General features: G+C 48.4%; 6 protein-coding genes across 10 annotated transcripts; 5 read left to right on the top strand and 1 right to left on the bottom strand.

Moving 5' to 3' along the window:
• Positions 1–24,056: 24,056 nt before the first annotated feature.
• CYTH4 (cytohesin 4) lies at positions 24,057–42,289 on the bottom strand. The gene is made up of 13 exons (XM_074826577.1): positions 42,208–42,289; positions 36,313–36,395; positions 33,905–34,005; positions 33,574–33,640; positions 31,193–31,311; positions 30,734–30,814; positions 29,943–30,055; positions 29,231–29,379; positions 27,420–27,531; positions 26,889–26,965; positions 26,444–26,515; positions 25,457–25,611; positions 24,057–25,139 (listed from the first exon to the last, which is right to left on the bottom strand). The coding sequence occupies exons 1-13, from the start codon at positions 42,224–42,226 to the stop codon at positions 25,067–25,069; spliced, it is 1,221 nt and encodes a 406-aa protein (XP_074682678.1). The 5' UTR covers positions 42,227–42,289; the 3' UTR covers positions 24,057–25,066.
• Positions 42,290–52,369: 10,080 nt separating this feature from the next.
• RAC2 (Rac family small GTPase 2) lies at positions 52,370–64,000 on the top strand. Of its 2 annotated transcripts, none has more exons than XM_074826576.1 (7): positions 52,370–52,565; positions 55,560–55,631; positions 57,327–57,444; positions 58,920–58,982; positions 59,608–59,767; positions 61,047–61,181; positions 62,516–64,000. In XM_074826576.1, the coding sequence occupies exons 1-6, from the start codon at positions 52,531–52,533 to the stop codon at positions 61,175–61,177; spliced, it is 579 nt and encodes a 192-aa protein (XP_074682677.1). In that variant the 5' UTR covers positions 52,370–52,530; the 3' UTR covers positions 61,178–61,181; positions 62,516–64,000. The 2 variants fall into 2 exon arrangements, with proteins under 2 accessions (XP_074682677.1, XP_074682676.1); XM_074826575.1 differs by lacking the exon at positions 62,516–64,000 and adding an exon at positions 61,941–62,205 and having other exon boundaries at positions 52,372–52,565.
• A 5,618-nt stretch (positions 64,001–69,618) lies between these two features.
• On the top strand, positions 69,619–71,703 carry SSTR3 (somatostatin receptor 3). The gene has a single exon (XM_074826574.1). It carries the CDS (start codon positions 69,621–69,623, stop codon positions 70,824–70,826), a length of 1,206 nt encoding a protein of 401 aa, XP_074682675.1. The 5' UTR covers positions 69,619–69,620; the 3' UTR covers positions 70,827–71,703.
• Positions 71,704–79,015: 7,312 nt separating this feature from the next.
• On the top strand, positions 79,016–85,576 carry C1QTNF6 (C1q and TNF related 6). Its single transcript, XM_074826573.1, has 3 exons — positions 79,016–79,096; positions 82,972–83,209; positions 84,827–85,576. The coding sequence occupies exons 2-3, from the start codon at positions 82,978–82,980 to the stop codon at positions 85,372–85,374; spliced, it is 780 nt and encodes a 259-aa protein (XP_074682674.1). The 5' UTR covers positions 79,016–79,096; positions 82,972–82,977; the 3' UTR covers positions 85,375–85,576.
• A 15,190-nt stretch (positions 85,577–100,766) lies between these two features.
• Positions 100,767–115,669, top strand: IL2RB (interleukin 2 receptor subunit beta). Its single transcript, XM_074826572.1, has 10 exons — positions 100,767–100,848; positions 102,130–102,227; positions 102,552–102,678; positions 104,162–104,255; positions 105,436–105,544; positions 106,785–106,933; positions 107,345–107,516; positions 109,397–109,493; positions 111,291–111,375; positions 112,735–115,669. The coding sequence occupies exons 2-10, from the start codon at positions 102,146–102,148 to the stop codon at positions 113,563–113,565; spliced, it is 1,746 nt and encodes a 581-aa protein (XP_074682673.1). The 5' UTR covers positions 100,767–100,848; positions 102,130–102,145; the 3' UTR covers positions 113,566–115,669.
• A 1,611-nt stretch (positions 115,670–117,280) lies between these two features.
• Positions 117,281–139,480, top strand: TMPRSS6 (transmembrane serine protease 6). 4 transcript variants are annotated; one of them, XM_074826564.1, is made up of 18 exons: positions 117,281–117,922; positions 119,559–119,715; positions 119,892–120,034; positions 120,218–120,285; positions 121,527–121,702; positions 125,301–125,342; positions 126,301–126,505; positions 126,860–126,996; positions 127,576–127,688; positions 128,167–128,276; positions 129,356–129,501; positions 130,440–130,538; positions 133,505–133,618; positions 133,907–134,023; positions 134,797–134,965; positions 136,824–137,095; positions 138,331–138,467; positions 139,187–139,480. In XM_074826564.1, the coding sequence occupies exons 2-18, from the start codon at positions 119,559–119,561 to the stop codon at positions 139,343–139,345; spliced, it is 2,364 nt and encodes a 787-aa protein (XP_074682665.1). In that variant the 5' UTR covers positions 117,281–117,922; the 3' UTR covers positions 139,346–139,480. The 4 variants fall into 4 exon arrangements, with proteins under 4 accessions (XP_074682665.1, XP_074682664.1, XP_074682663.1 ...); XM_074826563.1 differs by having other exon boundaries at positions 117,281–118,022; XM_074826562.1 differs by lacking the exon at positions 117,281–117,922 and adding an exon at positions 118,704–118,791.
• The last annotated feature ends 860 nt before the right edge of the window (positions 139,481–140,340 follow it).

The following is a 140,340-nucleotide window of genomic DNA, read 5'->3' as shown; positions in this document are numbered from 1 at the left end:
CCGTTTTTTTGGGAAAGGGTTATGCAATATGGAGAAACAGCCCCTTGCCAGTGCTTTAAGAGAAAGAAGCAGCTGAGAAAAACAGACAGAGGAGACAATCACCTCCTGGAAATCTGAGAAGGGATGCTGGAACCGGGGGGGAAGGAGTGAAGGAGGTCCCAAAGCATGTCAGCTAAAAGCATGGGAGGCGGAGGGAGGGAAGCAATGCTCTGCACATGAAATGAAGCTATCTTTCTTCCCTTCTTCTTCAGTTCTTGGCACCTGGGCCAAGCCTCTCTGTGGCTGTGCAGTTCCATGATCTCTGGCTGCCCTGCCCTGCCACGGCTTGTCAGAGCTGGCAGTGATCCACACCAGGCTCCCTGGGCTGTGGCCTTCCCTGGCCTCAGCTGCAGACCTCCAAAGGCTGCTGCAACCCAAAGGAGAAGACAAGAAGAGCTATCACAGTGCTTGGTACAGGAGAATCCCAGAGGGACCTTGTCTACTCAGCAAGTGCTGGGGCAAGGGCAATGCCTCTCCCCACCTTTGGTAAGAGCCACGGACGGCTCCAGCAGCTGGTCATGACAACAGTCTGCTTGACACTGTGGGTGCTCGTTCTTGCTCACAGGGCAGGCAGTCTGGGAGGATGGATTTCAGTTCTCCTTGTCCTATCACTTCCCCTTGCCTGCCCTGTTTTGACCCAGATATGTTACAGTATATTGAATCTGTAACTACCCTTGGGATTTCACAGTTGCTGCTGTGCTGCATAGCACAACTGCTCACAATTTCACGGTGGTGGCAAGGCTGGCGCTCATGCCCTCCTCCCCTGGAAGGGCCCTTGGGGACAAAAGAAAAGTTTTTTTAGGCTACATTTGAGCTTCAGAACACTTCCCAGCTATGGTCACTGCTCTGCAAAGCACCCCTGTCCTGTGCTGAGCCCATGTGCGGTGAGACCACATCATCTGTGCCTACCTGATGTGGCAGGGCAGAGACACAGGTGGGCAGGGAGCCATGGCATGCTGTGGTCCCCCTGGATTCATCAATGTAGGATGAGAATACCAAGGTATGCTGCAGCCTGTCTTTGCAGCCCAGTCTAGATGTAGCCTCTTCAGAAGCACAACTGAGTCTTGTGGAGGAGACAACCTGGAACCTTCAACAGAGGCTGGTAATGCACAAACACATACAGCATGTTTGCAGACAGGAAGGGCCCTGTCCCTGCCTTCATACTAAAACTTTCTGTCCTATAAGATGGACAGAGCATGGATGACTTCATTTAGTGCAAGTGGGACTGTATGATCTCCTAAGTATAACAAAGATGGCTTAGTCAAAGCTAAGCATGGCTTAACATAATTATGCGGGAGCACAACTTTTCTTTAGGGTTAAGAGACCCTAGCTTGTGTTCTTTGCACTCTTTAGTCCCCATTCATCTCCCAGAAAGGATCAGTTTCTCTTTTCAACCTTTCCATCCCTCCTTTTCCCAGATCCCCATCTCATCACCCTCTGCCTGCCTGGACCATGTTTTTGACATGAAGCAAGCTATGCTCTGACACCATCCCCTCCCTGCTGACATGGCCTGATAGCCCTTCACCACTGGCCAAGGATACCAGCCTCCAGAGCACAGGAATACTTCCACCTCATGAATTATTGACACAACCCTTTGGCTTTCCATACCCATGGACTCCCCACCCCTCTCTTGGCCTCTCCTCATACTGTGTTTGTCAATTGCCTCTTCATCTAGCCTTTCTTTTCAAAAATTCTTTTTCATCTCACAGAAGCTTTTTATATTTTCTTTTCTTCCTGGAGAGGGGAGTAGGGAGAGGTGATGTGCAGGGAGGGCACTACCCCAGTCACTGCTAGAAATACAAATGCAGCTTGTGCATGGCATGGCTCTTAATTGGTTGCACTCTGGGACTTCCAGGCCTCACGTCAGTGATGAAGCAGAGATGTGCAGTTCCCTCACAGTGGAGAACATTGCAAGGCTAGAGATTCCTGTTTAAGCAGGGGGAGGCAAGGTTTGATGTCCAGAAGGCATAGAGTGATCCCAATCAAACCCAGCTCTCCTCTCCTACTGCACTGGAGCCAGCTGTTTGCCTTCCTGGGGCTTTCCCCCTCCCACTCCATGTATCTGCTGGGCTCTCCCAGGAGGCATCATCATTGAGTGACAATGTGGGAATGAACATGAGAGATGTTAATTGGCTTGCTTGTATAAATAGCCTGGTTTCATCTGGCAGGGGAGTTTATACCATGCATCTTGAGTGCCCAGCCCTGGATTTTGGTGAAGTTGTGGGGGGAGTGGGTCTGTGAGGCCCTATTCCAGATATATCACTAGAGGGAGTCAAAGACCTGTCTTCTGCTGCAGCTCAGCTTGACCCAGAAGCCTCTGGTGATGGACAGGACTGACTGCTCAGTGGCTGATGTATGGCAGGTATAGGGAACCCCGAACCCCCACAGAGGGCAGAGAGCTGTGGTGGGGCAGGATTTAAGACTCCCTCTTCCCTTGTAATAGGTCTTTGGTAAAGACAGCCCTGATAATTGACCTGTGTGTTTGGGAATAGATACAGCTCCCACTTGGCTGTGATGCAGGGAATCAAAATGTTATGACAGCTTCCCTCCTGCCTGTGAGAGACAGAGTTTCCCTCACTCATATGAATCTTCCTTTATCTGCTATCCCAAATCCCAGTCAGGAATTCACTGTTAGGGAGAAGAAGCTGCAATGTAGCCCCAAACCTTCCTTTTAGCAGCATGTGCTACCCAATGGGTATTATGTCCACTGCCACAGATCTGCCAATTTCCCTATCCACGACACAGCTTCCTCAATCCTTTAGCAAACGTTTTTCAGGGAGATGACTCCAGCACAAGATAAAAGACAAAGTGCTCTTTTGGGTCAGGTCAACATGTGAAATGGAAAAATGAGCATTGAAAAGTATGAAGGGTGCCTACAGCTGAAGACAAGAACATGACAAAATGGGGGGGTATTATCTCCCAAGGAAGATGAAGTTAACCTGTATGTTGGGGGGGGTGGGGGGTGGGGGGTGTGTGTGGTTTGCAAGTGGGAAAGCGGTGGGGAATGCCTCAGGAAGAGTTAGTAGGGATTTGTGAGAAAAAGGGTGCAAAAAGCAGGTGAGACTTCACACCTTGTGGGATCAAGGCTGGGGTGTTTATATCAGCCCATTTTGCCTGGATTTTATTCTGGTGACAAACATGTTCTGAAAACAAACAGAACGTTGAAGAAGAAACTTGTGGAGCAAATGACTGTTTTTTTGGTTGCTAAGCCATCTGTTCTGCTCCAGCAGCTCACTGAGGACTCCGCCATTGCTCTCGATCTGCATGTGTGTGTTTTTGTGTGGGTGGCTGGTGCTGGCTGGCGTGGCAGGAGGGAGTATCAGGGTGGAGGGGAGGATGTGTGTATACTGGGGAACTCAGATGCTTTGGGCAAATTTGCCTGGGAGGAGAGGATGAAAGTTGGCTGTGGCAGTGTATGCAAACATACCTGGCAGAAGCCAAACCTGGGGCAGGGGGCACAGGCTGTGCTTTCTGTGTGCATGCAAGGTGTGTGTGCAGGTGTCTGGGGGTCTAGGATCACAGGCACAGGGAGGGGTTTACATCAGGATAAGGAACCACACCTCCACAGCTCTGCAGCTGGTCAGTCCATTGCAAACCCACCTGCAGGTTGGAGCAAAGATGTATCTTTGTGCATGTCAAGGAGCAGCAGTTAAATGACACTCATGGAGAATGTATGTAGGTGGGCAACAGGAGTGTGTCACCCAGCAGGCTGAGAGAGAGGAGGTGGATGTGCAAGCTAGTGGGAGGGGAGTACTGTGTGGCACATGTTGCAAGTGATGTGGCCAGAGTGCAGAAGGAGATGTAGCACTTGCCTGTGGAGTTTATGGTCGGCCCATCAATGTGCAGGAACACAGCTTTCCTGTCCTTACGCCTGGCCACCCCACAGCATTCTCATCCTCCTCCACCAAGCAGCCCCTGCAGCTCCAATTGTGCTACAGTGATGAAGGACAGTGAAGGCTAATGATCTCTGTATATTGATTATCCTGAGCCAGGATGTGGAGATCTTCTATCCCCACACCCTTTCCCATCCCTGCCCTCACTCTCATCCTTCCTTGCTCTGGCAGCAGACAAGGCAGGGTTGCCATAGCAGCTGACAAGTTCCACTGTCCTACCTCTCAGGAGGACAGGCAGCAGTAAAAAAGATGGGTTGTAGGAAGAAACCTATGGCTTGTTTGTGTCCTTGTCTCCTGGGAACAGCAGCTGGGACTCCTTTGGTAACCTGAGACTGGTGGTAGTCGCCTCAGAGTATCCAGGTATTGTACTGAGGGAGAGCTGCTAGTGTAGTGGGCAGGCATGGTGCTCCTCACCCACATCCAGCCTAGTCCAGCTACTCGGTTGGATTCAGTGGTGCCCCCTTCTGAAAGCTAAACTGTGCTGCAACAGCATTAAACAAAGAAGGGGTTTTCAGACCAACCTCCAAGGTGGCAATGCAGACATTCTCTGAACTGAATCGTACCTCTCCAGGAATCTTCATTCCTCTCTCTCCCTGTCACTCAGACATGCTACTGCACTGCAGAAGCAAATAGGACATTAGGTTCCACCCCAGAAGCAGCTGCATTAAAAGGTGAGCTGAATGCCACCCCTGTCTGCTCTAAGCAGCATCACTTAGGGAATGCACTCAGTTGGTAGCAGTAAGAGTTGGTGTTGCTTTGCACCACAGCTGGTGTCCTCTGAAAAGATGGCACTCCATTTGGGGGATAATATTTTATATTTATATGTTTTTAAGCATTCCTTCCTTAGGACAAGATTCTAGATCTTTGATCCACCCTGAAATAGCCATTCTTATATTTTTACCATGTCCTGGTGAACTTTCTTAAACCTCTTTCACACAAACACTTCAATGGCCTTTATTTGTGTCACTCATGGCCTTTACACAGCATGCTCCGCTCCCCCCCCGCCCCCCCCCCCCCCAGCAAAAAAAACGAAAACCAAACACCACAATACCCCACCCCCAACAAAAAAAACCCCAGCAACCCAAGACCTTCAGATTAAGATGTATCATGGCCCTGTGGGATTTGGGAGGTCTTAGCTCTGTCATAGACCTGTAAGTCAAGCCACACCCTTCTTCAGCTTTCAGATAATGGTGGCAATGCTGCCTCTCCATCCACTACTCTCAGGGTCCCAGACTTGTGGATGGGGTATTATTCCATGCACTCACCTTCTCCCTGCCTCCTTTGAACCACGGTCTCTTGGTGTTGCTGGAGTCAAACAACAAAGAAGTGTAGTGTCTAGTGACAGCACATCAGTGCTTAAGGCTGGGCTAACCTCAGTGGTTAGTGATACAAACAGGTGTGTGAAAACCTCCAGAACTAAGGTGTCTGGCGAAGAGTCCATACAGGAGAGCAGGCAGTTGGGCACAATCAACACAATCATGGTAACAACAGAATCTCCTTCAGTCCTTGCTACAACAGTCCCCAGATTAGATACTCCCTCCACTTTGAATGACCACAGAAGTTCTGCTTTCAGAGTGGAGGTACCTTTGCACAGTTGCATCACAAACATCTGGGCATGGAACTGCAGCCAATGTTGCAAGCAGAGCTGCCATTGGGACTGAGGCAACCTTCAACTGAAGGTTAGCAGAATTTCTCATTTTCATGTGTCAGGACAGAGTGGAGGCCCTGTGGAGAGGGGATCTGTACCAGTTGCAAGCTGTGTCACTCTTGGGAATGCAGGGTAATAGGAGAGAGCACAAATCGATAGTGTTAATGGGTGGCCTTACTGACTTCACCACCAGAGACAGGGATATAGAATTAGTTTTAGGAGAAAGCAGTAGGGGAAGAAAATAAGTGGGTTCTGCTGACAGAGAGAGGAGGGGAAAATGCAAGAAGAATTTGGAAGAAGGAAAGTCATGAGAAATGGAGGGAGGTGATGCATTTGAGTGTGATGGGTTTTTTGTTCAAATGGAAAGTGTGGTAATCTCCCCGTGTTTAGGTGGTGTTTGAGAGAACCTGATTGGGATTTATTAGAAAATAAAAATGCTCTAATTGAAAGAGAGTGGAGGCAATTTGTATTAATAATGGGAGAAATCATCAAATAATGGAATTGTTTAAAATCTATTAGTTTGCTCCATGCAGCGAGAGGAAGGGGTTGATTATCTTGCAATAGAAGGTATTAAAAGGAGAGCCCAGCCTGATGGTCCCCTATGCAGATTAAAGATGTAATTTATTGAAGCAATTTATTTTCTGTTGGGAAGAAGGGGAAAAAATGGAAAAATATGATAAAAGCTGCAATCAAGTATGGATTCTTAATTTTAAGACCTACCTCTTATCTGCCTTCTTTCAATCATTAGAAAAAAATTACTTATTCCTTCGTTAGGTTTAAAGCTGCAGGAGCAAACAGGGTGGCTGGGGAAAAAAAAAATCTCATGAGGAGGCCTGTTACTCACCTCTTGAGGTTTATATTATTGACAGCAGTTGCTTCAAATCCAAGGCAAATCAACCTTGGTCTGCCTGGAGTAGCAGCAGGCAGATCTTAGAGGTCAACACTGAGGTGTTGTGTATCTAATCTTTCCCAAGGACAAAAGGAACGTGTTCTAAACTGGAGATTAATTCAGAGCTGCTTAATACATTCATTCATTCATTCTGTCTGTCTCTGTGATAATCTGGCCTTTACAAACCAGAGTGAGGGAATGACAAATTGTATTTTGTGTATCTAGTATTCACACTTACAGTGCCTTCCAATCAATAGGAATTTAGGTGCCTAAATAGGAATTAGGCACTTAGCGGTGTGCCTGGTTCTGGAGCTCTCCCTTGTCCTGTGATTTGCCTGGCAGGCCCACTGAAGTGGCCTTCCAGGATGGTGCTTTTGCTGTTCTTTGTTTTTCTTAGATAAAGGCCTAGATATCTTCTTGCCCATTTTCTCCTGGCTCCATTGTGACCCCCTGATCCAGTATCATCACAGGGATCTGACAGGACTCCACAACCCTTCCTGCCTCCTACTTCCTTGTGTCATCTGCTAATGCTCTTCACATTGCTGCATCCAAACATCTCTCACTCGTCAGCCTCACCTTGTAACTCCACACTGGTCTTGGCTTGTAGATGATGGGGCATGAAGTCCTGCCACTCTCAAGTAACCTCAAACAATCCAGACCTACACCAATCCTTTGTTCCAACCTCAACACCAAAAGCTGCCAGAAGAACACCATTAGAAGGGGTGGAGTGAGGGAAGAGAACTATCAGAGACAGTAAGGTAGTCTTACAACAGTCTCAGTACTGAGGATAAAACAGGGGGACAAAGAGACCAGACAGCAACAGTCCTTACTCTGCTCACCATCCTTTTCTGTCCTCCAGGTCTGAGTTTATGTGTTGTTCTTTGAGCAGGCTGTGGCTTGAGCTAGGAAAATTTCTGGCCTGTCCCAAAGGACTTGAGCATATCCTTATCCATATCCAGAGGAACCAGTTCCAGGCTTTTTGCAATCCCAGAGATTTTTCTGCTTGGTGCCTGAACATTATGTTGATAGGAGACGTTGCAAACACTATCTCATTCTCCTAAGATAAATAGCTGGATTCTGCCTTGAGAAACAGCGGACAGGGTAAAATGGAGACATCAAACTGCAATTGGAGATTTTTTAAGGAAACTATCTGAGGATTCAAGATGAACTTAGTACTGCAAAGACCATGGCTAAAAGTCTTGTCTATGAGAATCTGTTACATCCTAGAAAGAGGATAAAAGTCATTAGAGAAGGCATAAAGATAATAACTAGAGGTATGGTTGGAGTGGGTCTAAAACACAGAAGCCAAAACAAAAAGCATGCTGATAAGAGAGTTATGCTGAGAGGAAGTTTGTGGTGTGGGCCAGAGATGGCCCATCCTGAGCCAGAAAGTAGGGCTAGGGTTCATCACAAGAGATAGCCTAGAGTTGCCATTGTATTGGGGCTGGGACAGAGCTGCCAAAGCTATCTGTTCTGCCAAGAGATGTCTGTGCGAGATAATGACTTTTCACACCTATGCTTTATATGGAATTATTTTTACATAGTAACACCTTTTAAAGACTTTGTCAATCTAGGTGCTTTGATGAACACTTATTTCCTTTATTCAAGCTTCCAATCAATTCTTCTTCTGTGTCAATGGTCCTTTCAGACTTTTGTGCATGCCTCTACCTTAACACCTGTTGATTTTTTTTCTTCGTTTTTGCATCTTTCTTTTACCTCTGCTTTACATAGGGACAATGTGACAATATCATCTGCCTGCAGGGAGGAAATTTTCATTTCATCTCTTTCATATTGTGAGAGGTTCCTTAGTATACCCTATTAAAGTGGATCCCAGACAGAGATTGTCTCCCCACCTTCAAGAAAACCCAATCTGTTTTTCCCACTTTCTAACATAGCTACAAACTCTTCAACAATCTGTCCAGCATCTTTCTAAACAGGGTCACTCAAGCATATTTGTGCATTCTACTACTTCTCCAGGTGCAGTGATTGACAGCCACTTTGATTCAAACTCAGTCAAATACAACAGTTCAGAGACCAAGAAATTAAACAAACTTCAGGCTAAGGCTTGTATTTCTGAAAATATTTTCCCATCATTAATTTACTTAAACTGGGAGAAATAACAACAGTAAAAATCACTCATCCATACTTTTGAGACCAGACCAGGTTACTGGGTAAGTAGATGGAAGCAGCTCTATTAGCTACATTTTTTTTTTTTTTTTTTTTTTTTTTGCTTTGGGTTATAGAATCATAGAATCACAGAATCATTCAGGTTGGAAAAGACCCTTGGGATCATCAAGTCCAACCATCAGCCCTAATCTACAAAGTTCTCCCCTACACCATATCCCCCAGCATCTCATCCAAATGACCCTTAAACACATCCAGGGATGGTGACTCCACCACCTCCCTGGGCAGCCTATTCCACTGTCTGACCACTCTTTCTGTGAAAATTTTTTTCCTAATATCCAGTCTGAACCTCCCCTGTTGCAGTTTAAAGCCATTCCCTCTTGTTCTGTCACTAATTATCTGTGAGAAGAGACCAGCACCAACCTCTCCACAATGTCCTTTCAGGTAGCTGTAGAGAGTGATGAGGTCTCCCCTCAGCCTTCTCTTCCTCAAACTGAACAGTCCCAGCTCCTTCAATCGCTCCTCATAGGATTTTTTCTCCAGGCCCTTCACCAGCTTCGTTGCCCTCCTCTGCACTCACTCCAGCACCTCGATATCTCTCTCGTATTGAGGTGCCCAAAACTGGACACAATACTCAAGGTATGGCCTCACCAGTGCAGAGTACAGGGGGACTATCACCTCCCTACTTCTGCTGGTCACACTATTTCTAACACAAGCCAGGATGCCGTTGGCTTTCTTGGCCACCCGGGCACACTGCTGGCTCACGTTCAGCTGCTTGTCAATTAGAACCCCCAGATCCTTCTCTTCCACACAGCTCTCCAGCCACACCTCCCCAAGCCTGTAGCGATGCATGGGGTTGTTGTGGCCCAAGTGCAGGACCTGGCACTTGGCCTTGTTGAAGCTCATTCTGTTAACGTTGGCCCACCGATCCAACCTATCCAAGTCTCTCTGTAGAGCCTCCCTATCTTCATGCAGATCGACACTCCCGCTTAACTTGGTGTCACCTGCGAATTTACTGATGATACACTCTATGTCCTTATCAAGATCATCAATAAAGATGTTGAACAGAAATGGTCCCAACACCGAGCCCTGAGGAACACGCCAGCTGGATTTAACATCATTGACCACCACTCTCTGGGACCGTCCATCCAGCCAGTGCTTGACCCAGCAGACCGTACGCTCATCCAGGCCATGGGAAGCCTTTTTTTCTATGAGAATCCTATGGGGAACTGTGTCGAATGCTTTTCAAAAATCCAGGTAGATAATATCCACAGCTTTACCCTCGTCCAACAGTCGGGTCGTCTTGTCATAGAAGGAGATCAGATTTGTCAGGCAGGTTCAGTAGCCATACAGCTTCATACCAGTATGCTGATAGATCATGCATATACAAACTTCTTCATCATCATAAACACACACTAGAATATAACTGTACAACCACTGTGTTCCGCCCCCTCCGCTCCCCCCACCATCCTAATCACAACTGCAGTAACCAACACATTCAGAGGATGGGATTCAGTGGTACTAACTACTGTTAGGTCCTTGAGTGCACTAATGAGCCTTAACTGCCCTGACCAGTCTCACCTGAGGCTTCCACCCACACATCATCTGCCTGTGGCTCCAGAGGTCTTTTTAAGCTCAGGCCAAGGCACGCACTTTTGGTGTATTGTAGTTGTGTTGCTCCTGAATGGATCTGAGATCTGTTTCATCAGCTTGGTTTGCCTAAGTTTGTTAATAGATCTTGTTGTTATTGCTACCCCTGCTCAGGTAGTGTGGTACCTCACCCCAGCCTTTGGGGTCACTGCTTGCCCATGCTTATGCTACACTTGGCTCCATATTCATCCTTTTTATGGAGTAGTCCTGCTCTTGTTTCTCCCTGACCACTGGCATTTGTCTTTCTAACCTTAACAAATACATATTTGCCCCTTTTACCTGCCTGGGGAGGACAGTATCACTGAAAATAAGAGAGGAGAGAAAACGGTCAGTATCACAGGCTGTCCAGAAACACATTTATACTTGCTTTACTGCAAAGAGGTGGGTATTTATTCTGTATGAACACAAATATAAGTACACCGTACTGTACTCCCACCCAATTGTTTCTCCATCGTTAAGCACATGCCCACAAACATGTTCCCCAATACTTCCCCAATAAGGTAACGTAATGATTGTGGTGTACTGTGCTGATCTTGGCTTGCTATGTGTAGTGGGTAACTATTGCTTTATTTTTCCTTTTCTCTGAACCTCTATGGGTGAGAGGGGCAAAGATGGATCCTGATATCAAGACTAGGAGGTAGATCAAAATGACTGTGAGTGAAGACACATGGGTGTGTAGCAGCCTTTGATATTTTTTGGTTACACACATGCATTGCTGCTCATAGTCACCCAGCCAAAATGGGAATCCTGATATAATCTTCCTCCTGTCTCTGATGTTTGACAGCTGCACAGTCAAACAGTGCAGAACAAATTACACTGCTCCCAAAATCATTCCCTTTCTTTGCCGGAGTCATTTAAAATCATCTCCCCAGAAAGTCCTTTGCAGAAAGCACTTCTCTTGCTTGTCCTTTTCCCTTCCCTTTTCCCAAAGACTCTTCAATGCCTAGAAGACTCTGAAGGCCCACGGACACAGCCCTTTGGGGTTACATTTATACTGAACACATCCAGGACAGTCTGGGCACTGTTCTCAGGCTGTCCATGCTGCAGTTGTTAGCCCACTCCTGAGCATGGCTGCGACTTGTGCAAATCAGCAATCTGCTATACGAGTTTCATGCCTTGTTTAAGGGAGAACCAATGCCAAGGGTCATTATATGGCCCCCTATTCGGGTAGAGGAGCATAGAGTTTAACTATCTGAGTATAAGTTACTTCAGGCCACTTGGATTTGGCAGTTAGCACGTTGAGTCTGTGGCAGCTTGACCAATGCATAAAGGGCCAGCTCCATCTTCTAACCTGGTCACAGACATCCAGAGCAAATCCTATTCACTCTTCTCTGTTCACCCCCTGCAGAAGAGAACCAACCACCCTGGTTTTGGATGCTCAGTAGTCCAAGCTAGTGGAGGGATGGCAGGAATGGCTTTGACAACTCATTTGCACAGTGCCTCAAAAACAAATCTTGGCAGAGGATTCTGCTGACCCCTGCAATCCAGCCAAGAGGGAATGCCAGAATCTGTATTTCAAACTTTCTCCTTCCTTTGCTCCATTTAGTGCATCATGTCTGTTTCTTGGAGGCAGAAGAAAGTAAGTCTTGCCTTCTGACTTTTGCTAGGTATATGTCTGGATGTGGGTCCATGTGCATTGTGTGGAGAGAAGCTTTCCTCAAGATACAAGAATCCTTGAAAATGAACAGAGTGAGAGATGGCAATGACAGATTTGTTGAACATGGGGGTTGAACCTGAGATAACTGATGTTGTTGGTACTGGGAACAGCAGTCAGGCTGGGATGAGGAGACAAAAGGAGGGATAATAGGGGCTGGGGCTAGGGATCAGAGAAGGAACAGTCCACGTATCTCAGCTAATTCTCTCTGGCAGAGTAGCAACACTAATGGATATTAGAAGTGTCAGCTTCAAGATTTAGCAAAATGGTACCTCTCCTGATTCATCTCATCCTGGCACACAGAGTCCAGAGCAGAGGAGAAATTAGGGCCAACAGACTATATGTGCTGAGTACGGGGTTGGCCTTTCCTTTTGTCAAGGACCTACTCCTGTGTCTCCACATCTCATGATGACAATCCTGTGCAGTGCTGTTTGCTAACAGCATGCCTGTTTCTAGGTGGGAATCCATTGTCCAGCACTCTCAGAGATCTGCTCTCGTCCTCTATGCCCAATGGTGCCTTGTCCTTGAGGAGAACAAAGGGAGACATGTCCATCCCTCAAAGTGAAGGAGGAAGCTTGGGTATGGAAACATCTTCCCTTGCCCCATGGAGTGGACCAACATGGAGACATGGCAGGATTGGCTGGAGTCCTGTGGGCTGAGTCTTTCCAGCCTGTTCTGGTGGCACTACCATCCTCAGTCAGGTATGACTTGCTTCTCTGCTCTGTGGCCAAGGGCAAATGAGATGCTGCCTTTCCCCAGCTCTTCAAGACCCTCTGTAGAGAGATGGTGAAAGGAAGGGATTCACCTGCTTTTCCTCACTGAGCAGATGGGAGACCACTGCACATGAGGTACCAAAATGAAAAAGAGAAAGAAAAGAGCATTTAGGGAGAGATGGAGCAATGTACCGTTTGCTAGCTCCACCCACTCCCCACAACGTCCTTTGTCCTCCCCTTGTGTCTGTGGTGGGGTTTTTTTGGCACAGAAGTGGTGTCTGATTTGGGTGATGGGAGAGAAGGCTAATGAAGGGGTAAGTATGATGCCTGAACCCTCTCCTGCTCATAGTGACACTAGATTTTACCCCCCTCTATCCATACCCAGGCCTCATCCTCCAAAGTGCCAAAGAAAAGACCCAACTGGGTTTTGTCCTTCAACTGCTAAGCAGCCACAGGCTGACCTGACAGAGTTGGACTCCAACTCCCTCCGAGGTTTTCCTTGGCTGTGTTATGATTTGATCCATCTTTTTGCCAAGTGGCTGACTGCCACACTGCCAGCACTGGAGAAAGATGCTCTTGTTACCCAGCCAGCTAGGGACCATTGCCCCTGGGGCTCTGGCCAGTCAAGTTGTCAGTGACACAAGCAATGAAGTTTTCCCTGCATGCTTACTCACAGCTTGCAAGGAAAGCTCACAGAACAAACCTTCAGGTCCCTGGCTTCCTCTGGACTGTGTCAGAGGTAGCCACCCTAAACACTCCAAATTACTAAATTATTGACTCTGACAAATCTTCCCTTACTTTAACTCACATCTCTTTCACTTCCACTCAGGCTTATATTTTGGGTTGAGGGAGCTGGAGAGGGAGGGAGACTAGCTCTGACTCTGTCACAATGGCCAAGCCCTGGGGTCAGATGGGCTTTTGGTGCATGCATCTTGATGGCAGATAAACCAAACCAGTGTGGCAGGGAGGTTCCCCAGAGGCAGCCTGATAGTTCTCTTCTACTCTCTCTGCCTACCTCCTCATTGCAGTGAAGGAGAAGCCACACTGGCCAGGAGCCAGCCAAGCACAATCCCACTGAAGATCTCAAGAGATAGGTAAGGAGTAATCACAGAAAGATGGAGTGGGCAAAACCTCAGAAGAGTGGAAAAGCAAGGGAGAAATAGGAAGGAAAGTACGCATGAGTAGGAATCAGATTCTCCAGAAAGTGATTCAAACTGACTGTGCTTATGATGAAGATATCTGTGAGTCTGCAGTCTACCATCTCAGTTATGTGTATAAGGGTTATTCCCAGAAACCCCAACAAGAGTAACAGTGTCATTGTATATAGGTGCTGTGCAGCTGTAGCAACTGCCTTACCCCAAAGAGCTTGCAGCTCAGTAGATGAGTCAACCCAGTGAGAAGTGAAAAGGTTACTCTCGTATAATGTCCCATTTTATAGAGGCAACATAAGGGAAAGGTAAAGATGAAATAGCTAACCCCCAGCAACACTGGGAGGTCTGAGGCTCAGCTCTCCACAAGTGAATTCATTGTCTTTTAATTCAAGGTGAAGTCTTGGCCTTCAGGTGCTCAGGAGGTAAGGGAGTGAAAAATCCTTCTTGCCTTTAAGAGAGTTTCTGAGGGGGCTCTTGGGCCCTAGTTTCTCCAGGCAGTCAAAACCTCTCTTGATAATGAGGCGGTTTCCTCCTGACTCATATTCTATGCTCTGATGAGTGGCCAATACGTGTTCAGGCAAATGAGTTGTCCACAGCAACACCACTAAATAAATGTGAACACAGGCTGCCCATGTGCCTCTGTTTGTTAATCTGCCTGCTTTCTTCTCACTTTTTCCTTCATTTGTTCTTCCTTGCTAATCTTCTCTTTCAGTCCTAATCTTGTCCATACTCCTTCTTTCCATACTGGGCTCCCAGCAGCCCCATACTTCAGGTCTAAGCAGGTTTCCCAACCCTTGAACTGCACATCAAAGTCAGCTCTGTTGAACACAGATTGCCGCAGTGCCTGAGACCTTCTGATCCAAAACACACTGAGAGTAAGGCAGGAATAGATGTACTAATTGGCTTCCCCTAAATTGTGCAAGCCCAGCCACCACCTCTTGTCTCCCTGATACATAGTGATCTCAGGCACTTGCCCTATATGTTCCCCCTGCTGCAAAGTCTGGGTCTCACCAACAGATTTGGGTGGCTGTGAGTTAACCAGGCCACAGGGTTTGGGAGGGAGCCCCAGGCCTTCCCTGCCCTCATCCCTCCTGGGCAGTTGCAGAGGTGGGCTGGTAGCACAATCAGCCTAAGGTGATAGCACACAGCCTTGGAGTCACATGCAAGATGGAAGGAGGGTTGACTCTCACATCCAACCTTATTTCTCATCTCATCTCATTACAGCCTGAACAGGGGAAGGAGGCACAGGATTAGGGTCTCTACAACAGTAGGGAAACAGCTTTGCTAAGTGTCTATCCCCCAGAAGGCATTTGACCCCCTTACCTCCTCCAGGGCAGAGGATTTAACAAGATGAACTCTCTTAAAGGGTTTGCAGAGGAGAGGTAGATCCAGCAGAGAAAATCCCAACTTCCTGATTACAAAGTTGCTTTTTCTAAGAGAAATTTACCCTATGGGAAGTAGTGCAGATACCCCCTTTAAATGCACACATACACACCCCTGAGCTCCCCTGACCACAGACTGCAAACACAAGCTGTTCAGACCCAGTGCCTGCCCTCTCATAGCCCCATCTCCTGGGTACCCTTCCTCCCAGACCCCTGTTCACTCCCTTCTTATTCTGAAGGCATCCCTTCCCCAAGCCTTTCCTAGCTCTTTCCCTGGAGCATCCCTCCTCCCAATTTTCCTCTATGCCCTTTCTTCAAGTCCCATTTGTCATTTGACTTGTCACTTCCCAAGCCTCCTTTCCACATACGTCTGGCACATCTCCCCAGAAACTCACTTTCTTGCTCCTCCTTCCTAGGGAGAAATTCCGCCCACTCCCCTTCACCGCTGATGTATTCCACCCTTAAATGATGCTTATCACATTCCTAAAAGGAGCAGAGGAAGGAGCCAACAAGCTTATGAGACTTGTGTGGGCCCGAGGGGTAAAGCTCCCCCTTCCTCCTACAGAGATAGACATTATTCTGAAGACTTAGGGCTGGGACACGCACTGCACGTTGGGGGAGAGGGACTGGAGCAAGAAGAAGGTATCGAAAGCATGCTTGATGAGGTGAGATGCTGAGCTGGTTTGGGTATTCTGGTCGCAGCAGCACGTAAAATCCCATTATGGCTTTACTATAGTGAGTTTAATACACTGAACCCTTCATTGCTCTAGCTGCCCCTGCCAGGCATCTCTGAAATTCACAGCAACAGGTTTTCAATCTCTTAGCAATTCCCAGCTCACAGGAGCAGCCTGCCTGCTCTGGGGAGGGAGAGGAAGTATGCAACAGCTCCCAAACCTGCCTAGAGGACAGAGGCTTTGTTCTTCTCCTTCCCCTCACACAGCAAAGACTCCATGGGTTTGATGAAGGTTACCCCTTACCCCATGGTTTCACCTGCAGCTCTGGGTGTTGGCTGCTCAGGCCAACAAGCCTGTCTCTGGAGGGGGAAGAGTTGCCCAGAGCATAATAGTGTAGCCGGGTTGTATCCCACAGCTAAAGGGCTGGAGGTTTTTCAGAAGTGGGTTGAGCTGTGGGCTGTACAACTGTAGGGATTTGACATGAAAATAGTAGCCTTGCTTTCTCCTAATCAGACTGAATGACATGGGATCTTTTAGCAGCCCTCTGAATGCTTTCTAACACTTTGTGAGTTCTTGATTTTCCTCAGGGTACATACTACATCTGCTTCTTCATGGAGGAGTCTGTAGCAAAGCTGGGAATCACAGAGGTGTCTGTGGGAAAGCTGAGAAGAGACTGTATCTTTCCCTGTGGCAAGATAAACACTGGCCTTTCCTTAAAAAAAAAAACCAAAACAAAAAAGTATTTTCTCTGTGTGATTGCAAAGGACTAAGCAAAGCTTCATGTGGTACATAGATGTTTTGTTCAGGTGCTGGGGAACGCAGGAGGGCAAGCATTTCGGAGAAGATACGAGTGTAAGAGCACACCTTACAGCAGGAGTAGAAGTGTCTCATGAAAGGAGTGCATGGAAATAATGCAGGTCCTTACTATTTTGTCCTAAGCATTATGATACTTCATAATTTTCTTAAAACTAATTTTCTTAAAGCTTCAGCACCTGGAGTCAGGGGAATCAAAAGACAGTTTCAATTCTCATACCAAATATGAAAATGAAGGAGGGAAGTAAGTTTCTTTTCTCCAGAGGGACAAAATATCCTCAAAATTTAACTAGGCAAGTGTCCCTTGGACATTAAAATAAAATCTCGTGATTTGTTTAAAGTCCAGTCTTATGTTTGGGAAAGTTGGTGATATTTTGGTCCAGCTTGGGAAAAATGAGGTGTGGTTGAATGGTAAATAGTTATAAGAAGGTACTGTAGTGGAAAAAGAACGTGTGTATGTGTGAGTGTTCATAGAATGGTTTGGTTTGGAATGGACCTTTAAAAGTTGTCTAGTCCAACCCCCCTGCCATGGGCAGAGACATCTTTCACTAGTTCAGGTTGCTCAAAGCCCCGTCCAACCTGGCCTTGAACACTTCCAGGGAGGGGGCAGCCACAACTTGACTGGGCAACCTGTACCAGTGCCTCATCAGCCTCATCATAATGAATTTCTTCCTTATGTCCAATCTAAATTTACTCTCTTTCAGTTTAAAACTGTTGTCCCTGTAGGGGACTACAGGCTTTGGTAAAAAGTCTTTCTCTGTCTTTCTTATAAGCCTCCTTTAAGTACTGAAAGGCTGCAATAAGGTCTCCCTGGAGCCTTCTTCAGGCTGAACAACCGCAATTCTCTCAGGCTTTCCTCATAGCAGAGGTGTTCCAGCCCTCTGATCATTTTTGTGGCCCTCCTCTGGACCCACTTGAACAGGTCCATGTCTGTCTTGTGCTCAGGGTCACAGACCTGGACACAATACTGCAAGTGGGGTCTCACAAGAGCAGCATAGAGGGGAAGAATCACTTCCCTTGACCTGTTGGCCACGCTTCTTTTGATGCAGCCCAGGATACTGTTGGATTTCTGGGCTGTAAGCACACATTACCGGGTCATACTCAACTTTTCATCCACCAGTATCCCCAAGTCCTTCTCTGCAGTGTGGCTCTCAAACAATTCACCTAGTCTGTGCTGTTATTGGGGATTTTCACGACCCAGGTATAGGATCCTGCACTTGGCCTTGTTGAACTTCATGATGCTCACACAGCTTCTCAAGCCTGTCAAGGTCCCTCTGGATGGCACCCCTTCCCACTAGTGTGTCAGCTGTATCAGTCAGCTTGGCATCATCCACAAACTTGCTGAGGGTGAACTCAATCCCACTCTCCATGTCATTAATGAATATATTAAACAATATTGGGCCCAGGACAGGGACACCACTTGTTACTGGTTGTCTACCATTGGTTGACTACTGGTTGTCTACACTCACCAATGTGTTGTCTACCATTACATGAATTTTAACTACATCAGAGTAGAGGTGTCTCTACAGAGACACCAATCCATGAGAGGTGAGGTTGTGCATGTCTGGGGTTTAGGGTCAGCTGGCATTTCCAGGAACCTCTGAGTCCACTTCTTCCCCACAGCATGTAGCTCTGAGCTGCTTGCTCCCCCCTGACCCTTTCCACTGCCTCCCTTGAAGTCCCTCTAGCCTCTTTGTGTGTGAAGCACACTTTCTTCTGCTGAATGCCCTCTGGAGAGGAGGCCAAGCAGCCCATTATCTCCTGAATATTGAAATCACAGCTTCAGAGCACAGTGGTGCAGCTGGCGAGGAAAGTTGAGAGTTGCAGCAAGGAAAACAGAGCTCTGAACAACAGAGCCCTTTTACACTGTGATCATGATTTCAGGCTTGCCAACCCTCCCTTCTCTTCCCTTCCCTGATACCTTGCTGTTTATTCTGGGTCTATTACTGGCTCCCATATTTATATTTTCCCAGTTCTGTACCATCTCAAGGCCAAGCATAATCACATGAGAGGAAGGGGATATCTGTGGCTCAAATTCAGAAGATCTTCCCTTACCCTGCCACTAAAAGCCACAGGATCCTTTCCATGCAGAAAACAAAAATATGCAGAGCTGCCTCTGTCCCCCTCCCTCCACTGAGGGCTGATCCTGGAAACCCTGCTGTAATTTGAGGTGTTTTTTGAAGTCAGAAGGCAACAAGCAAATTACTGTTATCCGTGTCCCTTCTCAGGGAGAGCTGTGTATCTTTCTCATTTAGGTAATAACAGGCTTTTGGTGGTGCCTCCAGCACAAACCCAACCTGCAAGTGAGCAGCAGGAGATGAAGACTTTGGCTCAGGTTTAGCAACTCACTTTCCACTGATAATAGGGATTTTTCCCAGAGCTCTGCCAAGGCAGACTGAGTCTGTCTGGGTAAGCAGGAGGGCAGGAGAGGCAGCATCCCTCATTGGGAAAAAGGAAAAGGGGGATTTGTTGAAGGTGAGAGGACAGTGGCAAGCTTATGGAGAGGGATGAACAAAGCACAGAGGGCAGAAGGCACCGTGGGAAAGAGAAGCCAGAGAAAGAGCTGAGATGAAAGGATTAGAGCAGGGGGATAATAAAGGGGAGAGAATGGAGGAGTCTGGAAAGGAGCATAAATTTGGGCAAAGTTGAGAAGTGTCAAATTTCTGTTGATGATAGAAAGTAACAAAGTAGTATTTATTGGGGAAACAAAATACTAGATTTCTGCACACTTTATGCCATGGTGGGGGAAGGGTCAAATACAAGCTCCAAGAAATTCCTGACTGTTACATGACTTTTCAAACAGTTGCAGGAGTTTCTATTTCTCTCCCTTTTATTTTCTCTCTCATGTTGCAACAGAACAAAAATGAGAGAGCACACACCAAGAAAAAAAAAAGAAAAAAAAAAGAAAAAACCCAACAAGTTCAAACTCAGTCTTGGGTTAAGTTTGTTAGTATATCAGACTATTTCAAGGTGTCTCTCCCCAACAAATCAATTTAAAAACCATTGGTTTTCCTCCCCCAAAAAAGGATTGCATACAATTTTCCATGTGCTGCAGGATGGTTATACCCTCTGGGCCTTTTTCCCCAACGGGAGGTCTGTGAACCCCAAAGGAGGCTCTGGTTTACTTGTGAATGTGATTCCAATCAGATGGGGCTTCACTGTCACTCAGAAGCTTGCTGACTAGCAATAAATATTCATAGAACTGATTAGACATTAATTGCACAAATCACCACCTCTTCAGCCAACCCCAGGAACCTTGCTGCCACCCACCATAGTTAAAGAGGCAGCAGAAAATATCTTTTCTGTAGGTCCCTTAAGGTCAGCCTAGTACATCAGGAGGGAGAGAGGACTGTTAAATGCCTCACCTTGCAATGTCCCTTAACATAGACACCACAGACCTTCCCCAAATTCTGCCCCAGGTGAAGGGCTGTGTTCCCACTAGTGTAGCCCACATGGGGCAGGAGTCCTATGGTCTCTGTAGACCTCACTGCAGTCTGTCCTGCCTCCCTCTCCCCACATACCACTTGCTGTGCAACCCCACAAGGACTGCTTCTCTGTGATCTCTGTTCTTCCCTTACAGATTTTTTGCCAGGGCCCTTCTGCAAGGAGGGGGCAAGGAGAGGCATTGGGCTGTGATGCATGTGGACTGTGTGTGTACCTGTGTATGCGCAGATGTGCTTGGGTATGTGTGACTATGAGTGTGAAGGACACAGCACACACACACACACACACATCTATACCTGTGTTTGTACTCACATGCAGAAAGGGACGTGTAACCCCACATCAAGGTAGAGGAGCAAAGACATGCTGTGCTAGCAGGGCATATGGTCCTCTCCCTGCACATGTTGTGCCCTTGAGGGCCCAGATGTGGTGGTCACCTGACACCATCTCCACTCTCTCCCTGAAGTGTTGGGCTGGCATGTCTAGCGACACTACTCTCCAGCCCCACGGAAAGAGGAGAGCTGTTGTGGAGTGCCCCTTGCTGGTGTGACACAGTGGCTGCGGTCAAGGTTGCAGGCTGTTCAAGGGATGTCATACCTTACTTGTTCCTGACATTTGTGCTGCCCCTGTTCTGGAGCTGAGGTGAAAGCCTTGTTCTTGTTGCTGCAAGCCCCTCTTCATCAATTACCCACACAAGACCAAGACTCCTCCACCCTCCATGACTCTTTCTTTGTAGACCCTTCTGTTCCACCATACACAACCTCCTTGTAGTTAACCCAATAGTAGTAGTTTGCCTTCAGGAGCAAACTGATGTCTGTATACAGGCTCACACACACGGGAATGTGATAACCCGGGACAGGCCACATTCATTTTCATCACAGGGAGGCTGCAGGATTGGAAATGGCATGGCAAGATGAGTCTGCTGCACACCCCTGTCACAGGCACTTAGAGCAGAGCCACTGCAGATGTGACAGCAGTGACACTCCAAGAAACCCTCATCAGATCTCAACCCCAGTCTGCCTGGGCTTCCTTCAGTCCCCCAGACTGGACCTCTGTCAGGCTGGAGACAGAAGTGAGCTGGAACAAAGTGAAGAAGAGAGGCCACGGTGCCTTTGAGAGCCATCCTCCCCTCTAGCTTTTTGCTCTGGACTTTCTGTGTGAAATGTATATTCAAAGAAGGTTTACAGAGGAAGAAAGTACTGCAATGGGTCCACCACCCTCAGGTAATGAGTTGCTTTACCACCACCAAACATAAGGGATAGAAGACAGGAGGAGCTGTTCTTGTTAGATCCACAAATCTGACTGCATCATTCAAACCAGCTTCAATACACTGGGGCTGTGTTTCTTTCCATACAAATGGCCAATCTCAGATGGTATGAAGACTGGCTCTTATGCCTCTGAGGCCCTTGTAATAGCCTTCTGTTCCTCCAGGTTTACGGTACAAACTGGAAAACCTGTCAACCCTTCTTGGTGGCAATCCCTACACTGTTGTTGAGGGGTGAGGTGTGGGGGCTCACAAGGCGTATCACAGAGGGAGTTAAAAGGCTGGCAGTCCCACTCCAGATAACCCTGTTTAGCTAACAGAAAAGACATGCTTGATTTTCTCTTTATGCTGAAGGGTGTGTGACACACAGCTGAACTGTTTCAGGCCTGCCAGAAATGGACAGTATCACAAATGTATGCTCCCACCCCATCACTGAGCATCATTCCTGGCCAACTCTTTTGTAGAGTCTTGTTTTCCCACAGGCCTCTGTTTGCTCATGAGCTCCCATCACCAAGGGCATTCACCCTGTGGAAAAAGACAGGTTCAACTCATGCCCTTTGATTGGCTCTGAATCCATAATTCAGTCCAGTCTGTCTCCATTTGTACATTGTACTCCCCCTCCACCTTCCAGAAATTTTCTCTATCCTTTGCTAGATACCTAAGCTGTACTGAATGAGAGAGACTGCTGGCTCTCCTCACAGCTGCCCCATCTCTGTTGCTGCAAACAGTTTCTAGAATGCCTTTTTAAACTGTATTAGCCTTCCAAATTGGAGCTGATAAACAGGGAACAGGAGAAAGGGAAGAAGCGGGGAGGAGGCAGGATGCAGTGATGTGGTCTATTCCACACATCTGTGGTATTCTTCTCCCAGCCCTTTTATGAAAATAGATGGACACTTATTATGAAAGCGAATTACTGGATATGCACAGGAGTCCTTAGGCAAGCAGAGAATAAGTGTCAGTCTTCTGTCTGCATGTCTGTGTGATGCCTATGATGAGAAGGAGGAACCTATCTACTAGATAGATAGCAATCTGTCCGATTGAAGGGCTCTGTATATGTCTGTGTGTCTGTGTGTATGCATTCATGTGTGTGGTGCTGCAGTTGCCCTCAACATAGGGAATGTGTGATGGTGGCCAGCAACACATTCCCTGGTGGTGCCATTCTAGTTGCACAAGTTGTTCCCATGACAAATTTGCAATGGCTCCAAGCACAGCTGTCAAAGCACATGGATATGAGTGAGGGTCAAGTTTTATAGACCTGTCCTGAGACACCCTGGCCAATACCAAGCACACTGGTATTCAGCAGGCATGAGGTCAAGGATACCACTGGGAGAGTGCACATGTTGCATTGCTGGTGGGCAACACAGCACTGTATTCACAGCACTGAGGAGATTGAGGCATGGTATAGCAAGGAGTTTGGAAGTTAATTTTCTGTGCTGGAGCCAAGGATAGACAATGGAAATTCGAACTTACTGTCTCTCTCCCCACTTCAGTCTCTAGAGAGAAGAAACCTGGTCCATCTCCTCCCAACTCTTGCAGTTAGTCTGATGGATGGGAATTACACTATTGACTGTCTCTGCATTGTTTTGCCTCTTACAAGTCACCCTTCCCAACCTGTCCCAGCTAGGAATAATTCTGTTCTGCAGTGCGTGGGTATCTGGGGGAAGAAGGGAGGGGAAATAACATAGGCAGTCTGAAGAAAATTGCAAGGATTTGGGATGAGGTGTGACTGGGAAGAGCTTGGATAGACTCTGCTGTCATGGGAATGATCCAGGTAAACTCTAGGGGGGGCTTAGCCTGGATTCCCTCACACAAGACCAGATTGTCGGTAGAAAAGAGACTCCAAGCCATCTTGATGGCTTTTGTCACACAGACATGAGCCTGAGAGGCACTAGGACAGACATTGCTCACACAAGGCTGTGGGGCATCTTTCACCAACCAAGTGCATATTTATATTTCTCTTGCATATATTGGAGATGTTGCCAAGATAAGGGGCCATATTCTGACTTCTTCTGCCATCCCTGGACATGACTCTGCCTCCCTGCACTGAACCCAAAGCAAGGGTGAATGTGTGTGTGCGCACACGTGCTCTAGAGCAGTGAGCAGCAAACTCACTGGGTACCACATCAGTGAGTAGAGATTCAACGAAGGAGACATTTGCAGGTGCGAGCAGAAGAAAACCTTCATGTTCCTTCTCCAGGCTGAGCGCGTGCTTCAACTCCGAGATACGCTCCCCGCCTCTTGAAATTTATTCAACATTCCTGTGGCTTGGGCAAAAATAACTAGAATGAATAATCGGCTGTGCTGGCACTGCTGCAGATTGCCTAGTAGATAGAGCCCTCTTCAGGGAGAAAAAAGGCAAGAGATTGAGACAGTACCAGTGTTTACCAGAAGAGACCCAAAAGGCAACAGATGAAATAGCAATAGCTTATCATGTCCTTTGACCTTGCATGTGTAACTGTCTCTAGCAAGTCTCTGGTATTTGCCTCCATGCTCTTCCCAGTTTCCAGTGTTACAGCTCCTATCGCCTTTCCTCTTGCCCCATTAACTACTCCTCCCTCCCGCGCTGCCTGACAGCTGCCTGGCATTTTGGGTGCGGTGCGGCGCTGCGGTGCGGCACTGCGGTGGTGCTCGGGCTGCTTTTCTAGGCACAGGAACGTGACACTTATCTCGAGTCTTCTGTCTTTATCACTAAAATGATCATGTTACCCAGAGTTTTAGGCTTGTTTCAAGCACTTCTATTTATTTCTTTACCCAAGAGACAAAAAACCCCAGACTCCAGATGAAGCCAATGTATGAAGATGGGAATGCCTCTGTGTGTGTGGTGTGTATGCATCTCCAATTTTTCATGTCTTCTGGCTGCAGGCCTCTCAGATACAATGCCCACACCTTGAGGGTAGTGCAAGGAAGCAACCTTTGTTGGGGAGCAATAAGCCAGGAGGAGAGCTAGTGTTTGGGTTTCTTCCCTAGGGAGACCTGGGGTGGTCCCCAAGTCTCAAAACAGAGAGACAAAAAACCCAGAGCTGCTTCCCTGGTACCACAGCCTCTACACTCTTATCTCCTTATCCAACATCTTTAACTTTCTAAAACCTATGACAGTTCCAGAGCAGGGAATGACCAGGATTACAGCCCTCATGACTATAGGAAGAGGTAGAGAGGGCTCTCTTCTGAACATAGGGCTGCTTTTCTTCCCTTAGCCTCTGGTTTGACAGTGAGGTCTTAAATATCAGTGGCCCCTTCTCCACAACTACTTCACATCTATTCATGGAAAAGAAACCACTGGGGCTTTTCTGCTCTGCAACTGACTGGACCATGCTTGGCTGCTCCAAGAGCATCTACGTAGTTCCTCACAGAAAAATATCCAGGCCTGGTTTGATGGCAGGAAGGGCTGGATACATTCTGAAGACATTTTTGTCTCCTCTCAGTTCCTATCCTACATGGCTCAGGCTATGTGGGAGAACCCAAAGGCCAGTTGCTGTTGAGTCTTTACGTTTGGATATGGGAAACGCCATGCCCATGGTTCTGACAGTCCTCAGTGGATTGCACCCTGCACCTCTGCCTTCAGTTTGGAAAGAGAAGAAGCAAGTCTGGCAAGTTGTCCTGTCAGTCATCTTCCTGCCAAGTGGGAGGCAGAGGGAACCAGTGCTCCCAAATTTCTTCCCTGGAAGAGCCCAGCATGGGAAGGAAGCTGTCCAACAACTACATCTTCCTGCTGCCAGTGACCAGGTCAGGGCTCAGTTTCTGCTGGCAATCTTTTTCTTACGGGCAGAGACCAGATCATAGAAAGGATCCTGTGTGATGCTGGTCCTGGAAATAAGAGGAAGTGGGAGCAAAAGTAAGAGAATTAATGCTGGAGAATGGCACAGACAACCTAACTGAACTTGCACAGAGACACTACTCACCAAAATGTAGGACAGGAGATCTGCAGACCCACAGCAGAGAATTTAGCTGTGGCTAGAGATTCTCCAGAAGGGACCTTGAAACTCTTTGAAATCAAGAGGTAGCACAGGTGCTAGACTGTAAAAATTTCTTTCCACCCCCTTTTTCAAGCTCTGGTAGCCAAATAAACTGCATGACCACTTGTCCCTGGGGCAAGCTCAGGCCTCCAGTTCTGGTCTCCTCACCGTATTGCCTCAATCCACTCATCACGTTCTGCTGGTGTGGCTGCTGAGATCTTGTAGGACTGATGCTTGCCTTCAACCACCTTCCCATCCCCATCCGTTTTGCAGGCTTTGATCTTCTGCCCTTTGCAGTTGGGATTGAAGAGCTCAAAGCAGTTCTGTCAGGGAACAAAATGGAGCATTAGGGGAGGACAGGGTGGACCAAAGAGACTATGCTGCCTTGAACCATGGATGACAGGCTCAGAGAACTTCCAAAGGGGAGGAGACCATTCTGTCTCTGAAATGCAACAGAGCCTTTCCATCCCCACCCCAAGAACCCCTATGAGTTAGATCTCCAGGCCACACCTCTTAGGTAAATACATCCCTCTTGTGAAGGACTGGTCACTAAAACAGGCTTTATGGAGAGATGGAGCATCAACAGTTATCAGAAAACACCTTCTGAGACCTGCTCCACTCATGAAGATCTCTCTCCCTTTTAAGTAGATGCAACATCCTCTCTTTTGCCTGCCACCATACAGATAAAAAGCACTTTTCCCAAAGTCATGACACATCAAAACATGGGTACCCCCAAAAGATGCGCAGACAAAGAGTTTCACTTCCTGGCCAAGTTTCTGAACACCACAGCACTCTCTGGTCTACATGGGCTGTAACTCATTATGGAGAGCCCTGGAGAGAGAAACTGAACCCACATCTCTTGGTGCAAAGTAAGTAGGGAGTCAGCTGTGTGCACTCATCTCTGCCTCCCTGCACTCACAAACACTCGTGAAAACAGTACAATACAGCCATCCAAAAGACAGGTCTCCACACCAGATCTTCCCTGGTAAAATACCATCATGTTTAGAGAACAACGTGTTTAGATGGGGGGACAAGGCAGTCTGGAATGGCACTTTCCCTCTGAGAAGCATGGTAAGAGTAGGGTGTGTGCACCCTCTCTTCCCTCTGACCTCCTGAGAGCCTGCACTGGCAGAGTACCAAGCCACAGAGACTTACCGGCTTTTTGGGATCATCTACTTTCCGGACTGATAAGTTCTCCAGGGGGATAATGCCCAGAGGCTCTTTGTCCTGAAAGCAAGGAAACATGAATTAACACCCAACATCCTCCCCACACCTATGCCACTATTTAGAGCCTCTGATTTCCCAGACATGTGCCTTTGTGAGGGTGACTAGGGCAGTGTATGCCTGGGGAGACCTCCTCCACTTACACAGTGGGGAGCTTACTTAGCAGGAGATCACAGCAATAGCTGCATTGTCCAGCCTCTCTCCTCCTTAAGACCAGAGGCGAGAAAACAGCATAGGAGAGAAGGGAGGTCTGAGTTCAGTCTAGGAGCATAGGGTAGAAGGGAAGAGTTGCCCCCTACCCTCTACTCCTTCTTGGCCCCTCAGAGGCTCATAACCACCCAGGACACAGTTTCCCAGTTGGGAGTTGAGCCTTTACCGTGGTATATTCAAAGTAGTACAGGCAGTTATCGGTCAGAATGAACCAACGGCGTTTCCAGGTTTTCACACGTCCTCCTTAAGGCAGTGAGGTTCAAAATCCATTAGTCACACATTTTGCTGTCCTTCCCCCTCCCCCTCACCCAGCCCCAAGCTCCAGACATGCACACACAGACATACCCTCCCAGCTCTCCCTGTAGATCAGCCCCAAGGAGGCAACCATGGTGCTCACCGCTGACGTGAAGCCATATGGTCGACACGCACACACACAGGGAGCCAGTTTTGATCTGATGGGGCTGGGAATGGGGAGGGGTGAGGAATATCTTTCTGAGCCCCTTTTTGAGCAGACAGAGCCTGCGGGAGCTGGGAGGAGAGAGTAGCCGGCTGGTTTCAACAGCAGGTGTCAGCCTCACCCCACCGCAGCAGACTGGAGGGAAGGACAGCAGACATGCTGGTGGATTCCTGGGGGAGATTTGTGGTGGGAGGTGGGCAGGTGGGGAATTCAGAGGAGCTAGGGGAATCCTATCCTTACCTAGTTTCAGGAGCCAGCCCTCACGGTTAGGGTTGAAGAAAGTATGTGTGAGGTCATTCCCATCATCCTCTGGTATGGAGAACGGCTCATTCTTTATGCTCTCAAACAGGTTCTGCACCAGAGCATTGGTGGGGGAAAGAGAGAAAGAAAAAGAAAGAAATTTCTGACAAATCTTGTACACAACTCTTCTAGGTCCATCTGGTTCATCACTATATTTCCACAGGGGCAGGCAGGTGAATGGGGAGGGGAGTGGGCAGTGAGCACCGGGGGTACAACAATCAGTCTACATCTCACAAGGTCTCAAGGGGGATCACCAGCTTTTTTCTGCATCCTGTGTCAAAAAAAGTGACCCAGTTTGGAAAGTCACAGGCACAAAAGTGTGCACCGCCATCAAGACAGGCTGCAGCAACCAAACCCAGCATGTCACACTAGTGCCACTATGGGTAGTACTAAGGCACTGGGGGGATACATGACACGGAAGAGACTGCAGCCTCATTTAGGCCCTGGCTTGGTGGTGCCAAACACTCTGCTGAGAACTTGTATGTAGAGACCAACACACACATCTCCATGACCACAAGGAGGTACATTTCATAGAACCAAGGCTTTTGCACTCAGGGACACAAAGGATGACATTCATAACAACAGAGTGACAGGGAGGCAGGTTACTAGCTTTCAAGGGATACAAAAATATTGTTCACATCATTGGATTTGCCATAATTTATTACACAAATCTCAAGCCAAGAAAAAAAAAGAAACTGCAGGCTTCTGCAACTTCCCTCAAATTACCTGAAAGAAATGACACTCTGGAGAGAAATCTAAAGCCTTTACCCTGAGGGGATGCTGCTCAGCAAACCCAAGTGTGGGATGTAGGCACCCTCTTTGACACAAGACACAAGTTATTCTCCCCAGGTTGGCTGGGTGAAGCTAGACACATGTAGGCAGGCTGCCCACCTCTACCTTGCCTCGTAAGGCAGGTCCTATGCCTGCTGAGCCTTTGGGAAAATGGTAGTTCCAGCTTTACCAATGGATGCATCCCCTGTCTCTGTCTCCCCCACACTGCATCTTCATCCTCTGGGATCAGAGACACCATGGACCTGCTGAGAGCTTGGCAGATGCTGGAAGAGATGCTGGAAAAGACCCTGACACTCATCTGGGGCTTGTTGGTTCTACTCACTCAAAGATATATCCTGGTGTAAGAGAGACCAGGCACTGGTGTCCTGACTGATGTGAACACTGGAGTCAGCTGAGACATTTAGGTACAAAAAGGAAAAGGGATTCATAATCTGGGCCACGGTGACATTGTCTCACACACACAGAGACACAAGAAACAGACAGCCCCCTTGCGGGCTAGGACTTTCAAATTTGGCCGAAAGAGTTGGGTGCCCAGCTACCTCCCACAGAGGCGGGTGCCCCATTCACACAGCCTCATACCTACACAGTACACAGATACCTGCAGCTCATATCTTCTTCTCTCACACAGTTACAGTATCTGTTCCTCTCTCACACAGACACACTTAAAAGCTCAACTTTTCTTAAACTGACACTGCTACTCCCTGAATATCTCCAGCCCTGTCTTTCTTGCTCCATGTCCTCACTAACAAGCATGTGTGCAGCCCCTCTCCAAAGAAGTTTCTACATTTTCCAGCTTTGCTTTTGTATGTACTTCCCTGTTTTCTTGCGCAGCCCTTCCCCTTGTATGGCAGAAGGTCAGTAGGCCTGTATTACACTGAGACCTGTGGAACTTTGCTTCTCAGTGGACCCCAAGCCAGAGAGAAAAGAGGGACTGTTTAGAAAATGGGATGTCTCCTTACCTTTAAGAGCTCTTCTGGCAGGTCCCCTCCCTTGTCAATGCCTCTGTTGATGGATACAAACCTTTCAAAGGGGGGTTTGTCTTTCACATTGGGGTTATGCAGGCTGGTGTTAAGCATGATGATAGAGAAGGACAGTATATAACAGGTATCTGGCAATGAGAAAGAAAACCAGGATGGGTAGCGCTTGTCTTAGAGGGCAGCTCAATCCACACCCTAACAGGTGGCTTGGTTTCCAGTCACTGGAGAACAGCATCATCCTCTCAGCTGTAGGTAAAAGGGAGATGTCCCCTCTGCTAGAAGAAAGAGGGACAGAGATGATCTCTTATGATGGGGGTGATTCTATCCCCTCAGGGTAATGTGGCAAATTGGGTAAATCTGGTCTGATAATGGCTCTGCCAGCAGGAAAGTTTCTACAGACCCGTGTATGTCAGTGCTATCCTTGCTGCAATGAGGTATACCTCATGTGGGGCTGGGAGCACTTCTCAAGTCTGTTTCCCATGGGGATTGACTGGAGCACAATAGCAAAAGGAGGACTGAAGACCCTCAGCCTGTTGAAAATCTTCACAGGAACTGGGCTCTCTCCTTCAGCTTAAGGGGAAACACCCACACTTCCAAGTGATGCCCTCTGTGGTTTGTGAATGGAAAAGGAAGGTTCGTCTCTCTAGCAAACAGTGGAGCTCAGCTTCACAGGCCTTCTTCTCCCCATAACTACCTGTGGACTGGAATACTCCCGGGTTACACTTGCAGTACCAGTTGGCAAAGGCCTCCATCATCCGGTCAATCTTCTGTGCTTCCCCAGGCAGCCGGAAGCTCCATAAGAACTGTCTATCAGGATCAACATGCCAGAGAGTTAGTCAGATCGGGTGCAAGGGATATTTATCCCTTCCCTCAAACCATGGGACACCATGAAAATAAAATGTCATCCCATCACACTGGGGAGATGCCATAGAGCATGAAGCAGGAGCTCTGCTCCTTTCTCTAGAAATTAGTTGGGTTCATCAGCCTCAAACACCCTAAAAGCAGGAAGCAGAACTAATCATCCTGGAAATCATGGTTCCTCTTCCATAATGAGTGTCCTGCAAGGCAGCAGAGACCTCAAGAGAAAAGAGTCCTGCCAGGAGACTGGCTTATAAGAAAAGAGTGTAACAAGATAAAAGAAAGACAGAGTCGCTTTGTCACTGACATAACTAGCACTGTGGACAGACATGTTTCCTGGTGCAAAAAATAACGTGCCCCATCCCCACAGCCATTGAAGCCACAGTGACCCACTTTGCTTTTTCCATCTTCTCTGCACAGGGCCAATCCAGTCAAGGGGCCAGGAAAAGAGTTCTCCCAGGAAAAGGTGTTAACACCTCACAGCAACAATCTTGGCGCCAACACATGCAGCAAGGCCTTGGAAAGACCCATTTCAGCCCAGTAGGTCTTCACAACCTTCCTGGGTGGCTAGACCCAGTGGCTGAGCAGGCTCCTGCCTCATCCCCTCCATCCTGCATGCTCACTCACCTCAGTGCCTGCACCAGGTTGAGGTTGGCAAACTGGTGACATGCCACAAAGGCTTGGAGGATCTCAATGTTTATGGGGTCCCTGGGAGAGGATAGAAGGAAAAGATCAGAAGAGAACTTTGACCCTGGTCAGTTTGGATGCCCCTTGGTTTGACAACATGCACCTGTCTCCATCCCAGCCACTTCCCATCTGACCAACAAGAAGCCAAGACACACACTCTTGTCTGGGAAGACAGACCCCGTTACAGGCAGGATGAAAGGTAGCCCATACAGCCAGCCTTAACCACATTCCAAAGACCCGCCCTGGGGTGCACTGCCCACCCAGCCCACTGCAATTTGAGGTATGCTCAGTCTTGGCACTTGACTGAGGTCTGCCAGGGGTCAACTAAAATGGTAGTTGAGAGGGGGCAGGCAGGACAGGGCCTCCAAAGGGCCTCCTCATCCTGGCTGCATTGCTCACCTCCCACCTAGGTAATCCCCAATGGCTGTCTTGTTCAGGCCTTCACCCTTGTGGAGGAATTTGGCAATCTCTTGCAGGTCTGAAGACAATACCTGGTGCTCAATCAGGTACTGGATCCCCTGGGGAAGGAGAAGCAAGACAGTGAAGTAAGACAGCTCTGTGGGCTGATGAGAAAGTAGGACCTCAACACCCTGATATCAGCCTTCCTTGGCTTTGATGATGTTGCCTCTTCTGTTACTCCTGAGCCCCTTTATGGGAGACCACAGCCATGTTCCCACCCTTATTCCATCCCTCTTCATTCACCATGGTGTGTCAGTCATATTTCCATTTCATCCCTAGATTTGGATAAATGTTTCACTGGGATGGAAACTCAAGCAAACAGAAAAGGACAATGTAGGTTAAAAGTCCAAAAACTCAAAGTCAAAATAGTTCATTTTAACATTTTCAATCAAAATATCTTAGTGTTCTCTTCCTAAATGTAATCTTTTTCTGAACTAACTTAAAGAAAAAAATGTTTAAAAGAAGATATAATAAAAAAATGTACTCAGACAAAAATACAGGCTTGAGACAACTTAAAATTGTTTTTTTCTAAATTCTCTTCTACGCCACAGAGAAGTCTGCAATCTTTTCAGCTCCATCCTCCCCAGCCAGTAAGTATGGAATATGTTTTTTAAGGAATATAGAGGGTCTGAGTTGAGCTGCTCAAAGAGTCAACATCGTATTTTAGAGGTAGTTTCATGATTTTCAAAGTCACAGAAAGTTGAGGTTTTGTTCAGATTCTTAACAATGTCTAAACCTCTCCAGACCACATTGCAATTCTCCTCACAAAATACAATAAAGGAATGAAAATTGTTTTAGATCCATCAAAATGTTCTACTTCAACAGAATCAATTCACTTTGCCTTGTAATATGTAAGAAACTATTTCTAAAATGCCCCAAAGAAAAAGCAGTTTCAAAAGAAGAATCTGAAATGTTTGTGAGATTTTTTTCCACACTATTTTTCTTTTTCCCCAGACAGAATTTTGGTAAGATCAATTTAATTTTGCAAAGTATTGCAGTGATGATTTTCCAGAATAAAATGTTTCTCCCAAAAGGTTTTTTTCTGTCAGATTCCTAACACTTACCTCCTCTAGCCTCAGGAACTTGCCGTGAGATCTTGGAGATAGGAACTCATTTAAACTACCAGCATTGCATGGATGAAGTGTAACCTTAGCAAGGAGGGGCAAAGAAAGTTCCTTGCATTGAAGCACCTCTTAGACTATGGCATGTAGCAAAAAGGAAGCAATAAAGAAAGATCTGCATAATATAGGCACATAGTATAACATTTTGACCAGGCTGATTGGCATTGAACTAATAAAGTTGGGTTTGGGTCAGAACTAGTTCAGGTATTTCTGCACAGTATGGCACAGTTTCATAGAGAGAGATGCCTCTGGGGCCTCAAACGAAGGTCAGGCAGAAAGACAAAATGAAAGCTGCTCTCACACAAGCTGTAGGTACGGATATCACTGCTCTGAGACAACTCCCACTAGCAGAGGGATGTCCAGGGTACTGGGAAGCACTCCAGCTGTGGTGTGGATACGGGGGAAGACATCTTGAGGGTCTCAGCAAGGCAGAGGAGAAGTCATGAAAAGTTGGCACTCAGACCATCAGCCACCCAAGATGTTCCTCTGGTGATTAGCTGACAATGAGCAAATGTTCAGTCGCACCTTGTGGTTTTCCTTATAGAGCTCAAAAAAATGGTCCACCAGTGAGGAGGAAGGAAGAGAAAACTATCTTTCTCACATCTCTACTTAATCATGACAATTTTAGAGCTTTCTGCAGAGGGCTGAAGGCTATGGAGTCTGGATGCCACTGGTCAGAGTCCCAGAAAGTGAAAAACCTGGATTCATTCCACCAGTACTACCAAAACTACTTCCAAAATGACAGAGACAGCTTGTCCTCTTCTGTTCTGAATGAGCCAAGGAACCTGACACACTCTCAAAACTTCTCATCTTCTTCTTACTTCATCTTCCTCCATCACACTATGGCCAATTTTTAGCCTCTCACAGGCAAGAAGAACTGGGCTGAAGGAGATTTGTCTTTCTTGACACATTGGCAGTGTTAAACTATCCTCCCTTTATTTCTCTTAGTTTTGGGTTACATCTGATGGGATGGTCTATAGGCACATGATGGGGAGAGGCAGAACAGCTTGATCTTATTCAGGAACCTTATTCAGGGACAGGATGGAGGGTGCTACTAACTGGTGCCTTAGTGAGGTAGGAAACCAGCCCTACAGTCCCATGCTGTAGGTCCTTTGACATGGGTGGCTGCAAGTGGACCAGTAGCCAACAGAAGCTCTTCCTCACAGCTTTCTCCTCATAGGTGGAATGAACAAATCCTACCTTTGCAGGGTCCATGTTGAATTTCTTCCGGCCCAGGGACAGAAGTTTATCCCTCTGTGATAGTTTGCTGCAAACATGAAGAAGAAAGAAAGTCAGTCAGTCAAACTTAGAATAAAGGGCCATGTTTCAATTCACTCACAAGATAAGTTAGATATCTCAAGGACAGGTCTCTGACTATCCAGGAATAAAGAGAAATCTTAGAGGAGAGAAGGGTATTCCTGGCCTTATTTCCCTGTTCTTGTTGTGATCCAAATCCCATTGGTGTTTTTGTTTTCTCAATATCAAGAGAGAGACTTTGTAAACAAAGGAATACCCATCTTGTCCCACTTGCCTGGTCTGCTCCCCAGGATTATTGTCTGCCTCTTGCCTCTCCTGTGCATTTTGGAAGTGCTCAATCTCTGCAAACACTTCAGAAATCTCTTCCTTCAACTTCTGCAAAAGAAATATCAGGAGAATGAAGGCGATGGAAGGAAAAAGAGCAGACACCTACAGAGCATGTCTGTCTTCTTCTCTCAATCATAGGAAAATGACAGGTCAGATGGTCATGACCAGCCAAGGATGTTTATGAAATGGGCACTGTTCTGGGGTGACCCTGCTGGATTCCAGATGAAAACAATGGGAGAGAGGGGCAGAGGGATGTTCTCATGTCTGTTGTTAATCAAGGTTGGAAAATCAAGCTTAGCCAGCGTGGAGAGTGTCAGAGAACTCACCCCAGTGTTGATTTCAGTTCCTCAAACAGTGTCAGATCTGACACTCCTTCCATTATGCCCATTTCCTTCTAGCTTTTATTTTGCATAGCTCTGCTACACATCCAGGCAAGAGGAAGTGGAACCAGTGTCTGTGAGGTCAATATGGACCTGAAGTGGCCACATTGTGAAACACAAATTTTTTAACACACCTATCATTCAAATATCATTGAGCAGATACCTGTCTTTAAGTGGAAAAAGAAGAGAGGAAGAGTAAAAGAAGAGTAATCACTGCCAAATTTAAAAAATACAATTGTAGAAGTCAGTTTCCTTTAGGCCCATGACAGACCATGGCCTTCTTGGCTGGATATTCTGTGTTACCAAGGAAATTAAGATGTCTGTATCTCCTTGCTTACATCCTGCAGTTATGGTCCTCCTTAGAGCCAGAGTGCATCACAGTTCTCTTCCAGGAATCACCCAAATTCTTCCCCATGCAAACCAGAATAGGCAGGGGAAGAACGGTTGTTTTATGACAGAACTTGCATCAATGAGGAGGGAGGATGTGGCTACAGTATTCATCCAGATAGAGAAACTGAAGTTCTCCAATATCCCATAATTTAAAAGAGCTTCTGGATTTCAGTTTTGCTCTGGCCTTCATCTTGTTGTGCTTCATCAGTCTCCAGAGCCAGGAGTGTTCCTTACTAAGGTTTAGGTATTGCACAGATGTAACAAAGACATTATCTTAGCTCCTGAATTTCAAATTATTATCAGTTTTGTAATTTTATTCACTGCTGTCTTTTGGCAGGGTAACCAGCAAGTCTAGACCCATCCTCTTCTCTCCTCCCTCTCCCACCACCAGACATCCCCGCCAAGTCTTTGTGTTAAAGGGTATTGCTAGATACTTTCTGAAGAAATCCACCTGGGAAAATGCCTCTAGTTCTAGGTACTCTTTCAGCTAAACTCATCGTGCTCCATTGCACAATTCATACCCCATTGGTTGATGGCTTTGGGATTTAGAGTAAGGGTCTGTGTACTCTAGCAGCTTTTCTCTGTCCATAGTGGGTAAAAAAATGTAGCATTCCTATTAAAATATCCTGCCTTGTACAGTGCCCATTGTCTATTCTGAGAATTTAAGAGATAAGAACTACAGACAAGAAAACCACATGCACATATATTCATAGACTGTTTTGCAAGAAGGGAGAAGACACCATTCTGATTTGCAGTGGAGATGATGAGTCTGCAAGCCTGAGAAGTAATAGGTAGTTTGGCTTAATCCTTTACTCTGTGCAAGGAAATATTGCACCTATTCCCCAGGCATCTGGACATCTTCATGTTGTGGGAAAATCAGTGCAAGTCCAATGATTCAGTGCAATAAGCTCTCTCTAATGGGAGGCCACATTCCGTGCGGAGGTGGAGGCAGAACAGAATAGAAAGTGTATGGCACTATGCATGACTGCAATGTGATATTACTGACTGATTTTGAATCTTCCACTTTCAGACATTTTAGGAGTCAATAGAGAAATGTTTGGGTGGAGAAACTTGTGTGGAAGGTCCTGCCATCACACCTCTCTAAAGAGACAGGATCCTTAATGGAGGACTTGTTACAGGTCCACAAACTAAATAAAAGTTTGATAAACACAGGGGGATGCAGCAGGTAACTAGGACTGATATGTCATTAGCAGGTAATCAGTAATTTAAAATAATCATAAATGCTGAGCCAGATCCCTGCTAGTGTGTCTTAGTAAAGTCATATTCATTTCCTTACCCTAAATATGCAATCCCAGCTCATCCCTGCTAATGTGCTGACCAGCCTTTCTCAAATATCCCATTAGGGTAGTTGATGACTCCTGCAGCAGAGAGTACCATAGGCTGGACACTGGCAGCAAATATGCCAGGGCAGCCTGAAGTTCAGAATTCAAGCTGGATCATGCCAGAGCAAATGACTCCTGTGCAGAAGCACTTCTGCATCATCCGGACTGTTATGTTATGACACACCTTGGTGAAGACAGTTTTGAGAAGGTTAGGTACACGGGAAGAACAGGATGTTCCTTACCTTAATGTCCTCCAAAAGCTCCTGTCTGTGCTGCCTGATTATCTCTATTTCAGCTTCCTCAGCCTCACTCAAGTCAGTTGACCCTGGAAGAACAAAGATACCTGTGAGAATAGTACTGGGACCAACATATCACAGGAAAAGCTGCCTCAGCCTTTCAGTGCCTATCCTTTCATAGGGTCATGCCACAGCAACTCTGATTTCTGTGTTTCAGCATCTATGTTCCCTGCTGTTGGAGCCACTGCACCTCAGCTTTGCCCTGCAAATGGTTCTCAGTCCAGAGCAAGCAGCACAGACCCATATATCCCTTCTAGCAGCCAGATGCTGCACTGGTAGCCCTCCGATCTAACCCTGCAGCCACCTACCCCACCCACTCAACCGATTTTGCTCACTGCAAGCATAATGAAGAGGTCTTACCAAATGGTCTTTGTTGGTTTTTATGTCAGTCATCTTTATGGTACTGAAAAACTGTGACCTAAATACTTCACCTACATCCAAACCTCCCATGAAGAGCCATGGGCTTCATGGATTGATCCACCTTAGCTAGTCAGAAATGACTTAAGAGAGAGAATCGAGGTTTTTCAAGTCTGAGGGCAGGATCTGGGGGGATGAAAGCCTTGCTGAAGAAGGAGCATCTGTGGGAGGCTGTTGTTCTGTGGACCACAGACAATGCAGAAATACAAGTAGGCTTCCTTGTAATGTACAGGAAGTTAAACAGATAACAGCAGAGTCAAGGCAACCACAAAATGATTCATAAAAGACCTAGAAGAATTGGGGTGACAGCACTGCTGCTAAATATAATTCAGGTGAAACACAGTCTCCTCAGCAAGGAGAAAGAGGAGGCTGCAGCCCTAGAGAAGCAAAGAAGATTGTGAGCCATAAGAAAAAAAACAAGGCTGGGAGCACTGGAGCTCCTGGGAGGTCACTGCAGAACTTGTGGACAGGATTCTTGCTGCAACTAAACACTGGGAGACAAAGCTTCCCCAGGAAGCCAGGTCAGGTCACTGGATGCCTTACTCCACTGTTTCATAAGCCAAAATCCCCTGGGCTCCAGTCTTCCTGGAAAAAGAGGAAGTGGCGCCAGTTGCCTTGGAAATTCTTAGCGTGGATCTCACATGCAAAACAACAGCTATAAATATGAGTGGGGAAAAAGGGGAAGGAACTAGTCAAGACAGACAGAAGGGGGACAAGGGTAGTCATCTTAGAGCCCATATGCTTCTTTGCTGTCATTGCCACAACAGCTCAGAGAGACATGCCTTCCCTGAGCCTAATCTTTCCCTCATCCTCCCAGCTGGATGAGTTTCCATGTGTTAAGTCTGTCCTATTACTTTTCTCAGGCTGCAGCCTCTCTCCTGTCACTCCTCCCGCTGTTGTCAATCATTGCATTCCCTGGGGAGAGGCGCTGATCCTCTGGGAGGAAAGCACTAGGCAAGGAGCCAGCATGAAGCCCTGGCCCATGTCCCCTCCCACCTCTGCAAGCAGCCCTCATGAAGAGCTGAAAGAAGCTGACTGATTGCTGAAGTCGGTCAAGAGGGGAGGAAAACCTGCGGCATCCAGCAGCTTGCAACAACCAAGTCTGCATGTGAGGGGAAAACAAACAAACAAACAGACAGAAACAACAACAAAAACCCATGCAGTTGCTTTGCTGCTTGTTAGGCAGGTTGCTGACTTCCCCTTGAATGTCAGCCCTGCGCCTGTGAGTGGTGCCTGGGTCTTTCAGCTTACTTTATGTCTCCTGCCGTCTTGGCATCTGCAGGAGATGAGTCCAGCCTCTCAGCATCCCCAGAGTTATCTCTCTCACCCCTATGGGGGCTGTTATATGTGGAAACACTGGGGTGATTCCTTGACAAATTACCACAAAGAGCCTTTTATCTGTATTTCATGCCACAAAAGCACCTTAGCAGGACATACCTGAGGAACTTCTTTTTCCCCCACCCCATCAGCAAAGTTTGTGGTGTGGCTGGTTGCTTTGCTTCAGTTGTTATCTATCTACTGAAGCAGCCTAAAGCATCTCAAAGAGACGTGAGGGTCCCAGAGGACACCATCTATCCCACACAACCCCCACCGAGCCTGTAAATAACTCAGTCCCCCTTCCTCTTGAACATCTGAAAACCCCAACTCCCAAGTAATTTGCCTGTCCATTTTGTCAGAATGAGAAAAGTGTGGGAAGGACTGTGTGTGTGTGGTGAAGGCAGGGGAGAAAAAGCATACAAGTCGTGGAGAAGTGGAGGGTATTGAGGGATAAAATCAGGAAAGGGTGACATAATAAGAAAAAAATGTATGGGTGAAACTTTCAGAGAAATTTAGATTGAGGTGCAGAGGGGGTCCTTGTAAGGTTTCATAAGTTTCTTAAACATCTTAAGTCCCCGATTGTCTTGGAAAATAATTCTGAGGTCCATGCCTGCATGTTACGCCGTTTCCCTAACAGAAAGCCTAATGCTCTGCTCAAGTCTGTTTTGAAGCCGTTCATCAATGTTACTGCACACACTTCCCCTAACTGTAGACGTGAACACAGAAGGCTTGTTTGGGCAACCATCCACAGAAAGGCAGCAAAGACAGCAGAGGCAGGTGGGCAAGAAGCAGATGAGATAATGAGAGGAGGCTGCTTTGCCTTTCCTTCCCTCTCTGCATTGAGAACAAGCTGAGCTGGCAGGAGAGGGACACTCTGAGTGAAGCACTGCCTGGCTTGCTCCAGATGCTTGCAATGGCAGAGGGAATTCATCCCTGAACTGGGGGACTGAGGAACAGCTTCAGCCTCATCAAAGTCCTCCGTATCACCAAGTTCCACTTCCCCCTAGGGCTAAGTCAGGTCACAGATGAAACACAGCCCTGGTCAGGGTTCTCTGCACAGGGGGAAATTTCACCCCGCAAAAAAACCCGCAGGTTTCAGGGGAGCAGTGTCAGCCAAACCAACACTGAAGTCTTCCAGTTCAGTCACAAGACATAAAAAACTGGCTAGCATCTTCTCCAGAGAGGACATGAAGTTGCGGCTTGGAATTTACTTTCAGAGAGCAAATGTTGAAAGGAAAGCACATCAGTATCACATTTGTGGGGCTTACACCTGCTCCTGAGGTTGTTTCCCCCCTCTCAGGGCAGACCCAGATAGAAAGACCTGCTAGTTCTTCATTAATTGCCCAGGCTTGTATTTTTAGTGCTGTGACTCAGAAGAGACTTCAATTCCAGTTGTTGTAACTTACGCCCTCAACCTCCCCATCTGAAGGGCAGGTTGGACTTACCCAAAAGTCTGGGTACTCATGGGGCCTGCAAAGAGTACTGTTTGGTGGTCTCATTTCCCATTGCAAAGGGCTGTGCAGAGCTGTCCAGGTGCTAAGTGAGGCTTTCACTCCCAAGCAAAAGTATATAAATAAAAAGATAGTGTTTGAAGCACAGAAATAAGTGGGAAGTGACTACCCAGAAGAGCGGGAAGGATGGACTGCAGAAACCGTAGGGGAAGGTTATGAGGAATGACTGCATCTGTAGCACTGTTACAGACCATTTGCATGCTACCTACCTACCCACAGTGTAACAGCAGAGGTTCAGCTGTCCCATTTGCAAGGTAAGGTAGAGCTCTGAGTGTGTCTGCTAAAGGCTTTGGGCACCTCCACCCATGGCAACACACAAACAAAACAGCTTGATGGGCACATTCGGCCTGGATGAGGCTGTCTGGTGGAAGAATTTCACCTGAAATTCCTTTTCTTTTTTGACATGGCTGCTGTGTCACCTCCAGCACAGACCACCAGCTCCTCAGCCAAATACCAGGGTGGTACCAGGCAGATAACAGGAAGCTTTCCAGCTCCTAAATTCCCTCCAGCTCAACCTGTCTCTCTCCTGCAGCCACTCCACAGTTCTCTTACAGCTTGTGTCAGAAGAAATTCAACATGGACCTCACACAGGTTTAATTTGCATATTCCAGCTATGGGGGGAAAGGTGTGAAGAAGAATTTATGTTGTCTCCTGGTTTCCTTATCCCACATGACAACTTAGAGCAATCAGGATAGCTTCCAGCCACCTTCGCCTATGGCTCTCACCCCACACATCCCAGCATGTGGTAGCATGGCACCAGTCTGCTCTCCCAGTTCCACACACCCAGCTCAAGGATTTGGTATACTGGCTCTGTGGCCTCACCCAGACAGTTGCTAAAGGGTCCTGAAGGAAGCTGAAAGAGGACATCCACTGCAGGGGGGGCAGCCTCCCCACAGACATAGGTCTCGTCTCCACGCAGCTGTGGTGGGCAGGTACCTAACAGGACCATTGTGTCCTCAGGTAGGAGTGACTCCAGGGAAAGGTGTATGTGGACCTCCGACCTTCAGGAAAATGATGCCACAACTGAGCAACTTTAAACACATACAGTACTCTAAAGCTCACTGGAAAACTGCATCTGGCAGCAGTCTTGGCTCCCAAGGTAGAGCAGCAACAAACCAACCCACTTTCCCACCCAGCTGTGAAGTGATAGGCTGGGACTGAGAAAAGACGTCAGTCAGAAACAGCACATCTCTTCAGGCATTGCCTGTCTCCAGGCTTTGCCTCTAGCCAGAGCTGAGCAAACCTGCATTGTCCCTGAGCAGGATCTCATTGTGCTATTGCAGTGTGTAACTTTCAAGACAGTAACACATAACTTGAGTTAATGACTGTGTCAGACCATCAGTTCTGAGAGCCTCAGTTTCTGTGGAAAGCACACCCCAAAATAAGTAGCAAAACATGACGTTACCCCCCTCCTCCTGCCCAGCTTGTCCGCTTTGTCCACAGTTGCTTTCAGGTGGTGAGGGCTGGGTGATCTGAAGATACCTACCTTCACCAACATTCATAGCCAGATGCTGGCAAAAGCTCAGCTCCCATAGGTCCCACCAATTTCCCTGGCAAGCAAGGCTGGTATGTGGTTTGAGCATGCCCTTTGTTTGGCTACCCATCTAGGAGCTAAAAAGTGCAGAACAATTGTTGGAACTGGGTGTTGCTTTTTCCTTTCACTCTGTGCTCTATATCCTATATGCAGAAGCCTGTGAGGAGAGTCAGACACAGCAGGACCATTGCAAGATGATCCCTTTACTTCCTGGCCCTTGTTCACCCTATTCCCTTTCGGCTCTCCCTATCTGCTGCCTTTGCACAGGCACACATTCAGAGCTTTCTCAGCCAGAGGCAAGAAATGTTCAGTCTGGCAGTATGCCTTTCCCTGCTGAATCCCAACCACTTTATCCACCTCCTGCCAAAGTAGGAAATAAAACCTGAGATCTGTCTCGGTTCCTCAGATGCAGCTTATCTCCCCTAACCCACATCTGCCTTTTGAGATTATTTCTGGACCAGGCAGGCCCACCTGCAGGTCACTTGGAGTTCGTAGAACCCTAATTCAGTCATTTACCTTTAACATGGACATAAACAAGAGAGGTCCCATTACCAAAAGCCTTGCAAGCAAGTTGCACTGGGATACCCAACTGCATGAGAGACTCTGCAAAGGCAAACTAGCTCCTAAGGCCTGTAGGGAAACACCACTGAGGAACTTGCAAGCCATGTGAGAGTTGCATGAAGAGAAGCCAAAGTTTATAGGTGCCATCCCAAGTGACACATATACCCTTGATACCCCTGAGCCAGTTTCCAGCTCAGCTCAGAATCACCAGCACAAGGATCACAGCAGTGGACACTCTCATCACAAAGGCCATTCAAATCGGTGGGAAAATTTCTCCTGACAGGAGTTTGCTTACAGGACAGCAAGTAAAACAAGAAACAAGCGTAATGCTGAAGACTGAGAAGCAGTTAATGGCACCACCAGGGATCTTCCACCATCTCATTCCTCAGCCACCAGCCACAGGATCCACTCTAGCTGCTGGGATTTTATGGTGCGCTCTGCCCTGTCAAACTGAGTGCACAGCCCTCACAGAAAACAAGACAAAAGATGGTCAAGGCTTACCATCAGGACAGAAGTCCATCCTGAAGAGCACAAGATATTTTCAACAAAAGTGTTGTTCCTCCTTGCCTTCTGCTTGTTCAGATGCTTCACAGAACTGAAACAACTTGGAGCCAGTGACCAAGATTGTAGCAGCATTAGGGGGGGCGGGTTGCCCTGTGACTCCGCCCTTCCTTTCTTCGTCCCTCCGACCACATCTCATGAGCTTGCATCAGTGAAGGAAACTGTATGTGCATATCGCTATGAGCTAACAGGGACTGCTTGGCTACTTCTGAAATGCAAATCCACCAATGCATTTCCATCCCAGCAGCTTTTTGGGGAATCTCTGAGCCTGCATCTCTGTCTGAAGGGACTGAAATGAGCAGCAAGAGGCTGATAGTACTTTGGGCTTTTGTCTGAGATACTCCAAGGAGAGAGGGGGGGGAAAAAAGGAAGTTCTTGATTCAGAAAACCCATCTGATTCAGGAAGTGGTTTCATTTTAAAGGAAAGATTCTTCCTGTGTTAATTATGCAGCAGGTGGTGGGGGGATGGACACTCCAAAATTGGAGGATGGTTGATGGAGGGGAGAAGAGAATCTTTTTCTTCTTTTTCCTCCCCCACTGCTCACTAAGTGACTTGTACTCAGAGTCCTGGTCTTTTTTTTTTTTTTTTTTTTTTTTTTTCCCACGCAAACTGTTTTTCTTGGGAAGCCTTTTAAGTAAGGATGGAGTGAACTGAGGAGGAATTAATTACTCTCTCAGGTTTAGCGATATTCCTGCTGGTGTGAGAGCTGGCATTAGCAGGACAGTTTTGAAGGCACTTATGCTGCTCTGTTCACCTGCAAGTCAGAGAAGTGCTCTTTTCCTCCATCCCCTCCACACAGCCCCAGAAGGCTGTACACTTCCCCTTGAGTTCAGTTTGGTTGCCAGTGATTTATGTTGTAGATCTCTGATGTAGGCAATGTGGGAAAAAAGAAGCATGCAGGAGAGCACTATGTCAGAGCCAGAAGAACTGGTCAAGGCAAAATTCAAACCAGGTGTGATACCCAACCTGGGCTCTTGTCTTCTCTAGCAGGACTGAAGATGTAGAGGGATGACTCTTCTCCATGCATTTACCTCTGAAGCACTCTACATCCTTAGCTCCCTGACCTGTTGCTGTAGTCACAGCAGGCCTTGAGCAGAACAGCAAAACAGGTCCAGACCTCTACCTAATGTGCTGGGTTTGTGTGTATGGTGGGGGGTTTTGGCAGTGGGGGAGGGGACTACAGCAGTGGACCCCTGTGAGAAGCTTCTCAAAGCTCTCCAGACTCCAAGTTGGACCCACCTCTGTGCCAAGGCTGAGCCAATTAGTGACGGTGGCCACACCTCTGTGATAACATATTTAAGAAGGGGAACCTGGGAGAGGGAGTTGGAGTTGTGAGGAGGAGTTGTGAGAAGGACACCTATGCAAACACTGAGGTCAGTGGAAGAAAGAAGGAGAAAGCGGGGGGAGGTACACCGGTGCAGAGACCTCTTTGCAGTCTGTGGTGAGAGAGCAGGCTGTCCCCCTGCAGCCCATGGAGGACTACGGTGGAGCAGATGCCCGCCTGCAGTCCATGGAGGACCCCACACCAGAGCAGGTGACTGTGCTCAAAGAAGGCTGGGACTCTGTGGGAGGAAGAACCCTCTGCTGTTGTAGTTCAGTGCTGGGAGGACTGCAACACACAGGAAGGATCCATGCTGGAGCAGCTCATGAAGGGCTGTGGCCCATGGAAGGACTCATGTCAGAGAAAGTTTGTGGAAGACTCTCCCGTGAGAGGGACACTACACTGGAGTAGGGGAAGAATGCGAGAAGTCCTCCCCCTGAGGAGGAAGGAGCGGCAGGACTGATGACATACCCCCATTCCCTTCACCCTGTGCTGCTGGGGGGGGGGTAGGTAGAGAAATTGGGAGCAAAGCTGAGCCTGGGAAGAAGGGAAGGGTGTGGGGAAGGTGTTTTTAAGATGTGGTAATGCTTCTCACTGTCCTACTCTGTCTGTTAAGTGTTGTTGTTAATGTTTGAATTAAATTGATGTTCCTTTTCTTCCTCTAACAAGTCTGTCTTTTGCCCGTGACAGTAATGGGTGAGTCATCCCTCCCTGTCCTCATCTCAGTTCCTGAGCCTTTTGCTTTATTTTTCTCCTTCCTGTTCCTGAGGGGGAAGGGATGAGTGAGTGGTTGTGTGGTGCTTAGTTTCCCTCTGGGCTCAAACCACGACACTACCACATCAGAGGAGAATTCACTGCCCCACAGTCCAGCTCAGTGTCCCAATTGTTGCACTGGGACTGGGTCCAGCATATCACCTCCAGTCCTTCCATCATTGTTTTCCACAAAAAAATTGTTTCAGCAGTATTGCAGCTGACATCAAGCAGACATGACAACCTGAATCACTTTCTTGAAAGACCTGATCTTGTCTGCCTCAAAGGTAGGTGACATATATAAGCAGCTTGATCAGGGCTGTTCTTATACATGGGTCTGTGGGCAGGTCAAACCACAAGCACCCTGCAAACACCAACGGATGCCTCTGTGCACTGCAGAAGTACGCTCAGCCACTCCAACAGAGAGCAATGCAAAACCTGTACCTGTGTCTCTACTTGCTTCATCTCTTAACTCCTTGATGTTTCTTTCTTCTCACAGCTTTTCCTGAATGTCTGTTGGAATCCCTGACTTCCCTGTTTTGTGATCTTACCTACTAATTCAGCTCAATGATCACCTCCACTACTTGCATTCTCCTGGTTCTGGTAGCCTTGTTATGCACTGTTAAAAAACTCCATAAGTCTTTTTCATGTAAAAATGAAACACCTGTGAGATGCCTTCTCATAAGGGTACACAAGAAGTGAGATAGGACTGTATAATTAAACTAAGCCTAGAGCATCTCCCATTCTTTCCAAAGCGCAGGGTAAGTATGTCTCCCTCTCCAGGTCCTTAGTCTCCTACTCATTCACATGGTGCGCAGACTAGTTTGGTTCCAGGCTTATCCTGGAGCAAAACAACCAGTTCCTCTCTTGAGGAAATCTAGACCCAGATGATAGGTCAGTTTGCTTGAGCATCCCATACAGGCAATACAGATCTGTACTGAACTCAGGTAGACACCAACACTATCCCAGCCAGAAATGCATCCAGAAATGCCTTTAAGATAAATAAGACATGTTCTGTGGTCATGGCATGAAAATACCATAAAAGGGCTACAACCCAACCATCTCATTATTTCAAGTAAAAAAGGCGGAAGGGAACCAAAGGAAAAAGCAAAGACAGAGAGAATGAGGGAGAACAAGAGGAAGGAAGGAGAGGAAGGAAGGAGGAAAGATAGTAAGCACAAAAGCAAGCAAGCAAGAAAGAAGGTAAAAATTAATTATGCCCCAGGGGCATAGAAGCATCAAATTGATCCTAGGAGAGATGAGATTTAAATGCTATACAGTGTGGTCAGAGCTAGCCCACAGCCAGTGGCTTAGAGCACATGGGTTCTCCCACTGATAGGCCAGCATAGATACAACCTAGGTCAAATACAGACTAAGCAAGGACAATTTGACATGCAGCAAAAATCAGCTTATGCTGAAAGATACTCACATCCAGGGGACTGACTCTTATATTGGGCAGTGATTCTGGCATCTTCCTCCTCTAGAGAAACCTGTGGCCTACACATTTAAAAAACCCACTATGATGACTGCAGCAACATCTGAGAAAAGAGCAACCCAGATGAGATCAAGGTCATATCTCATATCTCATCAAGAAATGCACTCCTTGGAGAAGCAGGAGACTGGAGGAAAAACCAAAGAACATTTTTCAGGTGATAGAGATCATTTCAACAAGGTAAAGAGTAGAGCTGGAAATGGCCAGTCCTGGCTCCAAGACATACCTGTCTCAGAGGTGCAAAGTTCTCTTAGCTGTGCAAGAGGTGTCAATAAGGGAAGAAGAAGACTGGGTGGGAGAGGATGTTGAGGGACCTACATAATATCAGGGTAAGTGAAGGGGACTGTGAGAGGTCAGATATGTCTTGGGTTGGATTGGGGTGGGATTTGGCCCTTTTTGTCCCCTCTTTTCACTCCCCTTCACATCCACCATTCCACAGGTAAAACAGTGCTTCTCCTGTGCCTCAGCGTTGTTGGGAACAGGGACAGAAAGAAGCATATCCCTGGAAATCAGCGCTTCTGATACAGGACTGGTGTTAGATCCAGTAACTGCTTGTGCCACCTGCACATCCTTCCCATCTGTGGTTATCTCAGGCTGGGGCTGTGCAGGCAAGAGGTGGGAGTGTGTGCAGTGTGGGGATCCAGGTTGGTCCAGCAGTTCTCACCTCGCCAAGCATGGGCAGATTAGGCAGGTTGCTGCAGATCAATACTCCAGGCTGCTTCCTGTGCCTCCTGTGCCATGAACCATTCTTTCTCCCATGATGCTCCCTGACTGTACACAGAGACTCGTATTGGAGTTGTGAATATCTGTTGTTCTGGGGTCACAAAAGAAAATATTAAACCAAAAGCATGGGTGCACTTTTCTACTACTTGGTATAGGCTTAAAATAATTGTGTAAATAAAAAAGAAATATAAATATTTCCTACTACTTTCAAGGGGATAAAGACAATGACAAAGTGGCATATATTTTTCTGTGCTGAACATGTTGACTGTATTCCCACAACTCTCCACAGAGAGACAAAGTACAGGTCTGTACAAATTCAATAGCCCCTTCAGGAGGTTTAGGCTTCCATCCAGGTTGGGTTTAGGGATTGTAGTATGTCAGGAGAGAGTTTAGCACTTCTTACACAGTATTTTGGGGATTATGAGCTGCACAGATGGTATTCTGATGCAAGGTAAAACAGCACCAAGCAAAGACAATAACAGGATTTTTCGTATAACAATTGGAATAAAATAATTCTTGTCCAGTGTGAGGAGAAACACAGACTGTGACAGCCAGAGCAGTAGCTCAGGATGCAAATGTGCAGGCAGTAAGTAAAGCTACCAGTGCAGAGTTCCTGGATTAGCCTATTCTCAACTGCTTTTACTAGTTCAAGGAACTGAAGTCTATTTTAAAGGTAGAAGGCCACAGGAAAAATAAAACCTCTTATAAAGATTACAGGAGGGTCACTTAGAGTCTGATAAACTTGAATGAAGTGCCAGAGGAATTTTTTTGTTTGACTTGGAAGTGCATCAAGACTGAAGCTTTATGCCTTTGAAAAAAAATTGTAGAAGTCAAGCAAAAGATTTTACTTTAGTAGTTCAGGAAGTATTAGTCTTGTAAAAGAGAGTAGCTATAGATTTCCTTAGTACTCTAAACAGATCTTTTCAGTTCCCTGATGCAGCCTTCCTAGAAGATACCATAGCTTACAAGTGAAGATATGTATTAGATCTGGTTTTACAAAGCGTAGTATATCTAACATCTGATAACATATAAAGAGTGCTAGCATTCAGGGGAGTCAAGACAAGCAGCTGACATTCAAGTTAGAATTTATGTATTCTCCAGTCTCTGTTACCTCCCTCTACACCAGGAAGGTGAAGAATATTGTTGAACCATCTGAGCACCTCATGGGAAATGATGTGCAGTCAGATCTTGATCTGTATTTATCACCATTAAGTAACAGAGTAGTATCAGCAAGATGGGGGTTGTTACTGGCTGAGAACAAAATGTCTGTAACATTGGAAACCCATATCAGAATCACTGGGGACTTGAAGAAATATGGAGAACCAGATAAGGCCAAGCCATAAAAAATTTGTATGATTTAGAGCCTGTGAACAACTTCTCAGCTGAGGGAAGTGCAAGTGTGAATCAGCCATCATGAAGAACTTGGTGTCCAAAGGTCTGTGCCATGGTCTTCTGCTTACCCAGGAATATAGTGGAGAAGAGGTGGAGGGAGTGATCCTCTTTCAGTGCTCCAGGTAGGAGGATGGCAGTGGACCTGCTATTTTGCCCCAGACTGGAAAGGTTGAGATCCTCTAGTTTAAAGGAGCCTCCATGACACAAAGTATCAGTAATCAATCACCTTCATCTGATGGCAGCGGGGCTGGTCTCCCGAAAAGCCCATGGGTAAAACAGGTCCAAAACTCAGTAAGCACCATTTGCAAGTTGAGTTGGTTATGAGTTACATCGTAAATGTAGGTAGTTTGTGTTCAGCAAGGCTGAATTGGAAACTTCATTTTTTTCCTAAGCTTTTGCTTGTCAGGGTAAATTTAAGCTAGAGAAGCACTTGGCGTGGCTGTGTTAGAAAACAGACCCTGTATGAAGCAACTCCACAACCTCACTAACAGGGACTGCAGAACATCATGGACTGAGGTACATTGCCCCACTTCAGTTATGATCTGAGCTTTGAATTCAGGGCAGGCTTTTCAAACAAGTGTGGCAGTCAGTGGGAAACCTCAGTAGTGAGGGGAGAGGGGGGCAGCAACAGGGAGAGGTGGGAGTTTTGGAGAAGAGAAGCAGCAAAGCAAGAACTAAAAGCAGGAGGCAGGTGGTGCAAAACTGTGTGAATGGGGAAGTGGGAAGACGCAAAAGGGGAATATAGCAAGCAGAGACAGTTTGCAGCCCAGCCAGAATGATGCAGATTACTCTCTTCTCTGGTGGAGGCCCAGCACACACAGAAAAGGTCTCAGGGCCACTCAGGATTGCCTGAGCAATAGCTCACAGAAAATAGATCTTATCAGGGCCCAGGGTAATGAGAATACCTGCTGTGGCCATGCCCTGTGTGTGCAAAGAAATGGGCCTCCTGTTCCCCCCAGGAAAGGATTCCTCCTGTTACTCTGTGCTGAAGGACAAGCCTCCTGCTCAGCTCCTGCCCTCCTATGCAGGGCTGTGAAATGCAAACACCATTTCTGGAAGAGCCCCCTGACCCTTTTCCCATCCTCTCCGAGGGAGCAGAAACCTACAGAAAGAAGGAGAGAGATGGAGCAGTCCTCACTGCTTTGGATCCTTGTGAGGGGAAAAAAGGTATCATGCATTTCCTCCCTTCCCTGCCATCCCACATGGGTACCGTGCAAACCCAGCACGGATGGGTCACTCGGAGGTGACCCCCAGCAGTCTCTCAGAGCAAAACTGTCTCACTGAGCAATTCTTTCCCATTAACATCTTTTTTAAACTCAGAAAAGGGAACAAGAAACCCCAGATGGGTTCCTGCCTTCCCTCAGTCCCACTGCACATGCAGAAGGAAACTTATGTCAAGAGCACCTCTTGGTGGTGTGAGAGGACATCAAAGCAGCAACAGATCTGTATGTGCTCAGTTAGGGGTTATGGGCCCATTTCCTGCGGTTTCCTTCCTTGCCTGCAGCAGGTATAACCAAGAGGTTTTAATGTAGCAGGTGCCAGTTGTTCTCAGAGTGATTACAATATGTGTTATTTTAATGTAATATCCCATTTTTATTAATTTAAATATGATGGAAAGAAACACCCTAAAAGCCTTTATGGAGATCCCTATCATACCTCTACAGAGGCACTAGTGGAGAAGAGATGTTCATAGATTCACAGCACAGACCTATGACTTGGATGAGAACTGACTATCCATAGAAGTAGCAGGCAATTACCCTCCAAAAAGTAATTTGCCCAGAAGTGGGCTGGAAATATACATTCTTGCCAGGACTTCCACAGCTCATTGTTGGCCATACAGTACTACAGTGTCTTTGACATGGGGCTCACCTGGACATCGAGTCTCAACAACAGTTCCTCCACTCCGACCAATTTTAACTTGTCTTCTTCTTCCCCAGTCCCTTTCATGCTGCCAGTCCCACAAGCCCATATGCCAGACTACAAGGACAAAAGCACACACTGACATTCAGCAGGTCAATGGTCCTTGTCCATCCCTGCCACTAGGTTCTACTGTGCCACTGGTCAGTTTTCCATCCAGTCTCCTTTAGCCTGAATCCCATCCCTAGCCCCAGTATCCTCACATGACTGTTACTCTGTCCCAGGTAAGACTCAATATATTCTCCAGCTCTCCCCAGCTCTTTTCCCCTCAGTTCCCATCCTTCCTACCCCAGGGTGTTCACTCTCTGTTCTCCCCATCCTGATACTCCCCAGGCACATGAGGGTTATTGTAAACCTTCAGAGAAAAGATCTGGTGAAAATGGAACTGTTCCTTTGGAGAAGCTGATTCCAAATGCGGTTTCAACAATGCCCAGAAAGGAGTTAGTTTCCTGATTGCCTGTCCCAGGTTGCATGCCCAACCTAGAGCTCCCTGAATCCCTAGGAACTCTACCAGCTCCAGCTCCCTGGGCCCTCACTTGTCACCCAAATGTCTCCCACAGAGCTCTCAATGTGTCCAATTGTCCAGGGAGCTGTAATAGTTTTTCTCCACCCATCGGTCATATTCTCTAGGGCCAGATATACCTGCCTTCTCTTCTGACTGAGTCCCTATATTCTGCGCCTGCCTGCCCTTCCCATTTCCTGCTGCTGCTCTCCCTGTAACAGCCTTTGTCACTCTCCCTTCTGTTCTTCTCTGACCTGTATTCCTATGGCCTGTTCCTGCTCTCACTTGCAGAGGAGTCAGTGGGTTTCCTTCCTCCCCCTTCCCTACCACCCACAGAGGGAACACCTAGTACAGATGGTCACTTTGTGCTTCTGAAATAGCTGCAAGACTTGAAAATGTTCCACAGTTGAAGGTTTCTGGGTTGCAGCCAGTTCTGAGTGATGGATGGGAGAGCTCTCCTCCTGAGCAGGTCAGTTGCAACGGACTCCTATGGCTGCAGCAGCACAAAGGTCACCAACCTTTGGAGAAACAATTTCCATCAGAGTTCCTTCCTTCAGGAACATCCCAGCTGAAAACCCACTGTTCTTGGTCTAACTGACCTCCTGACAAAGGCTGGAAACTCTCATTAATTCTGTGTCACCACACCCCTTTTTCTATAATATGCATCTCCTGCGCATCCACTCATCAGTTCAGACTGGAGCACACAGATGTGCACACATACGCCCTTTTCCAGGCTTAGTGTTACATGGAAGGAGAGGGAAGGAAGAGGAGGCAAACCCTCATTTTGAGAAGGGAAAGGAAGGAATAGAGCATCCTGGGATCTTTCTGCTCCTTGTCTCTTCTTTCTTAGGGTGATTGCTTCCTTCTTCTCCTTGCTGCTTAGCTCTAAAATTCTTTTATCTATCTTCTGAGTACAATGAGGATAGGCTGAGAGAGTTGGGGTTGTTTAGCCTGGAGAAGGATGCGGGGAAGCCTTACTGGGACCTTTCCATACATAAAGGGGACTTATAAGAAAAATAAGGACAGACTTTTTAGTAGGGTCTGTAGCAATAGGATGTGGGTTATGGGTTTAAACTAGAAGACTAGATATAAGGAAGCAATTTTTTACAATGAGGTTGGTGAAACCCTGGGACATGTTGCCCAGAGAGGTGGTAGATGCCCTACCCGTGGAAACATTCAAGGTCAGGTTGGACAGGGCTCTGAGCAACCTGATCTAGTTGCAGATGTTCCTGATCATTGCAGGGGGGTTGGACTTCATGACCTTTAAGGGTTCCTTCCAATTCAAACTATTCTATGGTTCTGTGACAAGATGGAAGATGTCTGGCAGCATCTCCCACTGGCTGCTTTTGCACAAAAGTAAGGGAGAGGGTTGATAGGGAGAAGCTGGTTTGCAGGGGCTCCTCTCACCCACCAGTCTTGGCTCTCATTGTACTGGCATGGGAGACAAAACAGTTCATTGCATTCCTTGATGCATTTGCTTCACTTCATGGTCAACACACAGGTTCACAAAATACTTCTTTGTACTAGTAATCTGGGCAGGTGGGGAAGTGAGGCAGGACCTTATCACCACAGGAGAGAAGGGATAGAGCAGCCATGGAGTGGCTGTTGCTTCCTAGAGGCTGCTTAACTTACTTGTTCAGCCTTCACAGAAAACACTGTTCCTTGTGATGTTTCATATTCATTGCCCCACATCACCCCACTACTCCCATTTCAGATTCCCTTCCCTGCTTAAACCTCCTCCCAAGTTTGGATGATAAAGTAGGGAGGAGGAAATCCACTTTCTCACCCCACTTCTAACCCTTGTTCACCTCGCCTGTAAAAGCAGTTGGATGCCCCCAGCCATTCGCTGGGATGGGGTGGGAAGGGAGTGGGTGAGACACGCAGGGAGAAAAAAAAAATTACAGCAGTCATCATCCCAACCATGAAGTCATGTAGGCCCCGCCTTCAGCTAACGGCCTCAACCGCAGAGCTGCTGCTGAGATGGGAGTGGAGGAGGGACCTGAGGGTGATAGTAAAGTTCCCTCTTCCACTTCCTCCCTCCCTGCAACCTGCTGCTCACTGCAGCACAAGGGTTGATACCCAAATTTGCTTGTCTCTCCCTGCTGTTTGCCTTGGCCTGACTTTCCTTTGCCCCGGGCGCTGTCCTCCACCACGGGTCCAGGGACATGCAAGCCATCAAGTGTGTCGTGGTGGGAGACGGGTAGGTACCCTGCTGGTTTGCTGCGGATATGGGGAGGGAGGGGCAGTGACAAGGGGCAAGAAAGAAGGCTGCTTGGTGAAACTTCCCCAGCTTTGCTTCTGACCTCCTGCAGACTGCGTTCCCTCTCTCACTCACTCTTCCCTCCTCAGGGCAAGGGACCTTCTTCTGGGAAGGGTGTGGAAGAGGGCATTTTGAAGGGCATCTGCAAAAGGGGCTTGAAAAGTGGAGCAGGTCTGTCCACACACAGGAGGTGGTTGTGTTGCTGCCAGATTCAACCTGTAGGCAGAGTCAGATTTAAAACCTGAGAGGCACAAGCACTCTTCTGCAGGTGAATGGCTCCTTGAAAGCCATCTGCTTGCTGGGACTGACTGGGAGAGGGCACAGCACTATGGTCCTGATGAGATGTCTGCCAGTATCTCTGTGTTCAGCTTTTCTCAGTACATCATCTCCGTATCGGGGTGCGGGAGAGACTCTTTGGCAAGGGGTTTCTCTGGACACAAGGAGAAGGAGCTCTTTCCACTGAGATAGGCACAAGTATATGCCACTTTGGGAGTGGGAGGTAACACAACCATGCCTCCACAGCATGATGGCGGCACTGCCCATGTCCCCCGTTCCCTGGAAATGGTCTGATCTAAGCCACCAATAAGTGAAGCAGTCACTACTGCTGGAGGTGGGAGGGGTGGGGTGGACAGGGCCTCTTCTTGCCCTGTGGGATGAGTAGATGCAAGGGAGGGAGGGGAGGAGAGTCCACATTTAGCTCGGAGTAGGTTAATTCATTTCCCAGCTAGGAGACTGTTATCTGGGGCAGCTATCAGGTAGCAGATGAAGAGACATATGCAGCAGCCCTGCTTCTCAGTCACTTCCTCCTTCAAAACTTGCCTGGGGAAGAAGACATCTGCACACGTAACAGTACATGTTAGACATTCTCAGGGGATGGGGCAAGGGGACAGGGAGAAACACAAAGAAGGACAGAGCCCCACATAAACACCTCTACCTCTAAGAAAAGTCCCCTGAAGGCTGCAAGCTAGAGTTGGATGAACAACTCCACTGGGCATTTTTCTGTTGCCCTGTTAATCCCCCAGTTTCCCCCTCACACATTGCACCAACTCTGTAGCCATCCCTCAAGGCAGCATTCCCCTTATATCATGGCTAACCCCACAACACATCCTGCTCTCAACCCCTCTGACCACAACTCCTCTTAAATGTCTTCTGTGCCGTTATTTTCCTTCTCTGTACACTGCATGGCCTCTCTCACCATCTTGCAACACAGCGCTCCAATAGTCTTCCCATCGCTCTGAGCTCTTAGTTCACCACCCTTCACCTCCCTCCCAGCCACACCAGCCATGTCACCCTCGCTTGTGCAACCTTACCGACCACAGGACCTTTTGCTGTCACTCAGCTAAGCCCCTCATGTTTCCCCATAGCTCTTCTGGCCCCACAGCCTCCTCTATCACACATCACTGACCTCTTAACACTCCCTGAGTTCAGTCCCAGGAACCTGCAAGTGCCACTAACCTCACCTCTTCTCTCAATAACTTTGTTGTAACTTTCACTCTTTTGCCGACCCTTTGTGCTCCTCTCTATTCAACCACACTAATTCAAAACTATCCCCACTTCCATGACTGACCCACCCACAGTCCCATAGATCCCCATAGCCATTATCGGTAGAGCTTCAGGAAGCCTCCATGACCCTCCCTCACTATCTCTATGATAAGAGGGAAACAAAGGAGCTGGGAAAAGAGAAGGGACTGAGAGGAGGATCTAAGAAAGGGAGGTGGCAGAAGGAAGAAACCAGTGTCAGAGCATGCAGAAGAGCTCAGTTTCCTCCTCGGCTGCCCCACAGTGCAGTGACCAAGGCAGGTGCCTCGTGATCAGGGTGAAGATGCCAGCTCTGCTTGTCAAGGGCACACAAAAAGGCAGGTATGCAGTGATGCATCAGGGTATTTAGCAGGTACAGCTGAGATGGTTGGAGTTCCCCAGCAATGGGACTCCAGTATTTCCCCTAGAAAAGACATCTTCCTCACCCTGTGGCTGTGCTTGCAGGCTGAGGAGGCAGGTTGCTCTCATCATCTCCATTATTACACATGCTGTAACTGAAACGTGGCCAGACTTTCCCAAGCCACACAGACCTCAGCAATAACAGTCCAGCAGGAGAAGGATTCTTCTTCCCACGCCTGTTATGGCTACTGTATTTTCTTCCAGTTTCTTTCCACTTCTTTCCCTCACCACAGGCTTCACCTTCTCCTCCCCTTGATGGCCTTACTGCCCCCTTTCTTACCTCCTTCACACCAATGCCCTCACTCAGTCTGGGCTGTGCTCCTGTGTTGGCTTATTTGCACTCCACCCTGCTGCAGCGTGGGTGTGGGGGAAGCTGAGGAGAGACAAAGCACCAGCTTCTAGCTCAGAAACACCACCAGCAGCCTCGAGCAGCCACAGGGAGAGGCACCTTGCTGGATGCTTACAGCTCTCTCTGTGGGTGATGCTGCAGCTTACCACAGACCGGTAAGACTGAAAGGTGTTGTGGCTAAGTCAAGAAGAGGTGCCATCAGGCCCTACCCACAGCAGCTGTAGAAGCAGGCAGGAGTGCCTGTGTTCAGGGTCTGTAGCTGGCTGGGCAGCTTGGTCATGGCACTCCCGCACCAAATCAGTCCACCCTGGCTGTGAGCATACAGCACTGTGCACGTGCTGTAAAATGGGCTCTCATCTCCATCTCAGAGTGGATGCATTTTAGCTGAGTGATCTCTGTACCAGACCATAAAAACAAGCCTTCATGCTCAAAGACAACAAACATTTCTGGGTGACATCCTGTCTTTCTTCCTGCCAGTTGTCTAACCTATGGTTATGCGCTGTCTGGTTCTGTGAATGTGTTTCTGCTTCCAGGGGTCTCCTGAAAGGGCTAGCTTAGAGGTGTGGAAGGATTGCCCATCTCCATCTCACCCTAGCAAGACTGCCTGCAGTACTATGACTTTGTGCTATTTTTTCTTTCTCTTCCAGAGCCGTGGGGAAAACCTGTCTCCTTATCAGCTACACCACCAATGCCTTCCCAGGAGAATACATCCCCACTGTGTGAGTAATGCATAAACAGGTCCTGGGGTGGGTGGGAGGCATGGAAAGCAGGATGCAAAGTGGTGCAGAAACCCCTCATTCTGCACTCTGAAGGCAGGGTCGCAATCTCCATGCCAGCAGAGGAAGGGCTGCCAAACCAGCGAAGGTGCCTCTATGCTTCAGATCTGTCACTTTTCACCAGAACCGCAAGTGGCCTTATAAAACCCTTGTATAAATGAGATATTTGGGAGACACAAACCAACTCGCGGTTCTATCTGCCAGCTAAGTTTACAAGTAGCAGATGAGGTCCTGATAGGCAAAACAACCAGACTAGAAAAACTGGGCCAGATCCAAGAGAAGGCAGTTGGATGGACAGGGGTCCCCACTTTCCTCCTTGCCCAAGGCACCCACTGTCACTGGAGCAGGCACTGATAACCCTGATGGTAAGAGTGCAGAATTCAGCTCAATGCTGGAGTAGAAGCACTATGCAATCCAGCAGACGTATGCATGAGGCTGGGACAGACCTGCAAGCTGTAGGAATAAGGAGCAAGCTTAGGGTTGCTTTAGTTTGAGCGGTCAATGCATTTGTCTCCCCACAGTGCAAGGAGATATGCTTGGGGATGCGCACCACACGCACTCATACCACACCACTGGGATTATACTGTCCCTGAGGTGAGAAAAGGAGCTAGGCACAGTGTGTCAGACTGCCAGCTGAGGTTCGGATTCCTTGGGAAGGACGGGTGCAGGAAAACCTGAGACTCACTTTTTTCTCAGGACCAATGTGCAACAGACATTGCAAACAATGGCTGTGCCAGCAAGAACCCATCTTTTCTCAGATGCTGGTTTGTGGAAGGGCACCACCTCTTCCTAGTGTGTAGCCATGAAGTGGCTATGCATTTTGTGTGTCACACACCATTTCTCCTCCTGTCTGAGGCCTGTGTCTGGAAACGTGAAAGGGATGCCATTTTGTGCTACTGAACTGCATGACTTATCTTACAATGGTGGCATATGCTGTGAACACATTCACAAGGTCTTTGTGTTGGTTCCTTCCTATCACTGATTTCCCTCACCTTAGCTTGAAAAAAAAATGTACCAAAAGGAACATAAATTCTCCCCCTCATCCTAGAAATAAAATTCTCTAGGATGAGTGGGAGAACATCTCTATTGATTTAATATCCTTTTTTCCACTAAGTCTTTACTCCCAAGCATGCAATCCTGACAGCTGTTCTCAAATATTTCATGCTGGGTTGTCAAAGAGTAAGGGGACACACCTTGACATATTGGCCTCAGTTCCAGCACAGGTGTTGAGGAATGCAGGACTCTGGGGGACCTACAGAGACATGGGTTCTTCTTCTTCACTTTTAAGAAGAAAGATGGGTTTTAGAGCACAAAAGACAGACAAGAGCTTGGCTAGAGCAGACACAGTTGTAGGAAGGATGCTGGGGAAAGAAGGGCTTATGGATCTGCATGCAAGGTTACAAAGGTGGAGCTGCAGCCAAGGCACCTATCCAGCACAGATGGGTGATGGGGAGGAGGTTGATGCTGAATGGGAAGTCCATAAGGTTGAAGTTCACAGGAAACCAGAATCACCCAAGTGAGCTGAGAAGAGGAATCACTACCCTTTGTTCCTGGGTGCACCTAGTAAATCCCATGTACGCTATTGGAAGAGGTGTCTCTTCTCCTGTTTGAGCCATGGCCTGTGTCTCTGAATTTCAGGTTTGATAACTATTCCGCCAATGTGATGGTTGACAGCAAACCTGTAAATCTGGGGTTATGGGATACTGCTGGACAAGAGGATTATGACAGGCTGAGGCCACTTTCTTACCCTCAGACGGTGGGTCACACTCCATGCCCCTCCTCCCTTGTTCCTCCCTCAGATATGCCTCTGTCCCCTGCTGCAAAAATCAACATTTGCCATAAAACAGTGACAGGACTGTTCCTGTCTCTCTGTGCCCTTTTCTGAGAATACCTGATATACAAGTGCCTTGAAAAGCTAAAGGTAAAAGACATCTAAGGGTATTTTGGAGCCTTTATCTAAACTTCATTACTGGTATAACTTAGCAAGAAAACTGAGATCTTCAATGCTACTTATGAGCCCAGCTGAAGATACTTATAAGACCAGCTGGCACTGATTTCAGTGTGGGGCGGATGCCTTACACAGCTCTGGTAAAAACCCCTCCTTTTGCAAAATTAAAGTGGCTCAGGGAATTTAGGAGCTGAGGCAGGAGCTTCTTACATTTCTGTGAACCCCATTATTCTGGCTTCTGCCTTTTAAAAGAGATCTGATAGGTGGACACATGTATTTGATCTGCTGATGCCTCAACTAAGCCCAAGCCTCTAGCAGAACAAATGGATGTGTCAGATACTGCATTCACCAGTTTTTTTACTATGTTGACAGAGTAATTTCAGGGTTTAAAGATTACCTTCCCTGGAGGATGTTGATCCAAGCAGTCTCTTGGCAAGCTCAGAAAGACTCTGATGCCTCAGGCTTTGGTCTGAAGATTGCCATTGCAGCCAAAAGGACTAGGAATTGAGGGCACTATTTGTTTCAGCTAGATTCAGCCACTTGAAAGTCAGACACCTGGTACAAGCTGTTTGCCCTAGGCTCCTTCTACAGTCAGTGCAAGCAACAACATGCTTTCACCCACCCTGGGACACATCCCAAGGATATGTGGGGGAACTGTTCTCCAAGGTTTTTGCCTCTGATAGTTGTAGAAGTATGGAAATGGATAGGCTGGGCCTGACACCCTTGTTTTAGCTAGGTGAAATTGGATGAAATAATTTTAACCCTGAAGAGCTGGTTTTATTTAGTTTTGTTTTGTTTTTAATGGAAGGCTAAATTCTGCCATGCCCAGGAGAAGTGTTTAGGTGAATAAGCGAAACTCATTTGCATCCTGCCTGTGCACTTTTTGGACTGAGCCCAGCTCTGTCTCAACAGCAGGCAGGCAAAATTATTCTGGCCTGAAAGCTCTCTGGTGTTCTGTGAGAAATGAGGAGGATGCTGTCAAGCCGTTTCCCATGAGGATGAGTGTGTACCGCAAAAACCCCATCCTCATAGTTAAACGTGTGGCTCTTCTGATAATGGTGGCTATGGTTACCGTGAGTCGGGGAGGAAATATCCTTCTCTCCTCTAGAGGCAATTAGCAGCAGTCAGGACTGTGTTATGTTGTGAGAGACAGCTTTCCCTAACATGACCCTCTGCTGCAGAGGGAGGATCCTGCCCACCCAGCTCTTCTCTTCCCTCCTTGCCTCCTGTCATGAAATCCCATGCTCTCATCCTAACTATGCACCATGGTTGTATGCCTACAGGATGTCTTCCTGATCTGCTTCTCCCTTGTCAGCCCAGCATCCTACGAAAATGTCCGTGCTAAGGTGAGACAAAGTATCCTGGTCCATCAGGGGTTGAGAAGGGTGAGATTGATGGTGGTCTTGCAAAAAGACTGACTTCAGGTGGAGACTGCTAATAGCACATCTAGATTCAGAGAGGTAATATCTTTTTTGTGTCAGTCAGAAGGAATGAAATATCAGCCTCCTTCAGATGTCTTTTCTGGGTCATCTCAAAGAAGGTGGCCAGCCCTATTGAAGGGCTAGTATTCATCTTGCTGGCCTATTGAGCTGTGACACCACAGGCTTATATTCTGATGGCATCTTTCAGCCAAGACTATTGCAGCAGAGGCACACAGGACCAGTCCATAGGGTATGAGAAGCAGGTACCCACAGCCTTTGGATGGGAACTGAGGGAAGAAGGGAGAGATTGATGGAGAGGAGAACAGCATAGTATTTCCTTCCTATCACTTCCAGGATTTTGCCTGAGGACCCAGCAGCAAGAGCTGGCCTGGACTAGGCTATAGTGCCCAACACTGGATGGAAGGGCTGTAAGGAAGGACAGGGCATTAGCTGTCTTGCTGATGTTTTTTCAGGGGTCCCTCTGTTTCCCTTGTGCATGCCCATATGTGTGACATCTTCTCACATCTTTGCCATTTTGCTCCTTTGCTAGTGGTACCCTGAGGTGCGGCATCACTGCCCTAGCACTCCCATCATCCTTGTGGGCACAAAGCTGGATCTTCGTGATGACAAGGACACCCTTGAGAAGCTGAAGGAGAAGAAGCTATCCCCAATTACATATCCTCAGGGCCTTGCTCTGGCCAAGGAAATTGGTATGTGCTTGGGGCAGCATCTTGGACTTACTGAAAGGAGAGAGGCAGAGATAAGGGCTTCCCCTCAACCTAATGAGGCTTTCATGGAGGTATCTCACAGTGGTATCTCTGAGGGACACAGGGAGACACATCAAGGATCATGGGACAAGATGCACTTCAGGAGACTCAGGAAGGAGATCTGCTCCTTGAGGAAGCCTCAACCCCTCAGCCCTCTGTTTTCTGCCTCTCTCTGGCTGCCATCCTACACACAAATATACACTTGCACATTCCCCTCCCCTTTTACTCTGCTATTTCTATCTGGGCCAATATTTTTTGTGAAAGCTGCAGCTGCTGTGTGGGCAGAGGCCTCTACTCCACATCCGGAAAGAGGCGGAAGAGTGAGTTTTCTAACATCTCTCAGGAAGAGTTGCAACTGCAGCTTCCTGTCCCTGCCTCTGACTACTGGCGCTTATACATGCAACCCTGAGTATGCATGTCTTACCCCACCATTCATCTCAGGGGCATCAGCTCTCTCCTGTATTTCAGGACATGCACAAATAACTGTTCCAGATAACCTCTCTTCTCAGATGCAGCACGCAGAGATAGCAGAAAGGGTGGGAAACACAGCTTGAGGGAGAAGCTTTCAAGTGGGACCTTGGAGGAGAGGGTGTCTGGCCAGGATAACATAGCCAGCCTCATGCGATGGCTCTGCTCTGCCTACAGGGATGGAGAATAGGCAAACCCTGGTCTTGTACAGCTGGCAAGCTTTGCCCTGAAGTCAAGACTGCCTGAGTGAGTGAGTGAAGTGTGTCCTGACAATGCTTAATGGCTTTGGTCACTTGAGCCGTGTTTATTCAATTCAGGCAAGAGCCAGATGCCTTGCTTTCCAGAAAAAGGTCTCTCAGAATTTGGGGGTACAGAGTCCTAAAAGGGAGGTGCCATGTGATTTGAGATGCAACCAGAGGTGCTTGAGGCCAGGCATTCTGAATGACACTGGAGAATGAGCCTGAGTAGACTCGAGACCTCATCTCAAGACGAGACTCAGGGGGTGTTTAGGTGGTCTGTATGTGCCTCAGGACACTGTAAAAAAAAAAAAACAGGTGTTGTGGCTGTGAAGTGATGTGAGCCAGAAATGTGTTGATGACACAGGCACATGCATTTCTTTCTGCTTGATGGGATCTGTGGTATTCCTCCTGCGTGTTTCTTTTCTGACCACCCCTGGCAGCAGACTCCTGGGTACCCCCACTGTCTATGCCAGTTCCCTTCCACCCCATTGCAGCACCTGCTTTCCTTCCAACAGACTCCGTGAAATACCTTGAATGCTCAGCTTTGACACAGCGCGGCCTCAAGACGGTGTTTGATGAGGCCATCCGAGCAGTCCTCTGTCCGCAACCCACCCGGACAAAGAAACGTGCATGCAGCCTTCTGTAAGAGAGTAAGTCTGAAAGGGATCCCTGGGAGCGACACCAGTGGCACTTTCCTGCTCCTGAACCCAGATAATCAGAGCCACTGGGTTCCTACAACCTGCTGTGCCTGGTGGGATGGGTCACCCTCAAAGATAGAGGGAGACAACAGACCTGCTTGAGGAAAGGACAGGGCATTGTATGATGGACCACACAGACCCCTGAACCACTTCCCTCTCCTTGCTGCTTGCCCATGGGCAGGTTTGACCCCATCTCCTGGTGCTGGGTGGCCCATGATTTTCCACCTCTGTCCTCACAGAGAAGAACTGTCTGTCACCTTCTGCCACAGATGGAACTGCATCCAGGCTGCCCTAGGGATGACCTGCTGTGAGAGGTGTGAACCTGCAGCCTTTGCCTATAGAACACACACAAAAAAAGCTGTTCCTTACTCATGTCAGTTGCCCAATGGCCCTATGTCTTACCAGGTCCTGCTCACCTCAAGGAGGGGTTTGTGTTGCTGTTCATTGGCAGGCAGCAGCTTCTCCCCCAGGACTCCTTTACTCCTCATGTTGTCCCCACCTGCCCTTCCCCATCAACGCAAGGCAGCAGAGGGAGGAGAGAAGCTTTAGGATGAGAGGTAAATCTGGCCAGAGCCTGAGAAGAGAGAAGAGTGAGAGCTTTCTAGCTGGGACCCTGCCCCTTTGTTCTCCCATCACCACCAGGGCAGAGGGAGGGGGAGCAGGAAAATAGCCAAGTTGGTTTCACAAAGTCTGTCGTGTTTTTGGCTACAGATCCCGGCCCCGTCCTGATGCCAGGCTCTGCCCAGCACACAGGAGAGCGCGATGGCTCCAGTACCCTGGAGCTCAGTACCTTGTGGCAGTCACTGCGCTTTTTACTTCTGCTGGCTTGAAAGACTGTTGTGGGTCTGCAGCACTGGCTTGTCCATTTGCACAACTTCCCCACACTCACCCCACCCCAGCTGCCCCTTCCCTTCCTCACTGACCCCCGAGGTTACAACGTAGTAAATAAGACCCAATAAAAAGACCATAAATTCTTGCCATGTCCATGATGTGTTGCACCTCAGTGGGACAAAGCCCTGAAGCAGTGAGCAATGGGATGGCCAGGGTGGAGGCACCTGCCAGCTGTGACTCTCTTTTGGCAGTGACAACCCAGGCAGCACCACACTGAGCTTGGTGCTGGGGAGCCCCAGTCGCTATAGGATGACAAAACAAGGCCTGATTCATGCACCGAGTTGCTAAATTCTCAGCTGAGCCCCACCCTCATTCCTCAGTAAAGTGCAAATATCGTGTGCCAGCCAAAGGCAGCAGGGTGATTACACCTTGGCTTTTGCCCTTTCTCTTATCAGCCTCCATGTGTTCAAAAGAAAAGTTGCCTCCCCTCCAAGACACACAGAGGATGAGATGCAGACTTTGGGAGAGGACACCCTGGCCCAGACTCCTCTCCGTGAGGACTGCCTCTACAGGTTGCTGGGGACACCCTTCCACCAAAACATTTCTGCATTAACTCTCCTAAGCTCACATCACACGCAGTTGTGTTGGTACCGTCACTCACTCACGCTGCCAGGCACAGACAGACAGAGAACACGAAGGGGGAGGGCAGGGGAAAAAAAAAAAAGAGCAAGGAATGAGTCACCAGTCCAGACAAATTGCCTCCAAGTCACTAAAATTAAGCTGAAGAGAGTGGTCCCTATGGTACTATGGATCTGGCAGCTGTGAGCACCTGCCTTCCTGATGCACTGCAGAGACTTGAGAGTAAGAAGTGTTACAGGGCAGCTGCTATTGCCACTGCTTGTGGGAGGGAGAAGGGTTCAGGGTGCAATGACTGGTACTGCAAAATCCTGCAGTCCTAGGAGGGCACTGTGGAATTGAGCCAGTTTACTACTCCCCGATGCAGCACGACTTCTGAGTTTCAAAGACTGCTTCCTGAACATGTGTTTCCTGCACATGAGTAGTGTCAGCAACAACCTGCCACACTGATGTCCTTGATGTACCCTGCTGTGAGGGAAATTTCTGCAAATTCAATTCATGGTCAGATCTGAGTAAGGCAGTTAGTTCAGTGATGTGACATGTTATCCACTGATAATGTCCAGAGCAAACCCAGAGGACATCCTGTGGCACCAAGTTCCATAAATGTCTGCATTGCACATGGGCTGCCGGATGGATTGCCCAAGTCTCATCCAAAGGTAATGTAAATTGTGTCAACATAAGTCCAGAAGAGCAGAAATGAAATCTCTGGTGTGGACATATACCTGTGGAAGAGCAAGGGACACAAGGCCCTTGAGACTGGGATCTAGCCTTCTTTAAACATCCTAAACATTACCCAAACCAATGATTTCCCAGTGGATTATTACTTCCTCCCCAGTTTTCAAGCCTTGGCTTTTACCTTCTCAGTCTGCCCTGTCCCCTGTACTTACAGCAATGCAGAGAGGAGAGGCTTACCATGGGAACGAAACAAAATTGATGTATTTGCCTGTTCTGTTAAAGGGTAAAGTAATTTGGCAGAAAATAAACCCCCTTGCATTCCAGCTTATCCTCAGATGGCAGAGGGGCTGGGGCTGCTAGGTTTAGATTCTGAGTGATATCCAGTTTGTCACTATTGGTCTGGTCACGTTCAACTTATTGAACTATCATGATTACGGATGCACTAACAGCACACTGCACTTTCAGCTTAGTCGTGCTCCATGAACTCACACAGCCAGATTTAGAGAGTCTGGTGGCGCCCGATGAGAAACTTTTGTGGCTAGCTTAATGAGTAGTGCAGTTTATTAAAGCAACAGAAGTACAGGTTCTTATGGATTGCTGGTAATAAATATACTGTCTGCAAAAGCACATGCAAATATTGAGATTATAAATAATACAGCGTGCAAAATTAAAAAGCAACTCTATATAGAGAGATTTCCAAGTTTTCCGAGCAAGCACTCGGGATAGTCTGGATCTTACCCAAAGTTATCCCTATGGAGGGACAAAGAGAGGTTCAGCCTGTCGACTGATCCCAGGAGTCAGAGGCAGTGTCTTCCCTGACTTGTTCATGATGCTATCTTCCCCCAACATTCTCCCTTTCTCAGGCCATTTTTATGCAATTTTTTATCTTCAAGGTGGAGCTTGAGTGATTCTAGTCACACATACTTTTAGTATGATTGGTGTAAGATTCTCCTGCTTTGCTTTTAAAGGTATAGATTAACAAAAATTCAGGGCGCAAGCTCAGTGAGGGGTGGTCGCACTTCGGAAGAGGGTAGCTTTTGGGATGGAGGTGTATTTTGTCAAAATATGACAGACTACTGACCCAGGGTGGAAAATATGCAGCTTATCAGTACCATAGTACCATGAAGTTCCCATCTCTGCCGTGATTCACAGAGTCTGGCCATAGAACCTTCACACCACTCTACCCTCCATGCTATTTTGCAGGCAGTGTCATCCAGGGAACTACTGTGGAATAGATTCCTTGCATACCAGTTGTGCTCCACCCTGGAAGCTTCTTTGATGTTATGTCTTTCCTTAATGTGTGAACAATGCCGTGCCTTTAATATAGGTTTGATTTCTAAGTCACCTTCAGTAATTATTCCACACTGCCTTCCTGTGGAGGTGCACAGGCTGAGCTCTCCTTCCAACACAATTTGAACAGTGTGCACAACCCTGTTGGAGAGAATGGGGCAGGACTCTGAGCATTGAGGAAGCAAGCTGGAGACCTGGAAGTTGTGATCCCATGACTGTGCTTATGCTAACAAATCCTGCAGGGAGTAGCTGGCCTGGGTAGAGCTCTGCTGTTGCATGGCTCTGTGTTTTCTAAGACACTAGCCTGGGGGCTCCCTGCATGGTGCTGCAGATACCTGCTCTGCCATGACAAAGACAGCCACTGGGTGCTGCCCCCATGCCATTCCTCCCCCAGTGAAGCCTCGTCTCTCCTATGTGTCTCCAGACAGCATTGTGGCCAAGATCAAGGCTAAGGTGTCCTGACAGCTTTGAAGCCCTATACTGCCTTCACCTGTTCACCTTTGAGCAGCACTGGCTGGACATAAAATTGCTCGAGCAGGTTTGGAAGGCCAGGTTTTAGACCCTGGCTATGTTCTTCTCGCAGAGATACTCCCTACTTCTGTGAAGGCTGGAATTGGCCCTAGGAGCTCAAATGATCATAACAGCAGTGCCAAATGTCAACAGCTGGGTGACAACACAGCACAAGGAGTCACTGATGTTGGCTGCAGGGCAGGGAAAGGGCTGAGGTCTACAGGGAAGCACTTTGAGCAGGGCATGGGATGGGAAAATCCTAATTTCCTTCCTGGGAGAACTGCTCACACAAAGGAGCTTAATTTCTTGCCCTGCCCCATTTCTTCTGGGTCCACTCCTTGCAGCAGAGATGAAATCTGGTAGGAGAGTTTGGAGCTGTTGAACTGGACCTTTTTCCCAAAGAGGATGTAAAAGACATGAGATCGTGCATGGAGCCAGGGGAGGGAGATAGTTGAGACAGACAGCCCCCCAGTTAGCCCATCTGCCCTCAGCTCCATCCATCTGGAGGTGCTCGTAGGGCAGAACAGAAGGGAGAAGGGTCTGTGTGCTCAGCATCCACCCCGGTTTCTCAGCATCTTGCCAGCCAGAAGGCTTTGCCGTGTCCCTGCAGCTCTGAGCAGCACCAATCCCGCCTGCAAGATCTTCGGAACAGGGAGACCCTCTCCTGTGCGCCCATGGGCATTCACAGGGCGCTTTGCACTGCCACAACTCCCCCCGACTAGGGGAGCCGAGCCGAGTCCCCCCTCCCTCACCACGCCTCTCTCCCACCACAGAGCTGCTCTCTGTATCCCTCTCTTCTTTCTCTCCCTCTCCCCTCCACTGTCCCCAGCTTCTTTCACCGCACTCCCCATTCCTCCATCCTCCCCTCCTCTGTGCTGCCCCTCTCCTGCACCTCTTTCTCCCCCTTTTATTCTCCATCCCGCTCTCTCCCCCCGCTCCTCTCCGTTCTCCTGCCCTATCGTCCATCCCCTCCTTCTTCTTCTCCTTCTCCTGCCGGTGTTTTCGTGCGTGGCGCCCATTGGCTGTCGGCATCCGTGTCCCGGTAGCCGCCACTCCACTCCGTCTGCCCGAGCCCGGCAGACGAGCCCCCTCTCCCGCTGATGGCGAGGGGACCGTGGGGGAGACACTCGCCGACGTGAGGGCGAGGGCCGGCGCATCCCCGGCCGGCCGCCAGCCCCGCCGGCCACCAGCGGGCACGGCAGTGGGCCCCGCTCCCACGGTCACGGAGGGGGCGATGGGCAGGGCCAGGAAGAAGGACTTGCGTCTCCGGTAGTGCGTGATGGGACTCGCTCCCTCCTGGGACCGCTTTGCTCATTTGCTTTTAAGAAAGGGGAAGGGGAAAAACATGACACGGATTCTCCCAGTGGAACAGAGGAAAATGTACATCCCGACGACACGTAAGTACCAGGCGGCTCTGCCCGCTCTTCCCAGATGTCTCCCGCGGGCATGAGTCCATGCAGAAGTTAACTCTGCAGTCCCAGAGAAGGAAACCTGCCGACCCCCCCGCCCCCAACCCCGACCCCTCAACTGTGCCAGCCCAGCCTGGTCCCCATCAGAGAGCTCAGCCCCGAGGTGAGGCAGATGGAATCCTGAGCTGGAGCAGGGCCATGGGAAACAAGGTGGATGGGAGGAGAGGGTGGCAAGAGGGGTTGCAGGTTATTGGACTCTGTGGCCCCTCCCAGCTTCTATTTCTGTTTTGTAACCAGGTCTAGCTTTAGCTTTTAGCATCCACCTCCTCTCATTCAGTGCAGAAATATATCTTCTTCTTTTTTTTTTTTTTTTTTTGTATAGCACCAATTTTACCATCTCTTCCTACCTCTCTGACTTTCTCTTGCTCTCCAGATGTATGGAATAGGCATATTCTGGCAGCACCTGTTAGGGGATCCCAAGCCTCTTGCAACAGGTGCTATCCACATCAGGGACGGACCCCAAGCAGATGCCAACACACTATCAGTCTGAGGCCAAGGTTCCTCAATCAATTCCTACCTATGCAGGTGCTGCCAAAGCAGCCAGCAGAGTGGATCCAACCCAGATGAGGCACTGGTGTTCAGTGGTTGAGCTGCCAAACCAGCCAGAATGTGTGATACGACATTTTGAGATGGTAGGTGGTACATGACAAAGTTAGAATGCTTAAAGACAAAGTTTCTCCACTGCAGCTGTCTGAGCAGCAAAACGAGTTTATAGTGAATCAGTGCTTTGTGTTGTATGCCTTAGCATTTGAGATAGGGCTTTTGGAGCCCTGAAGCTGGGTTTACTGTATTGCTAAACCAGAACCTGAGCAATCAGCTTTGACATCTGGGCCCCAGGCACTTTCCCAAATGCTCTTCAGCCCTAGCATGAGTGTCCCCATCCATATTTGATATTTATAGGTCTCTGTCTCCAAATGATTTTTTTTTGGAAATTCCTTTGCATGCAGGAGAAACATCCAAAGGGATTCCTAACTATGTCCCCACCTTTAAGAGGATCATCTTTTTATGAACATAATGTTCTGGTTTCTACCACCCTTTGCAAGGATCTTTGTCCCCACAGCAGCCACTGCCCTCTTCTTTCCTCCAGCAAGTGACTTGTGTCACTGGAACAGCACTGGAAAAAAATATGAGAAGAAAAATCCTTGAGCTTAGAAACAGAATTTCAAATTACTTCCTACTCTGCCCATTCATTGCAGTCACTCATGATGTGTGGGACAACCCAGTACTGCAGGACCCCAAGAGACAGGCTTCTATCAGGACAGTGTGTCACGGCCCGAGGCACCTGCAAAAAAAGTTTAAACAATTCCAGCTCTTCAAAGCTCATTTAAGTATAGCAGAGAACATTTATGCAACAGCCTGCAGAAATGGCCTTAAGACATAGTTGTCCAATTGTGTTTTTATGGGGCCTGTCAGATGAGGTTCTTTCAGCACAAGATTTGATACATCTGTGGAGTCTGTTAGGTTTGCCTATCTGATATCCAAGGAATACATCTAAAGCTCAGGTCTCCCCTAAGGTTTCCAGAAGTTGGAATGACATCTACAAAAAAGAATAAAATCTGTAATATTAAGACATTTGTGAAGAAAGTTGTGATGCTACAGAGGAACCCACCTGGGAGAAAAGTCTCTGGAGTGTTTCTGGCCTCCGGAAAGTAGCTAATATTAGGAGTCCTTTCCTTTAAGATCCCCAGTTTTATTTCCAGTAATAAAGGAGCTTCAGATCCCTAAGAGATTTGTTGGGATGGGTAAAGGTGAGCCTCAGGGTCCCTGTTCTCTTCCATCAGGTCATCCTCCCTTCCAAGAAGATGACCCTGCCAGTCCACACCTCCAGAAAATTTTGCTAAAGCCTGAGTGATCCTGAAAGCATCACAGATCTCCCCTGCATAAGGTTTTCCAGGGTGTCTCTGGTCTGGAGTACGTGCTGGGCTCTGTATCTCACATATCTGGAGTCCTGAAAAAAGACAAAATGTACATCCTTCCCTTATCTCTCTTCTCTCCCTGCAGCTTCTCACCCAGTGTCAGCAGATAGCTAGTGGTGAATGGAGAGCTTGTTTGTTCAAGGCTTCCTCTGAGTGAGCTGAGTGCTGTTTCCATGCCAAACCCTGATGTGATGGGCAATTGGGCACCTCAGATGAGGAAGGCTGGGACACTGCTTTGGTGTTGCAAACAGCTGGGGCAGGCAGAGCCTCTTCCATTAGCAGTGTGTTGCAGGGTATGGAAGCAGAGAGAGTGAAAACAAGAGAGAAAGAGATGAGAGACATATGGACTGATCCCTCTTGGTGTACCCAGAATAATCTGGCTCTTCCTTTACTCTCAAACTGGCATTACACAAACCAACTACCCTCCAGCTCAGGTGCTGAGCTCAGCCTCTCGGCTTGGATTGAGAGTGGTGGTGCTTTCATTCCTGCTGGTGGGGCTAACAACCCCATGATAATCTGGCCAGCCCAAATAAGAGCTTCAGCAAGCAGAAAGATACTCAGTAAATGGGGGGGCCAGAGTTGGAATGGCACTTTGTCATTGGATGCTCTTCCCCCTTTTGTTCGTAAGGCACCTGCCACTCATAAATGAGAATCAGGCCCCTGGTGACTGTCCTCAGTACTGGAGCCGTTAGCAGAAAATGAGGAATTTCCCTGTCTGCATCCTAGTCTGTGATTCTTTCCCCAGAGGCTCTTTCCCTAGGGGAGAGGATCCATTGACCCACACTAAGCCATGTCCCTGTTTGTCCTTCCACACCCACTATGTCTCCCAGGACTAGATGGGGTCAGTATTGTCCTGCATCTTCCAGCAGCTGCCAGCATCCACAAACTCACCTCGACTTCCCATGTCTGTCCATACCTACACACAGTTAATGTGGTAATTTTATCTGTAGCTTGTTCAGCTGTCATGTCCCCAGTATCAATGGCTTTTTTCTCCTCCTCTCACCTCCAGATTGCTAGCTGATCCTTCAAGGACACTGCCCCCCACCCTCTTCCCTGCCTCTGCTATGGACACTTCCGCTTTCAGCCTCCCCACACCGGCAGTGCTGGAGGAGGGGAATGCCTCTGGCAGCTGGGCAGGCTTCACCACCCCCAACGGCTCCACCACCGCCAGCCCTGGTGTGGTTGTCAGCAGTGTCCTCATACCCCTGGTCTACCTCATTGTCTGCGTGGTGGGGCTGGCTGGGAATTCTCTGGTCATTTATGTGGTCCTGCGGCACTCTGTGAGCGAGTCGGTGACCAATGTCTACATCTTGAACCTGGCCCTAGCTGATGAGCTCTTCATGCTGGGCCTGCCATTCCTGGCTGCACAAAATGCCCTGTCCTACTGGCCATTTGGGTCTTTCATGTGCCGCCTGGTGATGGCTGTGGATGCGATCAACCAGTTCACCAGCATCTTCTGCCTGACGGTGATGAGCGTTGATCGCTACCTGGCCGTGGTCCATCCAGGGAAGTCCTCCAAATGGCGGACAGCACGGGTGGCCAAGGCTGTAAGTGCGACTGTGTGGGTTCTGTCTTCTGTAGTGGTGCTGCCTGTGGTTGTCTTCTCAGACGTCCCTTTAGGGATGAGTACATGCCACATCCAGTGGCCAGAGCCTGCCTCGGTGTGGAGAGCTGGCTTCATCGTCTACACTGCCACCCTGGGCTTCTTTGGGCCACTGCTGGTGATATGTCTCTGCTATCTTCTTATCGTTGTGAAGGTTCGTTCCTCTGGCAGGCGGGTGAGGGCTCTGTCCTCCAAGCACAAGCTTTCAGAGCGTAGAGTGACTCGCATGGTGGTGGCTGTTGTGGCTGTCTTCGTCCTTTGCTGGCTCCCCTTCTATGTCCTCAACATAATCAATGTCGTCTGCCCACTGCCAGAGGAGCCATCCCTCTTTGGTGTCTACTTCCTCGTGGTGGTGCTGCCATATGCCAACAGCTGTGCCAATCCTATCATCTATGGCTTTCTCTCCTACCGCTTCAAGCAGGGCTTCCGGAGGGCCATCTTCAGGCCATCCCGCCGAGTCCAGAGCCAGGAGGTGCCAGCATGCCCCCCAGAGAAGACTGATGATGAAGGGGAAGAGGGTGAGATCAGCAAGATCACCCAGAATGGTAATGACAGGCAGGAGCATCCTCTAAGCAGTGGGGAAGGAGAAAGCAATGAGCAAAAACCGCTCCCTGAGGAGCCTGTGGGATGCGAAAAGAGCAACAAGTTGCACATCAGTTATTTATGATGAAAGGGATGGTACAGGGGAAAGAGACATTGAGGCATGGGATCCCCTTCACCCTCTGTGTTTTTCCGCCTCAAAGGCGATGGGAGGCAATGATAAAAGGGAATATTAAGGCCCAAGACTCTTCTTGAAGATGAAGAGGGCTCCATGAACTTGTGGAAAAAGCAAGGCATTGTTCTCGGCTTTGGAAGGGACACCTGAGGTTTGTGTGGTACCAGGTAAAGGAATGACTGCATCCAGGGAGAGCTGAAGAGGTGATGGGCACTAACAGTATGGAGAGAGCAAGATCAGCCCTAGATTGCATGATCCATCCTTAGATGACCCAACTGTGAAGGGCATCAGCTGCCATCTGACTGTGGCACCTCAAGGAAATCCTCAAATGGCATATACAACAAATAGGCATCCCAGTGCCTTGATTATCTTCCTTATAAACATGAGAAGCAGTTTACCCTAAAAGAAAAACAGGAAGGAAAAAGTGTCTGCAGTGAAGACATACCAGCCAGTTGTATGAATGGCTGACCCTTCTCTAGCTCTCCAATAAGTCTTGGGGACAACTTTCCTACCCATGCTGGTCGTGGCTAGAGACCACTCTGACTGCTTAAAGCCTCCTCTTTCTTTCCAGGGGCCTCATGGACTCTGGGCAGGCTGATGAGACTTACCTGGGAGAGCAAATGGGACATTTCTTTCCTGCACCTTGCATTCTTCAGAGTTTTCCTGGTGCCTCTGTGCCTTGCTGGAAGATGTAACAAGCATACAGAAGAAGACAGAGGCATGGGTTGGAGGCAGGGTTTCTTACAAGCTGAAATGCCCTTTCCCTTTTCCTCTCCCTAAGCCTTATTGTAAATAAACAAAAAGCCTTTGGACTTAAAAGGCCAAATGAACAGAACCATTCTGTGTGTTTAGGGGAGGGGGGTGCTATAGATTTGGCTCTCCTGAGATTACACAATGTCTTTGAGATGAGTTGATCTCTGTATGGGGTAATGTTTGGCTGGTACAGGAGATATAAAGCATGTATCAGTACAGGATGGGGGTAGGGAGCAGAGGGAGGTCAAGGAATCTCCAGCGTGTGAGAACTATGGTTGCAGGGGACTGGGCAATACTAGGAACTAATTTGTGCTGTGGGAAATGGTAGAGAAGAAATGATGAATCACAGAATCACAGAATTGTCTAGGTTGGAAAAGACCTTGAAGATCATCCAGTCCAACCATTAACCCAACACTGACAGTTCCCAACTACACCATATCCCTCAGCGCTATGTCGACCTGACTCTTAAACACCTCCAGGGATGGGGACTCCACCACCTCCCTGGGCAGCCCATTCCAACACCTAACAACCCGTTCTGTAAAGAAATGCTTCCTAATATCCAGTCTAAACTATATATAGAGATAGATAGATATAAATATATATCTCTATATATAAAAATATATATATATAGATAAATAGATATATAAACTAATCTAAATGATGTGTCTGCATGTGTACAAAGGTATGCAAAAGTTTGATCACTGGACTGTATGTGTATGAGAATGGCTGAACAGGATCAGAGATCGAGAAGTCAGGGCTGATGGGAGATGTGCGTGGGTTGGGCACTAATGCTAACCTGTGCGTGGCTGTGGGGTGTGTATAAATGCGTACAAATGTACTCTAAGGGGGTATGCATGTGTGTAAGTGTACATAAACACAGATGAGGAAGTGTGTTTATGTAATTGTGGGATGTTTATGTTCTGTAGGCATGCGAGTATGGAAGTGTGTGCACACATGTGAATGCTTGGATAGGAGTGTGAGAGTATGTGTGTTACTGTGAGTGTTGGATGAGTGCTTGCTTCTGTACATTGGTTGTTGGAGGGAAGTTGTGGGTGGGCCCGTCTGAGTGTGCAGACTAGAGGAACAGCAATGTATGACGGTGGGTGGGATGAAGGTCTCTCTCCCCACTTTGGCTTCACTCCTGCAGGTTCTGCTAAATGTCTGTCCCCACACCTTGAACTTCTCCATGAATGCTGTTGCTAAGCTACAGCCACCAAGAAGACTCTCATACCAGAGCCCTTAGTTATATCTGGGCGGTTTTCTCCGCAAATAATTTTAAGAAATGGGAAGGAGGGACCCATGCCTCCCTAATATTAGGAGATGTTGGAGAAGGCAGTCTGTGGAAGGTCAGTGGCAAGAGATGGCTGGGTGATGGAAAGATGTCTCACAGGTCACTTGAGAGAAGGCCTGAGATGTGAAGGGATGGCATGGGGTCAGATGTGCTGGAACAGAAGACAAAAGCCCTGGACTGGGAAGCAGAACAAGCTGCAGAAGCAGAGGATGATAGGAACAGAACCACTTCATGAGGAAGCAAGAGACAAGGTCATCCAAAGGCAATGTGAGAAGAAGTGAAGGCCTGGCAGGCATAAGGGGAACTGCAATGCAGGGCACTAGAGTTTGGGAAAGGACCATCACAGGGTGTCAGGTGAGGAGACATGTCCTAGCCAGGCCAGAGAGCAGAGGAAGTGTGGGAAGGGACTGCAGACATCACCAGGTAAAAGACATTCAGCTGTGCTCTCAGCCACCTCCCTGGCAGAGAAAGATTGTCCCTATGAATCCTCCAACCTCTTTTTTCCTCTTTGAACCTGTGACGCTAGTGCCAAAGCTGTCCATGCCTGTAGGGTCAGTCCGGGAAGCTGAGCTACCAGCAATACCACACAGCTATTCCTTAGCTCCTCTTACAAAGTGCACTGGCTCAGTCAGACACTGCAGAGTGCAGGCTCAACTCATGGGGAAAAGAAAGTGCTTGATAGCCAGTTTCTATCCTCTGCTATTTCTTCACATCTCCTCCTCCTCCTATCCATGCATCAGCTGCCCATACTGTGGGCCCCAGTGAGAAAACCAGTCAAATTATTCATGGGCATGGGATACACAGTCTGTTGGACTAAAAAAGCCTCTGTGTTTTTTTTTGCTTGGGGAGCTCCTGCAGCATCCACTGGACGAAGCACAATCAAGAAATCCTAGTACAATGAAGATGAACTGCCAAAGCTCCTGCCTCTATACGGGGCAACAAACAGTGAGAAGTTTAAAAGGTCTGGCTACCAAGTGGTCAGATAGATGGACAACACAGCACTTTAAACGGGGGTCTGTGTTGCTCCTCTTGCAGTGAGGAGCAGGGCAAGGTGAATGCTAGGCACCACTGGCACAGCAATCACTGTAGGACAGAGGAGAGATGGTATTAGCTGAGGAACATGTAGCATTGTTCACAGTTGATGACCAGGCACTGAAGAAGGCAGGTGACAGTGAATGAGGACCTTGCAGGAGGCAGCTCAGGTGGGTGGAGGGCAGGTACAGGAAGGGTTTCTTTCTCCACAGAGTGGCTACCCAGCTGCTGTGGAGAGATGGTTGAGTTCCCTGGTTGCCTACACACTTAACAGAGACACTCTCCTTCACCACTGAATCAAGCTGAGACTTCATTTCACACGCCTTTGCAGCTCCATCTGCTGCAAGTCACCACTCAAGAAACTCCACCAACTGGTTGGCTTCTTAAAATACCTACACCTCTGAAGAGCCCAAACACTACAATCCAGTATTAAGCAAGTGCGCCAAGGAGACATCATTTTGATACATGCAGTCTGAGCTCACTAGTGAGGCAGCTCTGCAGGGAAGCCTGCTGGGGAAAACAAAATGTGTTCCAGTGAGACCTGCAAAAAACTGGGGGTCTTTAGTTTAAACAGAAGTTTAAAAGAAAAGGGTCACAAGCATCATATTTTTCTGTCTTGTGTTTTCTTCTCCCCCCTGTGCTGCATCCAGTGTCATTTCAGTGACAAGTTGGGAAAAAAAAAATGGAGATGAATAGAAAATAAGATTGGGGGAGGAAAAAGAGAAGGTATTTTTTGTCCAAAATTCATGAGGAGAAAATGAATGCTACAAAATTCTGCAAACCATCACCATTGATTATAAGGCTGTTTTTCATAGGAAAACATTTTCATTTCATTTTCATTTGGCGTAACAAAAAGTATCTCGCTGCCTCCTGACCCTTGCCCTCTCTCCACAGCTCTGTCTCCCTCCTGGTGAATCCCCAGCTTTTTCTGTGGTAATAGCATTAATCTGACTGACCTTCTGATCCCTCTCCCTCTCCTAACGATGGTGCGATTGACTCTGGGCAACCCGGAGGCCACGGGAACTGTGTGCAGTGGCTAAGCGAAATTCTGGCTGTGTTCAGGGGGATTTGTTCCAATCAGATGTGGAAATGGATTTTTCTATTCTGGGTGCAGAGGCACGGAGATAAAGCTCCATCAAGCCCTGTTGCTGCACAAAAGGTTTTATTCTCGTCACGTAGAGATTGGAGCTGCAAGACTAGAAAGGGCCACAATGATTTCAGCAGCATTGTGCAGTTCCTCTTCCCAGCAAATGCTTGATCATAGATGGGGTGTCAGAGACGTGGAGAGCCCATTCTGCCAGCTGCTCAGAGAGTTCATATGCACATGTCAGAGTGCACAAGAGCAGATATAGAGAGGCATATGTATGTGATGTGTATACATGCACAGAAATGAGTATTGATGTGATTGCATGCGTGTATGTGTGGGCACATGTGACTGTGTGAATGTGTATAAATATATATACATATTCATGTCTGTGGGTGCTTTGATTCAAGTATCTCTACGTGTGCATGAGACCATATGTGGCCACCCACACAGATGCACATGTACCCAGATATACACCTAAGCATGAACGCAAGAACACAACACACGTACACCTTCATACACACAGCCCGGGCATGGGCTAAAACTGGGAGATGACAACTGGACCTTGCAAATGATCCTCCCTGCACAGGGACCCACCATACATGCACACCCAAGCACATTTCTGTCAGCCCAACAGTGGCCAGGGCCAGCTTCAGACCCAGTCCATGTGACCTTTTTGCTCTGCAGTGGATCTTCAGGAGAGAAACTGGAAGGGCAGTGAATGGTAACCGGGGAGGGGTTCCAGCATGGAGAGGCGAGGGTGCATTTCCAGGCTGTTACTAACACAGCCCACACTTAAATGTTATTTGAAACTGTGTTTGTCGTCAGCAGGGCAACACAGCAGCTCAGTTCAGGCAACAGCAAAACTGTCCAGGACACATTCTGCTTCAGGTATTGTATGGGACGGTGGAACAAGAGGGTGTGGGGAGAGGGCAGGAAGCAGTTAATCAGTTGTTGAAATAGGGTAGCCGATAGACAGGGAGATACAAAAATGGGAAACAGGCCCTTGTAAAGATGTTCCTGGCTCTCCCGAGGATTGAACAGAGAATTGAAATGCTTTATCTGCGTGAATGAGTGGAAAATATGCAAATATTTGCTCATGAAAACTTGGTGTTCTTTGCCTTCCCAAGCATAAAATATGCAAACGCCATGCACAATGCAGCCGGCTCGCTCAGATCTCACACTGCATCATGCACAAACACACACACGGAGATACGCGTCACGTCAATGCAGCCAGCTAAAGACACGTGCCTGGGCTGCAGGATGTCCTTCGATACGTGACAAACAGGACCGTGTGTGAAGGAAGTACAGACGCCTTGACTCACAGACCCTGCGCGCACGGGCTGTGCCCCATCACTATTTCCTTCAGCGGTCTTTCACCGGAGCGGCTGCGGACCGGCGGGGGGGGGAGTTTGCAGAGGACGGAGGGCCGTGACCCCCCCGTCCCTGCCTGCCCTCGGCCGCAGGTGGCACCCGTGGGCAGGACAAGGGGGTTGCCCTGCCCTGCCCTGCCCGGCGCTGCCCCGAGCCCCTCCGGGGCGGGCAGGAGGCGACGCGGGGCGCGGCGCGAACGGCAGGGGGCGGGCGGCAACCGGGGACCGGGCCGGGAGGAACGGGGGGAGCCCTGCCCGCCTGTCTCACCTCTGTTCTTTTCTCACCTGGAAACGTCCCCGGTTTGAGGCAGGGCTGTGCTCGGCGGGAGCCTGCAGAATGGCTGGTCCCTGCACACCGCGCGGTGTGCTGCTGAGCGCAGACATAAGGGATTGTCGTCGGGATTCTCGTCGGGACGCCTCTCGGACACCACTGCTTTCCTGGAAATCCCACGTATTCAGCATGCAGGTTGTGGGCCTGGAAATCCACGCAGAGCCCTCTGTTACACCCTCAGAAGCATTGTAGCAGCTGCAAGGCATCATACAGTCGCAACAGAGATCTGTTGCTGTGACAAGCATCGAGCTTTGCTGCACGGGCATCGAACAACACCTGTGCCCCGTGCCTTGGAGAGGGAGGGATCAACATGCTCGTGCTGGATCAGAGGGCCAGAAAACGTGGCAGGACTCTTGTCCTGTTTACTGGTTTTAGGACCAGACACAAGACAGTGCTACCAAGTGATGGTGGAACCTCTCTGTTTCAAACCCCACCAGTGTCAGGCTGGTTCCCTTAGTGGGAAGTACCCATCACAGATCCAAGAGTTTCTGTGAGCTCTTAAACACCAGCTTGCCCCCTCTTGCCACAAAGAGCTTGTTTCTTTAGTGAGAAAGCTCATGGGTACCTCTGGAGAAAATTTTCTTGCCCTAATCACTGTCTACCTCTCTTAGCATGCCTTGTGAGAGTTGAGATGCCCCTCAGTAGTGATCTATTGTTGATAACTGCTCAGGACAGGAGAGTGTGTGTAGGAGAGGACAGCACTGGGGTAAAAACTCCTGGGTCTACATAGGAGTGGATGGGAGGAGGAGATGTTCAGATGCATTCACATGCAGAGAAGCAGAAGGCAGCAGGCTCAGCTGAAGGTTATTTTTAAGAACTGATTCAGACAGGCTACGGTGTCACCTGGTATCTCCCACCCAGCCAAGCTTTTGGGCCTAGATGCTCACAAGGCAGCCAAGTCTTGCTGGTTGCAGCAGGGTTAGCACTTGTAGTCACATGCCAGAGTTTGGGGTGGATACTGGCCCAGTTTCTTGTCTCAGTGGTCTCATAAGCAGGGTCACAAGGTGGAGGTAAGAGATGGGACACTGAAGCTGGAAAAGTTGCCTATGGGGAGAAGGGCAGCCTGGGTGATGTGCCCTTAGCTGCAAGGCATCTCCAACTGATGCAGCTTGTCAGCCAGTCTCTGATACACCATTCAGCTGTGTCTGGCAGACATGTGGTTGTCTCGGACTAGCTGTGGGGGCAGTGGGAAGTGGGAGAGAAGCTCATGCTTTCATGCCTAGTGCTGGAGACTGCTAGATCTACCAACATCTTTGCTCTAGCGATGAGTACAGGTGAACAGCTTTTCCAGCTGCTCCTCAGCCACGTGGCATTTCAGCAATGCACAGCAAAAAATCTAGCAGCTTTGCCAGGCCTTGATCTCTGTGTGAGACAGTCCAGGCCACGGAGCAGCCCACAGCAGAAATCCCTGCTGGCAGAAGCGCCTTCAAACTCAGCAGCAGCCTGTGTAAAGCCAGGGAACGTGTCATTCCTGGTTGGTCCAGGCCCCACACGGGCAGAAGTTATGAGAGAAATGTAGCCATGCAGCTGACATCCAACAGCCCTGCCCATCCTCAGCAACGTACAAGATATTCTAAGCCAGTAATTTTATACCGTGTTGGTGCTCTTGGGTAACAAGGCCTGGCTGTTACACAAGCCTCGTGCACAGCCGTGGAGTCCACAGACTGGAAAAGATTTGTCTTATCATAGAATCATAGAATAATTTGGGTTGGAAAGGACCTTTAAAGGTCATCTAGTCTTCCAAATCCCCTCTGCAGCCTGGCTAGATGATCAGCAAGATCATCTAGATGATACAGCAGAGGGTCAGCTGCTGTTACAGCGTAACCCAAGGGCACCCCAAAGTGTTGAAGCATAAAAACACACTGCCACCTTTCCATATCTCAAGTGTACCCCTCCCCATTTTCAGGCACTACAGAAGAGTGAGGCAAAGGTACCTGGCAGCGGTCGGGCAGTGATGGAGAGGAGGCGAGTGCAGAGCAGTGCTTCCCAGCTCTTGAAACACGTGAGCTCTCATTCCAAGGGTAGCAACAGCAGTAGCCAAAAGCCTGAACTTTGCTTCCAGAAGGAATCAGCTGTTGAGCTGAGCAAATCGTGATGTGGTGCGGGGTGGGTGGAAGAAGGGAGGGAGGGAGGGAGGGAGGGAGAGCCAAGACTGACACGGGCCAGCGCAGGGCGGGGGAGGCACTCACAAAGGCCTTGGAGGCAGGATGGAAAAGACAGTAATTACATAAGAGCACTTGGCGAGCATCTGGCTGGAGTCAGCTGGGCCCCACCAGCCCTCTCTCCCTTCACTGCTAACCAGGAGCAGCTGAGGATACGGACAATCCAACGCAGGACCCCCTCCGGAGGGGAGCGGAGGTAAGAGGTCCTCCGCTTCCCCTCCCAGTTTGCGATGCTCTTTGAGAGGGGGGGCAGAGGGGTGGGGAAAATGGGAAAGGGAAAGCAGCTGTGGTGGAGGAGAAGCAGCCAGGAAGGGGAAGAGAAGGAGCTGTTTCTCTGCTTCTTGGTGTTGATGATACCTTTGCTCCAGATGTTTTGGTGAGGGAGGAGCCATGAAGGATGAGTGTGTGGATGTTTGTGTGTGGATGCAAGTATGTGTAGCAGGGCAGGGGATCCACATGTGCAGCAGGGCAACTGAGCTGTACACAGGGGCTGGAAAGGGGAGAAAACATCAAAGTCATTTGCTTCCTTCTGTACCTGTGGTAGAGAAGGTTAATAGGATGGAAGCAGTCACTGGGAAGAGCCAGGATTTACCCCCTGCTTTGCCCATGTTGGGGGGGTTGCAGGAGAAGGGAGGAAATGTAGAAGGAGGAGGAAGCAGCTGCTTTTGAGCAGGGATTGTTGCAGTCCAATGTGGCCAGAGCTTCCCTGGGCTGCCTCCAAGGCAGAGTGTGTGATGAGGCAGAGGGAAGATTGTTGAGCACACAAGGTGCCTTCAGGCTTGGGTTACACTTAAAAGAGTGGCTGGCACAGAGTTATTGGATAGTGTTCTCAAAACTCGTATCTTGGCCATACAAGCCAAAGCCTTCTGCAAATGTGGCTGCCCTGGCAAAATGTTGCTGGTACAGCCAGTTCCCTTCAGGAAGCAGGGTGATATTACCCTGGCAAAAGTGTCTCTACTGGCATAAACTGCTGCCCAGCTGGGCAATGCCACCAGTGCATGTCTTTGCTGGCTCCCTGTGGGTCCCTTTTCAGCTCAGACAAGACATTAAACACAAAGTCCTGCTCACTGCCCACTGTGAGCTGTTCTTGCAGTCAGATGAGACAAAGGCAAAGGCCCCAGCTGATGAGGTCCTCCATGAAGAACGTTTGCTTGGTTGGGAGCAACTTGGGAGTGCAGATGGAAATGTGGGACAGAAATGAGGACCATGGCCTCTCTGCTACGTGGAAAGGTAGAGGAGGCCAGACATAAGGCTGAGAGCTGCAGAAGGGGGTAATGTCATGTTTGAAAATAAGTCAGGCAGGAAAACCTGAGGGAGTGAGGCACTGCAACGTTTTTGATGGGACAGAGGAACTTTGTCTTCAGTGTCAATCTCTAAGTTTTCATGCACCCCAGAAAATTTATTGGCTTTCAATAGTACTGTCAGCTGCCAAAATCCCCACCAGCAGCAGGCAAGAGTAGACCACACAACTGATGACAAAAACCTGCTTCTGTCTGCTGACAAGGCTCCATTAGCGAGACGTGTTGCCCAACCTTTCCCCCTCTCATTTTCCAGCAGGAGAAACTGAGGCACAGGCAGATGTGGGAGACTTGCAATGGGTCTCATTGCATGGCAGTGCTGGAGCCTGGCTAGAGGAACTCATGAACACAGCAGTAAATTTCTTGGTCTTCTTTCTGCCACAGCTGGGAGACATGTTCGGTCCATGTTCATTGAGCTCCAGGCTGACAGACAGCCTGAGAATATCTCCAGGCCTCACAGCCCCCCTTCCTCCCTTCCCCCCAGCTTGCAGCACATATTTTCCCAGAGTTTTCCGCTTGCTTCTCCAGTGGTGCTGGGGTCCTGCCAAACGCCAGCCACTCTGGGAAGCGGGGCCTCCCATTCCAAAACCAAACAAATGGGAGAGGAAAACAGAAAAAAAAAAGTCCAAGCACACATAGACACACACAAAACCCTTTCACCCTCAGAAACCTTGGAGCCTTCTCCAGCTTCTCTTGGAAATTGCAGGACTGCTGACTTGGCGCTTCTGGTGCCCGCAGAAGAGAGCTATTGTTCATCCTTACTTCTGCCTCCCAAAGATACATATGTGCACCCCCTGGGGTATAAGTTCCCAAATCCAGTTTTGCTGCAGGGTAGGATCCCCAAAATGCTCTTCCCAAGATTCTGCAGTGTAAGAAAAGTCTCCTGCCTGTCCCCCTCTGCAGTCTTCCCCCCCCCCAAAATACCCTTCATTCCCAGGTTCTGGTGCAACCACGGAGTGCTCACCCCAACAGCACAAGCACATCAGCTGGGTGCCAGGCTGGGGGCAAAGATCATGGCCAGGGTTTGCTCCAAGTCCTCAGCTTTGCTGGCAGGCAGCTTCCCACTTCAGGCCAGACACACCCGTTCAGCCTGGGACCTAACTGTGGGATGTGACGGGGGATGATGATGTGTACTAGAGTGCAAGGCCTGGGGCCCTGCCCAGGAGGAGGGGATGACCGGTGAGGGAAAAAAACTGATGCCTCTCCCAGTTGGCAGATGAGCCTGCTAGAAATATCATGCCTGGAGCGAGAAGCCACAGTTACGTGCAGAAGAAACAATGCAGGGCAGAATGAAAGATGTAGTTTGGGGACTATGAGTGGGAGAGGCACAGCTGGGGAGAGAGCATGGCCAGCCAAGTGAAGGGTTAATGCACGGGACAAGGGACTAACGAAAAGGAGTGAGGGCAGAGTTCTGTACCATCCCACCTGAAGGAAAGTCTGTCTCTTGCACCGATGCACCTCACCTTGCCCAGTCTGAGACGCTCAGGGAGGGACACTGCTCTGCCGCCTGCCAACCCTTTGCACGGGGTGCAATCTGTGCTACCTGTATTTTGCTGACCAGGGCTAGGCTGTTTGGAAGTGAAAAGGCAGAAAAAACAACAAACAAAAACCATAGATAAGGAAAAGGCACTACCTAGGAAAGAGTTAAAAGGCACTGAAACGCAAGCCTCAAGCCAGTTTGCAGTGGAGAGCGCCCAAAGCCAGGGAGGGAAAGGGAGGGAGAGGAGAGGGGAGGGAGCAGGTCCAAGCCCAGCTTGTGCACCCAGCCAGCACTGAGCAGTGCCTGTGCCAAGAGCCAGCTTTATTAAAGCCATGGGCCCGGAGGCTGTCTTTGCAGGCGGAGGGGAGCCCAGGAGCAGGGGCTGGGAAGCAAAGAGGGGAGCCCTCAGCCTCTGGGGTGAGCTGCCATGCTGCGCTGGGGTGCAGGCAGAGGGAAGGGGGGCAGAGGCTGGGAAAGGGGCTTTCTCAGCTTGTTTGCGTGTCTATGTTTCGTAAGCATACTTCTCTGCAGGCTGCCTGCTCCGAGCTTTGCTTCCTTCGCCCTCTGCAGCGGAGCAGCTCCCCTCTGGTCTGTCTGCAAAGGCCTGCAGTGCCTGGTCCTCTCAGAGGAGCCAAGCAGCCCTTTGGAAAGGTGCTGGGGTCTGGCTGAGAACACAACTGAGCATTGGTGGGAGGGGGCTGAGGCACAGAGAGGAATGGGATTTGGTGGGGGGAAGGAGGGGGGCTGAAGTTAAGTTCCCAGCCCACAGGAGAAGGAACCTCTCTGCAGAGAGATGTGGGTCAGACTCCTGTTGGGACAGGGGTATCATTGGATTAGACTCCTGCAAAGAGTTGATACCTAGTGACTGGAGGACTGGAGAAGGTTTTTACAGCCCTCCCCACAGAGTCAGCAGCCTACCAGAGCATGCTTTTGCTAAAGGGGCCGTGTGGTTTGCCATGTTTCCTTCCTCTATCCCAGCCTGGGGACTGAACCTTCTAGTGGCTCCAGTGGTTTGCCTAGTGAGGGCCAAGCCTTCTTCTAGGGTTAGCACCTAGTCTCCATTGGTCTGGGCAGAAGGGCATGGGGCATGCTCTTAGGCCATGCGGTTGCTACTCAGATTGCAGCCTTGAACCTGCAGGGACTGCAAGCATGTGAACTCCCTCCACAGGACAATGCCATTTCATCCCACTGCTGGCTCCAGCCACAGAAAGATGTTTTGTGGTGATCTGTGCTCCATCCCCCATGTCCTCCCCTTCTTATACCTCACTCTGGCACTTCCTTGATTCTTCCCAGGTCACCATGGACATAATTTACCTGCGCACACCCCTGGCCTTCCTTCTTCTCCCTCTTATTGTACTTGGGGCACCCACTGATGAACCCAACCTCACAGAACCAGCCCCTGGTGCTTGCAAGCGCTGTTGTGACCCACTGGACTCTTCCACAGAAGCCCCACCGCTCCCTCTCAGCCACCACCACTTGCCCTACCCAATGCCGGAGGTCCGTCCCTATATCAACATCACCATACTGAAGGGTAAGTGCCCGTCTTGGCCCCAGGATGCCAAGGCCTGCTCAGGGACTGGTGTCACTGTAGTGGAGGTGACAGCTGGGTTGCTGGCATGCTGGTCATGTTAACAGACTGCCAGATGCCATCCTGAAGCGTATGTGCCCACACACACTGTGCCCAGGGTTTAGATATTTTGTGCTGTGATCAAGAGTAGCCTGTGGGGAGGGAAGTCAGTGCATATCTGTGCTGTGACCTCTGTGTCTCACGATGCTGCCTGCCACCAGCTCTTCCTCCCTGCTAGCACAGGAGTGGCAGTGGCAGCCGTTTGCCAAGCTGGGAGGACACCTTCCTTGCCTCAGACTTCCAGAGTCCTGTAGTGCCTGAGGGAAGGTGCAGTCTCTATCCAGCTGCAAAATAAGCATGTTTGGAGGGTAGGCGTTGGCACCCAGGAAGTCTGTGGGAAAACCTTCTCCAACTCCACGGGTCACATGCATTTTGGAGATGGTGGAGGGCAAGGGGAGGCAGCAGCTATTTGCAAGCACCTCCAGGCTAACTGGCAGTAACCTCCAGCTCATTCCACACTGCTGTGGCTGGCTTGGCTAACGGGAAAAGGCTCCCTGTTTTAGATCAGCTCCTCCCTTCAGGCCTCTCCTTTTAGTCTTTGCTGTGGGCAAAAGCCCGTTCCCAGCTGGATTCTGCTCCGCTCATTTATCATTGCTTTGTGGTTCCTCTGGGCTAGCTGGGCAGATGCTCCCCCTTCCCTGCCCAGCCTGGAAATAGCTGCAATCCATCAAAGCTCAGAAGTGTGTCTGGGGCAGATAGAGGCCTGGTCTGGAGTCGGGTGTTGCAGGGGTACCTGCAATACCACGCCAGGGATGGAGAGGAGGGAAAGAACAAGGTACAAATTTGGGATGCTGTCACTTGTGCTGGAGGCTCCTCTGACCCCCATCTCTTCTTTCTATACACAAAGTACGTTCTGGTGCTGCTCTTTCTCTGTATTGATGCCTGCCCAAGCGTGTGACAGGCAGCGCACAAACCCCAGGGTAGAACTGCAGTATTAATTATAAAGGATGCCCAAAGGATGCTGGTATTGTCAAAGTACCAGTCCTCTAGCTTGCACCACACCATCTGCCAAGTCTGACTTGGATATTTTGCCTCTGACCCACCTCACTCTCTCTCTCTAGTCATATTCTCCCACAGGCATTAGCACTTCTTCCCCTTCTCCAGCCTACAGCAAGAACGGTGTGCACACTGCATGGATAATTGGGTCATAGGGGTGTAGGAGGGCAGGGGCTGTGATGGAGGTAAAGGAGTGTGGAGGAGGAAGAAGAGGTAAAAAGCCCCAGTGGTACTTTGCACTCTCATCCCTCTCAGGCTGAAGTCTCCTTGGGACAGGTCCTACTGCCTCCAGCAAGGCCGTATCATGTGATGAGCAAGGAGTTCATAAGAGAAGAGACCCCGGTCGTACTCAGCTCCGCTAGCTCCTTTCCCATGAAGCACAATGATATTGTGACCCTCACGAGCGTTCCTTCTTCTGACATTGCCCCATCCTTGAGCATTCCTCTGCCTCCTCATTAGGTTTTCTCACCACCACTTTTACGTCTGGTATCACACAGGAGTTGTGTCCTCTGCTTCCTCTTGCAGGAGAGAAAGGAGACCGGGGAGAGCCTGGTATGCCAGGGAAATGGGGCAAAGAAGGACCACGAGGTGAGAGAGGTGCCCAGGGCCAGAAAGGCAGTAAAGGACAGATGGGCACAGCGGGAGACCCCTGCAAACATCAGTATGCTGCATTCTCCGTCGGTCGCAAAAAAGCACTGCACAGCAGTGAGGGCTTCCAGGTCTTGATCTTTGACACCGTCTTCGTCAACCTCTACAGCCACTTTGACATGTTCAATGGCAAATTTTACTGCTATGTAGGTGGACTTTACTATTTCAGCCTCAATGTCCACACCTGGAACTTTAAGGAGACCTACATGCACATCATGCACAACGAAGAAGAGGCAGTCATCTTGTATGCCCAACCCAGTGACCGCAGCATCATGCAGAGCCAGACCCTCATGCTGGAGCTTCAGGAAAATGATGAGATCTGGGTGAGGCTCTACAAGCGGGAGCGGGAGAATGCCATTTACAGTGATGATGTTGATGTGTACATCACCTTCAGTGGGTACCTGGTCAAGCCCAGCCTTGACTAACTGCCACTCCTCCTCCTTGGAGCCTCTTTGGCCTTTTCCTTCCTTCCTCTCTCTCTCTCTTTACTGCCCACAACCACTGCAAATCACTTGGAAATGGGCCTGTCAAGTCTCAGGCAGAGTGTGAAACTTGCCGCACTGGCTCCCACCTCACGCTCTCTTGTTGCCAGGCCTTTATCTGTCCACTTACAGCATGACACTACCATCTTTTTCCCCCTCACCTCATGAGCCCAATTTAGGCTATTGGCTTATTCTCAATCTGCCGGTGAGCTGTGTCTGGCATTTAGGGTCCTAGAGCAGGAGGAAAGTTAAAATGGTGCTCCTGGGGATGTGTCCATCCTTGGGGCTTCATACACAAAGGACTCCTGTAGAAAGGGCTAGAAAGTCCCCACCGCCCAGGTGCATCCTGGCTCCTCTCTGTCCCAACTAGACATGTCGGGTTTGCAGCCTGCAACGTGGCCTTAATGTCACCTCTCACACCTGTAGTCTGGAGAGCTGACTGGGGTCCAATGGCCTCCTGTAACACAAGGAAGATATAGGAGCAGTGAGAGATGGTACTGTCTTTCCAGAAAGGGAACTGTTGGCCTTCTGAAGTATGTCATTGGCTTTCCTTAGACACTCTTCTGGGTCACAGAGTCCAGGCTGACTGTAAAATCTAGGCCTAGTGGGATTATTCTCTGTGTTAGCTCTAAATCTTTGAGGAGATGAAGAGCCAGACACTCAGCCAGACCCTTCAGAGGCATCTGCCATTGAATCAGTAAAGTCCACCACTCTATTCCCATTAGGGATCATAAGTACAGAATGAGAGAGAGAGACAACCCTGTAAGTGGTAACAATCCTACCAAGCCTCTCTCCCAAACTTCCTCTGGCATGCTACTCAGTCTTGGTTCTCCAACTGTGGGAAGCTAGTCCAGACAGTGAACCCGAATCTGCTCTTTTCTTTGGCAGAGGTGCACCCATGCCCTTCCATTGGTATCGGCAGTCATCTCTAACACAGGGGAGACTCAGGCCCTGGCTCCTGCATGCCATTACATTGTCATTCTGAAGGTGGTTCTCCCACACTGGTATTGAGGGACCTGAGCTGGAGGCTGTAAGGGCAATTGCACTTAAATCAGTTCCAAACTTGGTCAGGTTGGCACCTCTTTACCTCTGTGATGGAAAAGAGGTAGAGGTGAGACTACAACACCTCACCCCAGGGTTAAAAGCTTCCCTGCCACATGCTCTGTGCCCTTTTCTGGCAATCATCTCATGAGAGCATGTGGCTAAACCAAACTCACACTACTCTTGTCAGGTTGGAGATGTTGCAATGGGAAAGGAGTGCCAGCAGTAGTTTTCTAGTACCGTTTGTACTGGTCTGACACTGCTGTCACTCGCATCCCTCTGGGATTGCTATGGTCCTGGGAGACCATGTGACACTGGCTCAGCACTTTGGGAAACCTACTTCTGCATGTTGTGATGCTCCTGTAAACAGCAGTGCCAAGACTTGTCTGGTTTTTGTCTCAGGACAGGAAAAGCAGGAGAAACTGTATTTCTCCTCTGCCCATCACTGATAATGAAGTCTTCTGACTTACCTAGCTTCTGCGGTCTCATGATTAGCCATGGTCTATAGCACCTGGGACTACCAGAGCTCTCCCATAGGAGATATGCATCATTATACAGGACTAGGTCTGGTACACTCAGCCCAGGATGGCAAAGGCACAGGGACTCAGGCTAAATATTAAAAATGAACTTGAGAGAATTGCAGGATATTTTCTCTCTTGCCCTGTTTACTTACCCTCCCTGCTTTGCTAAGGAAGCAGTACAGACTGGAACGAGTTTCAGACACTTTTTGTCCTGGATCCTCCCCACCACTGTCACTGAGGCAATGGGTATAAAAAAAAAGTTTCACTGAGGCAAATCTGGGTTTTTCCCAGGAAAATGTGACGATGATAACATGGGAACTAAAGGACACTGTGAGTTTCTTCCACTCCCTTAGCAGGTCAAGCATGTGGCATTGCTCAGAGACAGGATTTCAGGCAGTAGAGAGGAAGCAACATTCTGGAGGTAGGTGATGCTCAGGAGTGAATCCCTTTCTCTCTTCCTCAGCAGGCTGCAAACCCAGATATTGTCTATTTACAGTGTATAGTGCCCCTGCATCTCCCTGAAGAGAAGCAAGCCTCTCTAACACTGAATATCTCCAGAAACAAATTTTCTTCTTCCTCCTTTTCTATTTGGTGTTTGAATGCCAGTGATAGGTCTCATGTTCTACCCATGAGCAGCCGGATGGTGCCTGATGCACATGAGAGAGGAGGGCAGGGGGACCAAAGGATGTGTTTAACAGGCTTCTTGGTGCTAAACAAGATGGCAATCCCTTGGTGCTAAATCAGATTTCAGGGGTATTGGGTGCTTTCTGGAAGGTGTAGTAGGCTGAGTTGTAACGTACTGTGGAATTAATGGTGCTTTATGTTACAAAACCAAACTCCAAGAACTTTTGTATATATATTTTTTTTTTCAGTGGTATTAAACTTTTTTCCCTCGTTGTTTTGCACTTAGATCTGCTTTTCCCTCCCAGACTATTCCTTCTAACTCTGGTTATCACTGAGTAGTGTGATAGAAAAGACACTGACCTGAAAGAGACAGGTACAAAGTCTAACTCAGCTCTGAAACTTCCCTGAGCAACCCTTGGCAATCTTCTGTTTGTTTCCTTTGTGGAGACTTAAAGATGTTTATTGCTTGAACCCTTCCAATTATGACAACCCTCTCCTCTTTGCTGGGAAAGCTTTGAGCAAATTCAAGGAAAGATTCTTTGGAAATTACCAAAAAAATCCCAGGACAATACAATGGGTTGTAAGATTCAAGTACTTAATTATATTGAGGAAGCTTGGGCTAATGCTGGGGTTCTTTCAGGGTGGATCAGACCCTTTATCTTGTGAAATTTTTAGCACATCCTTCTATCAAATACTTAGTAAGCATGTGTGTTTTCTATTTTCCCTGTGGTGTTTCTCTTTTCTCTGCCAAGAGGTGAAAGCCAGGAAGTACAGATGTAAGAGGAACATCTAACTGTTGACTAGACACTTGTGCTTGCTAACAATGGCGTGAGTGGCAGTTCCAGAGTTAAGCTGGACACACATTTTTGGAGGACCTGTGTGTGATGAGAAAGGATTGACGTTCAGGGCAGAGGTGGAAAGACAAGTTGTGATTGCCCATAAAGTTGGCAGAAATGGGGAACCATGAGGGGGGAGTGGAGACTTGGAGGCTTGAGTGGAAGATCTAGGAGAATTAGAGTCCTAAAGACAAGGGGATGCCTTTTGGAGGTCTCAGTGCAAGTTGAAGAGGTAAGTGGGGTTTTGTTTAGCATCTTTGGGGTTTGGACTGAGAGGACTCCTGATGAAATGGAGGAATGGACAAGAAAACAAGAGGAGATGCCCATATAGGACCTTCTGTTTTGAGTTTAATTCATCTTCGCATAGTTTCTCCTATGGTTTGACATATACCAGACGCTTTGTTTGGCAAGGGGTGGAAAACATAATCATACACATCCTTACAGGCCTCTTTGGCCCTGTGTCAGGTACAGAACTAGGGAGATATATATTCTAGCAAATACAATACTCTGTCAGGTCAGAGCCCAGATTTCTTTGCATTTTTTATTTACTTCTGAGGAAGCAGATAGAAACGTGTCCTCAGGAAGTGCAGTGGTTGCACTTGTGCATGTTCCTGGCCCCTTGAGGTGAGATGCTGGTAGATTGGAGGTGACTTTGTCACACTTACAAATGGAGAGGGGTGAGGGAGGAGGGAGAAGTGAAAATGTGTAGCCAGAAGTTCTAGAAAAGTTTTCTATGATTTAATCCTTCAGCCTTCCCACTTGGAGAGGAAATTGCCACCTGAAGAGTCTCTTCAGCAAAATCCCTTGGGGCTAAAATGCATGGTGAGAGATGGGGTCTGTAGCCAGTGTCACCCATCACACCATGGATGCCTGACTGGGGAGCTGCTGTAGGTGAGGCTCAGCTCAGGCAAGGTGGACCCTGCAATGCTGCTGAAGGAATGAGGGCTAGACTGAGTGAGACCAGCCTTGCTGCCCTGCCTGTGGGTGCAGCCATGCTCTGAAGGCCACGAGACCTCCATTCACTTCATTCACCCCACGACTGGGTCCTTTTCATGCAATGGAGCTGCCCTGTGTTATGTGAGCCTGGGGATGGTGACAGCCTCTCTCCTGGGTGAAGCAAGAAGCATGCCCTGGGGTGGACAGCTACAGCATTACCCCTGGGGCCATGCCTCTCTTTTCTGCTGAAAGACAGGTCCAAGCTCTGTTACAAAGGGCTCTGTGGCCATGTCTCAAGATTGTTCAAGGTATCTTCCAAGGGGTTGTCTCTTTAAACTGGCTTCCTGTGGGTTTGTGGTCTTACAGGTAAGAAAGTGGGGGGTGGGGGGTGGGGGAGAACAGGTAGAGAGGAGGTAAAGGGCAGGATATGATGCTGTCTCTGGGGAAGAAAGTGCATGTCAGGACCAGCTCAGGAGAAGTTGAAGGTCCTGTTCCTTGCCCTGTGATAGCTGTGGGAAAGGGGAAGGGAGAAGCAAGGCAAGAAAAGGAATATAAAAGAAGACCTTTGACCCTACTGGGGGCACTGAGATGGGCACAGGTGGACATGCCTGCACCCAAAGCACCTGGGAAAATGGGCACAGGATAGTAGGACCTGGCTCTGCATCTCCCCTGATCATTTGTCACAGGTGGGGCAGCCATGGGAAAGGTCTCTGGCAGCCCCTCGAGCCTTGCCCCAACTTCCAGCCATGGTGCAGGGCCTGCCCCACATCAGGGATTTGTGAACCATTCAGAGGGCTGCCACACTGTTTCCCCTCTGCTCCAGCCTGCTCCTCCCAAACCACCCAGACAACCTGCTTCACCCACGCCTCAGCCATGTTTATCTCCCAGAGTCCAGGGAGGGAGAGGGGGTGATGCAACACCCCAGCCAACACCACCCAGTGCTGCAAGCAGAGCCCCTGCCTCCAATCCAGTCCATAACAGCCACATGCCAGCAACGGGCTGAACCTGCCCCAGATCTCCTTTTTCTCACCTCCCCTTTCCCATTGCTGGCTGGGGGATGCTGTTGGGCCCAAAGGGCTAGATGTGGACCCTGCCCGTGGCTGTGTGGATCGTGGGGCACAGCTGCATTGCCAAGGGCGATTGTTCCACCACCTTGCATGGGTGGCATAGCCCTCCTCTGATCACAGTGGGAAAATGGGCATTTGCTGAACCATGTCGGGCTTCAGAGGCCAGCTCGATGTGCACTCTGCTATGACACCCACACATGTATACACACGCATGTACCAGCCCCATATGGACATCTCTCACTTTCCTGCAACGGAAACTGTTGCCCTTTGTGAACCTGGCTCACTCTGAAGATGCTATCAGGAGGTGGGTAGAGGAGGGCTGAGGCTCCAAGCCTCTTCAGTACAAGCACAGCTCCCTCACCTCTTTTTCCACAAGACCTCTGTGATCTCTCTCCCTGCAGTTATACCACTGTGAGTGCCAGGGCAGAAGGTTTAAATCTGAGGCTTCTGACAGTTTCTCAACCCACAGACTGTCCCATCTCTTGAGTTTGTGTCACAACTCACAGATGACTGGGGAATTATTGCAAAATCTCCCACCTTTCCCAGATTCTGTTTGCAATGGCTAAAATGGAAGGGAGCAGGATAGAGAGCTCTTGGGTTGGAGAAGCTAAGGAGTAGGGGGTTCCCCATCCACCTGGGAAGGCTGGGAATGCAGGCCTGGGTGAGCGGGAGGCAAGGGGCTGGGTTGTTTCTTGATTCACATGAACATACTTGCATCCATGTCTTTGAGCAGTGAGGCTGACCTGCATCAGCCTTAAAGCTGATGAAGTGCCTCAACTGCCAGGGAGCCCAGACAATGAAAACTGCAGTGCACCTCTGAGGTGGCAGATGCGTCCAAGCCTCACTGGTTGCTACTGAGGACAGTTAAAATGCTTCAAAGTAGCCAGGGGAAGAAAATGCCCAGGGATAAAAAGGAGGACAACAGGTCTCCTGTTTAACTGACACACATCCTGCAGGCATCATTTTCACTGTTCTGGTCGCCTGCTCTGAAGTCCAGACTACCCTCCAGGTGTTTGACACAACAATGTCCTAGAGCAAGACTTGAGCAAAGCATCTTCCATGGGGTGCCTGAGGCTCGCTGCATTCTCCTGTTTGCTCCATGCATGGTTTCCTGGGCTTATGCCATCCTCCCATTCCCTCCTACAGACACTTTTTTTTTTTCCCCCATGTGTCCTCAATTCTTCTCTTGAAGTAGTGGAATGAGGCAGATCACTAGAAAGGACTTCCCAGGTAACCAAGCCCTGTCCCCTGCAGTCACAGGCAGCAATTCAGCAGATCTTCTGGGCCAAGGGCCCACAGAATTACCATTCCATGCACAGTGCAAAACACCTCCCAAGCCCTTGTTTTGCCGTGATTCCTGCTGCTCTCCATGTGGTATGCTGGTGGCACTGTCTGACTCTTTAGAAGACTTATGCAGGCTTTTACAGTGGTACCACATTTCAAGCTTGGTCCCACGAGGCTTTGAAATGTTTTTTGAAATTCCATTTGTTCATGATATACCAGAGTCTGAAGCACTCCTCTGACCCTAGGACAGGCTTGCTTCTCCTCCCTTATCCCCAACCCTGCCAGCTGTGGAGGCAGAACAGCTGTGCCTTCATTGCAATGGCTAGACCAGTCAGGGACAGTGGTGTGTTGTCTCAGCCTGTGACTCTCTTGTCCTGAAGGGTGGCAACCTGAGCTCTGGAGAAATGGAGAGAGGATCAATGCATTGCCTTCTCTTTGCTGCAGGGCTGCTTTTTTTCCACTTCCCCCCTCCTTTACACTCCTGTGTCAGCCCTCCTCACCATTGCGAAGCACTGTGCAGAGAGCTCTCTGAGTGCAAAGTGCAGGGGAAGCGGTGGGAGGGTCAGGTGAGGACTGAGAAGGGCGAGAGGAAAAGGTCAGTGACGCAAGCCCAAAGCGATGGCTCTCAGCTGAGCTGTTTTGCTGTTTGTCCGTGGTGTGCTATTTCTACCCAGCAACAATTCACACATCTGGGGACCACAACTCCTTCCACAGCCCACGCTCTTCCTCCCCCCTCGCAGGGGCTGAGGCAGCAGAGGGGGAAAGGAGGGAGAGATACTGCACCAAGCTGCCAGCATAATTTCCAAGACCAAAGGGAAAAAAAACCCAAGCAGTCCTTTTCAATAGCCACCTTCCCTCCGGACACTGAGCATCTCTGATGAAGGAACCTACTGCCTGCAAAGGGGTTAGGGAGAGTAGGAAGAAAGGAGGGATGCTTTCTCTTGGGGTGCAGGGAAGGTCAGCACTGGGGAAATGTACTGACACCCTTGTCCTTGAAACATAAAAGCAACAGTGCAAATTTGCCCTTAGGATTAAGGTCTCACCTGGATAGACCGTGGCTAAGGGAAGAGACCCTGGTGCCTGTAGACATGTGTTGTCCTTGGCCTGTTTCCAGGGTAAGCATTTGCGTGGAGCCAAGTGCTTGATCTCCCCGGTGTGTCCCCACGCAGCAGCAGCTGTGTGTGCGTGTGTGTGTGTGTTTGTGTTTGTGTGCGTGAATGTGTGCACAGGTGCAGGCAGAGGTCATGCCCCCCCAGACCTTCTCCACAGCCTGCTCCCAACTGTGGGGCACGGCACCCTGCCTAAAAAAGCCCTCCTAGCCCAGTGCTGGCTGCAAGGGCTGCAATTGTTCTTTTGAGCTGCGGGGAGAGGGAGGATGAAATTATGTACTGCTCCTTATGCGGGAGGTACTGCAGCAACAGGGAATGGTGATATTCAAAGGGGCATTCCCCTCCTGTCCATGCATGCCACTCTCAGGAACAGAAGAGGAAAGTGACACCGTGGTCTTGTCTTTCTCTCAAGAAACCAAGTCCCATTTCCCCTGAGACATCCATATCCTGTTTCCAAAATACAGGCACGATCAATGGGGCAGATGTGAGATGTGGCTTGGGCTTTGTGTTATAGCAAGGAACCTGAAATATATCAAATGTAAATGGGCTCTGTGTCATATCTCTCAAGGAGCACCTTCAGGCTCCTCAGAGACCATTGTGAGGAAAATAGTAATTTCCACACTGCTTGTTTTTTCTCCAAGTGGTGGTCTGGCAGTGTTCACCAGGATCTGATTAGTAATCTCCAGTAACAAGCAGCCTTTCCTACTACAGTCCCCACAGTCAGAAAATGGGCTCTTCAGTTGTGTGCAGCCATACCCAAAAGCCTCCTCAAGCTGCAGGCAGTTCACCTCAGAGGAGGGCTCCCTAGGAGGAAAAGTGTTCAGAGGAGCAAGCCCACAGCTGAAACCCTGACAGAGGTGGGCTCTCAAGAGGGATGAGGAGCCCTTGGGGCTGACCTGTTTCACAAGGCAGTACATCACTTGGGGGAGTAAAGTGCCCTCAAGTCCTTGGGTCAGGTTGTGGACCTGGACTTCACCCTTCCCTTCCATTCCTTCCATCCTGGCACGTTGGTTGTGGCCATTGCCTTTCACACCATATTTTCTGCCTCCCGAGGTGGGGAAGAAAGAGTAAAGTGCTCACGAGCACAGAATCACAGAATCATCAAGGTTGGAAAAGACCTTGAAGATCATCTAGTCCAACCATTATCCTAACACTGACAGATCCCAACTACACCATATCCCTCAGCGCTATGTCAACCCGACTCTTAATCACCTCCAGGGATGGGGACTCCACCACCTCCCTGGGCAGCCCATTCCAACACCTAACAACCTGTTCTGGAAAGAAATGCTTCCTAATATCCAGTCTAAACCTTCCCTGGTGCAATTTGAGGCTATTACCTCTTGTCCTATCGCTTGTTACTTGGTTAAAGAGACTCATCCCCAGCTCTCTGCAACCTCCTTTCAGGTAGCTGTAGAGGGCGATGAAGTCTCCCCTCAGCCTCCTCTTCTCCAGACTAAACAACCCCAGTTCCCTCAGCCGCTCCTCGTACGACATGTGCTCCAGACCCTGCACCAGCTTCGTTGCCCTTCTCTGGACACGCTCGAGTAATTCAATGTCCTTTTTGTAGTGAGGGGCCCAAAACTGAACACAGTAATCGAGGTGTGGCCTCACCAGTGCTGAGTACAGGGGTAAGATCACTTCCCTGTCCCTGCTGGCCACGCTATTTCTGAGCAGTGACATTAGAGGGGCAAATGGAGGGTGCTGAACCTGGGAAACCACAGAGCAGGGGTAAAAATGGGTCTCCTGACTGAGCCCAGAGGAGAGACAGGAACGCAATTCCTGAGCACCAAGCTGTGGGGAGACAGGCAGCTGCCTCCAAACAAGTAATTCCTGTTCAGGCATTTTAATGACATGAAAAGTAATAGTTGCCATAGTCACAATTCAGTAACCCCTGGAAGAGCTTAAGGGGGAGCAGGGGGTTGGCCTATGGATAAGCATGACATCATCAAGCATGTTTTGAAACAAAATCTACAATCTAATTAACTTCTTTTCTAGAAACTGCTCAGGCACAGAGGTAAGAAAACAGAGAAAGAGCAAGAAGAGCTCTGAGCAGAATGGGGGTGGTTGTTGTAATGATTTTTTCCTCTAGAGAAGAAAGGGAAATGTGATTAAACTGGGATCAAGCCTCGCTAATCAAAGTACTTGAGGGTTTATTCTCAAGAATCTCCTTGCAGTATCATGTCTTGCCTTCAAGCAATTTTGAATGTACAACAAATCTCTGAATTCTCCTCAATTTATCAAGTCCAGAAGCCATCTTTCCTTCATATTAGGCTTGTCAATTATTTGCACACAAGCCCCTCTAACTTTAGAGAGAGATATAACACATTAGCAGGCTGCAAAACAGAGCAGGGCTTTATCTTTCCAAGACCACCCAGGTAACAGGTAATAATTTCCCTCAAGGACAAGAGCAGTTGCTGTCACTGAATAGCAAATTGACCAGCATTCAGCTCATTATCTTGCTCAGGCACAGATTTGGTGTAAGGCTGGTCTCTGAATCCAGTGCTGCCCTCCTGTAAATCATATAACCTGCACAGGCACTCCCTCTTCGATACACGTTAGTGAGCAAGTTCAGTAGGCACTCTGGTGATGCATCTTCAGCATTCAACACCAGGGAATGCTCAGGGACTTGCATAGGCACGTTTTAATACTGGAAGTTATTAATGTCCCTACAGACTTGGGCAGTGGACACCTGCACACAATGCAGGATCTGGTACTTGGTCTGCGAATCTCAGTTCTTGAAGAAGGTGGAAAGATGTCCTTTACAGCCCTTTCTCTGCTGTGGAAATTGAGATGCAGAGAGGATGTGAGAACTGTACAAATATGTTGACAGTCCCATGGGTACACCACCTTCCTTCCAGTTCACACTGGTGAGTTTTCCATCGCAGGTGTGCCAGGCTAAGCCATCTGCATACGCAGACAGCACGATTCAGCTGACAGAGATCACTGATCTTACCACGTAAGAGATCACTTGACACATTGTGATGGCACAGATGCCTGCTGTGCCTCACACACTATGTCCACAGGCTCAGACAAGGGCATAAATATTGGCCTTTCTTCATGTTGCTGAGCCCAAGGGTACTGAGGGACACAGACTGCTAGGCCCAGGGTGACAACCCGGGCCTTCCATTAGTGTCTCTAGGGAGGGACTCCAGGTCTAAGCAGCCCTTGTGACACCACAAGCACCCATCAGGGAGGCAGACAACTAAACCGAGGAGCTCTCTTAAGCCTTGAGTCTGCTGTGTGGGCTCCAGCCTGCAGACCAAAGTCCTGACGCTGTCTAGTTCAACCCAAACATAATGAGGAGGCAGGGCTCAGGTCCTGAGTGGGGGCATCTCGTGACTGTCCCATGCTCATGCTCATGAATTCATAGCTGTGTCTTCACAGCCAGACAGGCTAAGAGTGAAACTGCTCGAAAGTATCATGCTTCTCCTCCCACCCTTGTTTCCTCAATTCTCTGGGCCTGTGACCATCACTGTCGGGGAGTGAAAGTGAACACCTCCTCTGTTTCTTCCCACTTGTGACCCCAGACTTCCCACAGGTGAGAGTGTCTGCAAATGCCTCGACTTCCTACTGCTTTTATCCATGTTCTTCCATAGACCGCAGGGCTAGGAAATACCTACTTTTGAACATTTTGTGTATTCATGTGTATATTTGATGTCTTCTACTTTTATCAGACAGATCTATCAGGACACTCTCTGTGGGACAGAAGTTGGAAGGGAAGTAACTCAGGAATATCATCTGTTGTGTAAGTGGGCTTAACACTTGCTGCTCGGCATGGTTACTCCACTGGTAGTACCTGATCCCAGAACTTAAACTCCATTGCTTAAATGCCTCTCCACTTAAACATGGAGATGGAGATTAACCTGAGGGCAGCATTTAAGCCTATAGCAGCAGTATCCCTAGCGCTGACAGAGCCGAAGGAAAAAACCTCTTTAATGTCAGCCCAAGGCTGCCATTTTGATACAAAGCAAAGCGTTTTTTAGTCTGATAATGTGAACAAATTCAATAAAGATCTCACTGATACACTAAACAGTGGTTCTCTTGTGGGGCCATTTTTACAGACTTTTTTCAGAGTAGAACCACAATTTAAGGGGAAAAGAACAGCAGACGTAGAACATCATAGTTTTGAATACAAATGGCAGGAAATTCAATTATAAAGGTTATAGTTAAAACAACATTGTTTGGAAAGTACCAAAATTAACCTAGAGAGCGTCTAGAGATCTTCACAGTGTATCCTGTCAGGAAGCGAACTTTGGTGGCCATCAGGGCATCTCTGCCTTCATCCCCTCACCTCCTGCACCCTTCCCACTGCTCCACCCCAGAGTGCTGTGGGGACAGGACACCGAGATAGATATATTGAGCCCTCCACTGAGCTCACCCCTGGTGAGCTGGGTGGTTTGTAAACCACAGGCAAGGCATCCCAGTTAGCCTGAGACTCCAGTCCCAGCTGAGAGCCAGCAAAGGGGAGGGATGTGGCTAGCCTAATGACAGCTAATGAGTTGATGAATCGTGGGATATTTTCACACCGTGTAATACTTTTGCTCTTCACACCTCTTCACTCTCTCTGTTCCCTTGTTCACCTCTGCCATTTTGCAGAGACTCTCAGTGGACATGCAGCTGAAAATAAGAAGTTTCAGCAGTACTGCTCTTCTATTCTCTATCAAAAGCAGAATGAGGGGAAAAAGATGAGCCTGTGCATAAGCACCTGCCCCATCCTTGAGGATTTTTAAAAGTTACATTGCCCCTGAAACACCAATCTGGCCCAAACAGTGCCTTTAACCAAACCTCCCACACCGCACTTTTACCTGCTGCTTTACACTGAACAACAACACTGACTAGTGAGTTCACCCATCTCAGTCACCGCTATGGGGACAGGAAGGTAATCACAAGAACACCTCGCATGTGTTGCTGACAATGTGGTTTTGTTTGGCTTCTCACCTTACAAATGGCACCATTCCTAACAATGTGCCAAATTCTCAATAGCACAATCCAGTCTGAAAACTGTGCTGACAGCAAGTGTGTTTATCTGTATTAGATGGGATCTGGACACAATCATGATATCATGCCTGTGTAGGAAACCCTTTCTTACTTATGCCACACAGTTTTTGCTTTAGTACATTTTAAACCATGATTCCAATGGAAATTAAACATGTTGAGGCAGTGTCTGTGTCTCCATACATTGGTGTTTGGCTGTCTGTTAGCTGATCTGTCAGACCATTCCCCCTTTCTCCACAATTTTGGAAAAGTCAATCAATTACCGTCACACTTGACAAAGAGGTATATCCCTTACTACTGTTCAGCAAAGGTGGCTGGATAGAGGAGAGCTGGCTCTCCGTTAGGACCCTCACTGAGAAATTCTTCAATGTGACATCAGTCCTTACTAGATATCAAAAAATCTACATAAGAATCTATTATAGAGACAGAGATCTAGAAAAAAAATGTCTCCAGTGAATTCGCTGACCAAATAAATCCTTGTTTTCAACTGTAGCAGCTGCTCATTTTCTCTAGGGACTAACTACATGTTAAGTTTTCCTCTTTCATTAATTCAGGTACCACAGTGCACAAACAACCTCATCGGAATTAAAAGAAAAAAAGGAAAAAAGAAAAAAGACCTGAATTGGTGGTTTGGGTTTTTTTCTTGATAAGCTGAACAAAAAAAAAATGGGTGCTTTGTGCTCTTGCTCTCCCAAAGCTATCTCTAGTTTGATGGAAGATGCGGATTTCTCAGTCTGAAGGACAAATGGGAAAAATGATGGTTAACGTGAATACTCCATTGCAACTGCAGAACTGGTGATACCAAGAAGTTACTTACAGAGCACTTCATTGCTTCAGCTGGGGACTTCTGTGCCAGAGTAAGCTGCATTCATTTTAAGAGTTCATGGGAAAGGCAGGCTGTGCCCTGATGATACATGCCATCACAGCTCCACTCTAGTGGAAGACTCCAAGGTGCAACTACCACAGTCAGTGATTACCAGAGCAGGAGAGCACACAGCCCATCCTCTTCCCTGCTGCTCTTCAGCAGAGACTGGCTGGTCAGATTCCCCAGTTGCCTTCACAAAGGGTGGTTATAAGAAGAGTCTTCAGATGACTAGCAAGAGCATCCAGAAGACACCTCTCAGACTCCTGGTCCATGTTGTGTGTGGTGAGGAAAGAGGTGCTGCACTCCAGACCACTGACTGAGTGCTTGAGGCTGGATTAACTGCAATGCTCTCCCAGAAATGTCCATGAGGATCCACTATTGCAACCTCCTTCAGAATGGCTTCACCCATGAGTTCAAATCACTGCTTTGCTCCAAAACTATTTCTTTTTGACATCTAATATCTCCTGAGATCCAGTCTCTGGATTGAGTTGCCTGTGACTAAAAACTCCTCCTCCTCCCACACCCTTTTTCCACTACCTGAAACCAAGATCCCTTTGCTGTTAAAGGAGGCCCCATCCTCCAGGTTTATAGTCCTCAAAAAGGAACAGTCTAGAGACTTGAGATTAGCCTCTGGCAACTTTTGGTCAGCAAATCTGCTTGCCAGATCTGAGCATGGGCCTTGAGCTGCTCTAGGAGAGAAAGGTGAGGAGCACATAGTGTAGTGACCACTGTGTGTGTAAAAGGATATTCTTGTCATCTGGCCCCACATCAGTGGTCATCTCTGTACAGACCAGACCAGACAGGAAACGTGATGTGCTGCAGTTCAGAGAATTGTATTTGTGTATGGAAAAAGAGAGGTGTGCAGGGACACATATGCATGCGCATGCCTATCTGTGAACTGGACAACCATTGGGCTGTGGATTTGTGTTTGCACATCTGTCTTGGCTTGGGATGTGAAGGCAAAGTGTGCTGGGGAAGACATCTCCCTGTGGTGAAAGGATCTTCTAAAATTAAACAAGCCCTGCAGGGCCTGTGAGGGGTTATCTGTCTGCGAAAGTGAGGGCACATGAAGCTTTAGAAGAAGGTGGACATATTTTTGCATCCCTGTCTGGCCTGTTGAATGGACAAGCTGTACCAAACAGGCACTGCAGCTACTGTGGGGTGGTGTTGCCTGTCTGGACTAGCTGCGAGGCTCAGATCAAAGCGGGTGATTCTGTTGTCTGTGAAGCAAGTGGGGTGCTCAGCTGGGTAGGGAGGCCACGGAATGGGTGTTCCTGTGGTGTCACACCATCTGCAAGTGTGAGGGTTATGCCTCAAGCTTGCTCACACTCAGCACTGCCCTCATTCCACTCCTGCTCTTACCCAGGATGGGTCCTCTGAAACTGGGGCACTGATGTAGAGGCTGGTTTCATTCTGGTGTTGCTTAGGTCAACAACACGCATTATTTTTCACAAAGTAGTCAACGGTATTTCTACTGTAGATTGATGCCTATCCCCAGTTTCAAAGTGATCTGTGCATGTGTCCAGACCCCGAGAGTGATATGAATGATCTGTTTAGGTGTCTGAAAGGAAGCTATGGGTCTCTTGCCAGTGTACCAAGAGGACAGGTCCTTCTCTCTCTCTCTTTTGCTACCCAGCAATAGTTACAAACTGGTCCCAGTATATCTGAGCACTACAAGCTAACACCTGATCCCTCCACCCTTGTTTCTGCACCTATTGCTTTACCAGCAGGAAGTAGGACGTGGTTTGGGGCTTTTTATTCTCGGCCTCGCTAGCCTTTTCGATACTTCGGGGCCTCGTCTCAGTCTGACAAGGCAAGCAAGCAGCAGCTTCCTGTGCAAAGGTGAGAGGGAGAAGACAGAGAGAGACCACGCACGTACAAGAGGAACAGCTCTGCAGCAGAACTGCTGGGCTGGATACACCTCTTCTCTCATGCCAGCAGCACTGACTGACACCTGGACATGCACTGAGCTAGGATATCCTCCTCCATCCCTCTCCGTTTCTCCTCTCCCTGTTCCCCTTACTGTTTGACTCCAGCACCTGCTTCAGTCCAGCACCTGCTTCCATCCAACCCTACGACCTGGTCCCTGGTCCCTGGGGACTCCCTTCATCTGGACTGCTGGTTGCCTGGAGCTGGAAGGTAAAGGGGGCAATGCCAACTCTCTCCCACACGGGGGTGGCTGATCTGAAAAGTGTCTTGGAAGGAGTTTCAGTCTGACAAACTGAATCTTGCCGTTGGGGCGGTCTGAGCGCATATTTATCTCTCTGTCTCTCCACAGTCCTCTCAAATCATACCCCACATCTCACAACCACTCCGCCTGTTTTCTTTCTCTCTCTTACTCTTCCATTTGTCTGTTAATGCATTGTCGTCATGCTTTTCTTCATCTGAACCTAATCTTTTATCACAATGGGAATCGATATTATGCCTCATGCCAGCCCTTTATAAACCCTCTCCTCGCTCTCCAGGCAGTCCCAGCAGGGTCTAGCGGGACTCTTGTCTTGTTTTGCTCAGGTCTGTCTGAGCTGCAGGCTTGCTGAGAGGTAAGGGTGGTTGCTTCTCCTGTGGGCAGAGGCAGACCTCAAGGTACAGGTGTCCAGGTGGATGGGGAGAGGAGGAGACTTGGATGAGAAGCCCGTAAGCCCAGTCTGTCTAATATGGAGTGTGAGTGTACAGGCTTTGTAACACAAGGAGTCTCCCTGGGTGCCATGGGTGGATGAGGGGTGCTGCAGAGATTCCTAATTACAAAGCCCAAATTTTCCACTTCACCAAAAAGCACAACTCCTTCCAAGGCAGTGCAGGGTCTACTTGGCAAGGATGGTGCATGGTTTGTGCATGACTATGTAATATTTTGTGATATGGTAAAGCCTTGATTTTCCAGAACCTGGTAAACTTCTTCTCCCTGATTTCCTACCCTGTTCCAAACAAGGCATTCAAAATCTACCTCCTAAGCCATGAGCTCTGCAACTAACTTTTGTCAGTTGCAGCTACAGACCCCTCTTACTCAGTAAGCACTTAGTTATTTCAGACCTAGAGCTTACAAAAAAAAGAAGCTCTTCAAAGCACAAGCTGTGCGCAACCAAGGCAGCACTCTCTACCTGAGTCAGCAAGCAGCCTGAAACAACACATGCGGACTGTTGTGCACTCTCACACACATTTCCAGAAGGCATTACTCCTGCAAACAGCCTATCTGTGCTGCACTGCGAACACTTTCAGTGCTGAGCAAAGGACCCAAGGCAGGAAAACAGTGAGGTGCTGAGGGAAAAGCACAGACTCTGGAGTGGAAGGGGTGTGAGTTTCTGAGCCTGGAAGATTGGCACTGGCTTTGAGCCCTGCCCTAGGACAGTGGATACCTCCTGTGAGATGACATATTCCTAATTTGCATTGCTGAGCTATGCTGGGGGGGCGTATTCTCTCTTTCAGTGTGTCACCAGTACAGATGAAGCCCTCTTTGCTGCTTCTGTGTCCCCTCTGGCTGTTCAGCCTCACGTTTCTCTTGTGGACATCAGACTCAGCACAAGGTAAGAAGTGATTCGCTTCACCCAGGGCGAGCAGGGAGGGGGGTCAGCTGGAGGAGTGTGTGTGCCACAGTGTGTTGCTGTGCAATGCTCATGTTGTAACATACAGTCAGAGGAGGCTGCAATAGTTACAGGTCTCTTATGAGTACATCAGCCTCCAAGGACACAGAAAAGTGAGTGGCTCTGCCTGTCTTACTTGGAGACAGTTATCCAGCAGAGGAGTCAGTCTGTAATTTGGGATGGGGCAGAATTGTCCGGGGTGATGGTTAAAGCCAAGCATCATTGTTAATTCAGCCACGTTGTTGTCCACCTCTTCTTTGCTGGCAGGCGCCTCCAGCCTAACTTGTTGGTACGACTCGCGGGCAGCTGTCTTCTGTGACTGGAACCCAGGCAGGGACCTGGTTGAAGCACCATGTCAGCTGGAGATTTTATCAAAGTTAGCTTTTTGTGACAGGTGGGTGACTGGAGAGGCTGAGGAAAGCCAATGCTTTGAATGAAAATTGTCCTGGAAAGTTTACCGCTTAACAAAAACATAGACTCCCCCTCCCCAGGCCAGCTGTAGTGGAATCACAGAGCTGAGGGGCTTTGTTTTGAACCTGTCTCTAACCCCATGTGGGCTGAGATGCTGGCTATTGCTCAGTGTCATCTGGCAGTCCCAAACTGTCTAGCACAGCCCATCTTCCAGCTCCATAGCTCTGTCTGTGCTTCATTTTCCAAAACATCCCTCTTCCTTGGTAGCCACCCTCTGGACTGAAAGGTATTTCAATGGAAGGATGATGTATAGAGATGGGGGTGGAGGGGAGTGGAATTAAGGTTATGCAGAGGCCATTTGCCTATTGCCAGGATGAGCTGGGATGTTGGACCCTGAGTAACAATAAATGAAGGAAAATATTGTTTTCCACTTATCTCCCCTAGCCCTCTGATCTCTCTCAATTTATGATGTTTTCCTCTCCCACAGAGGGGTGGGTGTGTGGCCAGTACCATATTGGGGGCTGGCTGAGTCTCTGTGGTCTCCAAGCATGACATCTCCAGCCTCCCCCAGGGCTTCCCTGGGTGCCTGTCATAAGGAGTGACTCAGTGTGATTCTCACAGTGGGTGGGTTGCTCGTGACTGTCATAGAGACACCTCCAACGAGGTGAGATGGGCAAATATATTGTGGGATGTGGTGCATGGACCTAGAAAGCCAAAACATTTATGTTGCTCCACAGGTGTGAATCACAGAGATTAGGGCTGGAATTTGGGCTGGATTTGGAACTGTGCCATTGCTTGACCAGGGCTCTAGGACACCACCTCTCCCTACCATCAGCAAGTCCCAGGCTTGATCTGACCTGGAGCAGGCAGCTCAGTCTACCCTCTCAGCTGAAACCACATGGATGCTCTCCTACCCTGTCACCCCCCCTGTGCCATAGCTCAGCTTAGGCTGTCCAGCCACACTTGTCAGAGCAGAATAGAGGTCATGGCGTAGTGCTGCCAAGTGTGACATAACAGTCCTGGCTGACTGGGATGTGACCTGGTTCAGAAGATACATCTCACTCAGTACCTGAGATCCTACAGGACTCAGGTCTCCTACTTGAAGGAGACCTGTAAACCGTAGAGGCGATGAAGCAGGAACCTGTGTTCCAGGGCCACGTTAGTGCAGTTGTGGGCAGCAGATGTGTTTGAGCTCTGCATGCCCTCTGATATCGACAGAAAGTAGAGAAAGTAGCAAGAGGGGTTTGTGAAGAATCGGAAAATGGAAACCTACTGTTATCTTTGGCTTGAAAAAACAAATAAAATTTGTCTGAATGATGCAGTGGAGAGAGAAAGTGGGATTACATCCTTGTAGCCTGTTGAGCAAATATGGTAGGATGCAAAATGCTTTGAAAGGCCTTTAGTGTTACATAAAGTTTAATACAAAACAACGTCCCCAGCTTACTGGAGTTCTGCTTAAAACCCAGGTTATTTCCTTCACCTGAGCACTGTGAATTACCCAAGGCAGAACACATGACAGGACTGAGGAGATGCATCAAGACCTTCAGCAAAAACAGTAATGTAAGTAATTCATCTGGGATGTCCTAGCTAATGGCAAGGTGGAAAGGATTTGTATGTGGATTTTTGGTGTACAAATAGTGTGACACCCAGGAGCAGTATAAAAAGCCCAAACCTAATCCGTGGCTACAGTTCTGGAGTTGGGCTTGATGTTGTGTGTTGTTGATATGCATCGTGCCTGTCGGTTCCCCTGCAGGGGGGACTGGCTTCATTGTGAGCTGGCCCATGCTGCTCTGACACATGCAGAAGACGTGCAGGACAGACAGATCACATGCAGTGTACCATGTCTCAGTTACCTGGGTTTGGCCCTAATCCCTTCCTCTGAGGAGGAATGGACATCACCCCCAGCTCTGAGGTCACCTCTTGACCTCATTTTCCTTGAAGAGGTCAGTACCATTTTCCAGATCATTAACTATTGTGAAGTCTGGTTAGATGTGTCAAATGCAAGATGCAACAGCAACACATCACTAGAGCCAATGGTGATGCAAATCCTCTAGCTATTATTTTTTATTTAAATCAATCTTTTTTGGACTCAGTATGTACTTCCTTCAGTCATATCCAGAGTTACTGTAGTCCTTGTGTTTTCGGAAAAAACCCACCCAAATATGAGCTAATTCCCCTTATTGATAAAGTCACAACCAGTCCTAACAACAGACAAGCTTTCTTACATTGGCATATCATATGCAAAGACAAATTGCAGGGTTAGTAAACAGCTCTAAAATCTTTTCTTTCTAATCAAGATAATTTCCCTATTGCTTATTTAATACTGCATGACTTATGTGACCCTTCAGTATCATTGCATTTCAAGAGCAATATTTAATATTAATGTCATCTCAATCTTACCCATGAACACAAAATGTTTTAGTAAAAATATTTTTTCTCAATAAATGCCACTCATAGAAAGTAACTTTTTTCCTGCTTAGTCAGTACATACAGCAATCCTACCAAACTAGCATATCACAATATTTTGTGCCCTTCTCACCAATGAACAAAAAAAATCTGGTGACAGGAAGCATAAATCTTTGGTTCCTCACTCGCCACTGAAGCTTATGCCTTTCAGCTACAAATATCGTCCATATTTATTGTCAAGTATTCCTAAACCTGTTATACATAGGCAATATTTAGAAATATGAATGCTTATTGATGAGGTTTCAGTGTCACTAATGGTAAATTTTCCTTGCAGACTCAATGCTTCACCACTGCAGACCGTCTTACCATGTCTGTCCATTGCCAGATTGGAGAGAATAGGTCTATACCTGTGCGAATAGAAGATTTCAGTCCACTTGCAAATAGTGAGTACTCAACTGTTTTGCAGACTCTGAAGCTTCCCCATAGCTAATTTATCTTCCCCATCCACCCCTATGCAACAACTATAGCTGATTTTAGACTCGTCTTTTTGTTGTCCCCTGCTACAACTAGCACAGATGAACCATGCTGACTCCTGCCACTTGCGCCTAAGTAATTGTTTTGCCTTCCTCAGGTTTCCTGAAATATCCTTCTTCCTTTGAATAACAACAAAAACCCCCATTCTTTTGTATTATTTAGAAGCACAGAAATGCAACAATGATAAGTTCAGTGGTCTGGGCAGGATGGTGAATGGCTTGTCTCAGAATCACAGAATCATCAAGGTTGGAAAAGATCATCTAGTCCAACCATTAACCTAACACTGACAGTTCCCAACTACACCATATCCCTCAGCGCTATGTCAACCTCTAACATGCAGTGTCATGCCAGCCACTTCCTGTCCTGTCCTGGATCCGGGACACTGTTAAATGACAGTGCTTTGCACTAGGAGTTCTGGCTTCAAACAGGCAATGACAGCTCAGCTGACCTCCTGAAAAATTCATGCTGCAAGAAGGAGGGAAAGTCTTGCTCTTCCCCTGCCCCTCCTACCAGATATGTGCTTCCACCCTCTTTTAAGCCAGCCTTTGCATCCATCAGTCTTTGCTGAAAGGATTCAACTCACTAATCCAGCAGAAAAAGATCTGCTTGTGTAATTATTTTTGCCAGATGTGTGAGTTTAGCTGGCTCAAGGAGACAAAGGAATCCAATAGAGCTGCTGCAAGGTGAGGCATAAGAAGGCATGGCTCGAGTCAGGGATTGGGAAGGATCAGCCTAGACAGTCTGTGTAACTCCATCCACTGCAGCTGTAGATCTCTGAAAGAGCAGCTGGGAAGCAGCTGTTTCCCCAGCCATGCTCCATTCCTGTCCATACAATTGCCTTGTGGATCACCCCTACAAGATAGGAGGCATGGCCACGTGGGGGGATTGATTGCACTGACTGCAGGGGCCACTCTCACAGGCTCACAGGAGGAGCTGGCTCTAACTAACATAGTCCAAAGACAACAGGCCTTTTGCTGTCAGTGACAGTGGGGAAGAAGGAGGAGGAGAGAGGGGGAACTCACTAACAGTCTCATGTAGCCATGGCTGGCTGAAGTCTGTGAGAACATCCAAGACACCAACCCTGCTGCAGTGGGCTTTGCGGTGAAGTCCTGTTATGGATAGAGTGCCCTGCTCCTTCTCTCTTTCCAGTAAAGCTGAGGCCTCCAGGAAATCTTCAGCTGCTTAGCAAAACTAATAACATCTACAACTTAACATGGAGCCTGAATATTTCCTCTCACTATTTGGATGGGGAGCGGGAATACCAAGTGCGGTACCGAACAGTGAGTCAGTCCTGGAAGGTGAGTACAGAGGTGGGTACTAGGACCTGTCACCATATGAATCCTGGTCTTCTTTACATCACCCAGGACTTGCTCCTGGGCCTCCCCTCAGGACAAATCCAGTTTTGTTGAAGCTGGAGAGCGGATGACACCCCCCCTTTTATCTTTGTCACCTGTTGCCAGTGTTTGATGATGACATGGAGGCAGATGGGAATCCTATTTTACTCAGTGTTGTGACAAAGAAATCCAGACAGCTCCAGAAGAGAGCTGAAAGGGATAAAATAGCAAAGAAGAATTTTCCTCCAGGGTGAACAAGGAGTGCATGAGGTGTAGGGATCTGAGACAGGTTCTCTCTGAGGGCCTTGGAAGAGATGAGTACATGAGGCTGTAAACCAGGATGTTCATGATGCTCTAATTTTTCCCTACTCCCAGGATGCCAGGAACTTCACCATCATGCAGGACCAGATGTGGGTGGTGTTTGAGAGCCTCTCACCTGACTTGAAATATGAGGCGGCTGTCCGTGCAAGGCCAAGTGCCTTAAGTTCCTACAAAGGCGTGTGGAGTGACTGGAGCGAGACGATACTGTGGAGGACACATGCTGACCGTAAGGATCAGAGTCAGGCAGTCTAACTTGGAGGGGAAAATGGGGACTCAGGGAAAACAAGGTAGGAGCGCCAAAGCAGGCTGAGAAGCTGGAGGAAAATGGGTAGGGAAGATAGTGTTGACCAAAGAGCAATAGAAATGTTGGAAACAATCTGTCAGTCCTGATCTGTTAGGTTAGGCTGCCTCAACAGGGCTTAAGGGCAAAGACTACCCTGACCCCACCACAGCCCCTCTGACTTCCAGAAGCCAGGCAAAATCCACAAGATGTAAATCAGGGATTACTTGCTCAGAGTAGTAAGGCCAGATGTCTGACCTTCAGAAGCAGGGGCCAGGACTGGCATTTTCCCAGGTGCTAATGTAACATAGGAACATAAAGCCAGTTTTCTAAAATGGCCCAGTTCATTGGAGCCATTGACCAGTGAAATGCAGTGAAACAGAGTGCTCAGATTCCGAACCAAAGGACACCTGACACTGGGACGCAAAATCTCACAGAGAATGGAAGAGACTTAGACCATGTTAAGTCCCCTCCATAAACGTCTGCTGAGACTTGCATCAGTTGTTGCCATGAACCACAGCACGGAGGAGACCTCCAGCCTTGAAAGACAGTGCCCTGAGCAAGTCTCTTCGGTGAGTCATTGGCTGTGTTCTCTGTCATTTCTCTTCTGAAAAATAAGCAGATAGAGGTTATTCCTTTGCATGTCGCCCCCATTCTGCCCCTGATTAGCCCCTCCCTGTTGTGCCTGGTGCTGGTATAAACAGAGGAGCTATGTTTAGAAAGGGCACTGTGTTGCTGTGGCGATCAAATTTTGACAGTGTGTGATGTCAATGAATAGGATACAGCCGAAATCAGTTGTCATAGCAACCAAGACCCAACAATAACCAGGATACCAGAGGCAGAGAAGACCAAGTGATCTGAGTAGCATCTCAAGGACAGGCAAAGAAAGAATGTCCTAAAAATGTCTCCTACTTCTTTTATTTTTCTCTACTACCTCACAATTACTCCAGAGATTCTCTGCAGGCCCAGACCAAGGGACACTAGGGGTGGAGGGAGATGAGGGGGCAGGCAGAGGAAACAGGCACCAATAGAATAGCAAGACCAAGCAAAGGTGCACTGGGAGATGTGTGTGAATGAGACAGATTAAGAAAAGTTTGAGACGATGCCAGACAAGCCTGAGGAGTGCTGGCAGTGCTGGCACTGTGGGAACTCAGTTTCTTTCTCCTAATCCTACAATCCAAGCACTAAAATATGGTGGAAAGCTGTAACCTTCCTAGTCTCCTAAAGTTTTCCCATGCCTTTCCAAAGAAAGAAGCCAGTCCCTTGACACCTAACCATCACCACCCTTGTTCCTCTTGCCTTCTCAAAGACCCATGAACCCCATGACTCTGTCTCCCCCCCTGACTCATAATGCTGTTTCAAATCTCCAATCCCACTTAAGCTGATTTTAGGACTCCCTGCTTTCCTTTGCAATGAGACAGACAGGTTGATGGACACTTCAACCAGTAGACTGTGGCACCTCATCTGTGGCAACCCCCAGCTGTGGTGCTGTTATGAACAGGGAGTTCAAGCTGTTCAGCACAAATTATCTATTAAGCAATGCCAAATAGACTCTGAAAGCCATATCAGCTCAAAGACATCCTACACAACACAGCAGAACTCATTTATCTGACCTGTTTATTATAATTCTATATAATGTATAATATTACATTATTATATAAAATTATAATAAAGGTCCTGTATGTTATAATTTTATAATACCATGTAAAATTATAATAAAGGCCCACTTTTAGCTCCTTGAACAGCCATGGAAAGGTTGCAGCTCCTACCTCCAGAATCCTGGCTAAATTTTCACAGCAACTCCCATGTTCTCTCTCATCTTGCAGAAACATCCCAGCCGGTCATGCCAGCTCTTATAGTGAGCAGTTGCATCTTTGTGATCATTGGAACTGCCTTCCTTATTAACTTATGGACCCTGAAATGGTAAATGATAATCAAGATTTCCTCTCTGTTCCTCTCCTGTATGTTGTGTGTCTTCTCAAAACCTGGATTATTTTTCCTTGGCGTTACTCAGGATAGAAAGTAACTTAAAAATATGGTTCATAGCCCAACATTCTGAGGCTGACATTTGTTTGGGGAAATATATCACCACCCAAGTTGATGTGGTTTCACCACCACTGTATTGTGTGGCGCTCCTGTGACCTGATGCCATGCCCTGGCTGAATTAAAAGCAGCCACCTCAGCACTTCTGTTGCCCAGGGGTTAGATGGGTGTTCCCTGGCAGGGATGCACCAAAACCGCCTCTTAAAAAGCAGGCTACTGAGTTTAGCAGTCCCTCAGTAGAGAGAACCAAGCAAGCCTAGGTACTGCTACCTTCTCATTAAAACGCTCCAGCAAGAGCTCAGGCAGGACATGGTGACATTTCGTCTGTAGGCAAAACTCTTGAGTGAGGAGTACAATTCTTCCTTTCTTTGATCTGTGCAGTCCTGGTGTCTCATTACGTGCTGGTAAACCTCTACATGATGCTTTAAAGGTCTTTTTGCCAGCTTTTCTACCTAGACAGTGATTTTATTCAGGATAGAAAGTGTCTCTCAAGGTTACCCCATGCAATAATATGTAGACCTGACAGCATGGTGAGGTTAGAAATGGCCATAGGTTTTCTCATCCCAGGACAGGGGCAAAGAAGAAGGGTGCTGATGTTCATGTCAGGGAGCAGGAAGAAATATTCCCAGTGATGAGGCAGCAGAGGCTGAATGGCTTCTCTGTAAGGAAAGAAGGAAAAGTATGTTGAAGGAAGATGGATACTAAGAAAGTCACTGGTCACTGTGTTTTACCTTTAGTCATAACACAAGGATGAGGAAGTGCTAGCTATACGGCACAGAGAGACATAAAATGGCCTCCTTTCTCCACAGAGTACAATTAACCTGGGGGAACTGGATGGGGGATAATGCTGAGGTAAGATCCAAGGAAGGATTAGACACGCATGAATAAAAATAGCATCTGCAGTGATGTAACGTGGTTTATATGCAACAACTAGCAAATTCTGATGCTTCAGAGAGTACACTGATTGCCTCCAGGGGCCAGGAGGGTCTTTCTTCAGACCATCCCACAGCAAAGCTTCAGCAAAGAGCTGACAGAATCAGCCAACCTCTCTGAGGGACTGAGGAGTAGATTAGATCACTTCATGTTGCCTCAGGATGACAACACACTGGTTCCACTAAAATAGAGGCCTCTGGACTAATGATCTGCATGGCCAATGTGTTCTAGCTATACCATACAGCAACCTGCTAACAGGGCAGAGAGTTGTGGCACAGCTTTGCCAGTGATGGTCCCGCTCAGGCCATGTGGTCCTCTGAGTCATTGTTGTGGCAGCAAAGCAAAGAGGGGGCAGCTCGAAGCAGATAAGAGCTTGGAAACAAGGGAGACCTGCCCAGCTTTTCATCAGGACAGGGTCTTAAGGGAGTAGGTGGAGAGGTTAAGGTGACCAGCCAAGGCAGGGAAGAAACCAGTGAACCGTTGGTTGTGCTTCCACAGGGAAAAAGGAAGTATATTTTCCAATGCCAGGTTTAACTGCCTCATCTCTATACCCCTCATCCCTCAGCTACTGTGTTTCAGGCCACTCAAGAGCAAGGAGAGCCCTCAGGCTTGTTCTTATTTTACCTCTCTCCCATGCCAGGGCCGTACCCATAAGCTGCAATGCTCTCTCCTACCCCACCACAATGCCAGATTGGTCAAGGTCAGGTCCTGCTTCATTCCTCCTTCTCATTTTCTTTTCTCAAGGTTTAAGAAGATCCTGAAGATTCACATCCCAGACCCTGAGAAATTCTTTCCCCCACTCGTTTCGGTTCATGGAGGTGACATTCAGGTATGGGTCTGGGAATAGAGCCATGTGGTTATGAGGGAGGAATGAGGGAAAGGAGGGTCCATCTGCACATGCCCAGGACAGACAGTCAGACCTGCATGTGTACACATGACACGTGCCTGCTGGGTCCTCCACTCGACTTTTATTTTCTGACCTAAAACCTGACACTCAGCAGAGACATCTCTAATTACAGAACCAATAAACGGCAAGCCACACAAACCTCAGCACCCTGCTTCCCTAACGGGGTGTCTGAGAGAAAGCAAGGAACCTGCGTGAGACAGCTTGGCCTCTCAGATCCCCTTCCACACCACTTTGGTCCCTCCCTGCCTGCCCTAGGCTGCCCAGGTCTTCCCCAGATTTCCTACTGTGATCCCCTCCTCCTGGCTATGAGTCTTTCCTCTGCTCCTAATGTGAATTGCCATCATGCTGGATGGTACTTGGCTGTTTTCTGCATTTTTGTTGTCTCTTTGCCTTCTTTCTCCACCCCCACTTTCTCCCTTCCCCTAATCTCTCCATGAGTATGGGCAGCTGCAAGGAGACAATCATCCTTCTGTGCAGTATTAAAGGAAGTGTCAGATGCAAGATGTGGGAGCTGATTGCAAGGGGCATCTCACTTTAGGAATGACAGAAACAAACTGCAGAGGGTCCAGAGGACAGCAAAGCTTTGGAAAATCATAAGTGCATAAAGTCTTAGAAAGCTTAAACTACGGGGGAAGAGTGCAGAGTAGCGGGGCAGGTGTGTGCAACAGGCACTGAAGACACATTTTCAGTGCAGAAAGAACTAGAAGATTTGGCTTTACTGGCCATAAAGGCAATGAAGTTGGATGTTATCAAACCCAGTTTATTTTTAAGGATAATGATTCATTGCAGGATGTCACTCATGGTGAGTGTGGAAATCTAGGCACAAGGGGCCTGGAAGAGCACTTTAAACAAGAAATCTGCATAGGGCCATGTAGATGTATCAGAAACTGGTTCAGCACCTAGGAAGAGATTGCATGAGATGCATCTCAGTACTGCTTTTCATGTTTCCAGCTTCACTTCATCTCATGGTCTTGTAATTTTTTTTTCTTCCTTTCACTTTAATCCTCCATCTTCCCTTCTCCCCTCCAGAAACCTCAAAACAGAGGCTTGCAAGATCTGCTCTTGATTTCAAAGTGACAGAAAGATATACTCTCTCTGAAAATCCTGCAGATAAGACATCATGAATGTGAATTTCCCTCCCTACCACCTCCGGCAACTCTTGCTTGAACAGAGAAAATGTCACTTGATTGTTGTGGTGCTCAGGAGAAGAAACCTTTGGTTCCTCACTGAGTGTTATACTTTGGGTGTAACAGTCTCTTTCCTGTGTTTCTTCCCCATCAGAAATGGCTCTCCTCCCCATTCTCCACATCTTCCTACTGTGTGAACAGCACAACCCCGGAGATCTCCATGCTCGAGGTGATGCAGAAGAATGACCAGGAATCCCAGTTTCTACTTTCCAAGGGAACCCTGACTCCTGATCCTCCCTTGGAAACCAGCGGGAACTCTGTATCCAGCTGCTTCACAAACCAAGGCTACTTCTTCTTCCACCTTTCCAACTCCTTTGAGATCGAGCCCTGCCAGGTCTACTTCACCTATGAGCCTTTTACCCAGGAGGGTAGTGGTAGTGAGAACGGGGAGTCTTACCATGCTCTCCCCTCCCCAGACCTCTGCCCACTGGCAGAGAACATGCCTGTGTTGTCCCACAACTTCATTCACTGTATCAAGGTGACCCGGGGTGTCCAAAACAACTCCTTTGTGGAAGAGAGAGAAGGTGAAGCCCAGCAGGCCATGGCTATTTCTGGGGCTCTCCAGTCAAGTGAAGGCACCTCACCAGTACCAGTTCTGAAACAGGATGAGAAGGTGATGGATAAAGAAACTTTACAACCTGCTGAGGTTGTAAAGTGCCAGCTGGACACTGACTTTCCTGACCCACTGGACCTGCATGACAGCAATACTATCAATGTAATGGAGGGGAGTGGGAAGGCAGGCCCTCTGATTGACCCCTGTACACCAGCAGCACATGCCACCTCTTCTTTCTCTCAGCCTCTACCTCTAAGACAAAGCCATGATGAGGATCCATGCAGAACAGCGTTCTCCAGCCAGGTCCCAAACACTGGTGCCTACCTTTCTCTGAGGGACCTCCAAAGCCAGTACAGCCATTGTTCTGTTTAATATCTGCCTGGAGGAAACCACAGGTGGGGAAGGCCTTCTCTGCAGGGAAGGCTAGTTTTTCTATTCAGGACATGAATGTGACTTCAGCATCAAACCCATTGGGACTGTTCTTTAATGAAGCTGGAGAACAGTTACTCTAGAGGTCTGCAAAACCAGGTGTAAATTCACGTCTACCTAGGTAGCACTAGTTCCCAAGGTAAAGTGTTAGTGAAATAAACTGCTGGAAATGAGAGAACATTTTGCATGGAGACCTGTACTAGTGGGCAGTAAAGCAACACATGGAGAATGATAAAAGCACATAAAAGCTGTTCAGTGGCTACACAGCTGATAGAGATGTAGATGACTGATCCTTAGGCATACAAGCTGACAAGGACTCATCTTCATACCTGTTTCTCTGCTATTACTGGATGCAATGGCATAGAAACCCCTTCCCACACTGCTCAAGTGCCATCCCAAACCTCAACAGCTTGTTTTTTCCTTCCCAGCTCCCAGTAGGAGGCTGTGCCAACACTTCCATGCTCTCCATCTTGGTGTAAAATAGCACTCAGCTTTGAGGCTGACTAGGCACATGGTCCATTTGCCTCATCCTAGCCTAAAAACCTCTTCTAATGGGAGGGAGAAATGTCTGAAGAGGTGGATATGAGATTTTGTACAAGGGATAGTAGCACTGCCAGTCAATGCTGGGGCTGATGATGAAAGGGATGAAGCCATCTCCTCCTGACTGAGCAAGGGTGTAATTTTTTCTGTGGTGTCCCCACTTCTGGTTTTAATCAGAGATTACATTCTGAGCTACCCAGTCCAGCTTTAGACTTGAGTCTCTAAGGTCAGCTCAGAGCCACAACTGTGTCAGCTGTCTAAGCAGTGCAATGTAAAAAGAAATCCCCATTATTGGGTTAAAAATACTGGGGAAATCCCCTCCCCCCACCCTTCTTTCCCCCAGGTCTGATGATGGCAGTAAAAAGAACACACACAATTTCCCATTCTTGCTGCAATATTTTTCATGAAATCGAAAGCCTCTCTGCCCTGCTGGCAAAATACAGTTATTTGACTACGATAAGATGATTGCAGAATAGTTCATCCCACATCCTGTATTAGTGGAAAACATCGCAACGGTGCTGCCCATTCCTTCCATTGCTCAAGAGAAACCATTGCCTAAGTAGCGACAAAGATGTGGTGAATGAGCCCAGAAAACTAACCCACGAATCAGCACCTTTGCTGAAAAGAAAACCTCAATCCACTCACAAAGAACAGGGATAGCAAAGACTACTTTTTTCTTTCTTTTTCCTCTGCATTTGTTGATCTGGGTTAAGAAAATGCAACACAGAAGAAAAAGTGGCAAGGCAAAGGAAGACAAGCTGTTCTGGTTACATCCATTCCTGCATTCAACACCTGTACTGTCCACTTTCTCACCATATTTCTGGACTATGCAGCAGTGGGAAAATACCATCCCTGTGGTAAAGATGTTATATCTAAGAGTTGCTGTATCAAAAAGATCAGGAATATCAATCTTGTTGGTACTTCTGTCACCCCTGTGAGTATCACCTAGAACTAATTCTTCCCTACCTCTGTCTGCACAAGCGTCAAGCTTCCTCTTTGTCCTGGTCCCACACTATTACCTGACCATGCATTATGCAGCCTGAATATCATTATGATTCCCAGCTACAGGGTCACCCACTGACTTGGATTTCATCTCAAAAGATCTGCTCAAAGGGGTTTAGCCTGCCTGCAGCTGAGAAGGCTGGGGGAGCTATACTTCTCCTATCATCAGCTTCTTTGTCACCTGCAACCAGACATGGACTGCTCCGTTGTCTCCAGGAGGCAGCAGGTGAAAAAGACCCCACAGCTTCCCAGATAAGGAAACACAAGTCTTGCCCAGCTGTTTGCTGTACTTTGACAATCTTCTCAGATGGATTTCAAAAAGAGACACTGAATCCCTTGCCCATGATGGGCAATTTGCTATCTTACATGGGCCAAGGATCCTAGGTGTACTGGTGGTTATCCTGTCCCAATGTAGATCTTCATAAGCTTTCCAATTATTCTTGCTGCTAAGATGAGTACAAAAGAAAAACATTGTCTTTTTGTAAATAAAAGAAATATTAAGGAATCTACAGTGTTTTTCTGTCATTTGGGGTGGGGGAAAGGATTAAAAGCTTTTCTAGATAGGGGACTAGGCAAAGCTTTGCTCTGACCAATATACCTTTAGCCCTTCTTCCTACTCTCTTCCCCAATAGACTCAGCCACCTAGAACGGAAAGCGGAGTCAGAGGTGACTCTGCTGCAAGCCCCTGAGGATCATCCTGCTGGCTCAGTATTTTCCCCCCACTTGTGAAAATGCTGACAGCTTTCGAGCTGGCAAGCTGTTAGCACTGCATTCACAGCCACGATGGGTGTGAATGTGTGACACACTGTGGCAGGAAGTGCTCAGCATCAGATCTGGTGATAACCGGACCTTTCTTCCAGGAAGACAAGGTCATGTGGTCTCGTATGTGACTAACCCAGGTTGTGAATACCAGAGACATAACACTCTCAGTGATACAGTGCCCTTTCTCTGCTGGGTTGCCAAGAGCTCTTTGGAAATGTCATGTGGGGAGCGGTCCCCTCTCAAGCCAATGCGAACACACAGTGTGTGGTTCACAAAACCACAAAAAGATGCTACAAGGGTGTCCATCAGTACCAAGGACAAACCAAAGCTGAACACCAGTGCTGTGTGGAAAATATTGAGCCAACTGCCACAGACATGAGCCCTCTCTTTATCTAAAGCCCAGAGACAGCAAAGATAGCTGTCACATCTCTCATCTCCCTCTTTCCAAGATACCTTGTTTGTAAATAGGCAACATCACTCGCAGCCCCCTCCCACAACCCTTCCTTTTTTTACTGTGGAGAAGTAAAAGGTACTTTTAGTAGTAAAGGGTACTTGCAGTAAAGGAATTCCTCTGAAGTAGATATGATCAAGGTTTTGGGTCCCTGGTTGATTCAAAAGCATGTGGTGATAGATGTGGTATGCTTGCTTAGATAGATCAGATTGAGATTCTGTATTTTTTATTCTGCTGAAAACACCAGAGACGCTTCTTTCCAGGAAAGTTGGATACAAAAAAGGTAAGGTCTCTGGCACTGGGAAATACCCTCATCTGGGTTCTGACCCCCTGTGGCAAGCCCTCATAGTGAAAGCTTGGAAAAGCCATATACAAATATATATATGCCTAAAGATGCAGATAGTCCTCAGTTATCTGGGGAAATTTTGGCTCAAAGTAATTTTTAAAAGTGAAATCTGGTCTCTTAAATCTCTCAGGCCTTCTGAAAGCATTTCTTATTGTCATTCCATGCCTCAGTTTGCCATATGTACAGCAATGAGTTAGTCAGGATAACCAAACTGACACATTCCAAGACGAACACTGCAGCTTTTCATATGCATTTAACATTTATCTACTGGAATCCACCATGAGGCAACTACAGCAATGGCTTTTGGTCTTCACGCAGTCCCAGACTAACTGGTGGCAAAGTGAAAACAGCTATACCTGCCCAGCTGCGAAAATGAGCCCAAATGAGTCCTGGCTCAAATGAGCTCAGCCCTATCAATTCCACTGGCTGGAGCTCAGCCCCAGGTCAAGAGTTGTCCATGTCCCCATTCCCTCCACCCATTTATTGACAGAATAACTATTTACTTTGCTCTAGCTGGAGCATGGTTGCTTTTTGTGAAAAACAAAGGGGCACGTACAGAGCTGCAGGGCTGTTAGCAGAAGGTGGTGCAAGCAAGGTAGTTGAGGAGTATCTGGGGCTAGAAGAAAAGCAAATGCTGCAGGGAGGAGTGAGTGGCAGTGCAACAGAGTGCATGGAGCCGAGTGTCAGGAGCCTGGGCAGTGAGAAGTGCAAGAAGACCAGAAGGAGTCTTTCAGGTTGGGACTAAGAGACACTGTGCTTTGTTTTCATCTGCATGACCACTGTAGCAACCGGACCTGCTGTCTACTGCCATCTTCCCTGCTTCATCCCTGTGCTGGGGAGCACACACCCTGCGTTTTGCCTCTCCTTCCAATGGGACCAAGGAGGGTAGCTAAGAAATACAGCAGTTGCTCAGCAACTCCCTGTACCCTGAGGAGGACAACGTAACCTATCTGCACCAGTCTCCTGGGTTGTTCTTCTCTGCACAGCTGGAGGTGCTCCTACCCTGACTTTTCCCAGGCTTTCCCTGCTCAGCCTGCAGATCTTCTCCCCCTGCAAGCCTCCAAAACCTCCATTTCAGAAAATAAAAAAGCCATTGTACAGGGTGCGCTGACCCATCGTGGCAGGACGGTGCAGGACAAAGGCCGAGCTGAAGAGACATGGCATCAGGTTATTGATCGCTGAGGAGACCTTGAGCTTGGGTAAACAGATGTCCTCCTCTCTCCCACACTCCATGCGTGTGTGAGCTGGCTTGCGTAGGGGGTGTGGGCCAGGCCTCACAGGTGGCAGCAGGCTTCAAAGGTAGGTCTGCAGCTCTGGGGGAAACCCCGGTGCCTACCATCAAATCTTCTAACAAAGAGGCTCTTCTGCTGCTGCTTCCTGCCCTCCTCCCCTCACCCCTCAGTCTGCGGTTGTTTGCTTGTGCCTGCTGTTTCTGAAGGGGTGCTGTGATAGCGGAGAAGTGCCCTTGCTCTCCTGGACCGCCCAACCTGGTTCACTGTGGAGGAGATCCTCCCCAGGGTTGCACCAAAAGGTGGCCCATGAGAAGCAAACGAGGGCAGTCTGTGCTGGGCCTGTTTGTACCATGTGCCCCTCTGGAGGGGTGCATTAGAGCAAGCAGATGTGTGGCTGGCTGTTTGAGTGCTGATGTTCACCATGATGGGTTTAATGTTCCAGAGTGTGTTACCTGGTGCTTACATTCTGCAAGCATGTTTCCATATTGCAAGGCAGCCTGGAGGGCTTGGGGCTCAGTAACTGGGGGAAAGCAAGGAGACTGAGAAGCCCACTCGCCCCTATCATATGAACACTCCATGGCTTCCACGTGGGCTAAAATGTGCATGAGGCCAACCACCTCTTCCCACATCTGCAGCAAGTCCCTCCCATGCACTCATGCCCCCACGCTCACACGCACCACTGGGCAAGAAGATGACTCACAGACATGTAGACAGGGCACAGGCATTCCCCAAGACTTTTGTTTCCTCCCACATGGATGCATTCACATCCCTTTCCTCTCCAGCCACAGAAACAAAGAAAGCCTTTGGGGGTGATGGCAGAGGAAAGGAGAAGGAAGGTGGGTGAGATATAACCAAGATTGTGGCTCTCCTAGACAACAGCTTTTCTTACTCTCAGAGCTGGGCTGAGAGGAGAGCAGTCAGGAGGAAGCAAAAGAAGCAGCCTGGGGGAGACGAGGGGCAAAGGAAGAAGGAAAGTGTCCCCCTGGCACAAGCAGAGGGTGGTAGAGGGCTGAATATTATGCAGGTGCTCTCTCCTCACTAGCTCAGCTAGAGAGTCAGTGACAGCATGGTCTTAGCCCTGGGACACAGAGTCTGGTGGGAATGGCAAGTTTTGCTTACTTTTAGGGACCAAGAGCAAAATGGCACAGAACGCAAAGTGCAACTTCAGGCTCCCAGGCTGTGCCTGTTTTGTTCAACTTCTGTGCGTATTTATGGTCACAGATTTTCTTTTGCATTGATTTCTAGGTCAATAAAATACCAGTTTTAAAACTGTTCCCAGCATGGGAGGACAAAATTTTTTTGTCTGAAGAAATTCATTATTGTATTCATTTGCAGTTTTGGCAGAAGCAAAACCCAGGGAATGCCTTTGAAAACTGAGGGATTACCCAGAGCTGTAGACAGAACAATGTCCTGGAAGCCTGTCTCCCACTGAATTAGGAATTTTACTCACATTTGCACTGAGCAAAGTCTTTGATGGCTAGCACACAGATCTCTTGGGGCTATAGATCTTGGGAGAGGAGCACAGAGATGGCAGAGCACCTCCAGAGATGGATGTAAAGGGATGCAGAAAACCCAGCCTGACCATGATGTGCTGTGTCCCTAGATGCCCCTGATGGAGGCCAAGGAACAGGAGGAAGATGTCAACTCCCTCTCAAAGGATGAATTGGAGACTAACTCACGTGACTGGCTCCGCTATATACCCCTTGGTATAGCCTTCCTTTTGCTGGCTGGAGCTGCTGCAGCAACCTGGTATTTCCTAGGTAAAAATTCAACATATTTTGTCCCCAAGCAGGAGGTGGATGGGGTGTAGTCAAGGCAAGTGCCCAGCCCAAAGCATGTTAGTGTCTCTGTGTGATCTTTACAGACTCATACATAAGGGTAAACCCCTCCCTCCTACATATCATCAAGGTAATCCAGTAATGTCTTCTGTTGGCAGACTACAGACCGTGGCACCTGGAACCAGCCATCCTGCAGTTTTACTGTGGCAGTCTTCAGGTCCTCAATCGCCAATACTCCCCTGACCTTGGACAGGTGGAGTCCAGAGCCTTCTGGTTGGAGTCAGCTAAGCTCCAGAAGATGGTGAGGGCGATTTCATGACCAGAGGTGGCCCTCTGAGTAGAAGGAGGAAGGGGTCAGGTACTTCCATCCAAGTGACAGACTTGATGGGTCTGTACAGCAAGAGGGATGAATCATAGGGTTGGCTGTAGGTCCTTTGCCACTGTAACTCTGCACAATAGTTATCAGACTACATTCTTGTTGCAGCTGAAGGAACTGATTCGTGCCACAGAACTGGATCGATATTACAACTCGAGCACAGTGTATGCCTTTGGGTGAGTATCATTACCCACAGCATATTTTCTTGTTTGTGTGTGAAAGCTTCCAGTCAATTGTACTCTGGTTTCACTGAAATCTGGCCATGACAAGCTGCTGCAGTCCCCACCATGAGCTCTAGGCTAGGCTGGGCAGTTCAGATCCAGAATGGTTCCAGCATGACAGAGCTGGGGATGTTTTGATGTTCATGTTCATCCGAGGTCATGATGAAAAGCCAAAACTGAGACATTTTTCAGAGAGGCAAAAGTTCAAGAGAAGAAAAAAATTAACTGGGAAGAACTGAAAAAAAGATCATGGGCTTGGAATTCTCAGTAGAAACTAAGCAGCTGGAATTTAATTTGACTAATTCAAGGAAGTCACTTTATGGCCTGATTCTAGGCACCAGAAGGAAGAGGCCAGCATGCACCATGGAAAAGGTATTCCAGCCAAGAAGCATGGTCCACCTGGGAGTAGGGTAACAGTGAACGGAACAGATGTGGGACTACAGCTTTGCAGGTCATCACAGTAGATCAGGAAAGCAGGAATAGCTTCCAGACTGAAGTATCCATTTGCTTCTGATTTTTTTCCCATGGAAAACTACATCCCTAGATTTGTCCTTCAGCTAAGAAAAATTCCAATTTTGTTGTAACTCCATTTTCAACTGGGGAAAGAAAAGTTTCACTTGCAATTCTTCCCCTAGCTTTTTACTGAATAAAGGTTTGTTTCAACATCTCTTCCCCCTCCCCCAGCCAATTTTCTCTGCCAGCTGGTAACAGAGTTTTCCCAGTCACAGTCTCCTGCAGCTTGAGCCTGCCCAAGCATTAATGGCTTGTGGTAAGGTATTGAGTCATTAATCATCCACTTGTCACCACTGGGAGGTGAGATAATGAAGTTTTGAGTGTTTCTTTTCAATCCCTGGTCAGTAGTAACCAAAGGTCATTTCTACCTGAAATGAGACTACTCATTAGACCAGTCTTGATTAATTATCACATTAATTTGACCACATATCGTCATCACTAAAGCCAGATGGCATAAAATGGCTTACTTCCCCAAAGGATTGATCATTAACAAGCACCATGGACATAGCAGCTCTCCTGCCCCACTCAGAATGACTTCTCTGGGTCACAGTAGTGAGCTGGAAAGTCCACACAGATATGTCTGTTTTATGGAAAAAAAGTGGGGGGTTAATTTCTGGGGTTTGAATCTCCAGTGATTCTGGAGAGGAAGAGAGAGGATATTTAACATGCTATTTCTCTGTTAGGGAGGGGCCTCTGACCTTCTTCTTCTGGTTCACCCTCCAAATTCCTGAGAGTCAGCAGAAGGAGGTGACTGCTGAGAGGGTAAACACAATGCTCCACCAAGAGCTCTCCACCAGCTTCAACAGCCTGTCCTACCAGATGGAGTACAGTGTCAACCCAGACTCACTGGTTCTGCTGGGTAAGTAGCAGCTGCTCAGCTGCAGCCTGAGCAGTCAGAAATGTTCCTGTCATGTCCCGCTCACACAAGGGAGACAAGTGACTCAGATTTGTAAATCCCCAATGGAGTGGACAACAGTGAGACAAGTCTCAAAGTCCAAATATTTATTAACTTCCCGCAATGTACTAATTGGATACACAATAATTGGCTAAGTATATAACGAGTTGTGGCAAGCAATACAGTATGCCTTGCATTACTTAATGGTAGTGAGGGAAAAGGGGAAAAAGGAAAGGAGGGAGATGAAGAGAATAGAGGAATAGAGATCACCAGTCTGGGTTCCTGCGCTGATCCTGCCAGCAAGGGTTCCAGGAGGCATCCGTCTTCTTCATTTCACTCTCTGGACACACCTTCCCCCCCCTTGCCCCCCCTTGATTTATACACATTTTCCTTGGGGCCATCCCCTAGGTTGACCCACATACCTACATATCCCACGTACGGGGAGGGGTAGGGTGTTTCATAGGATGATGTAATTATTATGATCTTGTTAGTCTTCATTAGCATATTGAGGGGTGTTAACTTTAATGTGCATTTCGTGGATAATGAAGCAAAGTTCATTCACCAGACAGATGGCCCTTGAAGTTTGTCCAGGTGCACCAGAGCAGAGCCGTCCTGTCTCCACAGGGCTCCCTCCTCCAGCTGCATCCTGTGTTATTCAGGCAGCCTTATTAGCTTTGACCTCCACACGATCCACCCCATGACTATAGTTTCATTGCGAGTGTTTGAGACGTTCCTTAGCTTGGAAGACCTCCACTCCCCCTGCTACCCTTTATCTCTTTCTCAGGCTGTTTTTCTCAGTCCTTGTTTCTCACAAGCCCCTTTCTTTCAGGACCTGTTTTTACAAGTCGTCTCTCACAGTTCCAAGATTTAGAAGGTGCTGAAAGGAGGTTAGGAGAAAAGGCCAGAAGTCACTACTGAAGAGGATGGAGGAAACCTGAAGAGGATAGGGAAGAGTGAGGATCAGGAGATAAAATTATACATATTTCTTCCTGATAGAGGAGAAATGAAATCTGATTTTAAAAAGCATCTTTCCTTAGAAGGGTTAAAGATTATTGGAGATACAGCTGACCATGACTGGCTGGATAACTTTTTTTTTTTTTTTTTTTTTTTTCTCCTCCTCCCATCAGCTTTAGCTTCTGCGGAGTAAGATCTTACACAGGTCATGACTTTGATCAGCTCAGCTCAAAAATAGCAAGCAATTATATTTCCTGCTTTCCTTTGGGAGATTATTCCAGGCTACTTGATTGAGAGAAAAACATAACCTGAGTCACCACTAGTCTTCCTCTGAGACAAAGCATTGTTGACACTTCAGTTCTTGATGTATGATTTTAAGGATTATTTATCGTTGCCCACAGTGAAGATTACAGCCTGTTTAAAAAGCCACCCTTACAGAACTGCTCTAAAATAGGTGTTAGATAAAGAAATAGGGATGTGTCTATTTTCAATGCATCCAGTTCCAGTGGAATTTGTCTTTAGTCTTTATAATGAGAACTTCTCAGATTGATCTGATCCCTCTTACAGAGCCCCAAACTTCACAGGTTTTAAGATATATTGTGTTTCTTCTCTCCCCTTGGAACTCTCATTTCCAAGTTTCTTCTTCCCATGAAATGTTACATCTCCAAGTTTTTTTCCCCAGACATATTATCTTGCATTTTTCTAAGGTGAACCTTATTTTAATATATCCCACCCATATTTTCTTTAACTTTTCCCTCCACATCTCAATTGTTCCATTTTGGGGTCATATTTTTTATGTCCCCAAAATTTGAAAATTTCTTCAAAATTATTTTCACTCCCTCATCCAGACCATCCTGTTAAGATCTTATTCTGAAGCCGCATTAGTATCTCACAAAGACACCTCCTCCTGCAGTTACCATTAGTCACTTCTACTTATGATTTGTTTCCAGCATACCAGACTTTATGCTCAGCCTATTTAAATTAACTTTCTTAAGAAAGATATCATGAGATAATATGTTTAATACTTCCAAGCCCATCTAGCATTTTCCCTTTATTTACTCACTTCATAGTGTAATTCATAAACAAACAGAAATGATGGTGCCATTCTTTTAGCTGTTTCCAGTTCCCTCTTATTCCCTTTGCATCTGTTTCACTGTTTTATTCATTTCAGCAGACCGCACTTCTTTCTATTTTGGAACTAACACACCAGCTGTAGTTTCTCCAGCTCCTTCTGCTTTCCCTACTCCTTTCTACCTCCCTCTCCAGTCAGAAGCACAGTCTATCAACTAAGGCAAAAGCCAGAAACGTCTTATACTGCTGGGCCAGGCTGACCTCAAGTCAGTGACTTAACCTCTGGCTTCATTTGCTCTGTAAAACTGGCAAAAAATAGCTAGCTAATAGCAAGTCATTAGCACTTCATTGGCTTCTGGCAGACTCATTTGCTGTCCTGCTTAGCTCTAAACACTAAGTCTCCCTGCAGCCTGCCTTAAGACACAGAGCTGCAAACCATTGACTAGAGCAGGAACCTCTCCAACCTCTCCAACACTTTATTTTCACTAACAGCTACACTCACCTCAGAACACTGGCTTCGCCTTTGCCCCAGAGTTTCAGGACTTCCTTCTCCTTACAGGAACTCAGTTTTATTACCTTCAGATAAAAGAGTACTTAATATCAGCTCAGCATACATCCTTCCCTACAGCACATGAGCTCTAGGAGCCTACCTTATGCCTGCAAGATCATCTTTTCCACAACATCTGTTTTTGCCATGACAAAACTGCTCAGCTCTCCCCATAGAATTGCAAGCTCTGCTTAGGAGCTACAAAAGACCAAAGCCCTGACCTAGGCAAGACCCTAACAGCCATTCTCACACCCAACTGACCTCATGGTGCCTTTTATTTTGGCAATTATTCCCAGTACCACCTGATCTCTGGCCACTTCCAGTTCAGCTAGGAGGCTAGAGCAAAGCCCAGCTCTCCTAAAAGTGTTGTCCACCCTGAGACTCTTGCACAGATTTGTAGTCCTGGCTGGTGGCTTTCTCTGTATCTCCCTTCTCCAGAGGTGGACTCTGTAAGGATGTTGAATAGCTCATCAGCCACTGGTCATCAAAATATACCTCCTTCCCCACCCTCAGTAACTGCCATACTTTTCAGGGAGGGTTATTTAAACTGGGACAGCAGGAGAGGGGTGAGCAGATGGTGAAGACTCTGGGAAGTGGGGTTGTGCCCTGTGGCGTGGCTGGCAGAGAAGGGGGTTGGCTGCCTGAAACAATGCCCAGCCCTCCTGGGAAGTGGAAGAAGTCCTGGAATAGCACATGACAATGGGCAAGGAAAAAAAACAGAGAAGCCAGTGGTGGGCTGGAAAGAATGAATTTGGGCTGCTGGATTTGGGGCAGAGGCCAGAGAGATTTCCCAGAGAGAGGGTGTGGAAGGCATGACTGAAACAGGTCCCTGAGAGCAGACAGAGAATTACCTGGAGGATGCTCCATGCCAAAGTTGTAAGTGAGCCGTTTACATAGGAAGGAAGGAAGTCATCGCCTGCCATGTTAACATTTAGATACTACTAGTTCATCTTTTTGTTTATCTTCCTTTATATATTTTTTTCCTAACAGAATCCAGTGTGAAAGACATAGTAGTGCTGAAATCCACCGTGGGTAGGCTATCTTTTCCTTTCCTTTTGAGTTTATGATTTATGGGAGGGATTTTTGCAGAGGACAGAAATCTTGCTGGCTTCCTGGAGTTGTAAATCCTGGGAAGGGGAGGTGAGAACAGTAGCAAGGGGGCACCAGTACTTCTGCTTGACCAGATCCAAACAACATGATGCAGCTACATGCTGGACGGTTCTGAGCATCCTGACACCTCTGCCCCAGTAGCACACTGCTATGCAGAGATACCAGCTCCCAGGGGCAGCGCAGCCACCTTAGTTTTGTCCCTGTCCTATGAGGCCTGTCAAAGAGCTTGCTGTACTGGTACAACGGTGCTAATTTGAGGCCCCATGAAATTCTGCTGAGTGGGGTAGGAGTTTCCCTGAGTGACTCTGAACTGGATGTGCTGTCAGTCATTTAGGAGTCTGTTGTCTTAGTGACATCTGAAGATGCTTTTAGTAATTTCAGGCACTGCTGTAAGTGCTGTGGCTGGCAGCTTGCATTAGCTATTAGAAACTACATTTAAGCTGACTTTTACTCAAAAATCCTGGTCTGGAAGCCTGCTAAAACCTGGAAATCAGATGAGGGGGATATAAAGCCAGGAAGAATATGGGGGTGAGAGAAGAAAGAGGTGAAAAAGAAGAAAATAAAGCCAGTGGAAGATAACTGTGCTGTGCTGATATTTAAAGCCTGAGGTAGTATTACCTTAACCAAGGAAGAGGGGGCAGTTCTTATAGACAGAAACTGGGACAACAATATGAGGGGACCAGTGCCACCATGACGTATGTAAAAGTAAACTGAGATTACTGAGATGAGTCATCCTTACCCTGAAATAGGGCTGACACTGATACCCCAAGGGAGAATACCGTATCTTGATTTCCCTTACAACTGCCCCTAAGCCTCACTTTTCCTCCTTTTATTACACCACTCTGAGGTTTAAATCCCTCTATCTTTCCCCCGGATTCAGGTTGCTACAGGTACAGCTATGTCCAGGAGGATGATGTCCTAAGGCTGGAGGGCCCTGACTACTTGGCTTCCAGTTGTCTTTGGCACCTCCACGGCCTCAAGGGCTACATGATCAAGCTACACTTGGAGTGGACTCTCCCAGACTGCAGGGACCGCCTGGCTATGTATGATGCAGCTGGGCCCCTGGAGAAACAGCTCATCACCTCGTAGGTAGCTCCTGAGCAGGGCAAGCACGGCAGGGAAGCCGGGCAGGATGGCACAGCACACCACAGCAGGGGAAGGTGTTAGTCTACATCAGAGGAAATTCTCTTTGATGCAGAACCTGCCTCTTGCTGATCAGCTGAAGTCACTGATGTGGGATATCACACAGCCAGCCACGCAGTCTGAGATTACAGCAGCCCAAGCTGTGCCTCTGCTGGCCCTTTATTTGATTGAGTTAGTGCCTCACAGCAGGCGTGTGTTGTGGATAACACAGATCTACATTGTCTCTCTTTCTCGTTCTTCTGTTTCATTTGTTTGTTGCTTTCTTCACTCCCATCTTTTCATGTCTTTGCCCTGAGGATCTACGGCTGCAGCCGGCAGGAGCCCATTGTGGAAGTCCTTTCATCTGGCCCTGTCATGTCCATTGTGTGGAAGAAAGCCATGTACAGCTACTATGACCCCTTCATCCTCTCAGCACAGGCAGTGCCCCTTAAAGGTGAGGAAGGCTGGAGGAGGGCAGCCATATATACAGGAAGGAGACAGGTTATCTCCTACAACATCACAGTTCCTAGAGGTGCTCCATCCCCATTAGGGGCAGAATTCACTCTAGATTGTAAGGGTAGAGGTTGTCAGTAAAAAGCAGGTTAGATGTTGCTCCCTCAGCTGGATTCACACATTAGCATCTGGCTTGAGTCTTTACAGCCCAGGCTCTGGCAAGCAGAGCCTGAGTGGTCATGATACTTTAAAAGAAGGCCAAGCTCTCATGCATGGGCAGACCAGATGTGGCCCGGGCATCACGTCCAGATGCACTTGCAGATAAATGTCAATTCAATATAAGAGTCTAAAGCAGCAATATACATTAACATTGCCCTTCTCTGGACAAGAGGAGAAAGCTAAAAGTCTTGCCAGGAAGAAATGAATATCCCCTTGAAAGGGGATAGTGGAACATTCCAGTCACCTTTAGCATCAGGCCTTAGAGCCCCTTTCTTCCCTCCTACAACAGGATGAGTATATGGCATCCCCAGGCTGGGGTTGAGCTGACAGGTAACATGGCTTTGAGTGTCTGTACTTACAGCCTGCGAAGTGAATATAACTCTGCGGGAGGGCCTGGAGCTTCAGGGGAAGATTGGCACCCCACACTATCCCAGTTACTACCCGCCCAACACGCAGTGCACCTGGCACATGACGGTAAGTGCCAGCTCCCACAAGAGCATCCACCCCACCCCTGATACCCATGCAGCACTGCTCACATTGGAGGCGGCTGTTACAGCCAGTGCTCTCAGTTAGATCATCATGAGAAGCAATCAGAGGGTGGCAGTCCCTCTAGCTCCTGCATAAGGTGTGCTTCTGAAAGGGAAGGAGTCTAATATGGCATGCCAGCGCAGAAATGCCATAGCTGAGGAGGAATTTGAAATCTGGTCTCCAGAGGAGTTCTTGAAGACAGAACCAGATTGCTGGCAATTGCTAGGAATTACCATGCTTTGAGAAGAGCAGCAGAGCCACCCTGGGCTGTGGCATGGCCCCAGTTTAGACGGTGCTTCCTTCCGGCCTTCAGTGTGTGAATTGGCAGCTCTCCACATCTACCCTGTTTGTTTCTGTAACATGGAGTGGGCTGCAGCACTCATAGGAGGCATCCACATTCTGCTCTGGACCCTCTTGCCTCCAGGTCCCATCTCTCGACTATGGGGTCACCCTGTGGTTCGATGCCTACGCACTCAGCAGACAGAAGCACGACCTGCCCTGTACCCAAGGCCAGTGGATAATCCAGAACAGAAGGTGTGTGCTGGGGTCTGGTTTCTGTCTCACTTCCCACCTGGGATTAAACTGGGATTAAACTTCTGCAGGTTCCCTGCTCACTTCAGCCACCGGGTCTGAGGCAGGAGAACCTATCACCACACTCAGTGGCCACGGTTTGTGCTGGTGCCTCTTGCTTTTCTACTTCTTTTTCAGCCTCTCTTGTTCACAGGCTCCCCAGTGAGCACATTTCTTACAGATTTGCTTCGAGCTACCAGCCTGCCTTCTCTGTCTTGCTGTTTGCATCAGGCTTCCTAGTTTTATCCTCTGTGTGTAACCTTGGTGTTCTCCTACATCTCCTGTGTTTGCAAATCTGCCTGTCACCACCTCTGCAATATTATCTGTGCGTGTCATTGCCTTGTATCCACCTCCGTATAGATCTTCTGTCTAGCTCCATATCCTCCTGCTTTGACTACAGCTGCTTTTCCCTGCAGGACTTTCCAAAATTAGCATCCATATGTAGCTGGGGTTGCTGCCCACCACTGCCCAGGTGCAAAGGACCAAGAGTTGCTGTGCTCCCATCTCCTCAAAGCAAGCTCAAGATAGATGGACCTGTGGCTTTTGTTTTTCCTCCCACTTACTGCAAAATTGTCCCCTTCCCTCCAAAACCTCCCCTAGCCCATCTCATTAACTTCCTCTCCATTTCTTCTGTGGGGGTAACTTCTTTTCCTTCGAAGGGTCTGATTGAGAAGCTATGTTCCCCTGGCTTAGGATTTCCACTTTTTCTCTCCCTGCCTTCCTCTCTTAAACTGTCAGCGCCACAGTTTCTACAACATGTCTTCTTCAGGAAGAACTGAATGTCTTCTTCAGGAAGAACTGAATTGCTTTGTGTGCCTGAATTCAACACTTGCCCAGAAAGTGCTAAATGTCCAAAGATAGTAGGGTCACTCTGGGCTCTGGATAGCACGCCATATTGAAGGCATTTTTCTTTCCTGGCTTCCCCCTCACACCCAGTCTGTGTGGCCCCCTTCCCACCCCAGCACCACCAAGCTCCCTTGCCCCACTTTGTTATCCTCTCCTCCCTCCCTGACCAAGATATCCCTCCCGTGTTTGTTCCTCAGGTTGTGTGGCCTGCGGACCCTGCAAGCCTACGCTGAACGGATCCCAGTCACATCCTCTGCTGACATCACCATCACCTTCACCTCTCAAGTCTCCTTAACTGGCCCCGGCGTACAGGCGGCTTACAGTCTGTACAACCAGTCTGATCGTAAGTACAGGCTCCTCCCTGCTCCCTAGTGGGGTGGTGGCTGCCAGCAGCCCCTGTGCACTTGGCTTGTGTTAGGAGAAACACAAGACACATCCCATGAGTCCTAGGTGCCATCTGCCCTTCAGGCACATGCTCACAAATCAGTGACACACACACCACTTATCTCCCCAAAAGAAGAGGCATCTATGTGCGAAGCCCTGCCTCATGTTGCCAGAGCACCCATACACCAAAACCCAAGGCCAGAGAGTTGTCTACAGTTTCACCCTCATGCCCACATCATGGACTGGCCTTGGAAATTCAATGAGAGACCATCTCCAGCTTGAAGTGACTTTTATTTTGATTGTAAGAGCTCTTAGAGAGAGCTGTTTCCCGCTCATCTTGGAATCCGTGCAAGTGAGAGACAAATCAAACCACACACAAATACACATACACACATATGCAAATGCACTCCCACAGTCTGTCTTTCCAAGGTTTCTCCATCTCCCTCCTAAAGGCTGACTGTAACGCATAGCAGTCTGTGAGTACATGCACTTGCTAACACATGTCTAACAGGAACCCCTTCAAGGCCACAACCAAATTTTAATAACATGTACAAAGAACCTGTTTCAGCTTTCCCGCAGCACTCAGGAGTCATGAAACAGCTCTAAACCAGAGGTCTAGCATGGCGGGCAGGTGGTTGTCCTGGCTCTTGCCTGTTGGTACAACATGAAGCAGGAAAAGAGCCCTTTCGCTGGTGCATATAGCCTGGCTCCATTTGCCCTCGCTCAGAGCAGATGACATGGCAGATTTTGGGGAGCTCAGTGAGTGCCGCCAACATGCTGCTGCAGCACACGTGTGGTCAGGAAGGTGCACAGCTACATGCTCCACTTTCAAGCCACAGTGTTCTGCTGCAAGGTTTCCAGTCACCGGGGACTAACTACTCTCTGGTGGTTTCACAGCCTGTCCTGGGGAGTTCCTGTGTTCGGTGAACGGCTTGTGTGTCCCAGCCTGTGACGGGATCAAAGATTGCCCCAATGAGTTGGATGAGAGAAACTGTGGTAAGTGATTTCTTCTACCCACTGGTCCCTAGTCTTAGCAGAACACAACCCCTTGGTCTTCCTAAGGTAGGAAGAGATGTGGACAATTGTTGTGGTTTCAGCTCAGAGGGCAACCGAGTACCACGCAGCCGCTCACTCCCCTCTTCACTCCCAGCGCTAGGAAGGAGGAAAGCAAAAGGCCCAGGAAACTGAGATAAGGACAGGGAGGGATGATCTCATCCATTAAGGCACAGGCAAAAGACAGGGTCATTCAGGGAAGAAAAAAAAAACCATAAATTTAATACAGACACTAACAACAACAGCGCTTGACAGAGTAGGACCGTGAGAAGCATTACCACATCTTGAAGACACCTTTCTCCATCCCTCCCTTCTTCCTGAGCTCAGCTTTGCTCACAATATCTCTACCTACTCCCTTCCAGTGGTTCAGGGGGCAGGGAATGTGGGGTTCAGCCAGTCCTGCCACTTATTCCACCCTGGGGAGGGGGGAACTTCTGGAATTCTTTCCCTGCTCCTGCACGGTCCCCCTCTCACAGCAGACAGTCCTCCACAAACTTACTCCAACATGAGTCACTCCCATGGGCATGTGGGTCACCCCCACGTGTTGCAATCCTCCCAGTGCTGAACTACAACAGTGGGTCCTTCTTCCCATAGGTCCTGGCCTTCTTCTGGTGCAGTCACCTTGTTCCAGCGTGCCCCCCCCCCCCTCCCCCCAGGCCACAAATCGGTATCTGTTCCACCATAGACCTCCATGGGTGACAGCGGGGCAGCCCTGCCATCTCACCATGATCCCACGCACCTCCCCCCTTTCCTCTTCCTTTCTTCCACTGACCTTGGTGTTTGCACAGAAGTTCTCCTCACAGCTTCTCCTCACAACTCCCACAACTCCTCTCAGGTTCATCTTGGTGAAAAGGCAGGTCCAACTTGGAGCTGGGGGAGCTTCAAGAAGCTTCTCACAGGTGGCCACCACTGTAGCCCCCTCCCCTGCTACCAAAAAACCCCTGTCACTCACTCAAACCAGGACAAGGATTTGGTTGACCTAGGTACAGCCTTGTACCACCCCTCCAGGAGCTCAAACCTCTGCATCCTTAAAAGCTTTGTTCCACAGCCACATGGTTTCAGCCTGCTCGGGAAGGAGCAGCAACACTTCTTGCTTCTGTGAACAGCACAGCCTTCCTGGGGGAACCCCCTAGTAGCCATCCACCAAGAGCTCCAGGCAGCCTGAAAGAAGCCCCTTGCCCAGGCTGTCCTCAACCTTGACCTGCTTTCCCACCACCCAGGCCCAACAATCAACCTCAGCCCTGGTATACATCCCGCTGTGCTGTCATACCGCTCAGCACCCCCCTCCCAACCCTCCCACCCTGCCCACACCTCCCCAAGCCCACCTGCTGCCCTGCTCTCTCCCCTTTCTCCTCTGGCCATCTGTGATACTTGAGCTATACAGATCCTCACCCACACATTGCACCCCAGTTTGGAAGCATCTGAGTCTTCCATCATCCATCAGTTCTTCATGTCAACAGCAGTTAGTGCTGATGCAGACACCATCCCAGCATCCCAGGATTCCTGCAAAGCCCCATTCTCATAGGAACAGCTATTCAGGCTTAGGCATGACACTTAATTCATCTGCTCTCTAATCCCTGGTGTGAATGGGGGGGGCTTGTCACATTGCTGCCACCACTAACTTTTCATTAGTTGTCCCCTACAGCTGTTTTTTCACAGACAGAAAGATCCCTGAATCACTGGAGACAGTGACCAATTCTGAAAGATTCAGAGGAAGGTATAGAAAAGTCTAAAGTAAAAGGAAGAAGAAATCTTTATCAAGGAAGTTTTAATTCTGTGCTGGAAATGTGAGACCTCTCACAGGATCGTCGAGGTTGGGTTTGGTATTGTCTGCAGTCTTTCTGATGGTGGACTCTGCCCCATCATCCAGCTGTCTGATATCAGGGCTTGCTTGCTTCCCTCATGTAGACATGGATACATATGCATCCCTATGAATATCTAATCCTTTCCTGAATCCTGTTAGTTTCCTGGTCCCAGGGATATCTTGTGTCATTCTGTTCCACAGGTTAACACAGACCAAGACCTAACAAAAAAAGTATTTGTTTCTCAGTGCTTTCAAACATCCCTTTATATTTGACAAAGAAAACAGAAACATAATGATTACCTTCCTTTTTTATACTCTTGCCACTGTTGCATCTCTACTTATTCACTCTGTGCCTGTATGGAACAGTCCCTGTCTTTAAAAACAATGTTCACATTGCCTCAGACCTTCATGTGCCTTTAGTTATCTGGAAGCCTAACACTAATTACTGAAGAAATTATAGTCATTGCAGTAAGAAAATGCCTGGGAGGTGCTGCCTCATCATATTTGGTGTTGCACATAGATACACACAAACACAAGACAAGTTCCTGCTATGAAAATGTATAATCAGAAGTCAAACTCTGTGATGGGTAGGCACCTTAGGTCCATCTCCATCCTGAGCAACTATCAGAGCTCATGGACACTGAGGAATCCATTGCTGTTCAGAACTCACCTATCAGAGAGCAAGGGGAGCAGCTCCTCTGGAGGGAAAGGTGACACATGAGCCGAGGGTGACAGCAAGGCAGGAGAAACAGTGACCTCACCAGACAGGATGCAGTCCTACAGAACCTGAACAAGGCAAGCGGACCAGGTCTGGTGATGGTAACCCGGGATCAACCAAGACTCCAGTGACCTCAAGGCAAGTCTATAGTGATGAGGCAGGTCCGAGGTCAAGACAAGAAGTCCAGAAAAGTTAAGTCAGCATCAGCAAAGTGTAAGACAGGGTGCAGGCATACCTACACAGCTGCACTATACCTGAGCTGATCTTAAGCACATGTTATGAAGTGTGGGAAGAAGTTCAGAGCCTACCAGTGCACTTAGGACCCTGGCCCCACACCTGACACCTTGTCTTGAGTGCCTAATTTCTGGGTTTTTCCCTCCTGCGCAGTGTGCCCTGCGAAGTTCCAGTGCCACGAGGACAGCACTTGCATTGAGTTCAGCAGGGTCTGCAATCAGCAGCTAGACTGTGTCAACGGGAGTGATGAAGAGCAGTGCAGTGAAGGTAGGGAGGAGACGGCATTGGACTGAAAAATACCTTCCCCTACGCTTGAGCCAAGGCTGTCGGTAGTGTACTTCCCTCTTGTGAGGTAAGGGCACCAGCTGGGAGTTAACGTGCCCAACCTGCTCACAATGTTTGCTCTGTTTGCAGATGACCATGCTTGCTCAGGAAATTCCCTGTCATCATTTATGGAGTTCCTCCAAGCTCTCTGTTGCCTTTTCCCCTCCACTCAAAGGACTTCAGGCTGCATCTACAGCCTTCCTCAACCTCATCTCCCCTTCCTCTTTGTAGGAGTCCCCTGCAGTCCTTTCACCTACCGCTGTGAAGATGGGACCTGTGTGAAGAAACCCAACCCCCTGTGTGACACCACTGCAGACTGCAAGGACCTGTCTGACGAGAAGCACTGTGGTGAGGAAATGCTCAGTCGTACATCAGCCAGACAGGTTCAGGATGCCACATAGCTGCAGGTGGTTCCCTTTTCCCCCCACCACTACAGCATAAGCACCCACCCTCCCTTATTCCACCACCTTCTCCCTACCCCAGCCCCACAGCAGCAGTGCCACTGCTCCATCCTGCAACAGCAGTGGCAGCAGCAATGAGCCAGCTCTCTGTGCTGAGCTGTGAGCAGGCATCTGCTCTTTGGACAGCTGCTCCCCATCTCCTTCAGGCAGAGGCATCGGGCCAGATAGATGTGTCTCGCAGGCCAGTTCCTACCCACAGGCTGCCTGTTGGACCGTTATGCTGGCTTATGTGAAGTAATGCCATCCTACAAGGCTCCAGCAGGGAAATCACCAGTGACTGCATGGTCACGGGCAGGGAGAGAGCTTGTGTTTTGATTTCCCTGTTTGTTTTTTCTGGAGCCTCAGTGGGCAGCAAAAGGGAATGACTGCAAGGGTTTCCTGGCAGGACAGCAGGTAGCACAGACAGCTTGCTGCCCCGAAGGCATCCCCAGGCTGCAGCTGGAGGTGGGGTAAGGCTGCACAGGCATCAGCAGGGACATGCACTGGAAGGGAGTGCTTGCTAGACCTTTCCTGGACAGTACATAAAGCATCTGCTGGTTGGGTAAGGTAAGGGATTAGATGTCAAACTTTTCAGTCAATTTAGTAGGAAAGGAAGGGCAGGCACAGTATATCGTGTTCCCTTCCTCCCCTGAAGTACCTACTGTGTCTCCTCCTTTTCAGACTGTGGGCTGCAAGCTCCTCTCAGCAGGATTGTAGGTGGTGCGAATTCTGTGGAAGGGGAATGGCCATGGCAGGCCAGCCTGCAAGTTCGGGGACGCCACATTTGTGGGGGAACGCTCATTGCTGACCGCTGGGTGGTCTCAGCTGCACACTGCTTCCAGGATGAGAGGTAAATAGAGAGGGGGGGGATGCTGAACAGGATGCTTTGCATTGCTTTCCATGTCATGCGTGATGGGAGGATCATTCAGCTTGTGAAAATGTAATGTGGCAGCTGCACCCCTCATCTGGTACCTGTGCCATGCTTCTCCATGACTTGGAGCTGGGGAATGGATACCTGCAATAGTATTTGGGTGTGCATTCAAGGAAAAAGGGACAGCACTGGGATTCACAGAGCAGCTTTGGGAGGGCAATGGCAATGAAAGACACTTCACAGCTCCACCTTTGCTTTGGCTCTGGCTTGTCCCCATGCTGTCACAATCATGGAGGTGTCAGTGTGTGCTAGGATGGGGCCAGGATAGCATTACTTGCGGAGGATGCTGTTTGGGTTCCATGCTGCCTGCTCTTTCAGGAGGAAGCATGATCTCTCCTCCAGTTCCGTCCACACAGTGTATGTACCACAACAGCAGCAGGGGGGTCATTCATTCTTTCAAACTTGAAGAAGTGAGGAGGAGGAAGGTCCACAGCTGTGCTGCATGACCAGGCTGGGTGGAGGAAGGAGTGTACACCCTCAGGCCCAGTCTCCACCTCCTCCAAACTCCCCTTTTCCTCTACCAGTGGGCCAGTGAGGATCCCCTACCTCCCCAGCTACTACGGCTGGACTTCCCTAGCTGCCTTTTCTTCCCAGTGCTATGTGAGCTCGGGGAGGAGTTGCTGCTGGTCATCCTTGGTATGGTGACACCAGCCTTGGTAGGTCTGGGGCTGCTTTGTGCTTGTGCATGTCACCTCACCCTGCTCCTCTCATGCTCCTACCTGTGTCCTACAACCCTGCAAGGAAGCCCACCAGCACTGGGAGCAGGCCTTTCAGGCAGTCCATGCAGGCTGAATTTGGCCATTTTGGAGTGTTCCAGTGCAGGATGGATGGAGCTAGCACAGCCCTGTTAGATGGCATATGTGTGTGCCTGTCAGGGAGAGAATTTAAGTGGTGTGAGAGATAAAAAGTAGGGGGAAAAAAGAGGAGCAGAAGAACAGCAGCAGCCTGGGGTGGGTCATGTTATGGGCAGCAACCTGTGCAGGCAATAGTCTGGAGGGGAGTCCTGAAGGGGAGTCTGGAGCAACAGAGATGGTCATAGTAAACCAGGGAGTTTTTCACTGCCCCAGTGGGGCACTGTGGGAGAAAACATCATGTGCAAGGCAAAAGGTGGACTGGACTCTCAGTTTGAAAGCAGCCCTCTTCCTGCTCCCTCCTGCTCTGGTCCAGGGTGAGTTCCCCTCTGCTCCTCACCCTCCTGCTGCAGACAGGGTGTCCCTTCACTGTTAGCTCTTAGCTGTTCTGTTCCTAGAGGTGTCACCTTGTTACGCTGTCCCCAGCTTTAACCCCTGTTTCTGTAAAGGGCTGTCATGCCTTTTAATGCCCTCACCTCTGAGCTGCTTTTCTCTCTTCACACCCTCTTAGAAATTTCTCAGAGCTTGCTTTCCTTCTCCATGTCCCTTCTCTTTGCAGCTTTGCTTCAACAGCTTGTTCTCTGCCCTATCACAGTCATTTGCACATGACCAGCCCCACTTGGTTGCCTAACCTGAATATACCTTTTAGCCTGCTTTGCTAAGGAAAATAAGCAATTATGAGCAAGCTGCCTGTGTGTGTAAGTGTCTGCTCAAAGTTGGTCCCAATATACAGGCATGTCAAGGCATCAAAGAGATGTCCCACTTAGTTTCTTGAAATCAGTAGCCAAATAAAGAAAGAGGTCCCTCTGAGGGAGATGATCATCCAAATCAAAGACTCCTCAAAAGGCTACGACAGAAGCAACCTGGCTCTGCCTATCCTCTATCCTCCCTATGTGATGAGTTATCTTCTCTGCTGCATCCTACAGACTGGCCTCTGCCTCCATCTGGACTGTTTACTTGGGCAAATATTTGCAAAATGCCACCAGCCACACAGAGGTGTCCTTCAAGGTGATCCGTCTCTTCCTCCACCCTTATTACGAGGAGGACAGCCATGATTATGATGTGGCCCTGCTCCAGCTGGACCATCCTGTGATCATCTCAGCCTTAATCCAGCCCATCTGCTTGCCTGCTCCTTCTCACCTCTTTGAGCCTGGCCTTCATTGCTGGATCACTGGCTGGGGAGCCCTCAAGGAAGGCGGTAGGTACAAGGTCTTTGCTGGTGGCCTACTGTAGCAGAGCCAAGGCAGAAACATAGGTTCAGATGTGGGGTAGGCAGAACAGGCTTCTGTTCACCCCAAAGCATTATGCCTCCTTCACCTCCTCTGATTTTGGGTCATGGGTTGGCCAAAGTTACCTGTTGAGTGTCCTGAAACCTCATTCAAAGATGCAAGCATGAGGGTCTGGTAATCTACATGGGGACAGCATGTGTTCCTTCATCCAAAGACTAGAATAGCCCTTCAGGAATTAGGGGTCTGTCTAGTGGCTATTCAGCCATGGTCACAGCATGGAGCTTGCAACCCCATGCTTACATAGACGTGGGATCGTGTGGGGTTGTTCCCCAGAGATGGCTCCTGACCGGAGAGAGTTGAGATAAAAAACCTGCTCTTCATCAAACTGGGACTGGGTCTCCTGGGGACACCCATCTGCAGCCCCTGACACTTCCGACATGTCAAAGATGCTAGGAGCTGTGTCCCCCCAGGAACACCTGTACTAGTAAATTCAATGGGAGCAGCACAGGGTCCCCTGAAGATCACCCTGTGTAATTGTTAGCATGCGCCCTGGTACCAATCAACCATTTTGACCACATAGCACTCACACACTGCTGGGGGACAGCATGGGCCAAGACCTGTTCCTGTGGGGTGGTATGGATGAGTCCCTTCTGTTTTGTGAGGAAGAGTTTAGCTGCATGGGTATGGACCCTTCATGTTGCCTCCCCGTAGGGCGAGCAAAACAGGTCCAAGCTGTTCTCTAGCAGTGCATGGCACAGGAAAAAAGATGTGCTCACCCAGGACAGCTTAGTGCCTTCACTCATGCACAGACTTGCTACAGCTGCTTCCTGAATGGTCTATCCAGACCTGGACACTCCTGATCTGCATACTTAGCTGGAAAAGTATTTCCATTTCAATGAGAAGCAAACCCAAAACTACAACATCCCAGAGGTTTCCCCAAAGCAGAATTCCCCTTGTCCCAAAAGCTGAAGTGCCCACAACATGTTCTTGTAGGGAAAGGGACTGAAGGGCAATGTTACTCCTTCCATGCAGGTGAAGTGCTCTGCTGAAAATCAGAGACTGTGATGCCAGCAGAGAGCAGAACTGAAATTCAGATGGCAGCTTTCAGCATGCAGTGAGATGGGCATGGACTGGAGGATCATGGTAAATGGTAGGAAGCTCCACCATTGCTCACCTGCACTACTTTTGGTGTTCTACCCCTCAGGGCACATCAGCAATGTTCTGCAGAAGGTGGACGTGCAGCTCATCCAGCAGGACATCTGCAGTGAGGCCTATCACTACATGGTTTCTCCCAGGATGCTGTGTGCTGGGTACCACAAGGGCAAGAAAGATGCCTGCCAGGTGACAGAGGAGTTGTGGGATCAGGGTTGACTACTGGAGGTGGGGCATATCCCAAGTATCCCAAATGCACTCCATAGCCTGAAATGAGGGTGAAAAGACTATAATATGCCTGACTCCCCCAACACTTCCTCTGATCTAAGTGACCAACAACAGACCTCAGGACCACTTCTTCCCAGCATCTTTGCCTTAGGCAGGATCCAAATACACTTAAACTTCTCATTTTCTCATTTCAGCCCATTGTCCACTCTTTACCTCACACTTTCAAGTCACATATCTACATCAGTCTCTTATCCCCTCAGCCTCTTTAGCATCTGTCACATACAGTAACCTGTCTGTTCCTTCATTACTATCAATCTCAAGGAATTCCTCTGACTCCCATCCCTCCGGGTATCCAGTTAAATTCCACCAGCTTCCTTGCTTTCCACATATTTGGAAATGCCACATGGAGTTGAGGGAAACAATAGAGCTGTCAGCTTCTTGGGACCTGGCTAAGGGGGAGGAATTTGCATGATGAAGGAATGCAACAATACTTGCACAGATGCTTGTACTGGAGACTGTTTTTGACATCTGCCTAAGGTACGAGGAATGTTGGAGATGTCCCAGGCATTAGTTGAAGAGATACAGGAATCCGCATACAGAGAGACTCAAAGCCAGCGTAATCAACCAGCAGGAGAAGCTGGTGGATCATCATCATCCCATTTTTCTTTCCCTTTCTCTAGGGTGATTCTGGAGGCCCGCTGGCCTGCAAGGAACCCAGTGGCAGGTGGTTTCTGGCTGGTTTGGTCAGCTGGGGAATGGGATGCGCACATCCAAACCACTATGGAGTATACACCAGGATCACTCAGGTGCTGGGGTGGATGAACCAAACCATGAGCTGAGAAAAGTGCATCTCTGCCTTCTCCCCATCAGATCTACACTTGCATGGCACTCATTCCTGATCTTGCTCACTTGCCTCTCAGAGAGAGTTTCTGTGTGGGATGTTGTCAGACCGAGGATGCTCTTCTGAGTAGGGTAAAAAAAGCCTGTCATGGGGATTGTAGACAAAAGGAGGCATACCCTCTTCTCCCTCAGTACTTCCCAGGGAGCATCCCAAGGTGTTTTTAGACCATCCATCCAAAAGAGTTGGGCGGGACGACGATGACATGACACACAGCAATGGTTCCAAGTTGATGGTTTCTGAGAAAAGAAATAAGGGGACTTGAACTTTCCATGAACCATGTGATTCATCCGCAATCTTATGCTGGAACACTTGCTGAAAGAAAATGTGACTGATGTAGTTAGAGATTCCAGTAACTGTGAAATCAATCTGCCTCCCTCTTCCTTCCTGCTGATCGTCCTTCTTCCCCCTTCCCCTCCCATCACTCCTCTTCCATCTCCCTAATTGCTTCTTTTCTTAGCAGGCATGTGCTGTTCAGCGGTGCTGTTCAGCTCAGCCAGGCAACTCTTCACGTCTCACTGATTCCCAGGCACAAGTCCAACATCACACCCCCAAGCACGCATCCTGCCTCCCTGCTGGGGCAGCACCCAGCCTCCACTGCTGCACTTTCCTCAGGGAAAGGCCCCGGCCCTCAGTAAAAACACTGGAGCAGCCTCCCATCCTCTTCCCTCAACCCTTCTAAATACCTTTAACATGAAGGTGTCTCAACTGCTTCCATCTCCTAACTCAGATAATCCAGGAGGTGAAGGAGAAGGCTTCAGGGCACAGTGCTTCAACAGTGACTGCTATGGGTTTGGTTTTTTTACTAAAGAGATACATATATATATATATGTGTGCATGTGTGTATATATACTGTGGGTCACTCTCTGGAATTAGCAATAAAATTGAGCAGGTTTTTGGCTCTAGTTTGCCTTACTCTGTTAAAAATCATCTTGG

This window comes from Strix aluco, chromosome 5 (genome assembly GCF_031877795.1).
Source record: "Strix aluco isolate bStrAlu1 chromosome 5, bStrAlu1.hap1, whole genome shotgun sequence".
In the NCBI taxonomy this organism is placed as follows: Eukaryota; Metazoa; Chordata; class Aves; order Strigiformes; family Strigidae; genus Strix; species Strix aluco.
This window is presented reverse-complemented; position numbering and strand designations above follow the sequence as displayed.

What these genes read in the sequence shown, in the direction of transcription:
- CYTH4 (XM_074826577.1), bottom strand. An exon ending in GGGCTGGCTCCTGAAACTAG is followed by an intron (nt 26,966 to 27,419) that starts GTAAGGATAGGA and finishes CACTGCCTTAAG; the next exon opens with GAGGACGTGTGAAAACCTGG. An exon ending in ACTACTTTGAATATACCACG is followed by an intron (nt 26,516 to 26,888) that starts GTAAAGGCTCAA and finishes CCTTGCTTTCAG; the next exon opens with GACAAAGAGCCTCTGGGCAT.
- RAC2 (XM_074826576.1), top strand. Translation starts at nt 52,531, where the DNA reads ATGCAAGCCATCAAGTGTGTCGTGGTGGGAGACGG. An exon ending in GGAGAATACATCCCCACTGT is followed by an intron (nt 55,632 to 57,326) that starts GTGAGTAATGCA and finishes TCTGAATTTCAG; the next exon opens with GTTTGATAACTATTCCGCCA. An exon ending in ACGAAAATGTCCGTGCTAAG is followed by an intron (nt 58,983 to 59,607) that starts GTGAGACAAAGT and finishes CTCCTTTGCTAG; the next exon opens with TGGTACCCTGAGGTGCGGCA.
- SSTR3 (XM_074826574.1), top strand. Translation starts at nt 69,621, where the DNA reads ATGGACACTTCCGCTTTCAGCCTCCCCACACCGGCAGTGCTGGAGGAG.
- C1QTNF6 (XM_074826573.1), top strand. Translation starts at nt 82,978, where the DNA reads ATGGACATAATTTACCTGCGCACACCCCTGGCCTTCCTTCTTCTCCCT. An exon ending in CAACATCACCATACTGAAGG is followed by an intron (nt 83,210 to 84,826) that starts GTAAGTGCCCGT and finishes TTCCTCTTGCAG; the next exon opens with GAGAGAAAGGAGACCGGGGA.
- IL2RB (XM_074826572.1), top strand. Translation starts at nt 102,146, where the DNA reads ATGAAGCCCTCTTTGCTGCTTCTGTGTCCCCTCTGGCTGTTCAGCCTC. An exon ending in GACATCAGACTCAGCACAAG is followed by an intron (nt 102,228 to 102,551) that starts GTAAGAAGTGAT and finishes CTTTGCTGGCAG; the next exon opens with GCGCCTCCAGCCTAACTTGT. An exon ending in AACTTATGGACCCTGAAATG is followed by an intron (nt 109,494 to 111,290) that starts GTAAATGATAAT and finishes TCTTTTCTCAAG; the next exon opens with GTTTAAGAAGATCCTGAAGA.
- TMPRSS6 (XM_074826562.1), top strand. Translation starts at nt 118,711, where the DNA reads ATGCATTCACATCCCTTTCCTCTCCAGCCACAGAAACAAAGAAAGCCT. An exon ending in AGTGCTGAAATCCACCGTGG is followed by an intron (nt 125,343 to 126,300) that starts GTAGGCTATCTT and finishes CCCCGGATTCAG; the next exon opens with GTTGCTACAGGTACAGCTAT. An exon ending in GGGAGCCCTCAAGGAAGGCG is followed by an intron (nt 137,096 to 138,330) that starts GTAGGTACAAGG and finishes TCTACCCCTCAG; the next exon opens with GGCACATCAGCAATGTTCTG.